Raw genomic sequence first — 144,179 nt, forward strand, 5'->3', positions numbered from 1 at the left:
ACAGTTCTGTCTCAAAAGATGGACTAGTACTCTGTGCATGGGAGGCAACTTCTACATGTTCCCGAGGGTCTTGGGAGAGGGAACTGAGTCTTGAGGACAACCTTTCACACAGCCATAAGGGGCACCACAAAAAAGGGGCTATCTGCTCCCCCTCCAGTAAGTGAGACAGTGAGGGGACAGTCAAAAGGCAGAGGGAGTAGGACGTGTGTTGGCTTCAAACCCGCCCCTCTTTGGCTAGAAAATGCTCTTTCGTCCTTCATCGTGACATTCCCAAAATCCAAATGGCCTTGTTCAAGGGGGCACAGGGTTAACCCACTGATCATATTTTTGTAATGTTAATTTTTCAAATGTATGCTGGACCCTGTCATGATTCAGATGTTTTACAATCCCTGTCAATTTAGCTCACGTGATCCTGTGTTTGTGTACAGAACGTGTACTGCTATTTGCCCACTACAAAGGCAAGTACCCGAAAGCAAAGTGGCTGGAGCCTAAACGCCCAGGATGGAAGAGCGCTTCGCTTGACAGGACCAACTTGAGAATTGCTCTCTGATAAAGGCACCTGCTCTTAGTCATTTCAAGATGCACCCATGCAGGGCCGTATCATGAAAATACAATGCCCAGTCTTTGAAGAATAGAAACAGAAGTTATGCGAACCGACAGGGGGCGTTATGAGTCTAAAGAAAGGGTAAGGCTATTTCATTCTCTGTACAGTTATTCCTTTCAGGGCAGATTTCCTGGCTGGTTGAGATTGGAGCAGGAGCTCCCTCTCCCCCGAGCTGCCCGGAGCAGCCCCATGCGGCTACGGTAAGCCTGGAGGCTACACTTTCACTATTAGGCACTGCCTATTACCACCATCCCAAAATCCTATATTTTTCGTTTTATTTGGGGCATTGTCCAAACGTTGCCTTTGAAAGCATTCTGGCCCTCTGCGCTCCCTGAAAGAAAAACATGAATTTAATCCAAATTCGAAACTGCAAAAACACGAGGTTTTTGCCACTTTAAGATGGCCGCCGCCGCTTTAGCTGATTGAAATCTACATTGTTTAAAGCCCAGAAGGCCGCCTTGCCTTGTGATTGGCTGGCCGCATCCCCTTAGCCTATTGGCGAGCACCGGCAGGCGAAGCCGGCCCCGACGAAGGCAACCGACAAAGGCTGCATCCTGACTGAGCCTGACCGAGCTTGGTCATGCTCGAGTGTGCCTTTCATCCAACTTCAACATAAAACGGTGAGATCGCAGAACTATTTCCCTCTGATTCGCCATCCGCCCCATTGATCTCACTACTGTGACTCTAGCGTTCAACCTACGTATACACTGCCTCCCGCCTACCTCTGTTACTAATCTACCATCCCTGCTTACTACAGTGCGTCTCGGCACCTGATATGCACCAACACCTCAGTCAACAAATATACTCTGCACAGTCCTTCATGTATGCATGCACAACAATAAGTCGGCAAATACTGCTGCGTTCGCCATTGTTATAATTACAAATTGCTGGTAATTGCAAATGTCTGCCACCCGTTGATGTGCACCTATCTAATCGATCTGCCACCACTGCATGCCTCCCCAGTTCTCCTCCCACCGGTCTAAGACTGTCATCCTCCCATCGCTGACCATGCCTGTCTAGCGACTGCATGACCTGCCGCATATTTCTTATTTGTCTGCGCTACTTGCAAGTTACCTATGTTGACTTGCTCACTGCCTCGCCATCCTCTATGCCTGCCTGATTTGAGTTATTGTTATCCCAACTCAACCTAGCCCATTTTCTAGATACTGCTCATGTCATGTTGGCCTATTGCCTCATTTAGATTTTTGGTTGGTCGTGATGTATGTCTATCCTGCCCAGAGGTTCACTATTGCTTGTAAGCCACCAGCTCCTAGACTATCTCCAAGTGCCACCCACGTGCACCCCAACAATCCTCCTTCTTCTAAAAAATGTCAGCCTCTCATGCCAGCATAGCACTGCCAATGCATGGTTAGCTCCTTTATAGTGCCCACTGATGCTTTGCCATTGTTTGTGCAAGAGATATACGCCACAAGAGCACTGATACTGAACCCACACCCCCGCTCAATTAACTGAGGTCAGCGTCTCTCCCTGCCCTGCAATACGTCCGCTGCCACTGTGCAGTCCAAGAGCCTAATCTTCTATCGGCCCAAGTATCTCTCCTAAGCACCAGACTTATTACCCTCCATGAACACACTTGCTATAACCACTTAGCATATCTCCCCTGTTCATCTGCCTGTCTGCCTGCTTCTTGCTCCTTATAAATAATATAGCACTGTTCAGTATGCCAGCCCAACATCCGCTCATTATGTACTCGACCATACCTAACATTAAATCAACTAGTAGCTCACCTCTAGCTATAAATGACTCACTTCCAGTGCTACCTACTAGCTTCCCTTGCCTCACCATAGACAGGGATTCAAGACTCAGAGCTAGACTAACTAAAATCTACGAGCCTCTCGCCCGTTCAATGCCTACCGCACAGAGACTAAGATCCACGACTACTAGCCTAAACACCCCTAAACCTAACTCATCTCAGAATTACTACCCTAAATCCCCACACAGCCCCACTACTCAGAGCAGTACTAAAATAACACAGGAGTCTACTCCCACTACAACCGCCACAACTACAGTGAGCCCCCAAATTAAGGGAACCCTGATTAACGCCAGATCGCTAGTAGCTCATGTAACAGAAATTGCAGATCTGATCCTCAATGAAGACCTCGACCTCCTAGATCGCTAGTAGCTCATGCAACAGAAATTGCAGCTCTGATCCTCAATGAAGACCTCAACCTCCTAGATCGCTAGTAGCTCATGCAACAGAAATTGCAGATCTGATCCTCAATGAAGACCTCGACCTCCTAGATCGCTAGTAGCTCATGCAACAGAAATTGCAGACCTGATTCTCAAAGAAGACCTTGACCTCCTTGCTATCACAGAGACATGGCTCCATTCGGCAGCTGGCCCCATGCTCTTGCTTGCAGTCCCAGATAATTATTCCATCCTGAGACAAGACCGACCCAACTCTAGAGGAGGGGGCATTGCTATTATACACAAATGCAACCTTATTATGAGAAATGTAACCACTATACATCTCACCTCCTGTGAACTACTCTCAGTCAAAGTTCCCATTAATAATGCCCAAACTCTCAACGTCCATGTGATCTATCACCCTCCAGGCCCAATAGGCACATTTGATGAGGACATTAATACCATCTTATCCACCAACCTTAAATATTCCCCTTAGGTACTCACCTTCGGAGACTTTAACATGGGCTTCAATGATATGATATGATATGATATGGCATTTGTAACACGCTTATACACAAGTGTTTCAAGGCGTGACGAGGCAGTGGGGGGGAACAAGGGGAGACAGACAACGATCCTACTAGGCCAGGTGTCATTCAGATCGCGCAAGTGCAAGGGTAGAGGGGACTGGGAAAAGTGCAAGGGGAAGGGGAGAGGGGGAAAAGTGCCGTTCATGGTTAGTAGAATACAAGATAAATAATAGGGCCAGCTGGTGGCAAGTGCAAGGAAAGTGCAGTACATGATTAGTAGAATACAAGACCCAGAATACCAACCTGCCATCACCACGCTCAATACCCTTACCGAATTAGGATTCACCCAAAGAAGTATGAAACCTACCCATACCAAAGGTAGAATACTCGACTGGGTGGCGGACTACAATTGTCTAGCCAACATTACCGACAACACAGTAAAAAGAGTAAAAGCGGGTGGATCCAGCTTCCCCTATCTCGCGCCCACCCACTGGAATGCCCTACCTCCCACCATCCGTGGCGAGGACTCCCTCACCACCTTCCGCAAAACACTCAAAACTACCCTCTTCACATAAGGACCGACACATCAGCACGAATACCTATCATTTATGTTGTAATATACGACCAAATGCAATATTTGTAACAACAGTATGATTTCTTGTAGTATTCATAATGTGTCAACAATCGCTTTCATGCCTGTACCATGTAACTAAGTTATTGCAAGTAACAGCGCCTCAATGCCCCTGGGCTGCTTGCGCGCTATATAAATATAAATAAATAAATAAATAAATAAATCTCACCACTTGCCTGGACTGACCACCACCTGGTATCATTCTCGCTCTCCACCTATGCCGACCAGTAGGGCTCCACCCACACTCACGAGAAATAAAAAGAGTATCACTGTGGAGCGACGTATCCTGAAATTACTCCCTACACTCAACTCACTCCCTGACAACTTGGATCCTGAGACTTTGGTCGAGGAATACAATAAAATGATGTCCACCTCTCTGGACTTAATCGCGCCTCTTAAACTCAGACCAAGCAAGTCTAGAAAGCATCTGAATAAATGGTATACACCATTCCTCCAAAAACTTAAGACAGCAAAAAAGAAACTGTGAGGCTGCTTGGAAAAATGTCCCTTCAGTAGCCAATAAAATCAAACTCACTAACCTAGCGGCCCTGTAAAAAAAAAAAAAGAAAATCTTCCTAGCAAAATGATGTACTTCCTTCGACTCCCGTATTTCCCAAGCCAAATCAAACATGAAGGAATTATTCTCTATCCTCAAAGAAGTAGAAACCCCCATAACACCACCAGATACCTGCATTAAAGATAAGAATTGGTGTTCAGAAATCCAAAATGCCCTAGCCAACAAAATTGCTACTCTACAAAACAAAATCTCCTGTAAAAAAGCATCCTTGAATAAGCCCTACCTGGCCAAACCACCTGAAAAGCCGACTTCAAGAGAAACCAACCACTTCAATTTCACCAAAATGACTGTACTTGATGTTGAAAAAACCATCCTGTCGTTGAAACCCTCCAACTGCCAGGGAGACTTGTGCCCGGCACAGCTTATTAAAGACGCTGCCCTTGACCTCTCCCCATTCATCACAAAGTTAATCAACGCCTCCTTTTCTACCGGATCTATCCCAACCAATCTAACACAATCCTGGGTACTGCCTCTTCTAAAAAAAAACACACTCGACCCAGCCACTCCCACAAATTACAGACCTATAACGACTGTACCATTCCTGCTAAAAATCCTGGACAAGGTCGCCTATGTGCAAATACAGAAGCACCTGGAAGAATAGCACCTACTAGGAACCAGGCAATCAGGCTTCCGTCCCCAACCTGGGACTGAGATGGCTCTTATTGAACTTAAAACACAGATCGATATGCTCAGAGATAATGGCCAATCTGCCTTACTCCTCCTCCTCGACCTCTCTGCAGCATTTGACCTGGTTGACCACTCTGTCCTATGCACACTCCTACACACATCAGCTCACTTCTCCGCTGAGGCCATTACATGGATTAGATCATTCCTTAACGGCAGAACCATGAGGGTTTTTTCATCTACAGATGCAGCAGACCCCATATCCATCACCTGTGGCGTACCTCAGGGATCCAGTGTCTCCCCCACACTGTATAACATATTCACTAAGCCCCTTTTCGATGATCTGGATCATCTCGGTATCACCTACACTAACTATGCAGATGATACCCAGATCCTCCTTCCGCTTTCTGGAGATTATGTGAAGGATTTGGCCTTGGTGAATAGAGTGTACATCATCATACAGGCATGGATGGCTACACATGCACTATGCCTGAATGATGATAAAACTGAACTCATCACCCTGGGTACAACGGCCAACCTAAAGGAACTAAGCCCTGCCTATTCATCTTTCATGATCGATGGCAACACTATCAGGGTGGGACATGAAGTTAAAACATTGGGCTTCTACTAGGATTCCAACTTCTCCTTCAATAGACAGGTGAATTCATTAGCCTCCTCTATGGCCTACACATGTAAATTGATCGGCGCAGCCAAACCTTTTCTATCCGACTCTAGCTGCTTGACCCTTGCCAGAGCCCTTATATTGTCCCGTCTGGACTACTGCAATGCTCTTTATCTTGGGTCCTCGAAAGCTACCACTAGCAAATTACAAATAGTCCAGAATAACACTCTTAGAGCGGCTCTGGGCATCTCTAGAAGAGACCATATCACAGTACACAGCCAACAGAACAATTGGATCCCCATCAAAGATAAAATTCTCCTAAAAACTGCTTCACTCACCTACAAGTTCCTCAATAACGCTGCTCCTATTTACCTCATCGACAGATTTCACAGACAGACTTCTCTGAGACCCACAAGTACAGCATATAGAGACTGCCTCTCTGTCCCCAACTACAAACGCTCCACTATAGGAGGCAACAGCTTCCCAGTGACAGGGGCCAAACTGTGGAACTCCCTACCACCAACTCTCAGAATGGATTTACCTTACCAAAACTTCCGATCCAAGATTATTTCTTGGCTGAAGACACAAGCTCTCTAACACACCGAGTCCCTATGTCTTGCATATCCCTGGCCATCTGTACATATTGTATTCACCTGTGTTAATTTGTATAAATGTATATATTCCTGGCTATTATTATTGTGTATATGTGTATGTATATATCATTATTGATGTAACTAAGCTTCGCAAATTCATGTAACTGCTGCGCCCTGTTACCTTAGGGTATTCTGGCACATTACAAATAATAAACAAACAAACAAACAAACAAACAGATGGATCAAGCAGTGGGTTATGCCGTGCGATATGGAATTAGACTCTGAGATGGGGAGTCGGATCATGTCACCTGTAACCACCCACACATCCCGGGCTGTCTCTGCCAGCAGTCCTCAACAGACCACTGCACAAAGCACAGAGAAGGTGACACACACATAATGTCCACTTGCTCTGGTTAGGTGATTCTGAGGACCCCATCACTGGAGACGGCCAAACGCACCTCCGAAAATGTCCAAAGAGTACCCGAATGTTTTCACCCATGCAGTCAGCACACATGCATTAGAGATTCAATGACATATATGTATGTACAATGCTCAGATCACGTGATGCACATATCAATCCAATCAAGACATGACTTCACGTTTTCAAAGGATTTTGTTCTTCTATAATATCCAGACAGCAATGTGGACGTGGCTGAATCGAGTCACTTATTACCCCAGTCCATCAAGGAGTGCTACAGTTCCCAAATGCGACAATGCATGTTGCATGTTTCATGCTAAAAAGCACTTCTTCAGGACTCCTAGTAAACACTTTGTCAGTTTCAACATCACGTTTTCATAAGATGTATTATTTTTGTTTAGAGTAAAAGGCACCAGGACGTGTACGTACAGACCCCACCTGAGTAAGAGAGGCCTCCAAAAGCAACATGGCTGCCTCAACAGGTCTCTCCCATGAATGCGGGCTCCAAATGTTTAGCCCCAGTAGTGCTCATGGGTCTATTGGATGATGCAGGGGCTGCAGGAATAGTCTGGAGCCAGGGCCTTCATATCCCTCTCTAGGGCTCACATCCATTACATGTTTTCAGAACATCCACAGAAATACATTTCAAAACAGTGCATCTAAAAGCCAATTCTTTACATAGTGGGGGATTCCAGAGTATGACAAATCAACTTCCGGGGCACTAGTGTTCCAGGCATTAATATCTGTTTCTAAACCATCAATTAACCCCACATTGGAAACATAAGTACATTATAAACCTCCTTGTCCAATTTTTGGTAATGTGGATGGAACAGCAGGTTTATCACCACAAGGTCGTGGATCGTTGGTTAGTTGCAACACAGTGAAAATACTATTATTAACCAATGATAAAAGGGACTATCCAGTCAAGGTTGTATACACATATCTACTTTACTATTATCATAACAGACAGTTCTAGCACACTACAAAATACAACCCATCCTGTAAAGGAATGTAGAGAACAGTCAGTTTCAATAAGGAAAAGGGATGCACTCTGGATACTGACAGGAGGGTACTCGGTATAGTACATAATCCTAATAGTTCCAGGATACTTGGTTTCAGCACAAAGGGAGCAATGGGTCATAAGATGTCACGAGGGGGCTTCGAAGAAGGGCCAAAGGGACAGAATCACAATGTACCATGTGCTTGTAGAAGTTCTTGGTGCTCGACAGGGTTAAGTTGGTTTCAGGGCGCTTTGCAGCTTCTGCAACAGGGTTCAAGATGGGAGACAGCTGCGGGTATCAGGCGTCAGGCAATTCGGCGAGTGAGACTGGGTGGACGGCTGCAGGCGGCAGCTCAGGGTCAGGAATTGGCGTCTCAGTGCTGGTTGGCGGGTCTGAATCACTGGTTGTGGCATCTCAGACGACATTAGTGACTGCAGCACGACAACAATCAGTGGTGCAGTAGGCTGCAGCTCGAGGGGCTCGAAAATGTCCTTTAAGGCAGACGTCTGTAGATGCTTGTCGATGCACTCCTCCTAACTTCTTCACAGGGCTTGTATCATCCTTTAAAGCAGAGATCCCAAAGCTGAGAAGAGTGTTGCAGCCAACGGCCTGGTTCTTGGTTTAGTTCAGAGACTCTCTGGCACTTTCCAGCGAGGAGCTTGCTTGCAGAGCCAAGCAGGGCACGCTGTGTGCTTGCTAGGTGCCGGTTCTGGAGCTGCTGGAGGGTCCTCTGGATTCAGTATCTCCCTCTGTTCCTTGGGAGATGTTTAGGGGAGGGATCTTGCTTCTCTTTTGGGAAATCCTGGCCTTCCTTCACTGGTGGAAGCTGTAAGGCAGACTGTACCTTCAACCAGGGTCCAAATTAGTTATTCTTGTTACTTTGTGTGAAGTCTTCAGATGATCTGCCTAAAGGAGGGGCTTGACCCTCTTTTAAAGGCAAATGGGCCCCAGAGATTGGTGTAGGCTAAGCCGGCCATAATGAACCAATCCTGGGTCCACACCAACAATTTCCTGTATGCATGAGGTCATAACCAGAGTGCTTTGCAAAAGAAAACGTAAAGGGGTGAAAACATGTAGTCCCACCAATCTATCTGTCTGCTGTGGATCAAATGTCTCTCCGGTTAATTGAGCTATCTGTGGTTTCTGATTAAAGCGGCAGGTCCCCTTGAAGCTGCGTCCATACCACACTTTCGGTTGCCACTAAACCACATACCTTCAGAATGGGGTCCCTCTGCAGGATGACTACTGTAAACAGCTGTCCCAGACATGACATTTCACTGTACTTGATACTAGGAGGCAGGAGCTGGCTTCAGGTTGACACAGATGCATATCAAAGGTGTTGTGGTTTCCTGTCCTTTGTTATCACTGCGACCATTCCTCTCATGGGCCTGCTTGAATTAACTCCCATGAGGGTGTGCTGCCACCAGCAGAGCCAACAAAGGATAGGGTGGATCCATGGAGCCTTTGATAGTTAATTAGGCTGGCCATGGTAGAAGGAAGGTTTTGCCCTCCCCGTTTTTAGATGACTTGATGTACTCCTGGCTGTCACATTCCAACTAAATGTGATGGCTGGGGGAGGTAGAGGCGGTGCCTGTAGGCTGTGTTCACCCATAGTACATGGGCCTATGTGTATGTCATGCGGGAGGCACAAGGAAATGTGTGCCGATTAGCCCCATACACATTCCGGAGGTTGATCTACCATCATTCAATTTCATATAAAATGTTTTAAAAGCCCAGACAAGCGCACAGAGGGTTAAAGCAGGGTTCTTCATATGCCATTAATATTCAAATGAGCACCCTTAAACCCCTCAGTTAATGTGGTATTGAGGCTAAGTGTGCTGCCGCAGCGGGCCCATTATTGCCGCTCACGCAGGCCCCTTTTCTTGATGCAACTGAGACTCCTATGACACTGTGTCTCCGGGGTGGGGTTCTTTGCTTCATGCCCCCCAAGATATACTTGCAGTCTACGACTTTGAGAGGGGCTGTTTACTGGCGAGACATGAGATTCCAGGAGTTTTTTTTAATACCTCTGAGAGTTCCTTGAATGGTTAAACTCCAAGACGAGGCGCTTTCCTTGACTCTCTGTTTGATGAGAGTCCAGGAAAGAGCAGTGGCCCTGGTACCCCAAAGAGTCTGATGGAAATGGAATCTCCAGAAGGAAGCGGTTTCCTTGTTACCACTGAGATCATCTTAGTGCGGACCCCAAGGAGCAGGCAGTCCATGGCAAGTGTGAGTAGCGCGCCTTCAAGAGGGTCCTTATAGAGCAAAGCTTTTAAGAATCCTCTTAAACACTGAGGCCTCCCTAAAGACCCTAATGAGAGACCACCGCCCAACCCTTTGAAAAAATCCTCCTGTAGGCGCTGCATGACTAGGGGGAAGTGGCAGTTAAGAGGCTGAAGGGCTCCCCCTGTACTCCGGAGCCTTAGGGTTTTCATGCTCTGCAGAACCTCAGGGATTGGCTTGCAATGAAAGACGTTCCACTGGCTGTCTTGTCTCCCCTGAGCAGTGATCAGAGAAGCGGGGTTCACCACACTGCTCTGGCAGCAGAGTCCACAGGGCCCCCCACCCGTGCATTAAACTCTAATGCTTGGTGATAAGAACCGAGGGGTCATGTGCTGTTCTGCTTCAGAAAATCCAAATCCATCTCCAGTGAAATATAGGCTCTCATTTGCAACGAAGAAAGGTTCGCGTTTATGCAGACTTTATGTAAATGAGCAGGATGCCGCGTGAACCGGAAGCAGGATGCCCGCGTGAACCGGAAGCAGGGAATCGCTCACACATCTTTCCTTGTGTGGCTCTAAGTCTTGTAAGTACATTTGCAAAACCTAAAGGTCATTTTAGGATTGCATGTCGTTGCATTCTAGAAGTGGGAGGAGCTCAAACTAAACTATTACTGCTTAAACTTTTTCTGCTAGCTTGTATATATGTGTGCAGCTGTTTCACGAGGATTGATGCACCAAGCCCTCTGTATAAAACAAGTCCGGCATTATCACATGTTTCTATCAACTAGGTCCGATAAAATATCTGCTCAAGTGCTTAAGTTGCACACTGGTGTGAAATCCTAACTTCACCTCTTAACTAAAATGTGTGATCCTCAGCAAATAAGTTTATCTCACTCTGCCTTATCTATGGAGTCATACTGTACATTCTGTAAATGCTGCTTTTCCCCTGATTAGATGGTGATTGTGCAGTTGTTGTTTTTTTCCCCTCGGTTGCTCCATTCTTAAAAATGTTCGTTTGACATTGGTGCATGCGTATGTATGTATGTATGTATATTTAAGAAAAGCGTTTCTAGCACTTCTGGGTTGTGTGAAGCGTGTGCGCACTGAAGGCTTCAGACATTTCAGGGATATGGATTTTGAAATGTAGACAAGCCTTTTTGCATGCTATGCATGCATGGCCGTGCAGCTGCATGGCCGTACAGATGCATGGCCGTGCAGCTGCATGGCCGTACAGATGCATGGCCGTGCAGCTGCATGGCCGTGCAGCTGCATGGTTGTACAGATGCATGGCCGTGCAGCTGCATGGCCGTACAGATGCAAGGCCATGCAGCTGCATGGCCATGCAGCTGCATGGCCGTACAGATGCATGGCCGTGCAGCTGCATGACCGTACAGATGCATGGCCGTGCAGCTGCATGACCGTACAGATGCATGGCCGTACACATGCATGGTTGTACAGATGCATGGCCCTACGGATGCATGGCCTAAAAAGTGCAGCTGAAGCAGAGTTCCACATTTCTTTTGTCTACTGTATCAAAAAAATAGACCCCCTCCAATGTGAGAAGTTAAATTAAAGATTGGAGCTGTGATGGAATTTAGTGTAGCAAAGCGTGCGTCAAATGCGCTCACAGAATCCATTTTACAAAGTGTCAGCCAGTGAACGGCTGAAGAGCTGCAGCAGCTCCCAGGTGCCTGAACCTAATCTAAAATCTAATGACTGCGGCTGCGAGCGCGCACAGAGCAGCCCCGCTGTTCCTATCTCTGCGTCTAGTGCTACGGTGGGTGCTACAGACAGCACGCGCCAGGCAGCACAGAGCCCCCCCCCCGCCCCTGCAAGCTTTGCGTCTACAGTGGTGCTCCCAGACATTATTCACAGGGGCGGTCTGTTGAGGTCACTGGAAATCTTGGGGTGGCACACGAAGTTGCATTCATAAGAGGCAGGCGGGCCGGTGGGGGGTGGAGCCGTGGCTGTGGCCCCCCGTGGCCACCCCTTGGTGGCACCTCTGCTGCGTCATTCCTCGTTTGCCCTAGACCTTGCTTCCCTAAGTCAGTCACTTCTCGTCATTTCCCGGTGGGCACTGCGTGCCTGCACGCTGCCCTGTCTTCCATTATCCTTCCTTTCGTCTCTATCCCCCAGGCACGCATTCATCTTCCCGCTGTCCGGTTCCTTAAGTACAGCGGCTCTCTTCTATGTTCTGCTCCATCCTTTTATCACTTGAGCTGCTCGGCTGATTCCTGCAAATGAGTTCCTGGGACATCCGTTCCGAGTCCCTGACTACATGTGACCTTGTGCGAGTGGGTGGGTTTGGAGCGTGGCAAGCGACCTGGGGTAAAATGTGAGGCTGGCAACAGACAAGGGCTAATCCTAACTATCGTGAGTGGGGGTTTAGATTCTATTAAAGACACGAGGTGAGCATTATGCATTCATCTACTCATCCAAGAGCAAAGAAAAACATTTCACTTTAAGAATATTTTTTAAAACAAGTACACATTTTTTGTGAGAACATGAAAAGGAGCTCCATCACTAGCTGGGGCCATGACCTCTGTCTCAGCCAATCACAGAAAGAACCACCTCCTAAAAGACTGTGTAATGACTCTCTCATCCTTCTTTATTTTATTTATTTGTATTTATTTATTTATATAGCGCTAAAGCCCGGAGGCATCAGAGCACATTCCAAAAAGACAGGACAGTGATTACAAAAACGGGACAAGAATAGACACACAGAAGATCGTATCATGGGGGGCTGAGAGAGGTCGCCCTGTCCCCTTTTTCGTAGTACTTCTGTTTGACCAGTTGAAGACTCCTCTCTGTCTTGTGGAGGAGGAGATCCTTCAATTGGAGTCTATAGTTGTCCAGTGCGGTCACCTGATCGCGGTCTAGGGGAACCGTGGTAAGACCCCCAGGTTGGAGTGGGGCGATTTTCTCCCTGAGATACCTTTCCTGGGCCTCCCTTTCCCTTTTTTTCTGGGCTCCCATTTTGATCAAGATTCCCCGTAAGGTCGCCTTAAAGGCGTCCCAGAGGGTATGTGAACCCACCTCCCTGTTGTCATTGAGTTCAAAGAATACTGTGATGGCCTCGAGGACCTCCTGGGCTAGGGCTTCGTCCTTTAACAGGGAGTCGTTGCACTTCCATCTCCCTCTGCGTTCGCATAGACCTCCCCTTGCTATAGTGCCTCAGACCAAATCGTGGTCAGACCAGGGAACGGGGTCGACCCTGTGGCCTGAGGTAAATGGGTGTAGGGTCTTGTCCACCAGGATGTAGTCTATCCTGGAGAACGAAGTGTGGATGGCTGAGTAATATGTAAAAGAGGGGGAGTCTGTTCTGGGGACGGGGATCGTGTCCAGCAGACCCAGTTCTAGGTTGACTTTTTGGAAAGTGCGCGCCATGATCTCGTCCGCTGCCCTAGAGGACTGCGGACCTGCACGTTTCCTGTCCAGGGCGGGGTCCAGAACCATGTTGAAGTCCCCTCCCCACAACCACCGTGCCATGGATGAAGTACTTAAGTTTGTCCCCCACCTCCTCCCAGAATTGGGCTTGGCCTTCGTTTGGGCCATAAATGGCGGCTAGGGTTAGTGGGGCCCCCTGCAGGGACCCCCGCACCAGCAGGTAGCGGCCCCCTGGGTCTTTCAGCGTGGCTTCATTCTCGAAGCCCACATTCTTCGCTACTAGGATGGCAACCCCTCTCTTTTTGCACTTGTGGGATGCACTATAAACCTCGCCAATTCCCCCTCCCCGCAGTTTGGGCTCCTTCCCCCCTGGCCAGTGAGTCTCTTGCACAAAGAGAAAATCCAGGTGTGCCCTTCTAAATTCTCTACAGACCAGGGACCTCTTAGTGGGGGTATTTAAGCCACGAACATTAAGTGAGCCCACACCCAGGGCGGGCAGCCTGTCAGCCATGGTCTCTATGTTCCTCTCTCTCGGTCAACGTCTTCCCAGGGCTCTTTCCCGCATGCTCCGTTATTTCAGCTCTGTGTTCCCCTTCTCCCCCCGCCCCCCGGGTGGGCCTAAAACAAAACCCTAACTGCCCCCCCTCCCCGAACCGTAACTGAACTTCCCCAACTCCCGTGTTCCCCCCCACCCCCCGCCCCGGCATTCAGCCAAGTAGTTCTGCCATCGCTGGCTTTTGGCCGAACCACCAGCCTGCCCACCTCGGCCAGGCAATCTGCATAAGAAGCTCATCTCCTTGAGCCCCCTAAGATCCCCCGTGGCTATGACCCCTCTGCGGACCCAACCTACTTGCAGGTCGTAGGGACGTTGATAGTAGTGAATCCTCTGAGTCTGCGTCCCTCCGACCAGGGCACACCAGGGTGCCCCCGTGCTCAGTCCTCGGAGTCGTTACATTCTCCGTCCTTTGATGGGGAGGGGGTGTTCATTTTCCTGAATTTCCTCGCGCTGGTGCTCTTTCTCCTCTCGGCGGACGGTCCAGGGCCACCGGGTCTCCCATGCTCCGGCCCCGACCGGCCCCTCCGGGGGTTCGTGTCCACTGTATACTCTTGTATGGCTCCCCTTATGTCCTCTTCCGTGATCAGGGTCGATCTTTGGCCCATGTATTCAAAAGTCAGGGAGAAAGGGTAGCCCCATCTGTAGCGCACTTCCTTTTCCTTAAGTACCTGTGTAAGAGGGCGGCACATCCTACGCCCAGCCAGCGTGTAGGCGGAGAGGTCTTGGTATATGGAGACCTGGGCGTTGTTATAGGTGATTTCCCTAGCCTTTCTGGCCTCCTCCAACACCTTCGTCTTCTCCGAGTAATAGTGGAACCAGACCAGAATCGACCGGGGGGCCGCGGCCATGCCCCCCGCCCTGTGCACCCTGTCGAATGTTAGCTCAGTTGTCATTTCTGCCGCGAACCAGAGGGTGATGATGTCTCGTACTGCTCGGGTGACGTCCCTCTCCGTTTCCCCTTCCATTTCGGGCACCCCAAAGATTCTGAGGTTGTTCCTCCTTTCCCTGTTTTCGAAATCATCCATCTGCCGGGCCCTTTCCTCGTCCCTCTTCTCCAGGGCCTCCAGCCTCATGCTATATTGTACGACTTGGACTGCTGTAGAGGATTGGTTGGATTCGACCTGTATCAGTCTGTCCTCGATCTTATCCACCCTTTGGTCCATTTTTTCAAATTTCTGGGCAATGTCGGAGCGCATGCCCCTAATTTCCTGTAAGATCGAGGCGAAGCCCCTTTCCATTGCCACCGAGGAGGGGGTAGCATCCCCAGATTGGGCCATGGTCCCTTTGCGGTTTAAGCCTTTGTCACCTCTTACAACCTCCTGGAAGCGGTATCTCTGTAAGGCTTCCCTCCAGCTCATGTGGTTCTTTCCTGTGTCCTGTCGTCCGGATCCCCGCGGCCCCGGCGGGGGGTCCCCTGCTGGCCAGTCCTTCCTTGCTGGGGTTGTGCACTCCTCAGATGTCCCGAATGGGGTGTCACAGTCCGGGGGGGCGGGTACACGCCCCACCTGTTCCCAGGCGGGGGCCTCTCACCCTTTTCAAGTGCCTCGTGGCAATCTGGGGCCTCCTCTGGTCTCCTTGAGGAGGGGAGGTGGTGATTCAAGGGGGCCCGACCTTCCAGGCCAAAGGGGCCCTTCCCGCAGAGCCAGGGGGGGAAGGGACGCCGTGGCTCACGCCACAGGTCTTGGGGGGGGGGCACCTCTGGGCGGGCACACGCCCCACCAGCGGCTGGCGGGGGCCTCGCACCCGGGTCACCCCCGCTTCAGGCCGTGCTGTCTCTGTGTCCCAAAAAAAAAAAAGGGGGGGTCCGGAGCCCCCGGCCCGTAGTCCACACTATTGGCCCTCTTGCTCCTGGGGCTCCTCCCCGCCCGAGCCGCTCACCCGTGGGGGGGCGAGTCCCAGGCCCACCGGGGCTCCGCCAACTCTGCTGCACTGGGCTCCGGTGGGCCGCGAACGCCCGCGATGATGTCTCCCGGGGGGACCGCCCCGCTCCTTCCTCTCACTCCAGGGGGGGGAGGACGCCGAGTCCCCGGGGGCGCCGCTCCAGGCCCCCGGATGCCGCCTCCTCTGCTGCACTGGGCTCCGGCGGGCCGCGAATGCCCGCGATGATGTCTCCCGGGGGGGAGGGGGGACACCGCCCGCTCCTTCCTCTCACTCCCGGGGGGGGGAGGACGCCGAGTCCCCGGGGGCACCGCTCCAGGCCCCCGGATGCCGCCTCCTCGCCACGCAGGTGATCCCGGCGCGGTATGCTCTGGTTCGGGCTGCGGGGGGAGGGGCGCAGAGAGCCTTCCCACGTCCCGCGGCCGCGTCCCCGAAGTCCCGGGGGGGGCAGTCGTAGGGGGAGTGAGGGCTAGTCGGGCGGTGATGCCGTGTGCGCCCGGGGAGAGACCGCCTCACTCGCGGCACCGAGGCCGTTCTGGTCCTGCTGCGTCACCCGCCCAGGCGCCGCGGGTTGCAAACTCCGGCTCCCCGGGGAGCTCAAGCTCCGCTCTTTTGCTTGTTGGGGGCCCGGGGGGGCGCCGAGTCGATCTCTCGGGTTCAACTAGCAGGGGGGTCTCGGGGGGGGCTCAATCCCCTCGGATTCCCGGGCTTCTGCGGGAGCTGTGCACTCAGGCAGCCATTGCCTGTGTGCCCCCTGGTGGCCTCCTCTTCTCATCCTTCTTTTTGTTTTTTTATTGTAATAACTGACAATGATGCACAATCGTTAACTGTATTTCAGCCCACACCTTCGTTTCCATCCCCACTTTTTTTTCATCTGTCTCTGTACTGGTTCTGGCAATCCCTGACACAGAAGATGGTAAAATAATGCCACTGTTCTTTCCCCATGGTTCATGTGTTTCAAGCTGCCATTCCGCCTGAATATCCTGAATATAAGCAATAGGGTCTTCATCTTCCTTCATTTTTCGTGTCATAATTGCGCCCATATCTGGCGCATCAGGATACTGTACCCTGAGAGCCCTCCAAACATCTGCCCTTCAATTATTAAATGGTGCTCCATCATGCGCTGTGTTTTGTGCTGTCACACCCAGATATCCTGCTCACCTCCATATGTCATCAGCACTCTCCCCAAGAATATCTGCCAGTAGACCTTTTATGTCTCCTATGGCCAGCGTATTTCATCCTGCCATTTTCTCTAATTCGTATATATAATTTCCCAGCCCCTGAAGTTAAACTAGGCAGTTTGCATTTTAAGTTATCCTTATCCATCTGCAGCCATGTGTCATGATGCCTACCCCCGGGGACCCAGACCAAGGCCAACAACCCCGGAAGCAGGCATCAAGTCATTCCAAGCAAGCCCAACAACCCCTGCTAGGGGCTATTTGGGTCCAGTCCTGGTGCCTATGGCGCCAGGCTCATATGGAGAGTCAGTCCTGGCGCCTTAGGCACCAGGCTCATAGATTAAAACTTACCTGATGCAGACCATGCTGCAAACTTACCTGGTGCAGACCATGCTGCAAGAGCTCCAGGCCAAATGAGGCTTGGAAGAGACTACTTTACTTAGGGACTATTTTTTACTCGGGTGGGGCTGGGGAGGAATACTTACCAGGAACTACTTTGGAGGCTATTTAAACCACGCCCGTAGAGCAGCACACGCTTCGCGTTATTCTGCATCCAGCAGCGTAACACTCACCGTGCCTGCAAGTCTGCATCCAGTCTTCTGCCACGCCCGCCTCGAGACCGGAGCTCCTAGAAAAAGGGAGAAAGAAGGAGAAAAGTTTAGAACAAGAGCAATACCTTTGATCCTTACCTGAATTCCCGATCCATCGCGCCTTCGAGCTGGAAGAAAGAAGTTATTTTATGCGCGTCGCCTCGCCTGCTGCAGCGCTGCGCTGAACTCACCGGCCTTCGCAGCATCTTCACATTCCATCGCATACTTCTGCATGTTCCCGCCGCACTCCGGCACCTAAGGGGAAGACAAGAACAGCAAGGTGAACCAAGGGAATACACAGAGGCAATATTAGTTACCCCCCATAGACTTACCTCATTTTACCACCAGGGGTACTATTCCTCTTCACGGGTCGGCACAGCTTCCACTGCATTCTCGCCGAACCCCGGCCCCCAAGGGGAAACAAAAGGACAGCAAGCTGAAACAAAGGGACAAACAAGGGAAACCTCATCACCAAAATAGACTTACCTGATTTTACCGCCGGAGGCATTATTCCCCGAGACTTCATACTTTCTCTCAGCGCCTGAATAAGGGAGAAAGCAACAGGTCACATATTGACATTATTTTATCGAACTGTGTTGGATAATACAAATCCTTACCTGAATATTACCGGCTGCCACGAGGAACTCTTCGCTAGGGTCAAGCTGCAACCTGCAAGGAATCGGACAGAGTGAAAGTCAGACATTTGAACTCTTACGAACTACATACTTACGGCGTCTTGCCGGGAATCTCGGAGTCAATATTGTTCTGGAACTCACCAATTCCCTCGAGCCAGTGAAGCAACTGGTTATCTACGCGCCCCTGCTCTCAATGCAGGATGGAGAGCTCATCTTTTCATACCATCAGGTGAGACTATAAGAGGGGACATCAAAGGTGATCAGTGAGGAGATCAGCGGGAGTGGGGGGGTTACCGCTCAACTCCACGGGTGGTTAATTCCCTTTCTCCATTTGCAGAAGAATATTTCTACGGGCCAAGCCAACGAAGCTAGGTGGGCCAGTCCAGTCCTTCATCTCGGCACTATGCGTCACATTGGTGAAGACCACAGCTGTCCAGTTCAGATCGACGCCCCTGTGGGAGCCAGGTGAACGTAACACCATGGAATGTATTGCGGTCTTGCTTCCCCCTTTTCTTACAAGGGGAACTGCGAGAACCCCATCCCATAGCCGGATCCCACTAACAGTCTAACTATGGGAGGGGTAATATATATATATGTTTTTATTCATTCACATTTGTTAAGCGCGCAGCAGCCTGGAGGCATCGTGGTGCTGGTTACAGACATTGTACTTAGTTACAGAAGTGATGAACAATTGCAATCATATATACAAGCAAGTAGCAGAGCATACAGGGGGTCAGATGAAAAGGAAGATCTTGAGTTTTTTGTGGTAGGTGAAGAGAGAGTTTTCTGTTCTGATGTCTGTGGGTAGGGTGTTCCAGAGCTTGGTGGCTATGTATGGGAAACCTAATCCTCCCACTTTGGATCTCTTGGTGTGGGGAGTGTGTAGAAGGTTGGTATAGTGTATTCTGGTAGGTCTGGAGTGAGTGGGTTTGGATAAGGTTTGTGCAAGACATGACGGAGCTGAGAAGGAGAAGCATTTGTGGGTGAGTGTGAGGATTTTGAAGCTGATGCGTTCTTTAACAGGGAGCCAGTTGGCTGTCATGCAACATGCCTGTCAGAGAACGTTATATATGCCATCAAGTGCCCTTGTGCCCAGTATTATGTAGGAGAAACCGCACGCAAAGTACGCGTTCACATTAATGAACATAAATCATGTATCAGACTCAACAACAGAGCATCATCAGTAGCAAGACATTTTCATGACAGTGGACACACTGTCGCTCAACTCAAGTTTGCAGTTCTGGAAGTTATACCAACCAAAGGCCAAAACAGAAACATGAAGAAATTGAGAGCCCAGAAAGAGGCGCGATGGATAGAAAGGATGGGGTCGATCGCTCCAGATGGAATGAACGAGGAGCTAGATCTGAGCTGTTTTTTTATGAACAATTCTATTGTTTTTTTATGGTTGAGTAACACTGAAATGTGAATATTTGGGCACATTAGTATGAATACAGGAAGGGAAATGCTTTTTGCATTTTGATGAATCTTTGAGCTTTATTTTCATTTATTCTGTTTGGTTTTGATATTTATGTTCATTATTCATTTTTATTATTTATTTTTTATTATTATTATTTGTATTATTGTGGTTTTATTTTTATTAATTTTTGTTAATTTTTGACAATTTTTATTTTACCACAATTTGCAGCAAGTGGCAAATTTTGTCCAAAAGCATTATGTTACGTCTTTTAAATGAATTGGAATGAATTCCGTTTTATTACAACATTAGGTTTCATCTATTACCATATCGTTCCAATATGGTTGCCTAACAAGCGTGAGGAAAGCTAGTCATTTGTTCGATTCTAAAATGGCCGCTCTATACAAAGCAATGGTTGCCTTAGCAACAGGTTGCTGCCACAACACTTTTCTACAGACATTGCCGAGGAAGCGTGTCAACGCGCTCAGCTCCGGCAGATTGCTGCTATTCTAGTTACAAGTAAGTGAAATGGAATAGGAACACGAATAGGATAGCACGCAGAATAACTTAAGTGTACTTATACGCGCCCAATCTCATTACAGAGACCGAGTTGCATGCGTTAGTCTCCTGCGGACATGACCGCATGGGAAAGTGGCAGGCATACAGTCGGACCAACCAGGTCCTGAAGAATATAGTTGGTTAACGAAATATGTAAGTAACTGGTGCACTTGAAGACATTGTATTGTTTTGAATTTGTAGCCGGAATGTATTAACTAACACGCGGCCGTTCTTGTTACAGAGACGACTGCTGATCAGATATTCTTTCCGCACGGGTGGACGTGCTGGTTTTTCTTTGAGCTCTGACGTTTTGAAGGTTATTGATACCGTTTTGGCAGACCTATTGAGAGTTAAATATTGTTATGGATACATTGAGGTATACTGTGGACACCGCACTGATGATTACTTTCTTTTTTTCTTTATTATGATTCTACATTATTTTCGTTTTCTGTTATTATTTTTTTTTTTTTTATTTTCAACATTTTCCGACCTTGACATGGTTCATGGGATTTGCATCATCCGAATGAAAATGGGGTAATGTACTATTGCTACTGTGTTTTTTCTTCTTTGACATATGCACCTGATATGTTGATATGCAAATGTTTTATTGATGTTGGTGAATTATGATATCTGTGTTTGATTGTTCAATGCAATGTTGATTTGTTCGCAATATGGAATTATGTGAAGACAGTTGAGACCGAGTATTATAAGAAAAGGTGGAATCACAGGCCCTGAAGAAGGGTTTTTCGACCCGAAATGCATAGGCCGCAGATGTGATGAATTCTGCCATTATAATTTATCTTTGATTTAAAGCAAGCGAATGAAGTTTGATTTATTAAAAATTTCTCTTTGAAAAAAGGAATCAATTCAAGAATTTTTTCTACGATTATTATTTTTGAACTAATCCGCTGAGTAGTGGAATAAGGGTGTGCAGCCCGCACTGCTGGCCACACGGCCAAGGTCTTTTTTCTTTCTAGCCAGTTGGCTGTCTGTCTGGCCTGGGTGATGTGTTCCCTTTAAGAAAGGTTTTATGCTGCTCTGAGCACATATTTTGCGTGATTTGAAGTCTGTTTAGATTATGTTTGGAGGTACCTGCTAGGAGGGCATTGCAGTAGTCCATCTTGGCACCAATAGTGGCTCTGGCAATTGAGAGACAGTTGGGCTTGGATAAGTATGGTTTTACTGCATTTCTGAGTTTGGTAGTGTGTGCTGAGGCGGAGGTGATAGTGCTAACCTGCCTGGACATGGATAGCGTGGAATCTAAGTAGACGCCTAGGGTCTTTACCGAGGTGGAAACAGGGATGATGGTGTTATCAATGGTGAAGTTGGAGTACAAATTGTCTAGCTTGGCTTATGTCGTTCTTAGGCTGTCGGAATAAAAAGTATATCGTGCCCCCTACTGTAATATATATATTAATATTGGCCTACGCCAAGCTGCTCGAAAGTCAATTGCGAGATCTGTGTTACAAGGTCCTGACCTTTAATCCATGTAGGCCACCATTTTAGGTCAAACCGCCATTTTAGGATTTATGTGGAAAAGTCACCCTGTGAGCTAAAATGGAGGACGGTGTCATTGCAAAATACAATATGGCCGTCCTGACCTCTGTACATCGCTAATGTGTAATCTGCCTACAGGCTACTTGTTGAGGTCATGAACTGAGACCTCCTCCTACGTTGACCCATGTGTAAAAGGATTACTTGCGCAATGAAACCAATCCACGAGTATATATTATGATAATGTATTTTGTATTGAACAAAGAACATCTGTTTTACTATATTGTATTAATGTTTAAGAAGACCTGCAATACGAAACTTAGAATACACAGTTAATGCATACACTTATTGTTACATTTAATAAAGAACAAACCAGTTAGATGCGGTTATTTGAGACTCAGCAACGAACCCTAGAATTGGTGATGTATAAAGTTTAATATTAACCCGAAGAGGGGTTGGCCATAGCGTTCACAAAAGGTATAAAAAACGAATGCATTCTAATGTACAGTCTCTCACTGTACACAGTGAACCATGCTGGAGTTCGTTGTGTTGTACTGAGGGCCGATAGCTATCTGACTTTGCAGTGTTCTGTAACTGAATTCGATAGAGAATAAAGTACTTTGTATGTTCCTTTGTAACCTGTGTGTGGTGTATTTCCTTTTGGGGTACTCAGCCTCGATATTCTGTTTCTGTTTTCACAAGGCCTAGAATAATGATTTCAGTCTTCTCCCCATTGAGGCACAGGCCATTGGCTGCCATCCAAGCCTGGATGGTGGTGTATATTGAGTGAAGTGCTTGGGCATCTCTAGTGTAGGAGCCAGTGAGTGGTAGGAGTACTTGAGTATCATCAGTGTAGTTGGTATACGCGATACCTAGGGTGTCAAGCTTGTCGAAGAGAGGCTTTGTGAACAAGTTGTATAGAGTGGGTGCGGTGCACGAGCCCTGCGGGACTCCACAGTGGATGGTGGTGGGGGCAGCATGGGCAATGTCTGAGAATACTTTCATTGCCCTGCCCTCTAGGAAGGAGGTAATCCAGTGTGCAGCTTCTTTAGAGAAGTTGGCTGAGTAGGTAAGGTGTAATGTGAGTGTCTTGTGATCTACAAGATTGAAAGCAGCTGAGAGGTCTAAGAGTAGCGGGAGGGCTGGCTTGCCTTTATCCATGATTTGTCTGATCTGATTTTTTAGATCTACCAGTGCTGTTTCCATGCCATGTCCTTTGCAAAACCCTGATTGTCTAGATCCAAGAATTGAGTGGGTTTCAAGGAAATGTTGGATTTGGCAGTGAGCAGCTTTATCCAAGATCTTAAGGAGGAATGGCACAGTGGTTATGGGTCAGTAGTTGTTGGGGTGGGTGGGGTCAAGGGTGCTTTTTTTTTAGAAGGGGGCGTACCCACGCTTCTTTGAGCCTGGCAGGGATTATTCCAGTTCTGAAGGAGGCATTGTTGAACGCTGTGATAAGTGGGACCTGGAGGTCGGCGCAGTCCTTGATAGGTTTGGGGGGACAGATGTCTCCTTTACATGTAGAGGGTTTAAGGTTTTTGAGGATGTTAGTGACTTCCGGCTCTTAAATATCTTTAAAGGTGAATAGTGGTTTGGAATTGGTTGATGGGGGAGAGAGGTCAGGTTTTTTTGGCTCAAGAGTGTGGGCTAGGGCTTTGTGATGACCCTTAATTTTTCCTTGAAGGAGATCTATTTTGTTAAGCATGGCGGCTTGAATACTAGAGCACCAGGTTTCGGCCTTAGTAATCTCATCTGGTTTATTGGGTGGAGATATGAAATCATTGAAAATGGCAAAGATTTCTTTGGATTGTGATTTGGCATTGTTGATACGGACATTGAAGGAATTAGCTTTAGCGTTGTTGATGACATCTTTGTATAGTCGGGAGATCTGGTTAAAACAGTTTTTAGTATCCTCGCTCGGGTGTGCTAGCCAGTTTTTTTTAGCCTCCCTTTTACGGGAGCATAGGGACTGAAGTTCATCAGTGAACCACAAGTTAGTGTGTAGAGTTTTTTTGCCTTTTTTGGGTTCAAGTGGAGCTATGGCATTAATGGCTCTGTATAGAGCATCTTTGTAGATGTCACCTAAGGTGTTTGGGGTCATTAGAGAAAGGGGGGCTAGTGCAGGGATGTTAATGTGTGAGCGAAGACTGTCCTGTTTCAGTTTTTTGGAGCTTCTTACTAGTGTTGGGGGGCAGGGTGAGGATCTTGGTCGTAGAGGGGGTGGGTAGGGTGAACTCAATGCGATGGTGATCGGCCCAAGGTAGCGCTGAGTTGGCGATGATGGAAGTGTGGCAGTTATGGTCAGGGACCCAATCGAGGGTGCGGCCTTTGGTATGTGTGAGGCCAGAGACTTTGGCCCTCATTACGACCCTGGCGGAAAGTGACTGACCGGACCGCCACAGCGTAAATAGCGTTTCCGCCATTGCACGAAGAAGCAAATTGCGGCCCATTCCGACCCATCGGGCACGAGCACCACGGCATGGCGGAAGTGCAAAGTCCGCGATGGCGGAAATGACCCCAAAACGGCCCACACCGCCGCTGTACGGCGCCCTAGGTGCAATACCGCCACCCATCACAGCGGGCACCGCAGAGTGCGCCTACCGGAAAGTACGGTGACCGGAAATATACGGAAACGGAAGTTAAAACATGGGCCCGGAACGGGAAACATCCCGCCGTGCACCCATAAAACCACTAAAACCACACAACCACTAAAATCACTACCCTGAGACACACCCCAACCCGTCATCCACCCTAGCGAAACCAAGAAAAATGGGAAAAGTAGCGAAGAAAGCGTGCGACCGCAAGCGGCAGGTCCACTTCTCCCGTGAGGAACTCACCGTGCTAACAGAGACCCTCCAGGAGAATGCCGCCGCCGTCTTCTCCACGCAAATGACCAGGACGGCACTTGCCAACAAGAAGGCCATATGGGCTCTGGTGGCACAGCGGGTAAGCGCGGTGGGGACCGCACCCCGCAACCCACAGCAATGCAGAAAGCGGTGGGACGACCTGCGGATACGCGTCCGCAGCATACTCTCTGCCAACCGCAACATTGCCACAGCCACCGGGGGAGGTCCTGAATCACCCATCAAGTTGACCCCCTGGGAAGAAATCTGTGCCTCCACCATCGGAATGGAGAGCATAGAGGGAGTCGGAGGGATGGAGAAAGGAGTGCAGACATCAGAAGAATCAGGTAGGTGGCCCAGATAAAACAATGCTAAATCCACAATGTCCAATCATGTGAAGTACCATGTGTCCACATAGTGCAACAGAAACACATGTCCAGGAGAAGGTACCACACACATCGCCCTGATAGTACACCTTAAAACCACAATAAATACATAAATAATTAAAAACCCCTAAAACACCCACCACACGTCCAGCAGGCACACCCTAACTGCAGGCTGCCAAACAACTGCACCCTCACCCCACACACAAATAAAAGCACCTCCAAGGCACCGACCCAAATCACCCTCATGTACCACCCCAATGCATGTGATACAATGCCATTCCAATACCCACAGACCCATTAATAACCCTCGCCCTCCTTTACTCCACCACAGGCTCCGATCCAAACCACGAGCATCAGGACACCCCTACCAGCACACCTGCAAAGAGGGCCAAGACCAACGGCCAAAGACCCTCCACCTCAGCTGCACGCATCAAGACACGGCAGCAGCACAAATCAGGTGGCAGCACAGAGGGGGGAACATCAACAGGCACCCCAGCAGCCAGCATGCCCACAACACCACCACCACAGGTCCCCCCAACGGATGCCACAGAAGGCACTGCCTCTGGTGGCAGCAGCACCATAGGTGACACCCCATTGATGGCAGCATGCTCCGACACAGAAGACGGGGATGTCGAAGTCAGATCCATCCATGACCTGTCCCATTCCCCCTGTCTGTCCCATCCCGTACAACATGAGGATACCACGCAGGGGCACCCACAAGACGACGACTGGCCATCCCCCCCAAGCCCTGTGGCAAGGCAACATGAGGTCAACAGCCCCTCTGTGACACCCCCGCAAATGGCCATGGCCCAGCAGAGGCAACAGTCCCTCGACCAGTTAATCGTGCAACAGCAGCAACTGGCCACGCTCCTCAAGGACCATGCCGATGAAGGTGGGGGCACTAAGGCAGACATAGAAACATCAACTGAGACACTCAGGACACAAATGGAGAGTAGCACCGAGAGCCTGAGAGTCCAAATGGAGAGTAGCACCGAGAGCCTGAGAGTCCAAATGGAGAGAAGCACCGAGAGCCTGAGGGGGGAACTGCATGCGACGTCCAAAGACGTATGTGCCGAACTTGCCGCAGTGCGCCGTGTGCTCACTGAGCTCTCACAAACCCTTAGGGACATGCATGGACGTGAGCAGGCAGAGACGTCATCCGTTGCAAGTTCCGTCCAGGGCAGCCCCCAACGTAGATCTGGGAGGAACCTGCGCTCTACAGGCAGGGGTGCCCCTGATACCCGCAGAGGGGGCTTGCAATAGCGACAGCCCACTGACAATGAGCTTCTTTGGACACTGGTGTTCGGGGGGGAGGTAGGAGGGTGGAGGGGGTGTGTTGGGCTCACTTGGGTGGCGGGTCGATAGGGTGTTCTACATGATATCACATATGCCATAAACAGTGCACGATCAACCAATGAGATGTGTGGACAATGATCTTTGTGTACTAGGCCATCATAGGCGTACAGTCCATATTGTGCATGTACCAGACACACACAGTGCCACGAGTCCCGTGTCCATGTATCAGCCACCAGGCGTGAGTGCTAGAAGCATGCATCAATGAGATGCTGACGAATGTCACGGCCCTCCGGTGCCTCGCAGACTCCTTGAGGTGCTGCCACATCCCCACCCTCATCATGACCATCATCAGGTGCTTGCAGTTCAGCGTCAGGGGGCATGGGCACATTTCTACGTACGCACATGTTGTGGAGCATGACACATGCCATCACCATCTTTGCAACCTTCTCATGGCGGTACAGGAGTGCCCCGCCAGACCTGCTGAGGCAGCGGAAACGAGTCTTCAGTAGGCCGAATGCCTGTTCAATGACTACACGGGTACGTGAGTGGGCATGGTTGTAGTCCTCCTCATGCTGGTCCTGTGGGTTCCGGACTGGTGTGAGGAGCCATCTCTTCAGTGGATACCCAGCATCACCTGTATGTGGACGAGAAACGTATGATGTGGAATGCCATTGCTACGTACGCACCCCCCCCCCCCTTCCTGGCAGTTCATTGCCGCATCACATACCCCACATCATCATGCATGAAATGAGACTCACCGAGTAGCCAGGATCTGTTCCCTGCGTGTCGCTCCATGTAGCGTGGTATAGTAGAGTTCCTCAAGACCATAGAATCATGGGTTGATCCAGGGAATCTGGCACAACAATGTGTAATGATCCTGTTGGAGTCACACACCATTTGTACATTCAGGGAATGAAATTGTTTTCGGTTGCGGTACTGGGCCTCCATGGCATGTGGAACGACCAATTCCACATGGGTGCAGTCGATGGCACCAATGCAACCCGGTATGCCGGCAAGTGCATGGAATCCCACTTTTGTGTTGGTAATTTCCTGCTCCGAGCGTGGTAGAGAGATGTAGTCGTCTGCGTGCTGCAGGAGGGCATCGAGCACTTGCAATAGTGTCCGTGAGAACAGTGGCTGTGAAATGCCATGCAACTGTCCGACTGTGTGCTGGTAGGTGCCTGTGGCCAGGAAGTGTAGTACAGACACCACCTTCAGTAGGGGTGGGATGGCGGTTGGGCTATCTATCATGCTGACAAGGTCAGCCTGTGTCATGTCCACGATGGCGGCTATGGTGTCCCGGTCCAAACGGTAGAGGGTGTGGATCTGCTCATCAGTGAGGTTGAACGGATGTGCTCGGAGGCGTGGGATTGCGGGCTGCCTGCGTGGTGGTAGTGGCTGTGCTGGCGGCCCTTGCTGGCCCTGCCTTGCCCTCCTCCTCCTCCTGCGTCTCCTCCGTGCGGCCGGTTGTAGTTGGTGTTCGTCTTCTTCTTGGAGTTGGAGCACTTGCAGTGCTATCAGGTCCCCCAGGGCCAACATCGCGAGTCCTGCCGGTAGCATTTCGGAGTGGGTGTGGTTGTGGGAGGAGACTGGGTGTGCAATTTATGTGTTTTCAGGCTGTATGGCCTCCACCTGTGGTGATTCATTCCACCTGTGCAAGCTGCTCTCCCCTTTGGCCGAGCACGTCCCGCACACAACGCTGCAATGTGACGCATGGCATCTTGCTCTTGCATTCATGTATTTGTACCCGATGGCCGTGTAACATTTGTTGATATGTACATTCGGCTATGGTCCCATTGTTTCACATACAATCTTTGCAGTCGCGAACAGACTTGTGATGGGTCAGTGGGACGTAGTACTCGAGTAACGGTGGGCCCTCATGCATCACTGTACCGAGTTGCAACGACGGGCGGGGCGTCCCATTCGTGGGTGAAGGCAGTTGCCATTTTCACACACAGCCGCACTCGATGGATTAATTAGTGATTTCAAACGGCCACAGATGCCTCTTCGACGTGATGTTGCAAATGAGGAATTCGAAGGCCGGCGCTTTCGGTTTTCAGCTAGCGCCGGGGAGATGCCCACAGGTCTGACTGCAAATATAACGTTCTTTTGTTCGATGTCCTTGAGACAGGGGCCATGGCGAGGAAGCAATGATTGATATGAATAGTTTTGGATGCGCAATAGTGACGTGGGCGATGAGGCCGGACGTTCCCAAATACATGTAACTTCACAACACTGGAATTACGGGCTGGGGCACTGTGGATTTTGCAGGCTGCATAACGCACAGACTCAATGGAAAGTTCGAATGTTTTGTGAGTAAATATTCAGGCGTTTTTATAACAGGATGAGGGAATGATGAATGGATGCATGGGCAGGTGATTTGATACAGGGTTTGCCATGTACAGGGCTTCTTGGAATCTATCCGCCTCCCCTGCGCTATGTGATGCAGGGCTGCCATAGTGGGACCATCGTCTATCTGGCCTTGTTGAGCCCTCCCTGTCTCGACGCGCCTTCAGACACTTGTGTCCATGCACGTTAACATTCCCATCTGATGGAATCTGTTCTGACAGACGCATGCACAGGTACACTCGTTTGTGATGGTGTTTACACCTCGATATAGATAGTTATGAGTCGCTAGTGGTTTCGGGGTGGTGATGATCCTTTGGAGTGGGCTAGCATGCATATGACTGTGGATTTAGTGTGATCATTGAAGTGAGTTGTTCGAATGTAGTTCTGATGGCCATTCTGTTCTTTTTCTTTTCTTTTGGTTGACAGGTATCTCCTCCCCTTTTGCCACTGCCATCTGTATGCCACTCCTGCAGATGGCGTTTACTCCCGACACCTGCTGCTTCGTGTTAATCAGTGGAGTAGCATTACGATCTTATGGGACGATCGCCAATGGGCCACATGCCCTTACGCAGTACTAGTGGCTCGGAGCAACATTTCGGCCTTTCAGCTGGACTAGTGCCTCCCCATTGGGACGGCCCTGCGGGTCTGTGCGCTTCCATGTTGCCTTTTCGTACGTGAATGTGGCTCTGTGTACCATGATGGAACAGGGCGTCACACAAGTAGTAGCTGGTCATTCCTTGCGGATGCAGCCCACAATGGTGATATGTGTTTTGGAGTTCATGGACTAATGGCTGTATGGGCTTGGTGATTTAGTTGTGCATTAAATTTCTATTCTGATATGGGCCGTGTAGCGTTCTTCTTTGCGAGTGATGTGGCATATTCCTATTTGGGGAGCGATGTATTGTGAGGAGATCTGCATTGGGTTCCAGCTTCGGAGTTTAGTCGCGTGGTACTGTGCTGGGCGCGTTTGCCTACGGAGCCCAGTGAGGTCAGGGATGGGGGCTGCCAATGTGACTGTTTGCATGTTGTCATGCTCAGGGGCGGGGGAATGGGTTTTGTGTAACAGATGCCGGTCAGCCAGGTGGACTGGTGGCATGTTGTGATTTTCGGAATATTGCTGGTCACAGGTGCCTGTGTTTGCGTGCGTTTCGGGGGGGGGGGACTGTGGTCATGTCCATTGGAATGGCTTCTGTATTCGTGCCATCTGTGCCCTGCAGCTCCCATTGGCCCCTCTTGTGTTTCTTTTGTTCGTTGGCATGCATGGGTGACTTGTACATTTCACTGGTTGCATTGTGACTTCATTGCACCTACGGGGAGTTGTACTTTGTGGGCAGGGAGCGGTGTACAGGCACTCAGTGGGGCCGTTTACGGTTGATTCGCGATGCCGTACTTCTCACCATGGCGGATTGGTGCTTTCCGCCATGCTTGATGGCGTTAGGTACATGTCTGCTAGGGTCGGAATTCGCGTACCCTTGCGCCATGGTGGTATTTACGGTTTGGCATGGCGCGCGCGAGCGTACTTGGTGCAGTTAGCGTTGGCGTTCACTACGGTGTCGCTAATGGCTTCGTACTTTGCGGTGACGGGTCATAGTCGCACCGAGCGGTATTCGATGGCGGTATTGCATTTCCGCCATCGTTTTTCGGATTCCGCCAGGGTCGTAATGAGGGCCTTTGTGTGTAAAACCTAGTTCATTAAGTTCCTTAGTGAGCGAAGTGGCAGCTTTGTCTTTAGGGTCATTAGAACCGAGGTTTAGGTCTCTGAGAAGTAGGGTGTTAGTAAAGCCTTGGATGTTGTTGCTTAGTAGATGCAGGAGGTGGCCCTGGAAATCCGATGGAAGGACAGGGGGACGATAGAGTACTTGAATGTTGATGGTGCTGTTGGGGGACAGAGCAAGCTTGGCAGATAACATGTCTGAGTTGATGTCCCAGGGGTGAGTGATGGGTCTGAGGGAGAGTGTAGAGGTAATAGTCCCTCCTTTCTCACTACATGATCGTCTTCCGGGAAGCTCAGGATATGAAACAGGATCTATTTTTCTTTTTTTAGAGTGTTCCAGATCTGACCATCTCACTTCCTTATGGATTGGAAGGTTTTCTAGGGGTATACGCACACCCTCTCCCTCTGCTTCATGGCCCGATTCTCTTTCCTTGTCTGTCATTGCTAAACCCCAACCGGTGTGACTATCCTCCTCTTCTTGGTCTAAATCTGACCTACTGAAGGACAATGCTCTATGTTCCCTAGCGAGCATATTTTCCTCTTCAACCCGTGTTTTCGATATGGGGGAATGTCCATTGCTTCCTCGTCCTATATTCACTGTCCTGTCTCAGTTGTTGGTATACCTTATTGACCCTTTCCCCAATATTGTCTGCATCATCTCTTTCTTCTTCTCATGTTATCCTAGAAATTTCTGGCATTATTTCCTCTATCAGGGGGATCTCCATTATGATATCCCATCGTATTTCCTCGCTTGACCTCATTAATTCCTTAAGGATGAGATTGGCATCCAGACCTCGCTGCCTCCTATTCTGTTTTATTTCTTCATCCCTTCTTACCCTCTCTTCCTCTTCCCTTCTCTCTTCCGGTCTTCGTTCTTCTTCTTCTTTCCTTCTCTGTAATCTTTTGTCCTTTTTGTGCTTCTTCCTCCTCTCTCTTTCTTTCCTTCCTGTCCCTTACTTCTATCACTCTTTGTCTATTGTCATACTTCCTTTGTTTCTCTGTCCGTGTTTTGTCTTTTTCTTGTTCCTCCCTATATATCTGTTCCCGCCGATCCCTGCTTGTTCTTCCTTGCTCATCCTCCCTCAGTCTCCTTTCTCGTTCCCTGTCCTTTTCTTGCTCGTTCTTATCTGCTCTCTGCCTAACCTCCTTGAAGCTTTTCCCATCTAACTTGAGTGATATCTGTCCTCCCATCCATTCATTCTGTATGAGCATTACCTCGTCAGCCCTATCCTTTTCTCCTTCCCACCACTTGATTTCTCGGTCTATATCTGTCGATATATTCGACCTCTCGCCTCTTTCTTCCTCATCTCATATAAACTTAAAGGCATCTTCCTTTCTTTCACTCTCTTCTGGACTGTCGTCACTCCTGGAAGCGGGGGGCTCATAAGCCAGGTTACTATACACCGCTACTGCTTTCAGTTCCTTTAAAGGATAAACTCCTATCTCTTCTGTAGTTGCACTCTTAATCACGGACAAGGTAAGAGGAGCTGAGGGCTCAACGCCTTCCCCTTATGCTGACTAAGCATTGACTCCTCCAGTGGCGGGTCTTCCTTCTCCTCTTGGTACATCTTCCAAAGATCTAAAATTGCCAACCTTTTCTCTAATTTCTTTCCTGTGTACGCAGCATGCACATATGTGGTCATGTGTTGTAATATCACTTTTGACAATGATCCCTCTTGCGGCCACAGCATGAACATTTTATCCGCTGTGCCCTTTACATATTCTGCACTCTACTGTTTGAGCTTGGGCGCATGTTTTTGCAGTGTCTTACAAAGGTGCATGAGAGGAATGTCTTTCATAAAGACAAGTGTCAATTGACTGTTGATACTTACCAGATTTGTTAAAAAAAACTTTTATTTTATCTCAGATCACCACCTTTAATTTTTAAAACAACAAATATGAGCAAGCACCACAAATCGCAGCTCAATCCTCTTTTATTTCATTATCCTGTCTGCCTTTTGATTGGCGCCAATTTTTTACTAAACCTTAACTTCAAACACTGTATATCTACACAAGATTTCCTGTTACTCAAAATATCACAATCCCACCCCTTTATATTGCCATTTCCCTTACTCTACTTTCATTCATTAATCAACTTGAGACCTTCAATATCGACTCCTCCTTCAATCCAACCACTTCGCCTTCCGTCCGCAAAGTGCCCGTGGAAACCAGGTAGGGATTTCTTCAAAGAGTGCCCTACCCACCATCTCGATTCTTCTTGCAAGTTTATTTCTATCGGCCGCTCTCCACAGGAAACTCTGGGATCTTCCAGCTAATGGCGGAGGATGCCCGATCGTCCACAATTCTGGAGCTAAACTGGTTTGGATCTTGAAACCATCAGCACTGCTGCCACCTGAGCACATGGCCCTTAGGAACATGCATATGGAATTCATGGGATTAAACCAGAGTGATTCTGTGTCCAAATAACGGAACTAACTCTGGAAGACGGCAAGGTACTGTTTTATGAACCATTATGTAAAACAGGGAGTCTACAACGAACATCAACGGACGTACGCTCAGTCTCTAAATGATCTCAACACAAAATATAGACTTTATACTAAATAATGCATTAGAGTGACGTCATACTACGTGGTAATAGTGAAAAACCTATCAAGGCTCAGGATTGGTTAAGGGAGATATCTAAGTATACCAATCCCATGGGCAGAGACATGCATGGGCTGAGCTATCTCGGGAGCGGAGCTGTCCAAGGGGCATAACTATTCCAGTGTCCAAACTCTACCAGTCTTATCCCCTTATTCCAGAGGAATTTTTGCTGCTACGGTTTTCCAGTGGTGGAGGCCTCCTAGTGCCTCCTAGTGCTAGAATGTATTTATTTATTTATGTATTTATTTATGTAGCACCGCAGACAAACAAGTCCAGGGGCATCAGAGCGCTCACAGGACAAAACAACACATAACAAAACAAAAGAAAATCCTAAAGGTCCCATAATAAACCAGGAATCATGACGGAATGCTATAGGGGTACATCTTTACGTAAATAGGTATGTCTTCAGGTGCCCTTTGATTGAACCTCTGTTGGGAGGGGAAGGGAGGTCCGCCATTTCAGTATGGCGCTAGAAAAAGCATGCTGTTTGTCATTTGTATGTTTGGTGCAATGAGCCACCAACATATGAATATTGTTGGAGCGAAGCATCCTGCGAGCAGGTTGCCCGAAGATGCTATTGAGCAGATAGTCGAGCAGGCACTTACGTGCTATTGTAAGAGCTCTAAAGGGAATATGAGTTTCCATAGCTAGCCAATGTAGTCCTCTTCTAGTTTCCAAAAAATTACCCTTTCTTCCAAGCCCTTCATTTATATGCACCGCACTGTTTTGGATCACTTGAAGTTTGCCAATTTCTTCCTTGCTGATTCCCAGAAGAAGACTACTGCAGTAATCTAACTTAGCCCCAATTATGGCTCTGGCCACCATCGAACAGGACTTTTTCATCAAAAACAGACGCAATTGTCTCACAAATCTCAGATGGTAGGACGTTGTGGAGACAGTATGGTTTATCTGCGCCTTCATAGTGAGTTCCGAATCCAGGGCCATACCAAGGGTTTTAACTTTGTTTTGACTTGCTATGGTGCACCAGGCACAGTAAAATGATTCTACTCAGGGCCCAATGTTGCCAATCTATGAGATGTTCCTGCAAGCATCAGCTCGGTTTTGGCATTATTTGATCCCCTCCCGTTCATCAGCATCCACTGTTGGACGAGGGCATATACGTCATGAACAAGCACAGCGCGACTCTCAAAGTCTCCTGTAATGGGCATGAGGCACTGCGTATCGTCCACGTATTGTATAGTACACCTTTCTCATCCAGCAGCTCGAACAATGGCATGGTGAATATGTTGCAGAATGTTGGGGAAAGACATGCACCCTGGGGTACACCATACGACAGCTGAAACACATCTGCAGCTGCGGTACCACTAAATACCCTGAGGATCTATCAGAGAGAAAGGATTTGATGCACTTAGCAGCTAAAGATGAAAGCTGGGCAGAATGCATTAACCTTTCGACTAGGATATCATGATCAAGTAAGTTGAATTCTGCCGACAGATCCAAGAGCATAAGGAACACAATGCTGCCTTGGTCCATTGCTTGTAAAATGTTGGTTTTCAGGTCTAACAATGCTGTTTCGCACCATGATAACATCTGGATCCATACTGATGCAAACCAAGAGTGCTATTCTGTACTGGATGCCCCTGTATCCGCAGATACGCTGCACGATCAAGTGTCTTTAACAGGAATGCAACGTTCATAATTGGCCTGAAGTTGGTTGCGACGTTAGGATCCAAAGAACCCATTTTTAGCAGAGTGGAAACCCACGCCTGTTTTGAGTACCCGTGACGTCAGACTCTCTCACTGGCTTAAAGTAAACGCATTAGGGAAGGGCCGTGCCGTAGCGCCCTCTGAAGACACTTTAGACACCAGCTCTTTACTCAGAGACGGAGCAGCATTGGACTCAATGCTCTCCCTGATTGGCTGGACCTTGCCCACCAGCGCGTCCTTAATGGCGGCACAACTTGGTTTGCCTTTTATTTGATTTTTATTAGTGAGAATGGGATTTTCCAGCTCGCTCAGGATTTTAAAGATTTCTCCTGTGTCTGATTTCGCATTTTGAATGCATGTGCCATACACTTTTACACTTTTCTCTTTGCCTCCACAAAGGCCTGTTTGTGATGGCTGCTGCTGCTGCAACTGCATTTTCTCAGTTGTCTGTGCCTTGGCTCAACTAGTAGAGGCCTTGCGTGTCGCTTCCTTAAATCTGTGGTATTCCAAACATTCCTTTTACTAGTATGTATGTTCTGGGTTTTCAGAGGTGCAATTTGGTGCACAGCGGAGGGTAAGGATGCATGATATAATGATGGCAATTCCCCAGATGTGCCATGTCTATCCGAATCCTGAGACGCTGGATAAATGAGAGGACCCATCGCCTCTGCTGTGAGCAAGCGGCCGCTGTAACCTTCCCGGGCTTCTTACTACGCAACACTCAGGATCCCTGAACTGAGAAGTGGCTCAGAAAGGGGTCCAACCAAGGGCAAGGAAACACACTCAAAGCAGGAGTGCTAACATTGCAGCTGGTCACCCAGTCCACGGGGTCATGTAGGTGCTGCTTACAGCCAAGGCTAGTTAGGGTAGAGGTGTCTGTCTCACCTCCGGACCTTAAGTCCTCACACACTATACATGTGCCTTCTCTTTGCAGTGATAGTAACAGTGCAAGGAACTGATCATGAAACTCCATCACAGGCACTGGTGCTCTATAAAGGATTATCACCTGAATAATTTATTTGCGACCCCTCCACCACTACATGATCAATTACCAGTGAAATCTCATAAATTAAGCCCCCTCCTCTGTTTTCAGGCTTATCAGCTCGAAAGAACCCATACTCGGCTGGTAGGGCCAGTGGCAGCGCTGGCCCCAAAGCACTGTGTAGCCATGTTTCGGTGATGGCAGAAATATCTAAATTGTGTGTCAAAATGCAATCTGCATTCTCAGTAGCGTGTCTGACCAGCGACCGGGTGTTTCCACATGCAAGAGATGCATGACCATTGTTTTACTATCCAACATACCAACTATATCTCCTGCCTGCGCTTGCAAGTCCAAGGCAGACAGGCAACCTGCAGAAGAGTGCACATGATTGCCGCCTACAGAAGCATGACCAGTCTGTGACCTTTCCAGAAGAGAGTGGCCATCTTGCAAGGGGGGAAGGGTGTCCTGTGATTGGCAAATATGTGAAGGAGGGACTCGTTCTGACCAGTCTGCAGGGAGGTCGAAGCAGTTGGGCTCTAAGTAAGATCTGATGTTTCACTACAATCTCAGAGTGTGTCTAAAAAAGATTCCAGACCCCTTCTCATGAGGCATCTGCCCTCGCCATGACCACGTTTTAATCTGGAAGCGGGGGAGCCCCTCTGTGCATCACACGACAGTGTAGTCCTTCCGGAATCACCCGAGTGGTTGACTTGCTCTATACCCTCCAGGCTGATATTTTGTTGCTCGTCTAAACCGTCATGACTATTAGCCCCAATAACTGCTGTTTCAGACGCCACCTTTCCACGTCTTAGATAAGCTGTGGGTAAGAAGCAGTGGCTTGTCTCCGGGCATGTCTTGGAGGGTCGGACACGTTACAAATGGCACCATTGAAAGGAACAAACACCATAGCCAGGTTACGTGGCAGGATCAAAGCAGCACGATCCAACTGTCTCCCAGCTAGCTCCACTGAAATACCCATCGTCTCACTCACCCAACAGGAACTTTAAGTCTGAGACTTTAAAAGCAGAGTCTCCTCACCTGACCTGACCAAAACAGCCTCATCTGGAAAGCTGTGCAGATAGATCCTAGTAAGACCGGGAGCCTACCAACACAGCACCACATTCACCACTAATGCGACGGCGTTTCGCGCAACCATTGAAGCTAAGTAGGCCCAAGGCCTCCTACGAAATGTAGTGTAGAGTTCTAGCATTCAGCTCTAAAAGCCAAAATGCACTCAAAAGTATTAGGGTGCTAAATAACTACCTGACACAAATCAAGCTAACAGCCCTGGCACTGGTACTGTGCACAATGAACACAAACCAGCTCAGATCACTCAGTAATCACGTAGAAGCATGTGATGGGGAGGTCTCACAATGGCAGGGTCTCTGAGTGGTAAGTCCTCACTGTGGTAGGGCCCCTTGGTCATAAAACCCTGTAACGGTGTTGCCCTGTATTGGCAAACGGCTCAATGTGGCTTAGGCACCCACTTCTAGGGCCTTGTAGTGGTATCGGGTTCTGTGATGATTCACATGGTGTTGTCACTTCTGCCCAAGAGGTAGCCCTTTCCCTCAAGGCTAGGGAGGTGTGGCCACTACCCAAAAGTCCCCCTTTGGGTGTCTTAGTGCAGCGTAACCTCATGGGGAGAAACTCCCCCACTGGGGCAAAGATGATCACCTGCGGTAAAGAACATTTATTATTGTCACTGCCCAACACTCCCTAGTCCTCTCCACTGTTCAGAACCATTTTGTTGAAAGTAAACCTATGTATTATTGTAACGTAGGGGATGTTAGGGAGAATTCTCATTTTATGGCTAATGTCCCTTACCTATAGAGTCCCCCAGCAGCTTTGCTGAATTTGAAGGGTTTGTTTCTTTTTACCTGCTAATAGTGAGACTCTTTTTCCCACTCTTAGGCATTTTTGCTATGTGTGTTCTAGGCTATTTTTGTGTTTAATGCCTATGGGTTCTTTCTCAACCCCATAGGAACCATCTTTACTCACATGTGTTACACAGCACCCTCCGTGCAGTACCACAGGGGTGCCGTAGCGACCCCCAAACATAGACTCCATACCCCGGGATTGACTACTGTCTCCCAGGGCATATAAATTCCCCATTGACTTTACTAGTCAATCTCTATGAACTAAACCAGTACAACCCATCTTACTATGGAGGTACTGGAAGGGGTTCATAGTTTTTCCTCTAGGTTCATTTTCGAGAGTGTACCCTACAGTACCCCTCTGAAAAGTTTCTGTCTGGTGGCAGTGGTTACTACCAAAAATATTCGACCGCAAATATTTCTCTATGGAATTTTCCCATTGAAAAAGGCTACCACTTTTTCTGACAGCCTCTAACATACCGCCGGTGCATTTTCATATTAACTTTGCCCCGGTAAGTTTTATTTGCCAGAACTTTGATATAACTTCTTTTTCGTGTCTTTCTCTACAATCCTAACCCAGGTTGGGGATTCTTTGTTCGTCCTTTTGGCGGGCTTCTGCCAAGAAGACCTCCTTTCGGTGCCACTGAGTCTGGGGTGGGTTCATTGTGTGGGAGGGGGAGTAGGACCCCTGGACAGGGTTGCCTCAGCAACCCATGTCGCACTCTATCCTGATAGGCTGGAGGGTCTCCGCCAAGATGACCGTGACTCTGTGACTCTGTGAGTGACAGCTAGGCTTTATGAATGGGTCTCTTTCTGCATAAAAGCAGGTTCCTGAGGACTGGAAGAGCAAGACGTTGCCACTGGAACTACGGAACCGAAGGGGAGAGAAGCCACAGACATCTTCAGCGTCTTCACCACCGGTGAAGCCCTGCCGGATCGTCTCACCACTTTTCTTCCACACGACGAGAGGAGATCTTCATCGAAAGAGCCTCCTTCCCTTGAGCTGGTGGGAACAACCAGTTCGCCCATTGCTTCTCCGGACCTGCCTTGGTCGAATCAACAGTGCCCAGCACTTGGAGACCAGATAGCCAGGCAGCTATCGACCCGGACCGCGATTAAAAGGAGCGTACCTTTTAAACTTCGTTTGGCAGCACCGCGGTTGTTTTCATCCCTGGGTAGTGTAGTGTCTTGAATCTTCCTCCACGACGAGAGCCTCTCTTCCTCTGCTGGACACCTCGACCTGTAAGGACTACCAGGAACAACCGCCACCGCAGGAGCCACTTCTCCACTTTTAAGGTACATTATTCCGCCAGTCCGCCCTTTCTTGCGGTAGTGCAAAAGGTGTTTTAAATCCTTTTCCTACCTGTTGGTTTGGCCACCCCTCTCTCTTAACATTGTCTTTCGCTTCCAGCATCCACCTTTTCAACATTGTTAACCAAAGACTTGACTGCAGCTACAAGAACATTTTTGCTCCTGAGCCCTTGCCCTGTACCACTAACTCTGGCACAGGCCTACTGACTCTGGTCACATTTGTTAGACCTGCTTTCTCGAGATTGTTTCCCAATTCGAACTGTGTGGTGCACCCCATTCTTATAACTACCCTTTCTTTCCCACTGCATAATCTTTGTGAAATGCCATTTTGCTCAGTTTTCATTTGAAGTATTGCCTATACTGATGCACTGTCTTGCTGAACTGGTTCACAACTGATGGGAAGTGTTGCTAGGGTGTATAAGAACCTATTTCTAGATAACCTGTGTTTTCCCTCCCTTGTGAGAAATTGCTAGAGGATCCCTTGTGTGTAGTTGTCACTGTGCCGTTTTGCTCAGTTTTCACTTTGGCTCACTTGGTCTACAATTTATATAGGGAGTTTGTATATTTTTCTATTGACTTAATTTAACTTGCTTGATACTTGTGATACATGTGTTTACTTAGAAGTGTATAAAATAAATATATATCTACTTTTTAACTACAAAGCTTTGGTCAGTGTTTCCTTGTGCCATAGTACAGTAGGCCTCTTGTGTAAACCCTGAATACTGCTCATCTCCCTCTTGAGATGCGTCTGACTGCTCAGCCACAGCTACCAACTAAATCTTTGTGGCACAGAATGATACCAAAGGGGATTTATTGCTCTCACCTGTAGTCCTAATCTTCTGTAGTGCTCCCTAAGGGAACTGCACAGGATTCTGCCTAACACGGGACAAAGCTAAAGCCCAAAGTACTAGGATGAGGAAGAGCAAAAGAGACATGAAGGTCATTGATTTGCTAGTACTGGTAAGAGGTGGCCAAGAGGAGGCATGAGGATTAAGTTATCAACAGAAACAATGGACTTTTACAATCCACCATGGTGGGACTGGCAATATTGCATAAGTATAGACGATGCACTAACAAACTTGTCAAACTCAGCCGGGAGAGGCAACAGGTGCGGAAACCAGTGGGAGCTTCAAACGCTGTGGGCAGACCAGAGTCAGAGAAGAGTGAGGATGCTGGTGAAGCACGGAAGAAGCTCTCAGTGGGTCCAGCTGATGGAGACCCGAATGCAAAGCACATCCTGACAATCATCTTTGTGGATCTTTTACAGGGCCTTCGTCAGGACATATAATAACCTAATCGCGGGACATAAATTGTTCAACCAACCCTTTGCTAGATCTGACTCTTGTTCAGACACTTTGAGGAGAACGAGTGATTCTTTATGATGGATCTTTCTTTCCATTCACTGGGGATTCCTATTTACCGATGCGGTTTCCGAACTTTTGCGGGATGTGACCTTCCAGGGCTGGTATATGCCCCCCGATAACACGAAATTAGGGGCCGACCCTTGTTTTTTCAGGTTTCTCGTTGTTAACTGTGCCAAGTAATACCAGTAGAAGGGAGGCATCCTCTTGGTCCTGAACTGTGGAGGTGTGCTAGAGACACCAGGGGAAGGGAGTCATTCCCGCTGGTTTTATTGGAAACTGTACAGATCTATACCAGGAGAGGGAGCCAGTCTCCTGGACGTGGAATTGTATAAAGGCTGTGTGAAATCCGCAACACAGGGCTCAGAGTCATTCCCCCTGGCATTCTAGTTTCAAGAGAACATTCTTTTAAACATTATGCGAGCATCAGGAGAAGGGAGACATTCTCCTGGAGAAGGAACGTCTGTTAGATGACCCTTTAGTTGTAGTGTACAAAATGCTAGAAATCAGGGTGCGAGATCCATGGACAGCTGTCTGGTTTGGATGTTTTTTTTGCCTCCAAAACGGTTTTGCACAGATACTAAAATTAGATATTTACATGACTTTCGATAAGCACGAGAGTGTACGGACAGAAGTTATTTGACACAGGAAATACAGGTGAGTATCGACCCCTCTCTTGTCGAGGTACAATCTCCAAAGTGATGCACAAGTATACAATACATGTAAGTGAGAACATAGGATTTTAACAAGGTGCGACCCAAGAACGTAGTAAGTCCGGGGATCAAAACAAGACAGTGTACACAACACTATCTATAAACACATTAACACAGGGGTTGTGTAACAAAACATCGACACTGGAGTGTTTCGGCCATGCAGGGCTGGGTAAGAGCCTGAGGTGGTGGTGGCCTTCATCAGGATGATCGCTGATCGTGGTGCTGTCCGTGTGGGTAATCATCTGCTACAGTTGCAGCGGGGGCGCTGTGCTTGAACGTCCTTACAAGAGTACCAGACTATGAACACCCATGTCATAAGGTTGCATGGGATGACTTGGAAAAATCAGGTCATGGAGGCCAGAGAATTGGGCCTGGAGCATCTAAGAGCAGTGTGTAATGATTGCGGCTGCACTCCTCGAGGCAATCAGCGATCATCCTGATGAAGGCCACCACCACCTCGGGCTCTTACCCAGCCCTGCATGGCCGAAACACTCCAGTGTCGATGTTTTGTTACACAACCCCTGTGTTAATGTGTTTATAGATAGTGTTGTGTACACCGTCTTGTTTAGATCCCTGGACCTACTACAGTCTTGGGTCGCACCTTGTTAAAATCCTATATTCTCACCTGTATTGTATACTTGTGCATCACTTTGGAAATTGTACCTTGACAAGAGAGAGGTCGATACTCACCTGTATTTCCTGTGTCAAATAACGTCTGTCCGTACACTCTCGTGCTTATCGAAAGTCATGTAAATATCTAATTTTAGTATCTGTGCAAATCCGTTTTGGAGGCAAAATAAAAAAGCATCCAAACCAGACAGCTGTCCGCGGATCTCGCACCCTGATTTCTAGCATTTTGTATACAAGTACCCTCCTGGGCATATCAGGACTCCGCCAGGCACCTTTTATATACTTCTTCCTTTAGTTGTAGTGTAAGGGATACAAGTAGGTTGTGACACAGGACAGTGGAGTTTTGATTTGACGGACATTCTGACAGACACCCTAGTATTCGTTTTGAGGCAGGGAACCCCTCTTAGACGTTAGGGATAGTGAGAACTTGTTTATGCACAAATAAAAGTCTATAACCACCACCACCATGCCACCTTTGTGTCAGCTTCCTTTTTCAACACCCTTACAGTTCACAGTGGTGAAAGCTTCTCTGGGGTGGTTGTTTATCAATCATAAAGTCGTGTGGTGTGTGCGAACCCCAGCTTCAGAGTGGTAGGGTTTGAGGCGGGAGGTTGAAAGTTGCAGGAATTAGCAGTGGGAGGTTCAGAGTGTTAGCATCCAAAAGGCTGGGTGGCGGAGAGGCGAGGTTCAGAGGTGGCCAACTCTAGGTGGTGTGCTGTAAATAGTTGTAAAGTCTCACTAGCAAAACTCTGTGTGGCCGTGCCCCGCAGTGTCACAATTAAGAATGAGTCTAACCTCACAGCAGCAGAATTCAAAGTGAGGAGAAGAGGATCACAGTGTCACAAATTTAAGCGAGGCAAGGTGCAAGGTTGCCAAAAGCTTAAATTCAAGCTGAGGAGACTCAAAACAGCTAAGTTCAGAGTGACAAGATTGTTCAGTAGCAAGATTCAGTGTCAAAACTCACAGCAATAAAGTGAAAAGTGACATAGTCTCACATTGGTCAAATTCAAAGTGACAGAGTCACACAGCGGCAGAATTCAGAGTGACACAGTCAGCCTACGGCACAATAAGAGTGAGGAAGTTCACAGCGACTAAGTCCAGACTGACAGAATCTGGCAGTGACTAGTTCAAAGTGGCAGAGGCATGCAGTGGGGAACATCAGAGCCTGCAAGGTTCCACAGTGGCAGAGTTCAGGCTCAGAGATTCCCCCAGTGACAGGATTCAGAGTTAGAGTCCTGAGAGCCGCCAGGTCCAAGTGACAGAATCTCACAGTGCAAAGAAATCAGACTTTGGAAACCCTCAGAAACAGAGTTCAGAGAGATAGTCTCCCACACTGGTAAAGTTCAATGGTCAAAGATCATTCCAACAAAATCCCAAGTGATAGAGTCACACAGTGGCAAGTGGCAAGTTTATCCCACCCCCGCTGTATATCTGTTCTGTTGTTACCTCTGTAAAGTGCTCTGTTCTGTATCTGTACTGTTATATACCTCTGTAAAGCGCTCCGTTAAGTATCTGTACTGTTATATACCTCTGAAAAGCGCTCCGTTATGTATCTGTACTGTTATATACCTCTGGAAAGTGCTCCGTTATGTATCTGTACTGTTATATACCTCTGGAAAGTGCTCCGTTATGTATCTGTACTGTTATATACCTCTGGAAAGTGCTCCGTTCTGTATCTGTACTGTTATATACCTCTGTAAAGCCCTCCGTTAAGTATCTGTACTGTTATATACCTCTGAAGAGCGCTCCGTTATGTATCTGTACTGTTATATACCTCTGGAAAGTGCTCCGTTATGTATCTGTACTGTTATATACCTCTGGAAAGTGCTCCGTTCTGTATCTGTACTGTTATATACCTCTGTAAAGCGCTCCGTTATGTATCTGTACTGTTATATACCTTTGTAAAGCGCTCCGTTATGCATTTGTACTGTTATATACCTCAGATAAGCGCTCCGTTATGTATCTGTACTGTTATATACCTCAGATAAGCGCTCTGTTAAGTATCTGTACTGTTATATACCTCTGAAAAGCGCTCCGTTATGTATCTGTACTGTTACATACCTCTGAAAAGCGCTCCGTTAAGTATCTGTACTGTTACATACCTCTGAAAAGCGCTCTGTTATTTATCTGTACTGTTATATACCTCTGGAAAGCGCTCCGTTATGCATCTGTAATAACCTCTGATAAGCGCTCTGTTAAGTATCTGTACTGTTATATACCTCTGAAAAGTGCTCCGTTATGTATCTGTACTGTTACATACCTCTGAAAAGCGCTCCGTTATTTATCTGTACTGTTATTGTACTGTTATATACCTCTGGAAAGCGCTCCGTTATGCATCTGTACTGTTATATACCTCTGATAAGCGCTCTGTTATGTATCTGTACTGTTATATACCTCTGTAAAGCGCTCCATTATGCATCTGTACTGTTGTATACATCTGTAAAGCACTCAGTTGCTTCTCGAAGCCCGGTCCGCTCTCAATAAATACAATAATACTAATAATTGGAGGTTCATGCAGTCAGTATACAGGAAGCACATTTCACTAGCACTATTTATTCAATTGCAGTATCAACACAATGGAAGAGGAGTGCAGATCGTTTAGAGTGTCGATACAAGGAGGGCACGAGTAAATACATACAGTGTTCTATAATGTATTCTCCATAAATAAGTAAAGTGGTATTGACTTTTTGAGAGGCTTCGCTGGTCATGGACTTGCAAGGAAAGATGGAGCGGTTGTTAGTGGGACAAAGGGCGAGCCAGATGCAAACACCTGTGGTGGTGACGTGTGCAGGTCGAAAGTAATGGGTTTCGGCGTGCCGATCTGGTTCTGTGTTCAGCCCTAACACTTGGGACTATGTTCACCCAGGTGGCAAAGCCCAAGATCTGGCAAGATCGCAAGCGAACACTGAATCTGGGTTACCTGCAGAAGTGGGGTGCAGAGTAGAGCCAAGGAGGCCAGATCCCTGATGTCTCCATCAATGCTGCTGTGGTAAAGGATAGGCCTGTGGTGACTGTGTAGAGAATGTGTGTGTGCAGGGTAACGGTGGTCGTGCAATTTAGTGTTGAATCACTTAGTGAAGGAGAAGGGGGGGTCACAAACATACATGAGGAAGGGGGGAAGCAGGAAAGCTAGGGCGGCATTCTTGAAAAGGGTAGTAGACCCCATATGGGGACTAGTGGAGGGCAGCGAAGCTGGCGAGTATATCATCTCTGTGTCCCAGTCTTAGTTGGTCTCGTTGCCACATTTTGCACACCCTGCACTCGAGCTGATAAATTTGCCGGGGAGCACACGTGGACGCCGTTCGCATAATCCAATCTGGATGTGTTTGTAGATGTTGTGGTGGTGTATTTGGGACGTTTGTAAAGGCTTGTGTTGCCCCGGATGTGACCTGTCACCATAGCGATAGATTTGAATCTACAATGATTGCTAGACTCTTGCAGAGGGAGGTGGAGAAATAAAGGTGAATTGTTAGGGTCATGAAGGAAGGTGGTGCAGGGATTGGTGACCCTTAACCCCTTAAGTGCCAAGGATGAGTATGCTCGTCCTTTTTGCATAGACTTGCATAATAGCCTGGCAGATAATCACCTTTTCCAGGTTTGGAAGAAGAGTGTTAGTTGCTGTCAAGCGGTCTATTTTTAGACTACATGCTGTAACCTCAGCATGTGGCAGTCGCAAGATGAATTCAGCATCACTTGCCTAGCTTGAGGGGTCTTATTGAAGCGTGAAGGGGCAGTTGCATGAAGTTAATCAAGAAGGGGGATACAGAGAAGTCTTGAGGAACCCAAACGGGCATTCCTTTGCCTGAGAATTGTGAGGTGGAAGGAAGATATGTGCGTGTTTTTTAAGGAGGAAGATGGTCCATCCCAGGGCTTGCTCAGAATCGCAGTAGGTGGAGGACAAGTCGGTCCAAATCGAGCCAGAGGTCAAACACAAGGAGGGCGACTGTGCTGCATGGATCTCAGAATCGTGTAAGGGCTCCCCAGATAGAGAGCAGCCCCCCTCAGCGTAAAGCCTGCTCACGCCTTGACTAGTGAGTCCTTCTCTTCAGTGCATTGCAAGGATTGGTGGTACCCGTCCTGACAACCAATTGTGAAATAAATCTACAGTAGTTGGGCCGTGCCCTGAAATTATACAGGTCTGGCTAGTGGGGTACAGACAGTACACTTCTTTGAACTCTTGGTAAAGTGCACAACCCAAGAGCTTGAGGACTGGAGACAAAAGAGCAACTTGGCAGAAGTCTGAATATGTGCTGTTCTTGTTTCTATTCCATAGCTTCACTTCTAATTGCGTTTAAAAATGGCAGTAGATAAAACACGTGACTGTTTCGCTTCTAAAGTCTTCAGGGAGACCATCTACCCAATGCCGAGAATAACAGTTGCTATAACTCACTCTTGCACTGCAGTCAAAGCCCTCTGATGGCAGAATCCTGTTGTTCCCCAGTTCCAGAAACACTGTTGACCACAGCACTGTAGCCCTAACCCCTCCACTGTCAGATGTTCTAGATAACCTTTGGGAGACTCAACTGGGTTCATTGTTTGTGCAGAAATTCATAAATAATAAAACAATGAAAATGACTATGGATAGGTTTAACTGTCGGGCAAAGGGCCGGTATTTCAAATTACGAAAAACGGGACCATGGGCCAATCTCCAAATAGATATCGTAGGGGATGAAATGACCTTTCACCCCACCAAAGCCGCATCCCTGCGTGCAGGGTTTTAATTGGACTTTCTCTGGAGAGTAGACGAATCGCGAGTATATGGCCAAGATTTGGGAGAAATTAGTCTTAAAAAGATATCGAAGGCACGAGGTGGGAGTGGTGTTTGCAGAAAAAAAATATTTGGACATCCTCACAAAAAGTGCAGATCGTAAAATCCCCGTGGTGATGATGTCTGCAAGCTGGGGTTTAAAAAACAGATGATGCTGACATTAGTCATGTATGAATTAAAACAGATGTGATCCCCACATGCTGGTTCCAGACCCCCAGAACTGTGAGTCCCGCCTGGGGCAAGAAGCCTGCTGTGATTGGCTGAAGCTGTGATATGTTTACACCTATCATCGTGAAACATTGTGCACTAAAGTCACTGCCAATGAACGCGACTATATTACACTCTGGCCGGCCAATATGGACCGAGAGCTTTTAGGGGCCTGTTGAATGTCCTGAAATTAAAAGGCAAAGCTGGCCTAGTTTTGGCCTGGATTCCAACCTGGAATTAGTTAGAATTGGATAAGCCGACGCACTGGGGTCTCCCCAGAGAAGAAGGTTACGCACAGGAGAGGAATGGGATCCAAAAGTTTCAAAGTGGGCCCATATTACACATTTTCAGCGAGCCCAACCCTCCTCCTAGGAGAAAATGTGCAAATAAAATAGGGCTGGGGTGCAGAGGCCCAGGGTGCAGAGGTCCACCGGGAAATCTCCAGCGTTCCCTATAGGCCAGTCCAGCCCTGGTTACACATCTGGTGTGTACACATCATAAATTGTGTAGAAAAACAGGATCAATGCCATCATTAGTGTGGGCCTCCCAGAGGAGGACCTCCCACTAGGCCCGGGAGTGGCTGAATGTGGATTAGTTACACTGAGTGGGAAGGGTACCGGATCTCCAGAAGAGATCCCAGTTCCCAATAATACTCAACTCTATATAGAGCACGTGTACATCAATGGACACAAAACTCCTGTGGTCCAAGACACCGCGGCTAGCATCACCTCTGTCACCCAGCAGTGGGTACAGCCAGGCCAGTATATTGATGGGCCTGAGTTGTGTGTAAGTGGATTTGATGTTATGATTAAGTGTCCCTTGACGATAGTAGAGTTCAGCTGGCGAGATGTAACGACCCAGCGCCGTGTAGCAGTGAAAGACTCCATCCCTGTCCCATGTCTGTTGGGTAATGATCTTGCTTATCCCGAAATTGTCTCAGTGGCTAGACGATCGAGGGCCAAGGAGATCGCCAGATTGAGTGATCTTTGAGCCTTAGGGCCTGGAATGGTTCTAGAGGGTGTGTTGGAAGGACCGGCGTGGCCGGTAGCTCAGAGTCCAGTTCCACAGACTACTGAGTCACCTACTCCTGCTGGAGAGGGGCTAGTAGCCACGGAAGACCCTACTTTAGCAGCAGGGGACCCCATGACTTCAGAGTTGCCTGGCACAGTGCAGGACCTTGAGGTGGAGGACCAGGTGGGTGCGGATCTGAAGGGTCTGCCCAAGCTGAATGAGTTCGCATCAGCTGGGGGCTCAGATCAGACTGACTTCTACACAGTCCAGAGTCTGTGGAAGCACGCGCAGGAGCAGGCAGAGGGTGTGGCCTCTGGACTGTTCAAAGTGTACAGGCAGGATGGACTCCTGTACAGTGAACCAAAGGACTCTGAGGGCAAGGGCACCAGGAAATTGGTGATTCCCCGATGCCACAGAAAGTTCCTGTTGGATTTGGCCCAGCAAATTCCTTTAGCGGGTCACTTGGGAGTGACTAAGACATCGGACCGGTTGTCTGCACACTTTTACTGCCCGCAGTTCAGCGTAAAAGTTAAGGAATTTGTCCGGTCTTGCCTGACTTTTCAAACTTCTGGTAAGTCAAGTAGTGCCACAAAGGCCTTCTTAATTTCACTACCCGTGTTTGGGGGGCTTTTTTCGAAAGAATAGGCATGGATATTTTTGATTCCTTTGTAGCCTCAAACCAGCTCAGGGAGCTGATAAATCTTGGTGGTGGTAGACCATGCCACAAGATACCCTGAAGCTGTCCCTCTGAGGAGCATCAAAGCCGCTGTGGTTCCGAAGGCTCTGGTTGGGATATTCTTCTGTGTTGGATTCCCTATGGAGGTTGTTTCTGACAGGGGATCAAACTTCATATCAGCATATATGAAGGCTATGTGGGAAGAGTGTGGAGTCACCTACTGGTTCTCTGCATCCATTCATCCACAAACCAATGGTCTGTTGAGTGGTTCAACAAGACCCTGTAAGGCATGATAGGTGGCTTGGAAGAGCACCTGAGGAGGAAATGGGATATTCTACTGCCATGCCTTCTGTTCGCCTACAGGGAGGTGCCACAGAACAGAGTATGATTTAACCCCTTTGAGCTTCTGTTTGGACACCCTGAACAAGGTCCCCTCAGTCTAGTGAAGGAGGGATGGGAAAGCAAACCCTCATACCCAAAATGGGATGTGGTGGACTATGTACTCGGCCTTCGATCTAGAATAGCAAAGTACATGGAACAGTCAACAAAGAACCTAAAGGCCAGTCAGGAGCTGATGAAGCACTGGCACGACCAGAAGGCGACAGTGACTTTCTATTCTCCAGGCCAGTGGGTGTGGATTATGGAGCCTGCCTAACCCAGTGCCCTTCAGGACAAGACAAGTGGACAGGGCCTTACTGTGTCCTGGAAAAGGTCAGTGGGGTGAATTAACTCATTGATGTGAAAGGACCTAAACAGATGTCCAGGGTCTTTCACGTCAACCGACTAAAACCCCATTATATCCGGGATGACTTGGTCATTATGTTAGTGACTGATGGAGAGACTGAGGAGGAGACCGATCCCCTTCCAGACCTCCTGCACACTGAAGTCACAGATGGGTCAGTTGAAGGTGTCAAACTAGCAACTTAGCTTATGGCCCTTTAGTATCGTGCATGCAATGGATGGGTTCACAGAAGAACTCAGAGTCTAAACAACTGAACCAACTCAGGAAGATGGCAAAGATACTGTTTGATTAACAAGTATCTGAAACAGGGAGTTACAACAGAGGTTCGCTCAATTTCTCTCAGTGATCTTTTCACAGAAAATAGACTTTATACTAAAATTACGTCATAACTGACATCACACTATGTGGCAAATAATGAAAAACCTACTAGGGATTGTGATTGGCTTAAGGGGGACATCTAAGTACACATTCCATAGGAACTGGGATTATGATTGGCTGCCCACTGTCGGGTGGACAATACATAATTACCTCTAAAACATGTCTTCTTCAAAACCATTAAGTACACGGTTTTCAATTGATCTTCAAACTATAAGGACCTTCGTTATACAGACTTCTGAAATTGGTTGGCGTGCTTGTGCCATGTCTGGAATATTCGGTACACTTAGCAGCATGTAAGCCCAGACCCAGGTGCAAGGAGGTGGGCCTGACTCTACCTTCCCACCCAATTAGCCCAACATCTCTCATCGCCCAAGCATTCTGCCATGAAGATTGTCTTTGAACTTGGCCTTGCAAAGTATCCTTGTCTCTGGTAATACATGGGAGTGTGGGGACTCACTATCGCTGTTCTGGGACTCCAAGTTCGACACTATTTTCATCCTTAGCTCACATGACAGGAGACAACGATTTGGTCCATTTTACAGGCTGTAAATGTCTTAAATGAATAAAACTTGACACTCTTGGTGTTCTTTCTCTGCACCTTAATAGGAGATGATTAATCCTTCGCACGTTCACTCCTTTCAAGAATAGATAGCCGACCTTGACTGCTTCAGTTTTGTTAACAGGCCAGACAGCCTCGCCATGCAACTCCACGATTTCAGTTTATTCTCGCTATGACACAATTCTCCCTCTCTTCTTCATGGTTCCTGGCTTACTAAAATGTATGATACCGATGTCCAGCTTCTAAACTGTGTTGAATTTGCCTGCATTCTATTCACTACATCTAGCCAGCTTCTATGATGACTTAGTCTACTTGCATTTCAGAGTCTGTACAATTATTGAATGGTTGATTCTCTGCAGCACTTCGTGCACATGTAATCTTCTTTATTGCATTTAAAAGTTCGTTTGACTCTTTACTTGATCATTAGTTTCTGTAGGATCCATAGACCCTCTAAAAAGTAATCTTCCGAGACGTCGTTCATATTCTCTTAGGACATTACAGACTCTGTTCTTTTCTTCTTTTTTGATATTCCTTCAGAGACTTTCTCCCTCAGATGGTTGTCTCTTTGGGGATACATTCGATAGGGTTGTCTCAATGGGTATCTTTCTTCGAATATACGCTGCGGTATTGGCACAACTTCTGGTGTCAAACACGATACAACGTCAGACTTCCAACATATAGAAGGTAGGGGGGCGGGGTTTCCTGCAGAGGCATGCAGCTGCTCCTCTACACAATGGACCTGTCAGAACAGCAACTGACAGACTGTCGCAGTTTACTGGAACAGTTTGCCGGTCTGTTTTCACTGACTCATGGTCGCGCAGATTGGTGCACCCATGATGTGGACACTGGAGACAGTAAACCGATGTAGAGCAAGATTCACCGGATGTCAGATAAGGTCAGGGACACCATCAAGGAGGAAGTTTCCAAGATGTTGTCCCTAGGAGTGACAGAGCCATCCCAAAGCCCCTGGGCTATCCCAGTGTTACTGGTTCCTAAAAAGACCAGTAGTGGGAAGACTGAAGTTCACTTTTGTGTGGACTACGGAGAGCTCAATTCTGTCATGAAGACCCATTCCTCGGGCAGATGATCTAATTGACAAGCTCAGCACTGCCATTACATAAGTACTTGCGACCTCACAGCAGGGTATTATCAGGTCGGCTTGACAGATGGAGCGAAAGAGAGGTTGGCTTTCTCAACTCCGGAAGACCATTATCAGTTCACAGCAATGCCCTTTGGATTGAAGAATGCCCCTGCCATCAGAGGATGGTTAACCAGATGATCTGATCAGTGAGGGGCTATGCCCTCTTTTAAAGCCAAACAGGCCCCAGTGATTGGTTCAGGCTAAGCACACCTTAATGAACCAATCCTGGGTCCCCACCAAACAATCTTCAGTGCTGCTTCAGGTCCGAATCAGAGCACTTGGCAACAGACCGGATAAGGATTATACACGAGGGCGGAGCGTCCTCTGACGGGCCCATAGGTCAGAGCTCACCCTCTAGTACCTGTAAGACAAGATAGCTGCACCAAGAGGAGGTTGGGGTGCAAGATTCACTTACTCCGACACAACTCAATAATGAGGACTCAGTAGTTTGGCAAAGGGAAATCCGTTTAATGACAAGTACAAAAAACGGGGAAACAAATGGTAATCAACAGAGTCGTGATCGCCCGTCTCGCTTCAACTCCCAACTTCTTCATTCAGACAGCAACTTTTATGGGCAAAATTCATCATCATTTGACGTGTAAAACTCATACGTTTGTCATGCAATTCGATTGGTCAGAAAGGTAACTTAAGTATATGTTCTATATCTGTATATGGTAAGAGAGCATGCAGATTGGATAACTGTTATTGGGTGGGCGTCTACACCCATCCCACTACATCACTCGTGATAGATGTCACTACAACTACGACATCTTATTGGTTCTACAAGCTATAGGACCCTAGATTATTTGGTACATTGTGATTGGGTGGGTTACACCCCTAGGCATAAATCTCCACTTTAATTAGCAGCATGCAGAATGGACACCCAGCTGCGCAGTGCCCCAAGATTCACCCTGCCTCCCTTCCATCAATCAGTACCTTTAGGGCTATGTGTCAATTAGTTGGCTAAGGATGGCCTCAAAACTGTAGCTTCTTATCAGGAAAAGTTATGGCATCCTGGGTTCTGGGTGACATCAGACATTGGTACCTCTTTGCCCTTGGCTGGTCACGTGTCTGTTCACCGTGAATCTGCTTAATTTTCCTGTTATTCGCGTATTTGATTCTTCCTTAGCATCGCCACCTGCCTGAGGCCTCTTTATCTCGACCTTCACTGGCTGGCTGGTATGCTCTGAAGTTTCGATTCTCTGAGGCTGCAGCTCTCCTCCCTTCCTTAGGTTGAGCTCGAATTCCCAGGCGTTCAGCTGCTTCTTACTGAGTTTCGTTTCCGCTCTTCCCTTTGGCTTTGGCTGGAATATGAATCTTGGCCTTGCTAGCCCTCTGCAGCCTGGGCTTAATTCTGCTTTTACAAAATGGAGTCGCACCTGTATAGTGTGCTTTTATTGAGGTAGATATATGGTTGGCGCATGCCGCTCTGTTCTTCTACTAAGCATTGTAAGCAGTTCCGTTTACTTAGCTTCTTGCGTTTCAAGCCTATTTACAAGCGTAAGCTGGTTGAAGACTTCCATCTCGTTTCGCAGCTACGTTTCCTTACGTCTCTTTATGTATCAACATCGTTTCTTCTTACACGTCTATTACATCTTTATTCTTGGTATTTCGCCCTTGTGTATCATCTTTCGTTCGTCGTTTATGTTCCTCTGTACGTCACGTCTGGGCTCTTATGTCGTCACCATTCACCTTCCATTAAGGCTCTGTGGGTCTCTTCGGAGACAGTCTGTAGGTAGTCTTCATTTCGTGTCAGCTGCTGGTACGGTTGTCTGAGAGGGTACCGTGCAGCCCATGGCTGTCTGGTTATGGGCATTTCAGCCGGTATTGCTCTTCTGATGGGCATCGGGCATAGGCCCAGTATAGCTCTCTGTTGGTTCAATTGCTCCTCGTACGTCACGTATTTTGGTGAGTATATTCCTAGTACCTCGAAATGGGGGGCAGGGGTGCAGGACATGTCTGGGACCTCCTCTACAGGATGACAACATATACTTCTAAGTCCCACCCATTTTCCTGTCTGTTGTACATCAAAGTGTCTCCCTAATTAACTGAGCCCTATTCAGCGCTCGGTCGCAACATGGGCCTCCTTTGAAGTAAGGGGTTGCAGGCAGACTTTCTTCTCCTACAATTCACATACTTTCCTGCTATGTAAGGAGGGGGTCCAGACAGGACATTCAATGCCCTTTCATAACAAGGAGGGGTGTTAGCACCAAGTTCACACATTGCATTACAAAGAGGTGTTGGTCTCTGGTCTCCATTGTTACTTCCTGCACCCATGCCTCCCTGAGGCCTGCTAATTAACATTCTTCAGTATTCGCCACCACCAGCAAGGTGTAACAATGGAGATGCAAATCCATGGAGCCTTGAAATACTATTCAGGCTGCCCACGGCCGGAGGCTTTTGATGTACCCACTGCTGTCAGGTGTCAGCTACAGATGGCAGGGGAGGGCAGCGCTGGTAAGCTGTGTCCTCCCAGAGTACATGACTATGTTTCTGCTGTGCGGTGCGCATGGAAAATATGAGCAGGAATGGCCCCACATATTTCCGTAGGTTGATCTCCCATCATTCATTCTTTTTAAATAAACAAAAAATCAAAAAGCCCAGGCGAGCGCTCTCTCCCTGTGCGGATTGTCAGATTCCTCAGAATGCGATAAGGATGTCCCTTTTACAGTATAGCTCATTGGTTTAAGGGGGACTTAATTAGGGTGCCCCTTTTACAGTATACCTCATTGGTTCAAGGGGGGCATAATTAAGGTGCTCTTTTCATGGTCAACTGTTTGTCGTGGCTTTTAAACATCTGAAGACCAGGTTTACAGACTCTCATGATATCAAAGAGAATCGCTTTAATTATAATCACTTTGCAAAGGATGTTCTTTTGTAGCTCTCACATGATAAGGAAACACAATGATGCTTCAAGAACCGGATTCCAAATCGATGATGTAATTTAGGTCATGAAAGAAGGACAGAGGAAGCCGGGAATTTGGGAAAAGTCTGAGGGTGATATTAAACTTGATGTAAGTGACTTTATTCGACAGAGCACAAGCAATGAAAAGAACACATAGTGGGGCATGAGGACAGACTCTATACCCTCACTCAGACTCGTGTGACGTCATCAACATTGGAAACAGACTCCGGAAGCGCAGGGCTGTGCAGAAAAGGAACGTTTCTTCTTTCTTCTGAAAAACACGCTTTTAGCAGCCGCGTAGGTAACTACCAGGGCTGTCACGAGGGGAGGAGGCAGGATGGGCAAACTGCCCCGGGCCTTGCACTTGCGGGGGGTCTCGCGGCACCCCTCTCCTCAGTAAAAGGCAGCACAGTCCACCCGTGTCCTTTATTCACATGGGGGACTGTGCTGTCGGCTCTCTGCAATGATTTTGCTGTTTGTTGCAAAGCCGTTTGACTCGCAACAAGCAGCAAAATAATGGGAGACAGCAGGGCTAGAAGTGAGCCCTGCTGGCTCCCGTTATTCAGCTAACAGCGTAGACATGCTGCATGACAAGAGAGGACTCCTCTCCTGTCAGTCAGTGTGTTCACGTTGCTCAGCATGACCACGCTGACTGATGGGAGAGGAGGTGTCTCCTGTCAGGCAGCATGTCTATGTGTCGGCCGCGTGGATGCTTTGGAAGGGTGCATGGAGGTAAGACAAGTGTTTTTTATTTGAAATTTAATGTGTGTATATATGTGTAATTAAATTAATTTGTATATGTGTATGATTGCATGCGTGCATGTTGGTGTGCTCCTGACATCAGAGGTGCACCTAGGCTAAGATGTCAGGCGGGGGAGGGGACTAACACTTCAAATGTTGGGAGAGGCGATAACTTCAGAGGCTGTGGGGGAGGGGCAAACTTACTTGTTTGGGGGCATCTACATCTTGCCCCATTCGAGTGGGACTATTCTGGTGACGCTTCAATGTTACAAGCAGCTAACTCTCGCCCCCTTTTCTGAAACGTCACACTTAAGGACTGCTGTGAGAACGAGATGTCTCATGTCACCACTTCCCTTCTAATCACTCCCCAGGCATGCAAGGGCTAACCCCACATCACAATTTCAATTACCTAAAAACGTATGGATATGAATGCAGGTGCTAACAGTGAAATGTTTTATGTTAGTAATTGCAGCGCCTTTGTTAACAGCGAAGCCCAGGCACTGTTTAACGTTTGTGTCCTGTTCCATATGGCCAAGGCTCTGTTGGTCAGCCTGACAGAGGCTGGGTGACAGTTTTGAAAGCGGATAGTGAGTGGGGCCAATAAACCCATTGCGCTGTCAGTCTCCCCACTGAGGGATGGCATCTGGCCCTTTCAGCTTTTACAGTTGAAATGGCCCCCCAAGTAGTTGCTCCTATATTGGCAGACTTATGACACAGAAACCTACTGATAATCTGCAGATTTTAACCACCTTGCTGCATTATTTTGACTTCATTATTTATTTAAGCACTACACAGGTGCCTTGGCCTATTTTCTCAATCAGTAAGGTAATGGGTGCCCCAAATATCAAAAGGAAACGGGCCCCCACTGCCCTGACAAATCCTCAGCCAGCTCTTTTCCTATTTCCCTCGCAATTCCCTGAGCCCAGCTAGGAAGCCGACTATTGCACCTTCCCTTTGGCCACTAGTCGTACCTTTCACCCCAATTCTGAGGTTGGTTACTTTCATACTGCTAGGCTAATCTCTGGAGAGGTGGGCCATCTTAAAGCTGATACCAGAAGTTAAGACTTTGGCTTTATCAAAGTGAGTCTGTTGATATCGCATGGATAGGTTTTGGTACTCGGCATGTTTGATGCTGATGCCGCTCCTTAACAAGTGCTAAGGGCTGGCGACACATCGAAAGAGGCCTTCTGTCTCAAAGTGGCCAGGGGCTGGTGCCACCCATGCAGCCAGGTAGAGTCAACAAAGCCCAAAATTTCAGGAAGGGGCTATAGCCCGATCTGCTCAGTGGTGTTGCGCCACTGCATGGCATTATTTTTGTTTGGGTTATTAGGTGTGCCACCAATAAACCAAAACTATTGCTTTAGTGAACAGTGGTGGAAATAGACTTTTTTCTGCGGCATCCCTCTTACCGCAGTGAAAGAGGGTTCAGTGACGGGCGGATTAGGCGGGTGTTGGGCAGGTATTTTAGTCACCCCCATGAACATTTGCCTCTTTCCCTCAGAGGATTTATCGTCAGCAAAGTTCAAAATCTGCACCCCTTTTAAACATACAAAATGCACATCAATATTTCCAGTGCAGTGCAACACTGCCGAGGGATTTCACAGGCCTCCCGCTCAGACCCTCAACTGTTCTTGTGGGGAAGTGTCTCACTTTGGAAGCTAGTGACCATGATTCAAATCCCTGTCCAACATAGTTTAAAGCACAAACACACCACAGCATTCTAAAAGAAACATATAGTGCACATGGATTTCCCAGATTGTGGAGCTGTGTCTGAAATCTGGTGAGTAATTATTCGCCAGATCCTGGATCCCAGTGACAGCATTGAGTACATATAGGTAGAAATGGCAGATGAGGATGGACAGAAAGCTTGGAGATGTTGTTTAGTTATTTGCCCAAACATTGACTTCTCATTGCCAAGCTAATCCCTATGGCAATTCTCACCCAGTTCCTGCCCTCCCCACCCAAAACACCTCCTCATTGGAACTCTTTGAGCTAGCTTTAAACAAGCCTTGCCATCAAACTTTGCCCTCAATGGGCCTCATTAGGACCCAGGCGGTAAGGGGTTTACGGCGGCGTAAACAGCGCCGACCCTTACTGCCTGATTCCGAGGTCCCTTAGCGCCATGGAGGTTTTAACACCTGCGGTGTTAAAATCCATGGCGCTAAGGGACCTTGTTGTTAATTACGCCACCGTAATTTACGGTGGCGTAATTAACGCCTTCCCCACTCCCATTATGCCCTATGGGGCAAAAATGGGAATGGGGAAGGGTAAATGGGTAAATGGGGACTTACCGCCCCACTCACCTCGGAATGGGGCGGTAAGTCCGCCAACCACCATGGCGTAAACGTAGTTTACGCCATGGTGGTAAAGGTACGACCCAGGCGGTAACTTACCGCCTGGGTCGTAATGAGGCCCAATGTGCCTTCCAAGTGTTTTCAAAAAGGAGTCTTCTGAGAGTTAATGACTTCATTGGAGTTGTAAACACAGAACTGGTGTAATAAAAATGTCTTGATCAGGTCTGCCTTCGGCCACACGCTCGATTTAAAAGCACCCTGCGTATCTTTCGCTGAAGTCCTGTTAAAAACGAGCATTGGCAAAGCCGACCGTTTTGGCTTGTGAAAAAGTATTAGGCATTTGACAGGCACTGCTATTAGCTGCTCAGGTACACTAAACCATTTTGCACCTGACACCATCAACGGCCAGCTAATACCAATACAGAAGTGCCTTTCCCATGCCTACACGAATGCCCAAACTGTTAGCATTGCCAGTGCTCTTTTTGCTTTACCCTTGATGCACAGGACTATGCATCAAGGTTAAAGCAAACATACTACTTGGCTAAATTGGCCCACATTGAATTAAGGCCAATCTAGCCAGTAATAACACTTCTGGTACAAGTCAGCCTGGACATACTTTCTGTGTCATGGCATTCTTACTGTCTGGGAGTCCATACATGGTAATAATGGGATATATTGTTGCAGCTTGCATGGACATACATGGGAGCAACTAGCATGAATATATTTTTATACTAGCATATGTTGCGTGGAAAGGCGGCATGAAATGTATTGGAAAATGTTCCTATGCATGGTTTGTGATTTGCAACTATTGGAATTTTCGATGTGCTTCCATACATAAACAATTGCAAACTGAACGGATTTCTACCCAATTTTTCAAAGAAAGTGCTGTAAAATGCATATTTTTAACTCAGTGTTTCAAACATTTTCTTGGGAGTGAGAACCCCCCTCAAGCAACCCTTGTTCGGGTTGTGCTCACTCACTGTGCTCTGTCGATCCTGCATAATTGATGCAAACATTTAAGCCTCTTAAGGTCAGAAATGTACCAGCCTCCACTGTACCTCATCTATCTGTCACTGTGCATGATGTCTGTTTTAATCCGAACACAGGGGCAGGGTGCTCCATAATGATATGGCATTTATAACATGCCCGTACACAAGTGTTTCTAGGCGCGCCAAGGCAAGGAGGGGGAAACAAAAAAGGAGGACAAAACAGCGATCTTACTAGGCCTTGTGTCATTCAGATTGCACAAGAGCAGGGAAGGGGGGAGGGGAGAAGAGCTGAGGGTGGGCTATTATGGAAAAGTGCAGGAACAAAGGATAAGCAACAGTGCAGCCAATGGGTTGAAAGTGCGGGCACTCATAAGTGCAGCCAATGGGTGGAGAATAAGTGCAAGGGAGGGGACTGTAGGGTTACAGATACAGACCACAAGTGCAGGGGAGCCAAGAGCCAGTGCGGGTTTGCAACTGGACAGGTAGGGACCTGGGCCTGAATTCAGAGGGTGACCAGTGCATGGATCAGGCAGGTGATCAGCAAGGGAGAGGAAGAGAGAAGGCAGAAGCAAAGAGACAGGTCTTGAGGTGCTTCCGGAATGGCAGATTGCTCAAGTTTCAGAGAGGCATGGAGGCTGTTCCAGAGGTGAGGCCCCAGCCGAAGAAAGATCTGCCCCCAACTCTTTGCTTGGAAATCGACTGACCCTCAGAGAGTTGTAGGTGGCGCAGCGGAGAGCTCATGCCATCCCATATATATTTATGCACATGATACAAAAGTAGTCTGGCATAAACCATCCTTCCGTAGAAACATATAACTTTGCTGGAGTTGATTTGCAGTTGTAGGAATAAACCATATTTGGGATCCTGCACACAAACTCAAGGGGAGATTTCTCGAGTCTCCTGTTTGTAGAGGTGCCGCCTCTGGGCGAGTGCAAAAAATGGTAAGGGGGCCTCACCAAATGTTTTGGCCCGGGCCTCACCACAGCTGGTGACAGCCCTGGTAACTACACGGGTGCTAAAGGGTGAGGGGGAGGGTGGAGAGTGGAAGGAGGAGCGGCGAAGGGTAGGGACAGTGGCCAGGAGCACCCAGGCTGCTCCATACAATACAGCCTACGTTCCGAGCCTCCCGATTGGCCAGTGCTCCCTTCCAAGCGGTTAATAGAAAATAGAAGTCATTCTATCTTTTTATGAGGTCCAGAAACAATAGTGTTACTCAAGGGGGGCTCAGTATATAACAGTTTGAAACCGCTGCTTTATGAGCGCCTAGGAAAGTGGTGGGGGGAGGAGGTTGGGGGCGGGGGGCATAGTTGCTTAGGGAAATGGCATGAGGGATGTACAGCAATGTCTTCAGCCATACCTTGGGCCCAGCCCAGTGTGTCTGCACTCGATGGGCTAAGTACGACTTGCACGGGTTAAATTGCGACATGTACCCGTTCAATTGTAATTCGAAGTAGCATATAGAATTCTCTGCCGCTTTATAGAGACGCAGTGATTCGGCCTTAAGCCGAATGACGTAGCTGCGCCGTGATTGGTCACTCTTCTGGCCCTGGCTTGTGGATCCAAGATGCCGGGGCAGGCTGTGATCTGATCCTTCGGCCGCGGAATCGCACCTGCATTTTACCTGCGATGATTTGAACATGAGCACAAGCTTCCTTTGTAGGAAAGCCCCTTCCCCAGACCCTGTAAACAGAGCAGGGTCCCCCTGAACCCTGAGTACACCGCAGGACTGAGACTCCCTAAGGCACACGGGTGTGATGTAGCACGATCACACCCCATCAGTCAGACACACTTTTTGGAACCCGTCAATGAGGAGCATTTTTGAGGAGAGGTTTCTGGGGTGCCTGTTTTCGGGGTTCTAATTGTCTCTATGTCTTTAGATCCATCATTGGTGTTGCTCCCCAAAAACCTCCCCAGCCCCAAACGGGCGCCAGTATTGTATTTCTTACATGTCTCGCCACTCAATTCCGCAGCGAACCCCACATCTACAACACCCCGCGGCCTTGCCTTGCCTGCAGCTCAGAGCAGCAACTGGTCCCATGGCCTCCCCGATCACACGCACTCATTCTCTCTTTCCCTGTCAAACACGTGTGTCAAATCCTCAACTCTCCACAGTCAGACCACGCGAGAGCCCTCGTGCACCCTGGTTCACTCTGCAACTTCCCCCATGTGCCACTGACTCTCTCTGCAACTGTCCTGTGTGCCCCTGATTTACGCTGGAGCGGCCCTCATGTGCCCTTGACCCTCTCTGCAGCTGCCCATGTGCAGAGGCGTTGCTAGGGGGGCGAGGGGTAAGGGGGCTATAGCCCCTGATCTTTTGGTTGTAGCCCTGGATAGAATCTCTGGAGCTACAACCAAAAGGCTAGCTAGCCCCCAGCCCCGACAGTTATGACATCAGCCTAGCCCCGGGTCTTTTTCAGACCTAGCAACACCCCTGCCCATGTGTACCCTGGACTCCCTCTGCAACTGCCATATGTGCCCTTGACTCACTCTGCAGCTGCCCTGTGTGCCCTGGACTCACTCTGCAGCTGCCCTGTGTGCCCTGGACTCATTCTGCAGCTGTCCTGTGTGCCCCGGATTTACGCTGGAGCGGCCTTCATGTGCCCTTGACTCACTCTGCAGCTGCCCTTTGTGCCCGGCACTCTCTCTGCAGCTGCCCATGTGTACCCTGGACTCACTCTGCAACTGCCCTCATGTGCCCTTGACTCACTCTGCAGCTGCCCTGTGTGCCCTGGACTCACTCTGCAGCTGTCCTGTGTGCCCGGGACTCACTCTGCAGCTGTCCATGTGTACCCTGGACTCACTCTGCAACTGCCCTCATGTGCCCTTGACTCACTCTGCAACTGCCCTGTGTGCCCCGGACTAACTCTGCAGCTTCCCCCATGTGCCCTTGACTCTCTCTGCAGCTGTCCTGTGTACCCTGGACTCACTCTGCAGCTACCCTGTGTGCCCTGGACTAACTCTGCAACTTCCCCCATGTGCCCTTGACTCTCTCTGCAGCTGTCCTGTGTGCCCTGGGTTCACTCTGCAACTGCCCCATTTGCCCTAGACTCACTCTCTCCTCATATGCCCTTGGCTCACTCTGCAGCTACCCTTGCGTGCTCTGAGTTCACTCTGCAACTGCCCCCATTTGCCCTGGACTCACTCTCCCCTCATGTGCCCTTGGCTCACTCTGCAGCTACCCTTGTGTGCTCTGAGTTCACTCTGCAACTGCCCCCATTTGCTCCAGTCTCACTCTGCAGCTGGCCTTGTGTGCACTGAGTTCACTCTGCAACTTCCCCCATTTGCCCTGGACTCACTCTGCAGCTGCCCTCATGTGCCCTTGGCTCAATCTGCAGCTGTCCTTGTGTGCTCTGAGTTTACTCTGCAACTGCCCCCATTTGCCCTGGACTCACCCCTCATGTGCCCTTGACTAACTCTGCAGCTGCCCTTGTGTGCTCTGAGTTCGCTCTGCAGCCTCCCTCATGTGCCCTTGGCTCTCTGCAGCTGCCCTTGTGTGCTCTGAGTTCACAGTGCAGCTTCCTTGTGCCCTGGACTCACTCTGCAACTCTTGACTCACTCTGCAACTGCTCTCGGGTTCACTCTGAAGCGGTTCTCCTTTTCTAGGAGGAGGTCACTGCAGGTCCAGGAGGCATGCGAAGAAGGCTGGGCTAAGCAGAGGATGCTAGAGGTGGTCGCCGGCAGGCCAAAAGGGCTCCAGCCTCCAGCAACCCTTAGGCCATTCCTAGAGCCATCTCTCATGGCAAGGGAGCTGGCAGGCAGCCGGGCCATGCCATTGCCTTATAGCGTCCAGATTACCCGTGGGTAGGACCCCCGGGCCTGGCTAGAGCCAGCAGAGTTCCCTTTCAGCTAAGCTAGCAGCTTTTGGCAACAGGAAAAACGATGCATTGCCAGCGGCCCTTGGCTGACCAGGGGGGCATTCTCCCTGTCCCCCACCCCTGCCTAGTCATGGTCAGGCCTGCCACCTGGAGGGTGTTTCTCTGGTCTCCGTTTTGAGCTCCAGCCAATCGGATCGCGGCCACGGTGAAGAACTAGCGCCATTTTGAAGATCCTGACACTGGCTCTTTTCTGGTTTTAGCACGTGCTATGCGTCATGGCAAGTTTCACACTGCCTCCCCTCCCCCCACCCACCTATCGCAGTCCATCCTTGGAGGAAATGATTTGATGGCTGCGTCTGTGCAGGTCAGGAGCCATGACTCATGGAAGTCGGGTAGGAATCGAGGAGGTGGTTTCCATGAAGGCCGAGAGTTCAGCCAAGGTTAATAATAAGAGTCTGGGCTCATCCTTAGGGCTCAGTTTGGGATGAGTGAGAAAGGCTTAAAGAGGTCAGCAGGTTACACAGCTGTTTTTTTGTCCAGCAAGCAGAAATCAAATGCATCTTTTCTGGATTCTCAAAATAGACGAGGGGGGAATTGGGACACAACTGCACCCCCATTGGTCTAATCCCGTTCCCCGGAGAAGGGAGGAGCAGAGAGTCTGGATGTTACCTGTATGTGCGGGCAGGATCCAGCACTTAGATATCTCTATCCTAATCCCACACGTCTTGATCCAGAGAGAGACATGCGTGGACTCTGACATGCCGGGGGAATTTGGAGGTAACCCAGCACCCTTGCACTTTGACGTTTGAGGCAACCTGACGGCGCTACATCGCATGGTCTATTCTGCCTCCCTGCCCCGGTTTAACTGCATTAAGATGCTTCAGGCGGTGCATGGAGATTCTGAATACGCCATCTACCTCAGCCTCATATAACAACCTCGACAGCTCCGCTGCGACTCTGTGGCACAAATCTCCAGCGTGAAATATGCCCGCCAAATCCGTTGCCGTCATCGGCATTATGCTGTTCAGAAGACCACTTTTTCTTGCTTCCGGATCATTTCAATGGATGATATTTTTATTTTCGAAGCCGTGCTGTCCTGTGAACAGAATGCCCCTAAGGATGTCACAAAGGACTGGCCTAATGGCCAGTGCTCAATTGCTTACCATGGAATAGAGAGGACATTTGATTGGATGAGCTCAGTCCATTTCTGTCTCATTATCTTTAGGATCTTTGTCGATGATGGCAAAGGGGCTAATAGAAACCTCACATTTCTCCCTAATCAATTCAGTGCGCTCTTGCGCGGCATGCTGCGCTCATCTGAGACCCGGTGCTCTTTGGATGGATACAGGCATAACTCGGCTATACAGGTGCATTTCCACATTCAAAGATTAAGTGATGATCCATATTCTGAAGATGTACATGCATAATTGCCGTTGACGCGGGCTGTCGTCATAAAGTCGAACGCTTTAGGAAACATGCCACGCTCTTACTCTCGATCGGTCCATGCCAGGAGATGATAAAATAGCATATATCAAGTATTTGCCAGACAGTCACTGTCTGTGCTACCCACAGAATTCCACGTTTCACAACAATTATTGGGCGAATACTATGTCCATCGGCTGATCAAATAAAGCAACTCAAAAGACTAGTAAACAAGAATTATGTCAGAACCATTGATTTAGATTTTCAATTTTTGTTATTGAAACAATTTGCGCTTACATGGTGAGATTAAACAAAAGCAACCATAATACATCAGCGGGCCTTCCCACCATTTCTGGATAGTCTGTGACCAGTCTGAATAGGACGTTGTGCGCCAGCCGGGTGTCCTCGGTGATAGGGACATTTGACTTGTTTGGCTGGGTTCTGATCACAAGTTTTTCTTTTGATTCGAACAGTCGCTGCACTTTCCTGTTGCGTGGATTACCACCAGGTGATTTAACTTAGGCCACAGCTGGTTCAATTGAGCCAGGTTTCTCATGTCTCTGATGAAAGTGTGAGTGTCAGTTGTTCTCCTAACGAGTCCTGGCCATTTCTCGATTATTTGGAAGAAGAGTGTAGGTGAGCTCTTCAATGTCTGCTGGTGGTGGAAGCATTTGTGTCCTTTTCACTGTGCTCAGGCAGCTCGGCGAAGGCTTCCGTGATGACAGTCAGCAATTGTCAGATTATTTTCTTGTTCTCAGGATCTTGAATAAAGTCTGTGACACTGGTTTCTCTCCCTATGAGTGTCGGATACGATATTACCACCAGTTGAAAGTAGGTTAACACATCCCACTTGAGGTCTCTGCTGGGAGATACCATAAATTCTGTAAACAAAGTCTTTTCAATGGTTGCCTTAGGACGCTGTGATACAATCTCTGTGAATGTCTTTTTTTTTCCTTTTTCAGTCTTATCAGAGTCTTGATTCTTTATCCTACTTGAGTGTGGTGCTATTTCGAAAGTTTGTTTCATCAACATTGTTGGGGCTTTGTATGTGTAGTTCTCTTTTTTAACCTGCAACTGTGGTGCACAGAGTGTTCGTATTATCATTCCTTATCACCTTTCACTTGTTTGAAGGGAATGTTTTGTTTTGGAAGCCACAACTTGCTGTATTCTTTGCTGTTGTTTTGCTGCTCATGCGTCCTTCTTCTTCATCATGGATCTTGTCTGCATGTGCTGATGTTCTTCCCCATTGTCTGTGCTCTCTTTGCAGTCGGATGCAGCAGGAGGGCTCTCCCCTATGTAGGGCTCAATGTCATTTAGGAAGATCCATGCCTTTCTGCCCTGGAGCTTGATGGCGGAGGGGGTGCAGTCCTCTACAATGAAAGGACCATTAAATCTTGGCTCGTCCCACCTTTTCTTGGTAAAGTTCTTCACCAAAACGCTGTCACCAGGGAAGACGAAGGGTGCATGTACACCTTGCTCGGTGTCTGCTTCAGCACTTCCTGCTGTGTTTTGTGCTGCGCCACCCCCTTTCCGCCATCGCTGCAGCTGGTCTGAAATGACAGAGGCACTGGATGTCAAACAGTTTAGGTACTTTTGCATCTCTGTTCCCAGAACCTCCCTAGTCGGCTGGGCATCACAACTAGCTCTATCTCTGGGGGTAAGAGGGGTCCTCGTCCTTCTGCCTGTAACTATCTCATGCGGCGTGAGGTGATGGTCGGAGCCTGGTTAGTTCCGAAGTGCATACAATACCAATGGTAGACAGTGCAGCCATCCCTTCTATAATGTGAGCTTCAACTTGGCTATCCTTTCCTTAAGCAAGTCGTTGATCCGTTCACATATCCCATTCCCCTCTGGATGGTACGCCGATGAGAACGTGTGCTTTATACCAAGCAATGAACTAATCTGTTCGAACACTGAATTTACAAAGTGGGCCCCATTATCTGATCTCATTACTTCGCACACCCCCCATCTAAGGAACACTTCCCTCACCAGGAACTTAGCAGCACAGGCAGCGTCGGGGTGTGTACAAGGACCTGCTTCTATCCATCTAGAGAATGGACACACCACCACAATTAAATACCTGTACCCGTTGCACACTTGAATCATGTCGACGTAGTCGATATGCAAGTGCTGGAATGATCCATTTGGTCTGGGAATGATTCCTCTCACTACTTTTAATGTGTGCCCAGCAGTGAATTGCTGGCAGATTATGCAGTTCACTATGAAAAATGCAACATGCTCTGCTAAATTCGGTGTAAACCAGTCTTCTGCAAGCGTTGCAGCAAGATTTTCTTTTGTCATGTGGATGGGGTAGTGTAGTTGTTCTAATTTAAGAGGGCGACAGGCATTACTGGTTTACCAGTGCTGTCTTGCCTCCACAGCCCGTCAGAGGTGTTTAAAGAACACCCCCGACGCTTCCATAAATTCTTCTCCTCCTGTGGTGCCTCCCCCTGGAGCTCCATTAGCTGAGTCTGCCCCATATTGTATAGGCTTCCGGTGTGGCTCGCGCTACCATCATTCGCTCATGGGTACGTGCCGCCTCCACGTCCATGATTCTTTCAGTTTTGGATGCCATGCGCTCGGCTTCCGTGTCCGCTTCATGATTTCCATGAGACACAAAATCTGTCCCTTGGTATGAGCGGCGCATTTCACGACCGCTATGCCCACTGGGAGCTATAATGCTTTTATCAGCCTGTCCAATAAGGATGCGTGTTGCACTGGTGTGCCATCTGCTCGGAGGTAGCCCCTCCTTTTCCAGCGCGCTAGACCTGCATGCACTGTGGACGTCACATAGGCGGAGTCGCTGTACACCGTTACTTCCTGGTCTGCATGATTCTCAATGGGGAGTATCAATGCCAATAGTTCTCCAGCCTGTGCCGAATAATGAGATGGTATTCGTGCACTGACGAGTACTTTGAACTCTCCATTCGCTAGGTGCTTTACCACTGCAACGCCTGTATACCTTTGTCCGTCTTCTTGGTCAATTCTTGAAGACCCGTCAATAAAGACGATCTCTCCACCTGCCAGGGCATTTTCTTTTACCCTGGGGATTTCATCATAGAATTCCTCATAGTTTGCACAGTCGTGTATAGGTTCTCCCTCTGTGACTGGCTCAGCTATGAACGTAGCCGGGTTTACAGTTTTACATTGCACTATTTTGATCGATGCATTAGAGATAATCACCTCATAGGTGGATGCTCTTTGAGATGTCAGTGTGCCCTTTGGCTTCTCTAATATGGCGAGCAGCGAGTGCTCAATATACAATGTCATGGAGCACCCCATCACAATGGATGACGCCTTCTCGATGGCGAATGCGGCAGCAGCTAGGATTTGTTCGCATGGGAAGTGGCCCTTCATGACCGGGTCCAGACTCCCGCTGTAATATGCTAGGGGCTTGTACCCCAGCGAGGTTCGCTGCGCGAGCACTGCCGTCATAAAATTGCCATCGGTATGTGAGAACAAGTAGAATTCCTCTGCCTAATTAGGATTCCCAAGAACTGGGGCCTTACAAATTGCCCCCTTGAGTTCTGTAAACCCTTTCTACAATGCTTCATTCCATTCAATTTCTTCCTTTGTTGCCTGGGCCTTTTTAAGGGCCTGAAGCAAGGGCTTGGTACATGCTCTGACATAATTGCACAGGCCTAAGAAGCTTTGCATTTGTTTTATCGTGCGCGGCTTGGCCGTGTTCATGATAGCTTCAGCCCTTTCTGGGGTTACCTTCTTCTCCTCATGTGAGATCAGTTGCCCTATGTACAACACCTCCTGTTGGCAGTACTGCAACTTATCCTTGTCCACTTTGTATCCCTTCTCAGCCAGTATAGTCAATAGCTGGACAGAATCGTGCCTGCATTGCTCCTCTGCAAAACAACACTGTCCACCACAATATTACTTAGGTCCATTTGCAGGACTCTATTGAAAATAGACGGGGACTCGCAATACCCCTGTGGCAACCTCGTGCTTTTCAGGCGCCTTTGTCTGAAAGTGAATGACGTCAGGTCTTGTGAGTCATGGTGTAGCGGAATCGAGAAAAACGCATTTTTCAAATCGATCACCGCGAGGTATTTTGCCTCAGTGGGTATGTTACACAATATTGTAGAGGGGTTCGGGACTAGAGGGAACTCGGCTTCGACAATATCATTTAATGCCCTTAAATCTTGAATTAAATGCCATGTCGCTCCCTTTGATTTTTGGACAGGGTAAATCACTGTGTTGCAAGGTGATTCTGATATCACTAGGATGCCCTGCTCCATCATGGCGGAGATTGTCTTCGCGATTCCTTCCTCTGCCTCTCTGGACATGGGATATTGTCGTGCATGTGGTAAAATTGCTCCTGGTTTCAGTTTGATTTTCACTTCACCCGCCCCTTTCAGGAGACCTACATCATAGGGCCCTGTAGTCCATACTGCAGCAGGGACTTGGGCCATGTCGTCATAAAAGTATTCTGGGCGTACCAGTGCCAACATCATTCTCTGTGGCACCTCTCGTTTGATCATTTTGACCCAAAATATGAGACTCACCTCCACCCTTGTCTCTTCTAGGTCAGGGTGTTCTTCGAACAGATCGTCATCAGTGACGTCAGTCACTCAATACCCTTCTTCAATGGCAATAAGCGCACACCATTGTCTGCCTTCATCGTCATATCCTTCAACCAATACCACTTTTCCTTGCCCTGCGGCAGATTGTACTATTAAGGGAAATACTTGTCCCTCCTCTTCGTGCATGGGTATTCTTGGTCTGAATAGAAACTCATCAGGGGTTCTCATAGTTTTGTCTGCAAGGCCTGGCAATCCCGCCATGAGCACCCGCACGCCATATGCAAAGACTTCTGGTTCTAACGGTATAGCTCTCATAGCTATACGTCCTGAGTATGCTCTGATCATTTCACACACGGTTGAATAATGCATTCCTGGGGTGGAACACACTATACCATTCTTGGTAAATGAGATGGTCATGTTTAATTTAGTCATCAGGTCCCGACCCAGAATATTTACTGTGTGAAAACAAGGAAATAATATGAGGCAGGGTAACCAAAAAGGAAACACACCAAACACAGGTTACAAAGGAACATACAAAGTACTTTATTTTATACTGAATCCAGTTACAAAAGAACAGAACAACATTCAGATAGCTATCGACCCTCAGTACAACACAGCGAACTCCGGCGTGGTTCGGTGTGCTCAGTGAGTGCCAATATTCATTGAAACAGTCAGGTTTTTATACATTTCAAGCCTGCTGTTCAGCCCTCCTTTGGGTTAACCATTCCATAAATAAGTTACTGCTCTAGGGTCCCTTGCCAGGTCAAATCTAGTTCATCTGCTCATCTATATGTATATTAGTGTATGATCTAGGCCTAACATTACAATGCAGGACTTAATTTATACAATATAGTTAAGCAGGTGTTCTCATTCAATTATAGATCAGTTTCGGTGATACAGGTAATCCATTGCACACAGGTCAGCAGAAGGACAAGGTCTCAGCTCATGACCCTAACAAGTGGCCTGCAGGCAAGTTATACATTAGCTGTACAGAGGTCATGACAATCGAGTTCTGTTCTGAATAACATAGGCTACCATTTTAGCTCACATGTTGACTTTATAGAGCAAGAAAACCTAAAATGGCGGCTTGACCCAAAATGACAGTTTACATGGTTTCTAAGGTCAGGACCTTGCAATGCGAGTTTATTCACATGTAGTTTATAAGCAGCTTGTTAGCAGCTTGGCGTAGGCCAATATATATATATTCATAGCAATAGGAGGCACGATATAATTTCTAGTTTGACAAACCCTCCTTTTGGCCTATGCCAAGTGCTAAACTACTTGTGATCTCCCTACAAATAACTCCATGTGTCATCGTCCATACACCCTGAATAGCTGTCAGAAATATCTATCGCCATTAGATCTTTTACTAAAATCTCTTTCAGTACATACTCCTTAGAGGTTTTATCCGGGGCATACACTTTATGTCCTATTGTACCTATCGCCTGAGCACAACATCCCCCTAGCATTGAACATATACTTGGTAGACATTGGATACAACAACAAAGAAATAGCAGAATTCCCAAAATAATCAGCAAGACTGAAAGCACTTTCCAATCCCAAGACCGCAAAAAGTCCCAGAACCAAGCGCTAAGATCCCAATTTCCCTCGAGAACATGCACTTCTGAACTAAGAATGTGCAGATTCTGTATTGCCTTAAAAATAGTTGGGGAGGAATCCGGTGCGAAAACACAGCAAGCGGACCCCACTAGTTTACATACTCCACCACGTTCAGCCAGAATGACATCTAATGCCATCCGGTTCTGAAGTGCTACCAATCTGATCGCTTTCTCCTCTAAAGTCATATTATAGAGTATATCTGTGGTCCGGTTGATGGTTCTCTCCAGTACTCTCGCTAGTTTCCTGATAACCTCGGAATTCGCTATCTGCCCAAAGAATGGAAGGAATGATTTCACTACATCTCCTAAAACCTGTGCTGGAGTGTCGCCATTCTCGTCCCGCCGTGGACGAGCCTTCGAAACCTCTACAGTACTTGCTATAAACACCCCAGGTAACAGGATTCCTAGATAACAAGTTCCCTGCCAATCCCTGGGCAACCATGGAAATGCTACATTACCGCAAACAAAATAGATAGGTTTGCCTACATACAAAGTTCTGTCTTCCCCAGTCAAATTTGCAACGTTGGCACAACCTTTAAAATCTCCCATTGACCGGGTGCCATTCCTCTGCATGCAGAAAGAAACTGAATCGGGGCTATGGTTAACAGTATAAGAAGGAGGCACGGCATACTTATTGCCTATCGGAGCCATTTTAAAGGAAATCAAAGATTGGAAAGGGCGAGACAGTCTATCAGAAGGCCTAATAGAAGCAATATTGAGCTTACTCCTATTTGCGAAAAGCGAGCATTCCAGGGGAGTCAGAACACGTTTCTCAAAACTATTCAAATTAGTGCCATCAAAGTTCCCCGAGATGCTATCGTTCCATCGGCCAAAGAACAGTGCTCTAAGTGAAGCATGACAAGCAGTTGTCAAAGGTAAAGGGTGAATATACCAACCTAGCCCCTTATCCCCATGTTGCGGTAAATGCGAGCAGATCCAACAATTGGTTCTGTTAAAGATTGCATGGGTAGCATTCATAATTAGAAGTAGAGTGTTATTTTGATAATTCCGTCTATGCAAAAGATCTCTAGGTGACAAGGTATGTAGTTGCACAGAAGGAGTGGGAACAACAGTTATATTTTCAACAGGTAGGAAATCATTCAAAGGGTACATTCTCTCCAAATAACAAATCCCACAACCAACAGTTACTAAAAGTCCCCTGATTATCACCACTAGACAACAAAACGTTTTCGGGGCCCCCATACATATCTGCTCATTGTCTCTCCTAGTCACATTTTTGTCCAAAAGTTCAGTACGAACGGTAGCGGATGCGAGCATTGTCGTCTTCAATCGAGAAACACCAATTGTTCGTTTGCTGGCGACTCCGGTCGCGCGTCTTCTTAATGTCTTTTCCCACAACCCTTAGCCAGCAGAACCCTTTATGCAATTGGGCCAAATAAAGGCAAGCCCTCAAATTCTTTCAATTGTACAGCAAGAGCCGTATTGCAAACCTATCTCCTTGGGCGGAGATTATACTTCACAGTTTCCGGTGCAAAAGAATCAGCAGACAGGATGTCGTCACTTCCCACAGGAGGTGGCGAGTGAACGGAAGTTGGATCAGAAGATGGATGATCCACAAACGATGCAGTGGGAGTGCAAGGAGGCAAGATGGCCGTTTTGTCTGGCCTTACAACTTCTGGAACGGCCTCTGATACTCTCTCTACACCGTCTGCCATTTCGGGTACGTTGGTTTCAATGTCGTAAAGGGGTTCTGCGTCTTCTGTATCGTATGGCACTGGGTGTGGGATCTGTTTGGTGTGGCTGCCGTGGATCCAGTGGCGACGTCCTCCTACCCGCACCGCAGTCTGAGTGACCAGGAGCACCTGGTAGGGGCCCCTCCAACGTGGTGCGAGGCAAGACGCTCTATCGAAGGATTTAACGAGGATCCAATCCCCTGGTCGTAGACTGTGACCGGGGCCCTCGTACCTCACCGGCAATGCCTCTCACACCTGGTGATAAATTGAATACAGGTTTTTAGTCAATTGGTTACAATAGTCGGAGAGAAGTACATTTTCTACATCGCGCAATGCGCAGATTTTAGGCAAACCCCAAATATTAGCAGGTCTCCCCATTACCACCTCAAAGGGAGAGAGCCCAGTCTTAGTTTGAGGGGTTGTCCGCATTGAAAGTAACACGATCGGTAAGGCGTCCGGCCATTTTAGTTCGGTGCCTGCACACGTCTTAGCGAGCTTGTTTTTTATGATACCATTGTGTCTTTCCACTAATCCGGCACTCTGAGCATGTCTGGCCGAATGGAATTGTTTGTCAATTTGCAATGCCGTACATATCTGTAGAATTACAGCAGCGATAAAATGCAGACCATTATCCGACCAGATAACTCTCGGCAAACCGAACCGTGGGAAGAATTCCTTTAACATGGTCTTTGCAGTGATCATGGCTGTAGCGTCTTTAACAGGGAAAGCCTCGACCCACTTACTAAGGGCGCAAATGACCACAAGGACATATTTTAGATTGTTACATCGCTCCATTTCAATAAAGTCAAAGTGAATCACTTCAAACGGGACAGAAGGAGGCCCAAAGCTACCTCTTGGAGTTGCTGTCCCCTTTCCCACATTGTGTTGTAGGCAAATCATGCAATTTTGGACATAATGCTGGGCAATTTTTGAAATCTTATCATTTACCCAGACTTTCTCTAACATTCTCGTGATCTGTTGAGCGCACACATGTGTGGGACCGTGTGCCATGGTAACCATCATTACTATATAGGCATTAGGAAGCAACCATTTCCCTTCAACCATGTCCACCCAACACCCATCATCATCGAGTTTCCCCAAGCCCTCAGCCCACCTCTTGGATTCTTCTAATGTGGCATCGGCTTGGATATCCCGTACAGACCCAACACCCTCATCCATTGCATAGGCATCTACAGTCTCCTTTGAAACATACATCTCCGTGAAGAGATCAGAGGCAGTTTGTCTAGCTATTTGATCAGCGAAAGCATTCCCTTTCCCTACATCATCTATAATCTTGCGATGTGCTGCGCACTTAATGATTGCTAACTGACTAGGGAGCGCAAGCGCTGAAAGCAATTGTACTATCAGGGAGCCATGTTGGATCTTGGTGCCATGCGAAGTTAAAACCCTCTCTCTGACCAAAGTCTCCCAAAGTTGTGAGCCACCCCAAAGGCATACTGGCTATCAGTATATATGTTTACTGTTAGCCCTTTGGAAAGCTCACAAGCTCGAGTCAATGCTATAATCTCTGCGGCCTGCGCAGAGTTATGCGTAATTCTCTTGGTCTCCACAACCGTACTCAATGTAGTGACTGCATAAGCAGCTGTGGATGTACCATCCAGTAGTTTGAAGCAGGAGCCATCACAAAACAGCTCCCCTTGTGGGTTATCCAAAGGAGTGTCCCTCAAATCAACTCTGCCTTTTGTATCTTGTTCAGTAGTATACAGGCAGTCATGTGACTCTTCGTCACCGCAAACAGTATTTTGCGGGAAAGGTAGGAGTTCAGCCGGATTAAGAACGCAGCACCTCCTAATTTGAATGTGGGGAGCAAACAAGATTAATTCATATCTTGTCAATCGTGCGGAAGTGAGGTGTTGCGTTTGGGTTTTGTTCAATAGAATATCTACAGAGAGAGGCACCATCAGGGTTAAATCATGGCCTAGGACCATTCCCTCACTCTGTTTTACAGACGCAGCAGCCGCAGCGACAGCGCGCAAACATCTTGGCAAAGCGCATGCAACAGGATCAAGGGCGGAAGAGTAGTAACCGCATGGCCTATTCTTCCCTCCATGTTCCTGCGTTAATACAGCCAAAGCACATCCATCACATTCATGCACAAACAACACAAAGGCCTTCTCATAGTTCGGTGTGCCCAAAACTGGCGCCGAACATAATGCAGTCTTGAGCAACTCAAATGAATGTTGATGCTCCGTATTCCATGGCAATGGCGAAGAAATACCCTTCTTCGTCAAGGCCAACATCGGTTTTATCACTAGTGAGAAGTTTGGGATCCATAACCTACAGTAAGAAGCCATACCTATCAAGGCTCTAACTTCCTTTTGTGTATTTGGGACAGACATGCCAGAAATGTGTTTTATTCTTTCAGGTGTCAATCTTCTTCCCTCCTTTGACAGGAGATAGCCTACATAGGCGACCTCCTGGCAACAATATTGAAACTTTTTGAGCGAAGCTTTGTGACCATGCTTAGCTAGATGGATGAGCAACAACACAGTGCCCTCTTTACAAGAGCCCTCAGAGTCAGCGGCTAAAAGCAAATCATCAACATATTGAAGCAACGTACAAGTAGGGGGCAATCCAAGGGTATCAAGCTGCTCTTTCAAAGCCCTACTATAAATACTAGGACTCTCAGTATAACCTTGCGGTGCACAAGTAAATGTGAATGAGCGTCCCCCTAAGGTGAACGCGAACAAGTATCTACTATCCTCATGTATAGGAATACTGAAGAAAGCATTCTTTAGGTCCACAACACTGAAGTGAGTAGCCGTAGCTGGAATCATGGTAAATATTGTCGTCACATCAGGCACAATTGGAAATTGCGGAGAGACGACTTTATTAATGGCACGTAAATCAATTATAAAACGAAATGGAATTGCATTATCACCTTTTTTGTACACGGGTAAAATCGGACTATTGCACAAACTTCCTGCAATCTCCTCAATCACCCCACGATGCACACAATCGGAAACAATGCTCTTCAAAGCTCGCTCGCCTTCAACTGAGATCTTATACTGTGGAATACGGGGCAGCTTAATTCCATGTTTCAAAACTATTTTAACAGGCTCAATCTGCAAAACACCGACATCATTGTCATCAACTGCCCACAAACACTATGGTACATTACTGAATTCTGGCGGCAAAGGTCTAGTCAAGAATTGCGAAACAGAACATTGCTGTGGTGAAATCGTCAAACGCACTCCATCAGAAGAACAATGAATTACTGCATTTAATTCCTTCAACAGATTCAACCCCAGCAAATTCTCTCCACAATTCAAAGTCAAGAGAAATGGACAGTGGTCCGTAAAGGGACCCAAAGAAATAGGTACCGGTGAAGAAACCGGACAAACAACTGGTGTGCCAGAAAACCCTACAGAAACATTGGTTTGCCCTGACAGTGGAATGTTTGGAACCCGAGAATGATCAATGGAGCACTTCTGTGCTCCAGTGTCTATCAAAAATTGATGTTTCCTATTTCCCACTACCATTTCAACGTAGGGACCTTTCTGATTAACGGGAATAGGTGTAGGTTCCAAACCCTGCTTCGGGCAATCCTAACGAAACAAAATATCATCAAAAGGAAGCTCTTCAGATAGATATGCAGCAGAAGGATGATCAAATATATTTCTAGTATCCACACTCAAAGTCTGATTATCCTGTGAAAAAGGTTGTTGGGGATCCTGCGAACACTGGCCTCTACCAGGGCCCCCTACACACGGGCGACCTCTGGATCGTCTACCCATATTTCCAAATGTGTTATTCGACCTCTGTCGAAGGACGGGGCATTGTGCACGCCAATGACCCTCCTGGCGACAATAGGCACACTGGTTAATATTCACAGGACCCAAGGGCACATTCCCTTGTGGAACATACTGACCTCTAATCTGCGAACTACCCCCTCTGGGGCCTCTAACAATTTGCTGTAACAATACTTTAGTCTTCAAATCACCTTTTCTCTTCTCTTCTCTATCTTTTTCATTATTGACACGGTTCTCGTAGTACTGAGCCATGTGCAGTACTTCTGATTGGGATTTCGCCTGCCAAGCGCTCTCAGAAGACATAATTTGTGACTGGATGTCAGGCAGTAATCCACGTACAAATTTGTCCACAAATAATCTTTTCCAAGACTCTGTGCCTAAGTCTTGTCCACTGAAATCCGAGAATACCTTTTCGAACCGATTAAAGAACTCGGTAGCACCCTCAGATTTTCCTTGGACACACGCCGTAAACTTGTCCCAAATAATTCTCTTTTCGGGGATTATAGTTTTCAGTTTTGCAATGATTCTGTCAGGCAAAGTTAGTATCACCTGAGGTGGTCTCTCACCAGCTGGCCTTTCCCCATCAAGCCTAACTATGTTAGCCCATGTATCTCCCAACCCTGGTACATCGTCTATAGTTCTAACTTGTTTCCACAAATCTACAGGCAGGAGTACAGGGATAGCAAATCAATGTCGCCTAGGGTAAACACTGAGGACTGCAAAACAGACTCTATCTCTTTATAGAACCCTGTCGGATTTTTCCTAATGTCAGGAATAGTTTGTCTAATAGTATTCACTTCCTGTCGTGAAAATGGGACGTGAACAAACTGCGATACACAATGTGCAGGAATGTCCACAGCAGGTGTACCTGCTGCAGCATCAGCAGGAATCTCAACCTTTGGGACAAATGTCGGAGGAACCTCTCTCATAGGCAACTGAGATGTAGGCAACTCCAAACGCTTACTAAGCAACAGAGCTAAGTCGAGCGCTAAAGCAGTTGAAGAAGTGTCAAGTGAAAAAGCTCTCTTATAAATGCTCAATAACTCTGTGGGACAACTAACCTTTCTCTTTAAACATTCATCCTGCAGGTACTCTACCATTACCTGTATCACTTTCCTCTGCATTTCTAGCGTATATTGACTGTATGTGTCATATAGCTCAACTGGAGTTATCGATATGTCTGAGATCCATCTAATCGCATCTTTTGTACAAATTCGCGCCTCCTCAGATGTCGATTTACGACACAGAAGAAATCGTTTCTGTACATACATACTTTCTTCTTCGTCATCCTCATTCCGTAACCTTTCCAACTCCTTTCTATACTCAAATATCCTCTCAACATGCTCATGTACCTTCTCCACAGTGTCTCTTGAAAACGCTAAAGCATTCAGGTCCCTCAACCCTTGTGGGAGGTCTGCATTATTTAATTTACCCCACATTACACATAAATTAATCCCTAAACCTTCAATGAAAACATTTTTCTCAGGAAAATTATCCATATTAGAAAGTGTGGCAAGAACATTAGCTCGATCATCTCTCTCCATACAATGCTTAGCCCATGCAAACAAATCCTGTTTCTTTTCTGTAGGAACAGTATTACGAGTAACAATCCTCGACCCCGCACCCTGATCAACTACAAGCAGTACAGAACTACTTGGGAGTGAGGGTACAGGCAAATTCAATGGAGGTACTATTACTGGTGCAATGGGAAGAGGCAGAGGAGCAGGTGGAGGAACAACAACTGGAGGAATAGGAGCAACAGGTTGAGCTGGAAGAGCAGGACTAACAGCAGGAAGAGGTACAGCAGGAGGAAGAGGAACATACGGAGGTGGTGCAGAGGCACCAGGCCTTCGTTCATTTAACAATTTGTCGATAAACTCATCAGAAACATGAAGATCTTTAGAAGGATAGATTTTCTGAATACCGAGTGAGAAAGCCCTGTCCATATTCCTAACCGACTCAGACTGTTTGTCCTGATCATATAACAACGCCTTTTCAGCATTTGTTTTATGACGGCGCACATGTTTTTCCCTACTTTTAAGCTGCTGCAACGCTTCTCTTTTCCAATTTTGCAAAACATCAAATGCTGGAGGTCTGGCCTTCTTTTTTAACAAGACTGACTCTAAATATTCAATACGAGGGATCTCAAAACTACCATTGACTGGCCACTGAAGTTCGGAGGCATGTCTGGTTTGTCTGTGCCAAATTTTATTAAATACTACACTTCCAATGCCATGCTTACAGTACATAGTACATGCCGGCGACCCCTCCTGTGATGCCGGACGGCTAAATTCCAAAGATTGTCTATCGCTGCGGAATAATGCCCTAAAGCAGCTAGACAATTTCCCAGGCATTTCTCAAATACTCGGTGTTACCTGGTCAATAATTGTGTCTGCAGATACAATGCACCAAATTCAAATTGTCGGGTAACGACTCACCTGACCAAACCTAAGGAGGACCGATCGGTTTACAAAGGACTTACCTAACGAATTTTACCTTGTGTATGGTGATTTCGGCAAATCTGCCCGCCTCAAAAAATTGACCCTCGTCAAGATGCCGTCTCAGACCACACAGCTATCGTCCAGGGAACGGATCGTGCAGCGCTGTTGAGGTGTTGCGTCTCATTCAGTCGGGCCCGTTATGTCACACCGTCCGATCCCGGTCCGATAGCGTGCGTCAACCTTCAATAATCCGGCATCAATCTTGAGGGTCCCTATTCCGGGCGCCAACTGTGAAAACAAGGAAATAATATGAGGCAGGGTAACCAAAAAGGAAACACACCAAACACAGGTTACAAAGGAACATACAAAGTACTTTATTTTATACTGAATCCAGTTACAAAAGAACAGAACAAAATTCAGATAGCTATCGCCCCTCAGTACAACACAGCGAACTCCGGCGTGGTTCGGTGTGCTCAGTGAGTGCCAATATTCATTGAAACAGTCAGGTTTTTATACATTTCAAGCCTGCTGTTCAGCCCTCCTTTGGGTTAACCATTCCATAAATAAGTTACTGCTCTAGGGTCCCTTGCCAGGTCAAATCTAGTTCATCTGCTCATCTATATGTATATTAGTGTATGATCTAGGCCTAACATTACAATGCGGGACTTAATTTATACAATATAGTTAAGCAGGTGTTCTCATTCAATTATAGATCAGTTTCGGTGATACAGGTAATCCATTGCACACAGGTCAGCAGAAGGACAAGGTCTCAGCTCATGACCCTAACAAGTGGCCTGCAGGCAAGTTATACATTAGCTGTACAGAGGTCATGACAATCGAGTTCTGTTCTGAATAACATAGGCTACCATTTTAGCTCACATGGTGACTTTATAGAGCAAGAAAACCTAAAATGGCGGATTGACCCAAAATGACAGTTTACATGGTTTCTAAGGTCAGGACCTTGCAATGCGAGTTTATTCACATGTAGTTTATAAGCAGCTTGTTAGCAGCTTGGCGTAGGCCAATATACATATATTCATAGCAATAGGAGGCACGATATAATTTCTAGTTTGACAACTGGGGTCTGGCCTGAATATAATAGAGGTACATTCATTTTGCGCTCTCCCACTGAGACTGGGAGTGCATCTGTAAAGGGAACTCTACTATGAGCTCCAGTGAAACTCTGGGTATCTATGGCCTCGCGGGACAAGGGAAATTTCCCCTCTCGTATGCACGAACGCGTTGCACCCGTGTCAACTAAGATGGAATATTCTTTCCCCCCTATGGTGACATTCAACCTAGGTTCCCTATTAGGGTCTGGTGTCACTGATAGGATAGAACACATCAGAGTGTCCCGTGAGCTGTCCTTATTTATATATAAGTTCGGTCCACTGTACACCTGTGGGTTTCCCCCATTTCCAGGGTTAATTCCCCCTCCAGGATTATTGCCCTGAGCCATCTGCTGCGGTGCCTGCTAGGGTTGTCCCTGTGGCAAATTCCCCATGTTTGGTGGTTGAACCACTTGCTGTGCACCTTGCTGCAAGCCTGCTGCTTGCTGCTGCACTGTATAATTTTGGGCACCGCCCTGTTGTGGGATGGCAGGTTGATTCACCGTGCATGCCCCCATTCCTTGGCTATTTTGCCACATGCCTTGGCTTCTGCACATGCGCGCCATGCGGTGGTCGGGCCATCTGTCCATCTGATGTAGCTGGATTGCCCATCTGTGCGCTCTGAAAGCCACCTTGAACGTTCTGAAAACCTCCTTGGTTACCTCGAAACCCTCCATGATTACTTTGCCATCCTCTACCTCCAAAACCTCTTCCCCTTGGGTAAAATCCTGAGTTACCCTGATTAGTCTGCGATGGGTTGGTCGCTTGCTGTGTGCTTGGCTCAGCTGGACTTGTGAGCATGGCTCCCTCGAGAGCATACTTCAAGAGCTTCTTTTGCACCAGCTTCGCCTCATCACCCTTACGAGTTGCCTCCTTTTTCCGATTCTTTTCTTGCAACAATCTACAGTAATGTGCAATTGTCAACTGTATTTCGGCCCATGGTTTTGCTTCTATTTCTACCAATTTCTTAAGCTGTTTTTGCACCGGTTCTGGTAACCCTTGGTACAATATATGATAAAATACAGGGATAGATTTCGTCCAAGACTCATGCGTTTCGAGTACCCACGCGTCTTGAAAACTCTGGATATAAATCAATGGATCCTCAGATTCTTTCATTTTTCGTGTCATTGTAGCTCCCATATCAGAAGTGTCTGGATATAGCATACGCAGCACTTTCCACACTGCTGCTCTACAATTATTAAATGGCGCTCCGTCATGGGAGGTGTCAGTTATGGTTACCCTAGGTTAGCCCGCCCTTTTCCACACGTCGTCTGCTCTTTCACCAAGAATAGCAATTAGAATTCCCTTAATGTCCCCTATGGGTAGGGTGACAACCCCCGTCATTTTCTCTAAGTCATGTATCCACTTTCCGGCTCCCTATGTCAGCATTGGAAGCTTATTTTTAAGGTTCTCTCGGTCCATGTGTGGCCATGGAATTTATTGTGGTCTTGCTCCCCCCTTTTCTAGCAATGGGAATTGGAATGCGCAGTCCTCCTTCTCCTTCCCCATAGCTCTCCGGTCTTTCGCCGAGGTGGAGTTCCCACCTTGCCGTCTACCTGGCAATGCCCTTAACCTGTCCGCATAGGCAGGTGCTGACGCCCCCCTCTGACCGTGGGGTGTTTCTTCATGTCGGCTGGACTGTCCAGCGGACTTCGGTGTCCTACTTGTGGACCCGCTAGCATCTGACCATCATACCGCTCGGTCCCTTGGGAGCTGTTTTTCGCACCGTCTCCCTTCGTCATGTGCCACTTCCTCCGTTTCTCCACCACAGTCAGACTCTGAATACTCCCAGTTTACGCAACTTCTTGCATCTTCTTCGTTCTGCCCAATCTCTAGCCTGTTTAGGGACAGTCCCCTGCTCCCACTACTTTGGGTGACATCCTCAGTGTCATATAGCTGAGTGCTCTCTAAGCGCTCATCCTCCCTTCCCCCTTGGGAAATTAGTTCCAGCCCCATCTCGTCATAGATTTTATCAATCGTTTCCTCGATACCTGGTACCGCATCGCTTGCAGGAAATAATTCTTCTATGTCTTCCCATTCTACAACAGGATTGGGTTTTTTAACTTCCCGTTGCAAATATTCTAGATCTCGTGCCCTCTGTCTGCTCTTACGTTCTGCTTCCTCATCTATTTCCTTTTGCTTCTTCGCTTCTTCTCTAGCCTTATCTACTTCCCTCATGCGTTCATTTCTTCATTCTTTTGCCCTTCTACTTTCCTCATCTTCCCCCTTCTTTACTCTCCTTTCTTGCACTCTCCTTTCTTCCTCTAACTTTAGCATGTTCTGCCTGTACTTTTCGTACGCTGCGTATTGTGTGCGACTGAGTGGTATTCCTTGCTCTTTGCGATATAGTTGTTCTCGCCTCATCCTATCCTTCTTTCTTGCCCTCTCGTCTCTCATGACCTTTTCTTTCTCTTTTTCCTTTCTCTGCGCCTCATTGGACCGCTCCCTCAGCCTTACGTCATCACTTCCTTTTCCATCTAATTTCAATAGTATCTGTCCTCCCAACCATTCGTCCTTTGCGAATGTTAACTCATTGCCCCCTTTCTGCTTTTTTCCCTCTCTCTCTTTCTCGAGAGATGTTCTATTCTGTGCCTGATCCTTTCCTTCATCGCTGCATCTCTCCTTGTCCTTCGGGACTACGGAGGCAAGATTAGTTTCCTGCTCCTTTTCTTTGATGTCATCACTACTGTATGTAGGCGACTCATATGCCGGGTTGCTGTACTGCGTGGCTGCCTTAAGTTCTCTTAGCGGGTACCCTCTGACTTACTTCCTTCAATTACTGGCTCAGGCGAGGCAGGTGCCGCGGTAGGTGTCTCACCCTCCTCTGTACATACATTTAATATCCAATCTGCGGGTGGTTCTTCCTCCTTCGTTTCTTCAAACATTTTCCACAGCAAGACGTTTCTCTAGCTTTTTGCTGGTATATGTGGCATGTAGGAAGGTGGTCATGTGCGGTAAAACAGCCTTAGAGAGTGCCCCATTCTAGGGCCACGGCATAAACATCTTATTGGCAGTTCCCCTAACCCATTCCTGGCTACATTTCTTCAACTTTATTGCATGCTTGGGCAGTTGCTTGCATAAATGCGCAAGCAGGGTAACTTCCTCTATTCTTTCATTCGTCACCATAGTGATTATACAATTCTATGACCTTTCAATAGTATGAGCGGGCACCAAATACGCAAGCTCCAATCCAATCTTTTCCCGCCAAATTTTATACCAACAATTTACTCAAAACTCATCAATTCAGTGGTGATTCCCTCTTAGTTACAGAATCGCGTAAATCCAAAATGCATTTTAAACAATTATCAATACAATTATTTTACATTCGACATACAACAGAGCACATATGACAGACGTTTGACAGACTAGACAGACACCAGCTGGTCATACGTATACCTGCCTTCTAATCAATACCCCGTCATGGGATGTGAACGAACCCCCTTAATGACGTCTTTAATCGTCATCGTAGCCTAATTGTCCCCCCACTGTGGGCTATGGGTTCACGTTCCTTCTGACCCCTCTTTAAAGCGCAGGAACAAGGCAAATCCTTACGTTTTCTCTCTGGTGCCCCCCCCGGTATCCTTTACGTTTTCTCTCAGGTACCCCCACGGGATCCTTTACGTTGTCTCTCGGGTGCCCCCCCGGTATCCTTTCCGTGTTATTTCGGGTGCTCGAGTCATTAACCCCTTATATATATACAGTCTTCTCTATCTCTAACTACTTTATTTTTCTCCGCCGCCCACCGTTACCTTTCCCTTACTTGCTCTAATACCTATGCAACATTTGCCAAAGTAACACGTTTTTTTGCTTCACTCACCGATCGCATCATTTCCTCTCTGGAACTTTGGCATCACCGCCCCTTCCTCTTCCTGCTTTTAAGGTTTTTGTTTGATCCGCTGCCCGTGGGGATGAGAGCTTATGCTTGGAAAGGCTGGTTCCCTCAGACCCACTGCAGATTTTAAAAATTTTACTCTATCATTGTCCACGGGGAGCTTCTCAGTCTACTCAGCCGGAATGGTGAAAGGACTCGTGATCTTACCGAAGGCCTATAGTTACTTCGTGCCTTCGGTCTAAAGGTGTCTTGTAACTATATCAATCGATAATCTATAATCGATGGACATACCCATCCTCACGCTACCAAGTGTTCTCGAGGAGAGGAATTCGCTGACGGGCCCATTGGTCAGCACTCACCCTCTAGAACTTGTAAGACAAGATAGCTGCACCATGTGAGGACAGGGGGTGCAGGATTCACTTACTCCAACACGACTCAATAACGAGGACTCAATAGGTTGGCAAAGGGAAGTCTGTTTAATGACAAGTACATCAAACAGGGAAACAAACGGGAATCAGCTGTAGTGCGATCACCTGTCTCGCTCCGACTTCCTCGAACTTCAGTCGGACAGCACTTCTTATAGGCAAAAATCATCATTACTGACGTCTAATTTCTATAAAAAATCATCATGCAATATAATTGGTTAGGAAAGGTAACTTAAATATAGTTGTTATATCTGAATAGGATAATAGGGCATGCGGATTAGATAACTCTTATCGGGTGGGCGTCTACGCCCATCCCACTACACCACACATGATTGACGTCACTCAACTACGACGTCCTATTGGTTACAGTATCTATAGGACTCCAGATAACTTGGTCCATTGTGATTGGGCAGGTTACACCCCTAGACATAAATTTCCACTTTTAATTAGCAGCATGCAGAATGGACACCCATGTGCCTGGTGTCCCAAGTTTCACCCTGCCTCCCTTCCATCAATCAGTGTTTTAGGGCGACGTGTCAATTAGTTGGCTAAGGATGGCCTCGAAACTGTAGTCTCTTATCGGGAAAAGTTATGGCATCCTCGGGTCCTGGATGACATCAGGCGATGGTACTTCTTCGCGCCTGGCTGGTCACGTGTTAGTTCACCATGAATCTGCTTCAGTTTCCAGCTTTTAGTGCATTTAATTCTGTGTCAGCCTAGCCACCTGCATGGGCCCCCCTTATCTTGACCTTAATGGGGCGAGCTGGTATGCTCTGAAGTTGGAGTCTTGTGAGCTGACGCTCTCCTCCCCTTCTCTGGTTGACCTCGATTTCCTAGGCATGAGCCGCTCCTTGTTGAGTTTCGGTTCCGCTCCTTATCTTGCCTTTGGCTGGGTTTCGAAAACTTGGCCTGTCAGGCCTCTGGCTGCCTGGGTACATTTCTGCTTTTACAAAATGGAGTCGCACTTGTATAATGTGCCTTATTGAGGTAGATACATGGTTGGCGCTTGCCGCTCTATCTTCTACTAAGCATTGCAAGCCGTATCGATTTCTTAGCATCTTACATTTCAAGCCTATTTACACGCGTTTAACTGGACAGTTGCTTCCATCTTGTCTCGTAGCACCGTTTCCTTAAGTTTTAACATTGTCTCTTCTGTGTGTCCGTTACATTTATTTTCGTAGCTACTCGCACTGGCGTGCTTCTCTTCGATAGCCACTTTTGTTCATTCACGAGTCTGTTTAGGCCCTTGTGTCATTTCCACTGGCCTTCCAATAAGGCTTTTGGGGTCTCTTCATGGACCGTGTGTAGGTACTCCTCATTTCGTACCAGCAGCTTTTATGGCTGTCTAATAGGGTACCGTGCTGCCCAGGGTTGTCTGGTTATGGGTGCTTCAACCGGTATGGATCTTCTGATGTATACTGGGCAGAGTCCCAGTGCAGCTCTTTGTAGGTTCATTTGCTCTTCATACGTCACATACCTTGGTGAGTACACTCCTGATACCTCGAAATGAGGGGAAGGGGGCAGGCCATGTCTGGGATCTCCTCTACAGGTTGACTCATCAGTGTGGGAGCCTTAGGTTCACCAAGAACAGAGTTCAAGTGGGAACACGAGGAATGGGGTGCCACAACAGAGATGGCAGTGCCTGGAAAAGCTGCCAAGGGACTCTCCCCTCCCCTCCCATTCAGTACCCACCCCACCACTCCCATTCACTCCCCTACCATTCACTCCCCTCTCCTGGGTCTCAATCAAGTCCTGTAACAGTTTTTTTAATAACTGCCAGTTCGGAGCGCACCCGTTGGCAACACCAACCCCGGGCAGTATGGACCTCAATGTTCGATGAATCTGGAGGAACAGGTGACCTTGGATGGTGGGCTTGGAAAGGAGTTAAACAGACTGGATGTCTGGCATAGTCCCATTCCTGGTGCTGCAGGTGGAACTGGGAGAGGGCTTTTCCTCAGGTATTCCTTCAGTCTCCATGTCCATTAAGTCCGGAGCAGGGAGTGCAGGAATAGACAGAACATGGGTTGGAGTGGACCCCAAGGCATGCCGTGGGATTGGGGCTGGGCGAGTATTCACAGGGGAATTCCCGAGTGGCAAGGAAGTAGACACAATAGGAGCCGAAGTGGAAGCCAGTGGGTCACATTCCCGGGGAGTTTTGACCAAGCCTAAGGTCAGTTTCTCAGTTCCATTGCTATATATATCAAGAGAACCGCCAGCCGCGCATAGAGGGATCCCTGCAGCGGTGGGCATTGGACACCGCCTCGCCTTCCTTAATGTCCTTTCCCCAAAGGTCAGGGAGGACGAGACAGCCAGGGTGCTACATGTTTCCCTCTCTGGCAAATAATTGGGGCAATTGTATCCCCCATTGGGGGAAAAGGTTAATACCTAGGGGCTGGGGAGTCTCATTTGTTTCTGGGTGAGCCTCCCTGATGTAGCTAAGAGTACTGCTAGACTTTGCACAGATAGACTCCCTGGTAATTTTCCCAAACACGAAGATAGTGTCAGCAACAACTGGAGCGACAGGAGCAGGGACCCTTCCAGAGTCAGTGGCAACACAGTCCATGCCGAGGGTCACCGGACAGCCCCCCACTTTTCTTCGTACCGCCAGGATCTTGCGTCTAGTTTTGGCCTCAGGCTTGTGGTGGGTTTGTAGATTGGAAAGAAGAGCAGACTTGAGGAGGGAAAGGGGGGGGGGGAGGAGGTTGGCACCTCCTCCATTATCAATATTCCAACAATCCTCCAGCAAGAGCCAGGGCCTCAGGGAACTTCCGGCTCACACCTTTATTCCCCCCACCACCAACTTCTCTCCCTTCTGCTCACTCTTCCCTCGGCTTCAGGCTTTTGGGCCGGTCCTTCCAGTTCTTGCAGACCAATCCAACCCTCTACGGTGCACCCTTCAGACCACTAGTAGGGCGGGCCGTTAATGGCAAGCAAAGCACCATCACTTCTGGACCACCTGGCGCTCGTGGAACTCCCTTCAGAGTGGAACTCCTGCACCCGGGAGCAGGAGGCGGCTTTTGGCGGCAGGGGGGCGTGGCCTCACTCGCCCACAGCAACGGTGGCCCTCCTGGGACAGATGCTCTCCGAGAGTGGAACTCCTGCACCCTTAATCCTCCTGGGTTAAGGTGATGAATTAGCGGGCGGGGGTTGAAGGTTAAGGGCACATGCCTCGTTAAGGGTGATAGACTATAGGAGAAGACTAGGGGACTAGAGGTGGAGAGCTCGCAGTAAATGATTGAGGGGTGAATAGATAGGGGCCAAGGTACATCTTCATGAAGGCGAGGTAAGTGGCTAGTGGTGAATGGTCTGGCATCACTTTAAAGGGTTATAGTAATTCATTATGGTGTAAGAGTTGCTGTGAAGGGTTAGGGGCGAAGTATACGGGGAGTTGTGATAGTGGCAGCATCTTGAGTAATGAGTGAGAGGAGGTGAGTGCAGGGCTTTAAGTTGACCGGGGCTAGCAGGGGCTGAGCTATGGCAATATATCCGGAAAGGGCTTCTGAGTCGGGCCCTGCCGGGGCTCACCCAGACTAGCCCCAGCCACGCTGACACTTCAGGCAGCCTGTGTAGCCGAATAGCTGTACGGTTACACTAGCTGCCTGCAGACATTTCAGCATTTCGGATTTGAAAAAAAGTAAAGGCATCTTTTTTCTAAACTGACGTACTGACACCTGCAGGCAGCCCGTGTAAAGGTGGCTTCGGCTACATGGGCTGCGTGATGAGTCTACTTAGAAACAGGAAGAGGGTTGGAAGGCCTGACTCTACTATTGTTTCTGAGTAAAGAGTCATCAGGCAGCATGAAATCCCATTAACTGGTGTGTACCTTCTGTGTACCTCTGTGCACCTTCACTATGTCTGCTTTGAAACAAGGTGCTGGAAGCCTTGCCCCTCTCCCTCGTCCATCGGGAGACCGCCGCAACTTCCCCACAACTTCCGGGAAAGAAGGTAAGCCCTGTGGGCTTATTTACATCATGGCGCTAACGAGCGCAACATGTTTCGTTTAATACCAACAGCGAATTTGACTTTATGCAGCAAGCTTTTTGATCCCTGACCCTGCTAATATTGATTCTGCCACCGTGTTGCACTGCCTGGACGCAGTGTACACCTACAGATTTGTCTTTCTTGATGCGGAGCCATTCCATGATGGCCGCCCGCACTGCAGGCCTTCGAGTGGCCGGAGCTTGTGCATCTGCTGTGGCCCTGATTGGCTGGACCTCCATTGATAGTGCCCTATCAGGAAGCCGGCAGGCTTGGCCGGCCCTCCAACCAAGGCCCAATCCTAAGGCCTCTGTCTACTACAGGTACGCGATGGCTGCATGGTCGCCTGTTATGATAAGATATGATATGGCATTTGTAACACACCTATACACAAGTGTTCCAAGGCGCGACGAGGCAAGGGAGGGGAACAAAGGGAGGACGGACAGCAATCCTACTAGACCAGGTGTCATTCAGATCGCGCAAGTGCATGGGAAGGGGGCAGGGACAGTGCAGTAAATGGGAAAGATGATAACAACAAGTAAGTAAGAGCCAACAAGTGGCAAGTGCAAGGGTAAGTGCATTCATCAGGGCTGCTAAGGGGGCTGATACAGAAACAGTCCCCAGGGGTTAGTGCATTCATCGGGGCTGCTACGGGGACTGTAGGGATACAGAAACAGTCCCCAAGTGCAAGGGTAAGTGCATTCATCAGGGCTGCTAAGGGGGCTGATACAGAAACAGTCCCCAGGGGTTAGTGCATTCATCGGGGCTGCTACGGGGACTGTAGGGATACAGAAACAGTCCCCAAGGGCAGGGGTTAGTGCATTCATCAGGGCTGCTACGGGGACTGATACAGAAACAGTCCCCAAGGGTTAGTGCATTCATCAGGGCTGCTACGGGGACTGATACAGAAACAGTCCCCAGGGGTTAGTGCATTCATCAGGGCTGCTAAGGGGACTGATACAGAAACAGTCCCCAGGTGCAAGGGTTAGTGCATTCATCAGGGCTGCTACGGGGACTGTAGGGATACAGAAACAGTCCCCAAGTGCAAGGGTTAGTGCATTCATCAGGGCTGCTACGGGGACTGTAGGGATACAGAAACAGTCCCCAAGTGCAAGGGTTAGTGCATTCATCAGGGCTGCTACGGGGACTGTAGGGATACAGAAACAGTCCCCAAGTGCAAGGGTTAGTGCATTCATCAGGGCTGCTACGGGGACTGTAGGGATACAGAAACAGTCCCCAAGTGCAAGGGTTAGTGCATTCATTAGGGCTGCTAAGGGGGCTGATACAGAAACAGTCCCCAGGGGTTAGTGCATTCATCGGGGCTGCTACGGGGACTCTAGGGATACAGAAACAGTCCCCAAGGGCAGGGGTTAGTGCATTCATCAGGGCTGCTACGGGGACTGATACAGAAACAGTCCCCAGGGGTTAGTGCATTCATCAGGGCTGCTAAGGGGACTGATACAGAAACAGTCCCCAGGGGTTAGTGCATTCATCAGGGCTGCTAAGGGGACTGATACAGAAACAGTCCCCAGGTGCAAGGGTTAGTGCATTCATCAGGGCTGCTACGGGGACTGTAGGGATACAGAAACAGTCCCCAAGTGCAAGGGTTAGTGCATTCATCAGGGCTGCTACGGGGACTGTAGGGATACAGAAACAGTCCCCAAGTGCAAGGGTTAGTGCATTCATCAGGGCTGCTACGGGGACTGTAGGGATACAGAAACAGTCCCCAAGTGCAAGGGTTAGTGCATTCATCAGGGCTGCTACGGGGACTGTAGGGATACAGAAACAGTCCCCAAGTGCAAGGGTTAGTGCATTCATCAGGGCTGCTAAGGGGGCTGATACAGAAACAGTCCCCAGGGGTTAGTGCATTCATCGGGGCTGCTACGGGGACTGTAGGGATACAGAAACAGTCCCCAAGGGCAGGGGTTAGTGCATTCATCAGGGCTGCTACGGGGGCTGATACAGAAACAGTCCCCAGGGGTTAGTGCATTCATCAGGGCTGCTACGGGGACTGATACAGAAACAGTCCCCAGGGGTTAGTGCATTCATCAGGGCTGCTAAGGGGACTGATACAGAAACAGTCCCCAGGGGTTAGTGCATTCATCAGGGCTGCTAAGGGGACTGATACAGAAACAGTCCCCAGGTGCAAGGGTTAGTGCATTCATCAGGGCTGCTACAGGGACTGTAGGGATACAGAAACAGTCCCCAAGTGCAAGGGTTAGTGCTTTCATCAGGGCTGCTACGGGGACTGTAGGGATACAGAAACAGTCCCCAAGTGCAAGGGTTAGTGCATTCATCAGGGCTGCTACGGGGACTGTAGGGATACAGAAACAGTCCCCAAGTGCAAGGGTTAGTGCATTCATCAGGGCTGCTACGGGGATTGTAGGGATACAGAAACAGTCCCCAAGTGCAAGGGTTAGTGCATTCATCAGGGCTGCTAAGGGGACTGATACAGAAACAGTCCCCAGGTGCAAGGGTTAGTGCATTCATCAGGGCTGCTAAGGGGACTGATACAGAAACAGTCCCCAGGGGTTAGTGCATTCATCAGGGCTGCTAGGGGGACGGATACAGAAACAGTCCCCAGGGGTAAGTGCATTCATCAGGGCTGCTAGGGGGACTGATACAGAAACAGTCCCCAGGGGTTAGTGCATTCATCAGGGCTGCTACGGGGACTGTAGGGATACAGAAACAGTCCCCAAGGGCAGGGGTTAGTGCATTCATCAGGGCTGCTAAGGGGACTGATACAGAAACAGTCCCCAGGTGCAAGGGTTAGTGCATTCATCAGGGCTGCTAAGGGGACTGATACAGAAACAGTCCCCAGGGGTTAGTGCATTCATCAGGGCTGCTACGGGGACTGATACAGAAACAGTCCCCAGGGGTTAGTGCATTCATCAGGGCTGCTACGGGGACTGATACAGAAACAGTCCCCAGGGGTTAGTGCATTCATCAGGGCTGCTACGGGGACTGTAGGGATACAGAAACAGTCCCCAAGTGCAGGGGTTAGTGCATTCATCAGGGCTGCTAGGGGGACTGTAGGGATACAGAAACAGTCCCCAAGTGCAGGGGTTAGTGCATTCATCAGGGCTGCTAGGGGGACTGTAGGGATACAGAAACAGTCCCCAAGGGCAGGGGTTAGTGCATTCATCAGGGCTGCTAGGGGGACTGTATGGATACAGAAACAGTCCCCAGGTGCAGGAGTTAGTGCATTCATCAGGGCTGCTAGGGGGACTGTATGGATACAGAAACAGTCCCCAAGTGCAGGGGTTGCCAGGTGGGCAGTGCAGGTGTGTGACGCTAGCGGGGAGGGACCTAGGGCCGAGATCAGAGGGAGTCCAGGTAGCCAGTGCAATTCCGGTTACAGCCAGGATGTCAGCAGAGGAGAAGAGGAGAAAAGGCAGAAGAAAAGAGAAAGGTTTTGAGGTGCTCGCGGAACCGGAGATGGTTCTCCTCAAGTTTAAGGGAGGCAGGGAGGCTGTTCCAGAGGGAGGCACCAACTGAAGAAAGAGACCTACCACCAACTCGTTGCTTGGAGAAGTGACTGATCCTGAGGGAGTTGGAGGCAGGTGAGTGAAGAGCTCGAGAAGGAAGATATTTAGGAAGAGAGAGTTGAAGGTATTGGGGCTCCAGGCCCCAGACGGCCTTGTGGACGATGCAGAGGGTTTTGAACTTAATCCTCACCGCCACTGGGAGCCAGTGCAGAGATTTCAGAGCTGGAGAGATACGATCCCTTGGCTGGAGGCCAAGGACAAGTCTCGTTGTCCTGTTCTGGATGAGTTGCAGAGGGCGGAGAGTGGAAGCAGGCAGATTTAGAAAGAGGCTGTTAAAATAGTCCAGCTTAGAGAGGACCAGAGCTCGTGAGACAGTGAGCTTTTGGCGGTTGCAGAAGTCGGCCGGGGCAGGAGCCATGGAGTCGATGTGGTCCCTGATAGTTTTGGAGGAACAGGGGTGAACCTGTGTGTTGAATGCTCCCCTTATCTCCCCCCATGGTCGCCTGTGTGTGGAATGTTTCCCCCCACCTAGCTGAATGTTTCATGTCTGTGCCACCTTTATTGACTCTCTGCATTGTTTGCTGCTGCCGCCCTTCAAATTGTGGCTCTGCATCACATCGGTGCACACATATACTGACTCTCTGCATTGTATGCTGCTGCCCTTCAAGTTGGAGCGTGCATCATGTCTGTGCACACGTATATTGCCTCTCTGCATTGTATGCTGATGCCACCCTGCAAAGGGAGGCGGGCTAACCGGATTTCTTTGCTAGGCAATTATGTAGCCAAGATTTTTCACAAGCACTTATGTAACTAAGTAAGCCTTCTTAACAGCGCTGCGATGCCTGCCAGTTGTGCTCTTTACAAATCCAAATAAATAAATGAACTGCGTGGTTGAAGGGCTTTCATGCTGCCTGTTGGCTCTTTACTCAGAAGCAATAGGAGAGCAGGTCCCTCCAGCCCTCCTCCTGTTTCTGAGTATAGAGGCAACTTGCAGCAGAGCAGACCTTTCACTCAAGGAGCCCGTTGTTCTTAACCACGCTGCATCTGAGAGCTGGGGCACACTGGTGTCACACCATTGGTGCGCAAAGGCCCTCCTTTTGTTTGAAATGAAGGCTGGGCGCACCAAAGGTAATAATGTCAGCGCGCCACAGCTCCCGTGCTTTCACGTGCCCCCCCTTAGGTGAGGGGCTCTCGTTGCGGGTGTCACTTAGGCCACACCTCCTAACAAGAACCACCTCTCGATTTAGCATCCCACATAAAGCACTAGGTGTGTGTCTCTGAGTGTGCGTATAGTCCGGGCCGAATGGTTAGGAGAGACGGTTTAGGAATAAAGGGTGGTGTGTTAAGAGTAATTGGTGTTTCCAGATCTGGTGGCGAAGAGTTGACAGTTTAGACTTCTGAAATAGTGCATTTCAAGCTTCTGGTGTACACCATATACCAGTCTAAATCCTTCAGCAACTAAGTAAACCTGAAGTGGGCCCACTCACATAATCGGCACTGATTGAATCAGCTCCACTTCCCTTGAACACCTCTTTGACACACTTTCAAGCTGATCCCTGCCAAAGCAGAACATCATGGCAAGCACCACATGCATCGCTGCCGTGCAGCCACGACCCACTAAAGCAAGCATTGGCAATGCCAACAGTGTGGGCTTTTGTGTACGCATCGGAAAGAGACACGCCAGGCACAACAGTAGTGGCATTATCTACCCAGCGTGGTGGCAGCTATAGAATGCTGTCAGTACCTGGGCATCTAATAGCAGTGCCTGGCAAATGCCTAATTTTTCTACACAAGCTAAAACTGCTGGCTTTGTCAATGTGTTTTTAACAGGACTTCAGTGCAGGACACGCAAATTGCTTATAAATCGAGTGGCTGAAGTCAAACCTGGTGGCCATTTTTATACCACCAGTTGCGCGTTTACAGCTCCAATTAAGTTGTACACTTTCAGAAGGCTGCTTTGTGAAAACACCGGCGGCAGGCACTTTGAGTGCAACGTTTGATGGTAAGGATTAAATAAAGTGAGCTCAAAGAGTTCCCATGAGGCAGGGGGGTGGGCATGGAGGCACAGGAACTGGGTGGGAATGGCTATAGGTAGTCAAAGGGTGGGCGAATAACCAAACATCTCAAATGCCATTTTTCCCCATCTGAACTCTAATACAATAGTTTAGGCGGATAGGTGTGGCTAGCGACACCTAATAACCCAAACCAAAGAATTATAAGGTAGCAGAAAAGCCAAGCTTTTCATATTTACATGAATTCCTTCTATGTTTCAAGTTTTGATTTTCAAGTGTCTGAACTGGCGGCCCCCCATATCTCTGGAAAAGGTACGAGTAATGGCATTGAGGCACATTGATTGCTTATCTGCACCCCCCCCCCAAAGCCCCCCCGCCACCGAGGTCACCTATTGGATCAGAGCAGAAACGCTGCCGCAGGTTCTCCTCCATTAGGGACCCTTATTCGAGACCTGGAGCGGGGCCAGGTAGCTCCGCCCCGGCACGCCTTCGCCTTTAATAGGCGTGGCTTGATGGTTGACACACTTTTGTATTTGCAACCACTTCAGAGTTCTAAGCAAACCTATTTAAAGGCCATTATTCATTAGAATGGTTAGGTTTATAATGACAGGGCACAATTACTCATATAGTTTGTCTTTGAAAGTTTCATTAATGGGACGGAGTCACCGGAAATAAGCCAATTACATTATAATTATCCCACAACTGAACGTGACAAGCTGAGTAAACTGGGAGTGAAAGTGACAGGGAGGGGAGGGCGTGGAACGTTCCGGAATACACTGCGCAGGTCAGCGGGTTGCTAGGGCAATCAGAGGATACACCCAGTGACCTTTGCCCTGTCTTCTCAGACTGCCGCAAAATGCCGTCTAATGAATCCGTGGCATAGCACACAATTAATGAGGCCAACTCTGGAGCCCTCCTGATTTTGGCCGGAGACTCGCAAGTTTTATGTCAAAAATGTTGCTATTTTTTATTTTCTCCCTCCTAAATTATCTCCATAGCGCTGACATCCCGCATCAGAGGCCCGCCCCTACAAACACCACAGTCATCCACCCATTGTGACAACATTCCATTCTCCCCCACCCCCGATCCCTAAATAAGAGGCAGGACCAGCAGGCTGAGTGGAAGTTGAAATTGCCACAGCAATCTTTATTGAAACGTACATAAAGTCAGGAGTTATTTTACAGGTGTTCCGTTTCACAGCCACGCCTCAGGATTCTGCGCTGAGCATGGCATCCTGAACCCCCCCTCCCCTTAAGGTCCAGGGGACCCTGTTTGGGGCCTGTCCCTCCCTAGTCGTCCCTCTCTACCGCTGGGAATTTCTTGACTTTTTTTAACCCTTTACTTTGTCACTTGACTTTCCCATGGCTTTGCCACTTTCCCACTTTACTTATCACTTGACGTACTCACTACAGGAACTTACTTTTCCCATTTCCCTTCCCATACTGATCTTAGATTCCCCACACTGGTTCTCCTGTCCCCCTCGGGTCCTTCCCTTTTATCTTTGTGACCTTTCCTTCCCTTTCCTCAACCCAATGCTGTGCAAACCTCTCTGCCCTTCAACGCTGTCCCCCAAATGCGCGTATTGCTCAGCTCCATCCCTTTTTCCCCATTCCTTCCCCTACCATGGCCAACCCATATTGCTACCTTCCCCGGCTCCCGTTAGCCATTATCTTCCCCATCTACATGCCCTTCCCAGTTCCTAACGTTCCTGCCCTCTCCTTCCCAAACCCTGCTCCTCTTTGGCCGGTTCCCCATCCTTTGCATTCCCACTTCTCCATGATTACTTGCTGATCCCTTCCATTCCCCAATTCCTTCCTACCCCACCCTTTCCGTCCCTCTTCCCAGATCCCAATCCCCATGTCCCCCATACCCCCAATCTCAGATTCCTCATTGTTTCCCAGAACCCCGCTTTCCCCTAACTCCCTCTGTTCATCTCCCTCCCCTTGTTGCAGATTTGCAGTTTTCTATCATTCTCCGTTGATACACTCCACAACCCCCCCCCACCCGCGGTTGGGGTTGGAAGGTCTTCCAAGCCCCCTTGCCTTCCCCTTTCCATGGGCTCTCCCCTGAGTCTGAATCTCCTGCGTGCCGTTCTTTCTAAGCTGATGGCTGCGCGGTCCGCTTGTGGTATCCGCCAGTGCTTCCTGATGGGAACACCGTGTAACATCTGCTGGGCAAATCTGAAAGAAAAACCTATCATACTGCCCCCACCAAACAAAGAGGGCGGGCGCGCGGGTGTCACAAACCAAGATTGGACCCACTAGGACTCCTACGCGCAAGCCGCCCTTATAAGGCCCCACCGAGAGCCGTCTGCCACGGCGCGTGAGCCTTTCAATCCCAACGCAATTCAAGCGAGAAATTGAGTTTTCCTTTTCCTCTCTGGCGCAGGCGCTGCAAAATGTTGGCTTATATGTGAGGGCCCCTGGGTTTCCCAGCACCTCTTTGCATCTATATGCCTGGGAGGGGGGGCAGTTAGTAGCAGGGGTCCCCCTTGAAGCAAGCACTGCCGGGGTGTCAGCTACGCCCCTGTCAAGCCTCCTGCTTCCGCACCGCAGGAGCCCCGCACACTGCTCTCAGGGGACACAGTGGCACGGCTTTCTCCAGCCCGGAGAACTAGCGGATGGCCCTGGCAGGGGCAGCTGGCACAGCTCACCTCTAACGCTAGGCGTGGGCTGCAGATGCAGGACCGGAAGTAGCAGAGCCGTCTCGCGCGGCGCATTGTGGGAAGCCTGAGCAGTCGGGTTGGCCTTCATAGGTCGATTCTCCTGCTGCTGGCTCCATCGTGCCCCCTCGCTCAGGGTGCCGGGCCCTCTGGCTGAAGGTGCAGCTCAGTGACACAGGGGATAGGTCTCTCAGTAAAACACACACAGGCGCTGCAGAAACAACCGTGCATCAGAATCTGTAGAGTAGGAAAGGACCTCTGACCAGGCATGCGACTCGATTCATTGAATTTTCTGCACGGTTCAAAGTGGCTTTGCACTGCCGTCACAAACCCTGATTCATGGAGCTGTCCAAAGTGTATTTTTGCAGTGCAAAATCTGTGCAAACTTTATTATGTACTGCAGAAATGACTTTGCACTGAAAAAATACACTTTGCATAGTTGCATTAATCAGGGTTTGTGTTCAGTGCAAAGTCACTTTTCAGTAGTGCAAAGTCTCTTTGAACCGTGCATAAAATCCCATGAAGAGGGCCCTGTGTCTGCCTTAAGGAATCCTTGTCTGGTTCCTTTGCAAGACAGAAACAGCACCTCGCCCATCCTTCCTCCAACCCCAGTCGTTTCCCCAATTCCAGGCAAATCATTACATGGCTGCTCGGCCAATCATGAGTCCTGAATCCTCGTGGCCACGTGACCCCAGCGCTGACTGCTGTACACTGGCTCCCTGGCCTTCCAAGCCTGCTCATGGGGGTGTCCTTCTCTGTTGAGGGCACAGAAGTGGCAGGGGGAAGCGAAGCAGGACCACCTGGCAATGCTCGTAGTTGGGTCGATGGTGCGGCCTGTCAGTGGCTCCTGGTTGCCTATCCTTGTCCTTCCTATTGAGAGCATCGTTGGCTTGTCTTCTGTTTATTACATGCTGGTGCCGTGTGGCAAAGGTGACCCCCTTGAAGCTGGCTGGACTCTTCTCTTGCCTATGCCATGAAACAAATCAGGGGTACGGGCCTGGTCCACTTGTTTTGGCTGTCCCGCTGCTCTCCTTACAGTGCCTGATCTCCCCCCTGCAATCGGCCTATTCAGGGGGCCTGGTTTTCTATCTTCGTGCCAATGGTCAGACTGCGCACGGTCATCGAGCGTAACCGCGAGATTTCAAATGCGCGGCCTGAAGGGGTGGGGCCGCCCGCTGCCTCTTCTGCTAGGCGGGTTCCTCCTTGAAATGAGATGGTTCTCCTGTGACATTGGTTTCAACTTCCAGTGCCTGTTTACCCATAAACCAGATGATGAACTTAAGACACAGAAAAACCTGCCAGGGCAGTGGTGAGTATCTGTGAGCATCCGGGTTCCAATGTGTTCTGCGTGTGTTGACCTATTGTTCCCACCAGCGGGACACCTCTGCCAGGATTGGGAAATGGATCCATAACATTAACATTGTGCATTTGCTCTGCAGCCTGGCTGGTAGACTTGGCAGAGAAGGGCGCAGGCCACTGAGAAGGGCTGGGTGGAATCAGGGTTATCCGTCACTGTGCACCTCCGGGCATATTGGTAGCACTAGTGCGCTGTCAGATTAGGAACCCAGGATGACTGGCCCTTCTTCACGGCTTTTGCTAGGCCAGTCCTCTTGCCTTTGGGTGGTACTGTGAGAAACCTGACCCATGATGGTGACTTGGGTGGCAAGGCCTGGGTGCCCATTGAATGACAGAACATGGCCGCAGGTGATAGGTGGACTAGGTCCTGAAAAGCCTGTCACTAGTCTGTGCGTAGCCTGAACACAATGCACGTGGGCTGTTCCCTCAACGCTGTGCCTAGAAGCTCGGGCCTGTGTATTGAGCGTGGATCGGCGCTTTCTAGTTCTCTGCGCGATCCACGGGGAGGAATTCAAGCAGGTGACGTCCCAAACAGCAAGTCTCCCTGCTCATGACCCATTCAGAGATTGCCCTGAACAGTGCAGAGCAGGAGTGTCTACTGACACCCCCAAAGCGGCCACATGGATTAGTGCACCCGTCGCTCTTGCGCTGCCCATCAAACCAAACAGGTGTGAGCTTCTGGGACACTGGCTTGGGGTGCAGTGATGGAAACCCCAGCCCATGTCTGGCTGCAACGTCACTATCACTGCCAAGGTGGCTACTCTTCTGGGGGGTCTGGCGGGTTAGGGAGGATTAGCCTTAGCCTTAAATGTTACCCGAGTGACGTCATCGTTGGAGGGCACGTATTTTCTGGTCCCCTGCCCTCAACGTTTCAGTGCATGTGGCTGAAAAGGCATCTTTTGCACTGCCCAGCTCTCGAGGCAGAGGTGAGGTGCACGTGCCAAAGAGAGCCCTTTGCTACACACACCCCCCATTCCAAGACTACTCACGGAAACAGAGAGGGAGCCAGGAAGGACGGTGGTGACGTAGCATGTTGCCAGCCCCACCTCCAGTGGTCAGTGCTGATCTCCCTCGAGCCTTCCCTCTGAGCCCACATCTCTGTTCTCAGCCCCCCTTCTTCACACGCACCCGGCCCTGCCCTGCTGCCACTTCTCCTGGTGCCTGGGTAAACATGTGAAGGCCCGGCCCGTTCCAAGTTTGAGTTCTGTGGGCAGCGGCTCAAGCTCCAACAAGAGAAACCATGTACCCAGTGCTTTAAGTGGGATGAGAAATCGGGGCGGGCACTAAAGCCACGTGATGCAATATTGGGGGGCGGGGCCTAAATAGAGTCTCCTCTTCCTCAAATCCTAAGTAGCCAATAAAACGTTTAAAGAGAAGTAGCCTGGGTAATTAAAGGAGTGGCCTAACAGAGCCAATCCAGTTTACATATGGGCAAAGAAAAGGCAAATATTCTGGTTTTAAAGATGTACTTAAATATGCTTAATATGTTTACAAAAAAAATGTGACCAAAATAAACACATTCAAATACGAAACAGAACACCAACTCAAAAGGGGTCAGTACACCATGAAATCCCACAATTCTTCTGAAAAAAAACATTATGTGTACATAATAATTAAAAATACTTTAAACAATGTGTGGTAAAAATCAAACAATGCATTATTTTTTAAGTTCATGTTTGAAAAGTACCTGATTTCATTTTTTTGTTAACTGATGTTGCATTCTAAACATTATTGGAGGGGACAGCTACTGGCAAACAGCAGTATTGCCACTCATAACGTTAAGGAAATGTGGCGAGGGAGGTCAGTTCGGAGAGCCCTGGCTCAAGCACAATATTTGGATACTGCCAGGGCTGAGCCCTGGCTAGCCCTGGCCCACTTAAAGCCCTGACTGTAGCAATTTCCTCTTGCTGTACTTATTTATCATCACACAAAGTACAGGTTTTGAGAGCTTTTAATGGACTAACTGCGGATAGTATGCAGAGATGAAAAGAAATATTAGCTTTCAAAGTCTCGCAGACTTTATTAGTTTGTTCACTCTGCGCCATCTCTGGGACTTCGAACGCTGTTTTGTTCCATCTTTGGTCAAATAAAAGGTATCAAAACCTGCATCTTGTGTGATTTTAAAAATGGACTAGCACAGCATCGAACTTTTCTTTACACATACTTATCAAAAGAATAGAAGCCCCCCTTTCCCAGTAAAAAATCACAAAAAAAATGACCCCAATTTAATTGGAGATGTAATCAAAAAAGTAAGATAGAAAACGGACTTGCTCTATTGAGTGTAGCAGCAAGGCTGGCAGTGCACGGTCTCTCGCAAGCTACCTACCGGGGGCGCTCTCGGCATCAGACGCTATCACAGAATAGTTTTCCAGGCGAAAGTTTTCCAAGATATGAAAAACTATCCCTAGTCCATTCCGAATCCTTTCCTAGCCCCCTCAGACGAGGCAACCCCATGGGTCCTAAATGCCACTCTGCCTTTGACTGAGCATGAAAGTAACTGCATGCAAACAATTTCCTTATGCACAAGACTGAAATGTACTGACTGTACCATATTCTTAAGCACACGCGCCCAAATGCCCAAGGGTTAGATGAGCTCTATAAATACAATAAATAAATAAATAAGGTGTAAACTCCAGTAAGTTTGATCTTTTTTGCCACATAAACCCATTTTAAAATAGAATCATGATTCCTGGAATGCAGTGGAATGTTGCAGTGGTAGCTTATGACAGAGTGGGCTTGCCGATTGCCCCACACTGTCTAGTGCTGCCCAGCACCCAGGAAGTGGGGCAATATCCTGCGTGTGGGTGCCGCCTACACTCGTCAAGTCATGTATTCAGGGTGACGCTACTCTTCGTTGTGCGGTCACACTGCTCTTCCGGGTGCTATGGACATGGGGTAGGCTCCGCACCCCCCCCCCCCCCCGCATGTTCTTATTTCTCGCACAAATGCTGCCCCCATTTCAGTCTACTAGGATTTTTAAATAGAAATAACCTGTGTGGTACATTTTGAACATATATGACAGAATTAATAGAACACCAAAATCTCCTGCATGATACAGTCAGTGCCCCCCTCCCCCCACCTCACTCAGAGCTGACAGTAGTTTGCAAAGCGGTTGTGTGGCCTCACTCTTCTCCAGTCTGACAGGCAGATTTGTGGTGTCTTCTATGAGTCTCTGCTGAGAAAATAGAAAAGTCGACCGTGAAAAATAAGTTTTTGGGTGCCCATTCCCCCCTCAGGTCCAGGCGGTGTGCCGCGTGCATGGTCCAGTTTACCAGTGGTCTTTCAGGACATGAATGGTGTGACTGAACAGGAAGGGATTGTGCCCCTTTCTGAGGCGCTGCTCAATGGGCCGGTTCTTGCCGGGGCCGAGATCCGGCATCAGATGCCCCCCCGGACCTCAGACCCGGTCTGCCTCAGCCCTGAAAAGGCTTTAGCGAGGCCCCAGCTCGCAGAAGGAAGATGGGGGCTCCGCGCTCTGTCCTCCTTTCCCCAGCCGTCATTGGCGTGTGTGCAGGTCATATTTGCCCAACCTGTTTTCTTTCTGCATTGACATTGTCACCTCCAGAACTATGGGTTAGTTCCCTCCTTCTGGACTCACTCCTACGACCTTTGACTAGCACTGTTCTTTCTGCTCGTTTCTCCCATGTTGTCATCCTGATGCGCAGTGCTTCTTAAAACCCTTTGCTAACATCTGAATCCCTGATTGGAAAGTCAAATTTTGCTGTTTTTGCTTTTTGCTAGAAAGTCAAATACTGCTGCCCATTGCTAAATTCTCTGTATTTTTCTTGTATACTGTTCCTTCTCTGTAACTTGCCAGCCCAGTGACCTCACCACTCTCTTTCATCCCACACTTACCTGCCTTACCCCCCCCAGTATCTCCATCCTCTCCTCGCTTCCAACCCCATGGCGCTCTCTGTTTCTCCGATCTTTTCCAACTGCTTCTCCATTGACTATCCTTCCCTTCTCACTAAGTCTGCTGGGAAGAAGTTCAAAAAGGATATCTTGGCCTCTAACCCTGGTCTTCCTATCGCCGACACCTACTCCAATGCTTCCACCAGAAAGACCCTTACCGACATCCTCCTTGTCGTTCCTTCGCCAGATCTATGGACTTCTCATATGGTCTCTGTGCTCTGCCCTATCTCCTCCTCTCCCATTAATGGTGGCACTCGCTGGGAAGTTCCCATGGCTTCCTTCGACTCCTCTACAGTCATCATTAATGTCTACCATAATGGCACTGTCATGGTCCAAGGCCCTCAGGCCAATCTCCTCTTTGATAGGTGCTTCGTTCGCCTCATCAATTTTCTCTCATCTCCTGCTGTCCCCTCCTCTCCCCCCTTGGCTACTTTGCCCTCTCTCTCCGCCCCCTCGTCTGCCGCTCCTAGGGCTCTTTCTCCTCTGCAGGGCGTACCTCTGATCTGTACCCCTCCTTGGAAGGTCTTTAAGGCTGGCAACCTTCTTCACCTTGCCACTCTCAACTCTCGCTCTGCCGTCAAACACTCCTCTGACATCTGCCACCTCCTTGAAGAACTGGACCTTGATGTCCTTGGTCTTACTGAGACATGGTTCACGGCCAGCTCTGTCACAAGCTTTGACACTTTCCTCCCTGATGGCTACAAGATCCTCTCAGCACCCAGATCCTACCGGTCCGGTGGGGTGGGGGGGGGGTCGCCCTGATCTTTCCTGAGTGGATTCCTGCCTCTCTCATTCCCACTCAGACCTACTCCTCTTTGCAATCCCTTGCCTGTAAGCTCTTTCTCTCTCCTACCCATTCTCTTACTGTGGCTACCATCTGCCGGCCTCCTGGTCAGATCACCTCATTTCTCTCTGAGTGGGCAGACCTCTCCTCCTCCCTCCTGGCCTCTACCACTCAACTCCTTCTCCTCTGTGACCTTAATATACATTTAGACTCTCCTTGCTCCTCCTCTGTACTCTTCTGTGACCTCTGCGACTCCCTCTCCCTGTCCATCCTCCCTTCTGGCCCTACTCACTCTGCAAGGCACACCTCTGACCACTCCACTCTCCTGGAGCGATCACTCCCTCCTCTCCTCTCACCTCTCCCTCACTTCCTCCCAACCCAGGCCTACAAGCTTACCCCAATACTGCCACCTACCTTCTGGGACATCCAGCTCATGAAGCGTGTGTCATTGGAGGTTTTCGCCACCACCTTCTCTCCTCCTCCCCCCCTGCACCTCCTCCACCTCTGGCTGTCTCACATCCTGACACAGCCCTGTCTCTGCTCTACTCTTCAATTTCTGATAATCCTGATACTCTTGCCGCCGTCCTGAGGATCCCTTTGAAGTCCAAAGCCAAGTGCAATTCCTGGTATGACTTCGACCTAGCTACACTTAAACCTAAGTGTAGGGTAGCTGAGAGGAAATGGAGGGCTTCTTGTTCGTCCTCTGACAAACTGGCCTGCCGCCTGCTCCAAAGGCAATACCGACTCTCTGTCCTCACCAAGAAGAGAGTCCACAATGAAGCTCGTGTCTCTGCGGCATCTAACAACCCGGCCAAACTCTTTAAAATCTGCAAGGAGCTGGCCAACCCTGCTGCAGTCTCTACCCCTCCTGTTGCCTCCCAGGCTCTTAGCAATGCCATTGCCTCTCACTTTATCTAAAAAATCCAGGACATCCTGTCCACCCTCTCGACCCTACCCTCCTCTCCTCTCTCCGTCTGTGCTTACTGACCCTCCTTCAGCCACCCCCCCACCAGGGGTGTCGCTAGATCTGGAAAAGATCCGGGGCTATGCTCATTTTGGGACTGTCGGACTGGGGGCTAGCTTGCCTTTTTGATTGTAACCCCTGAGCTTCTATCCGGGGCTACAACCAAAAGACCTGGGGCTATAGCCCCACCAGCCCCCCCATAGCAACACCTCTGCCCCTCACCCTCCTTCTCGTCCTTTCCTCTTTTCTCCCCTGATGGGGTCGCCAGACAAGTCCACTCTATGAAAGCCTCATCGAAACAGGTTCATCCCTGTTCCTCTAAAACCATCAAGGACCACATTGACACCCTTGCTCCGGCACTTGCTGATTTTTGCAACCACTCCTTTGCCTCAGGATCTTTCCCCTCTGAAGTCTCAAGAAACCCACAGCTGATCCTTCCTGTCTGGCTAACTATCACCCAATTTCCAATACTACCTTTCTGGGCAAACTCCTGGAAAAGTTGGCCATCTCTCAGCTTAACCTTCATTCCAATTCTGTTGGCTGTCTCCATGACCACCAGTCTGGCTTCAGAGCCGCCAGCAGCACGGAAACTGCTCTCCTAAACATCCGTGAAGATCTGCTCACCAACCTTGACTCTAACATTCTCTCTGTCCTCATCCTTCTCGATCTCTCTTCTGCCTTCGACACGGTCAACCATACCATCCTGCTCAACCATCTCCGTTATAACCTGGGTATCACTGATCAGGCTCTGGCCTGGCTGACCTCTTTCCTCTCTGATCGACCCTCTCAGGTCCAACTTGGGTCCTTCCTATCATCTATCTTCCTCGCTACCTGTGGTGTTCCCCAGAGGTCTAACTTCTTGCCCTGGATTTTCAACCAATACCTGGCAACTCTCGCCCAATGCATTGCCATTTTCTGCTCAAATTTCCAGTGCTACAGTGATGACACTCAACTCATTTTCAGGCTGACCTCGGCCACCTCCTCTCCCTCTCTCATCTCTGATTGGCTAACTGCCATTCAAGATTGGTGTGCCGCCAAGATCTTTGTCTGAATGCCAGCAAGACAGAGATCCTCCTTATTGGCACACCTTCACCATCCTTTCCCCTCACCCTCTGGCGGGCCTCCCTTGGCCCTTCTCCTATCCCCACCTGTGAGGCAAAGAACCTTGGGGTCATCTTTGACTCCACACTTTCCTTCTCCGCCCCTATCTCTGAGGTCTCTAAATAGTCAAACTTCCTACTGCACCTCCTCAGAGGTACTCTGCCTTTCCTCTCCTTCCCCCAGAAGCTCATGGTCTCCCAAGCTCTGGTTCTCTCTAGGGTGGACTATTGTAACAGCCTCTTTCTAAATCTACCTGCCTCTACTCTCCACCCTCTGTGACTAATCCAGAAAAGGACTGCAAGACTTGTCCTTGGCCTCAAGCCCTGGGATCGTATCTCTCTAGCTCTGAAATTTCTCCATTGGCTCCCAGTGGATACAAGAATTAACTTCAAAACCCTCTGCATTTTCCATATGGGTTTCTGGGGCCTGGTTCCAAAATACCTTCAGCTAGCCCTCTGCAAATACCTCCTCTTTCGAGCTCTTCGCTCCTCTACCTCTAACTCCCTCAAGGTCAGTCGTTTTTCAAAGAAACGGCTGGGGTAGATCTCTGTCTTTGGCTGGGGCCTCCTTCTGGAACAGCCTCTCTGCCACTCTAAAACTTGAGAAGAACCATTTCTGGTACTGGAAGCACCTCAAGACCTTCCTCTTTGCTTCTGCCTTCGCTCCCCCTCTCCCCTGCTGATCTGTTCTCTCTTGGCACCATGCACCTGGCCACCCTCTGTCCTCCGGACCCAGGTACCTGCTCACCCTGCCACCCTCCCACACTGCCTCCCGGCCACCCCTTGCACTGGGGTCTGTATCTGTACACATACGGCCCCCCCTTTTCTTCCTGCACTTATCAGACCTACCCTGTCTGCTGCATTAAACCCAGCACTTGCCAATTGCTGGCTGCATTACCACTGTTTGTTGCCTCTATTATTTATTTATTTATTATTATTTAGCTATTTCTCCTTTGCTCTGCACTTTCCACTTTTCCCCCTCTCACATGCACTTGCGTGTTCTCAATGTCACTAGGCCTAGTAAGATCGCTGTTTTGTCCCCTCCCTTGCCTTGTCGCGCTCTGAGACACTTGTGTACGAGCGCGATAGAAATAACATATCAATATCTTCTGACCCGAAAGTAACACCATGGGAATTAATGGGCCATGACTGTCACTGGGGTGGGGCCATCACTGTTAAAAGCAGACTTTCTCAGAGACGTCATTTTACCAAAATGTCAGGTAACGGAAATGACATCACACAAACCTTGACCTCTTATGACATCACAGGAAGTGATGTCATTTGACCCCACCCTGAAGTGACATCACAGGAAGTGATGGAACACGACCTTTCACCACTTTACAAAACAGATAGTGGCATCACATAGCATTGTTCCTCAGTACAGTATGAAAAATATGATCACAATATCACTGTAATGTAATATACCTTTCATACAAGAATGGATCCCCATATGTATGGTTAATATCAGCATGTATAAGCCCATATTGCCAAATTACTGTGAATGCAAGCAGACGCCTAAGGCCACATGATAATGATGTGTTATTATATAGCACTTACACTTAATGCTTCATGTAGAACTAACATACATACAATATCACCCAACCTGTGTTGGTACTCATTTATCGATCTCAGAAGGATGAAAGGCTGAGTTACCTTTGCAGGGATTCAAACCTGCAGCTCAACCCACTGAGCTATCTTAGCGGCTATAGTAAAACAAGCAAATACATGTCTGAATGTTCTCAAATTCAGAAAGTAAATTACACTCTGTAGTGGATACCATGAAACTGGTAACTGAGATTGAACAGCAGGCCAGTTCATCTGCAGGTCTAGTGCAAAGTTGGCCACATGTCAAGCCTGCATGGATCTACTTTTCAGGCTTCAGATGTTGGCAAAATACATATCATTGGGAGGGTTCATAACAGCATTAAATAATTTAGAGTAGCGGGGGGAAAGCAGCGCACTCCCACGGCATCCCGTACTCTGGGCACTCATTACCTCATACATACAAACATCCTGAACAGCATGCCAGGGAGACAGGAAAGATAAGACACATTACACAACAAAGCATGGATTGTGGCACAATGAAATCAAGGGCCACTTGTGTGCTATGGTCAAACATTTCTACACTCTACACAAGCTTTTAGGCACGAGGAGTGTGTCAAGTGACCAAGGATACTGAGATGGAATGTCTTGTGATGATTGTAACAGAGACAACTACAGTAAAAAACATGATATAACTGCAACTTGCGAAAAACAAAATCCATAGTCTAAAATGGATGCTTATTCTATGATAAATGCTTTTATCTGCATTGTGAATTTGAGGTGTTTTAGAACAGAGTAAATCAGTGACCCCCCCCCCCCCCCGAAGTGTGCTTGAAACAAACCTTTAATGAGTCTAGTAATTATTGTGCAAAATTCCATAAAGACAAATGATGTGTTATTCCTAGTCTTTCTTATTTAGGGTCACTGCTCAAAGTGTTACACATGTGGAACTCCCTATTTTCCTTAAGACGCCTGAACAAGAAAGCCACTCACTCCAGAAACAAAGAGGCACGTGGCACTGGCCAAAGAGTAGGCGTTTCCCCTTGAAAAAAGCTGTAGCAAGGGAGAGCACAGCGGTAGCCAGGGAGAGCACAGGTGTAGCCACGGAGACCACAGGGGTAGCCACGGAGACCACAGGGGTAGCAAGGGAGATCACAGGGGTAGCCATGGAGACCACAGGGGTAGCCAGGGAGAGTACAGGGGTAGCCAGGGAGAGTACAGGGGTAGCCAGGGAGAGTACAGGGGTAGCCAGGGAGAGCACAGCTGTAGCCAGGGAGAGCACAGGTGTAGCCACGGAGACCACAGGGGTAGCCACGGAGACCACAGGGGTAGCAAGGGAGATCACAGGGGTAGCCATGGAGACCACAGGGGTAGCCAGGGAGAGTACAGGGGTAGCCAGGGAGAGTACAGGGGTAGCCAGGGAGAGCACAGCGGTAGCCAGGGAGAGCACAGGTGTAGCCACGGAGACCACAGGGGTAGCCACGGAGACCACAGGGGTAGCAAGGGAGATCACAGGGGTAGCCAAGGAGACCACAGGGGTAGCCAGGGAGAGTACAGGGGTAGCCAGGGAGAGCACAGGTGTAGCCAGGGAGACCACAGGGGTAGCCAGACCACAGTGGCACTGGCCAAAGAGTAGGCGTTTCCCCTTGAAAAAAGCTGTAGCAAGGGAGAGCACAGGTGTAGCCAGGGAGAGTACAGGGGTAGCCAGGGAGAGTACAGGGGTAGCCAGGGAGAGCACAGGTGTAGCCAGGGAGAGAACAGGTGTAGCCAGGGAGAGCACAGGTGTAGCCAGGGAGACCACAGGGGTAGCCAGACCACAGTGGCACTGGCCAAAGAGTAGGCGTTTCCCCTTGAAAAAAGCTGTAGCAAGGGAGAGCACAGGTGTAGCCGGGGAGAGCACAGATGTAGCCAGGGAGAGCACATGTGTAGCCACGGAGACCACAGGGGTAGCAAGGGAGATCACAGGGGTAGCCATGGAGACCACAGGGGTAGCCAATGAAAGTACAGGTATAGCCACGGAGACCACAGGGGCAGCAAGGGAGATCACAGGGGTAGCCATGGAGACCACAGGGGTAGCCAATGAAAGTACAGGTATAGCCAGGGAGAGTACAGGGGTAGCCAGGGAGAGTACAGGGGTAGCCAGGGAGAGTACAGGGGTAGCCAGGGAGAGCACAGGTGTAGCCAGGGAGAGAACAGGTGTAGCCAGGGAGAGCACAGGTGTAGCCAGGGAGACCACAGGGGTAGCCAGACCACAGTGGTCGCAGCTGCAACCCCTAGGTCCCCCAAATGACATCCCTGGGCTTTCCACATGCTGGGCACACTAGTGTTTTCCAAATGTGCATCTAATAATCTTATACTTTCATAGAAAAAAAAGGTATTTCCAAACTCAAAAATGCTGCTGAAACTTGCACTCACTAGTTCTAATGTATTATTTGTTTCATTTTATTGGATATTTACAAGGTGCGTTTCAAAGTACCACTAGGCAAAGGGTAAGGGAACAAGGGAACAAAGAAACAATGAAATGTGGTAATGAATAAATTGAAAGTAAAGCGGCCCTACTAAGCCTTGCGGCATCAGAACGTGAAGGTGCTTTGAAACGTGTTTCTGTTTCTCGGACTACCACACAAATACCCTGTAATTTCTGTACCCCTTCCTTTGTGTTTTATCACAGGCTATATTTATAAAGATGTTATGTTTGTCAAACTGCTTAATCACAAATAAATGCTTCTGTTGTGCTGTCAGCAGTTATTAGGATATTAAACTGTGGATTCATGGGTGCTTTTGATTTTCACTACAGGGGCAGAAATACCCCCACAACTGCCCTGAAAATTAGCAAGCGACGAGCCCAACCCATCCCCGGCCAAACACATTTTATAGCACTTGTTTTTTTTTATAAGGAATTGCAAAAAGTCATACGATTCACAAGCAGTTTTTAATATATAATATCTCAGAAATGGTCTCTCAACCAGCTGAGCTACCCTGGTAACCTTCTACTGTAGAGCGGGTCTATGGATCCCTTAATGTACTCAAAATCACTGCATTGCCAACAGTATTTTGGGTGCACCACTGACATGGAAGTGATTTAAAGTGGAAGTGATGGACAGTGAGGAGTTTGCAAAAAAGGCACCATGAAAGAAAGTGCCCCATTTTTGAAACGATTATTTGGAACGTTTCCTTTGAGTGGAGTTCAAATGCCAACTCTGCCGCCTCGGAACTTCACCCCCTCCTCCCTGCAAGCTCTGCCCCACTCTGGCCCTTGTGGGATCCCCCTTTCCATTTTTTCCATTTTCACCACTGCCTATCTTGGACACCAGGGAAGAGCAGGCGAACGTGGTTGCGATGTGGTCTGAGGAGGATGTAGAGCTGATGCTTTGTCCGTGGCTCTTTGGTGGCAGCTCAGGGCCACATCAATATCCTTGGCGGGAACACTCAGACCTCCCAGAATGCACCATTAAAGTTGCCATTTCGGGGAGTAAAGCTGTTTGGGGAAACGCGGGTTGAAAATGGACATACGATTTTCAAAGTCGAGAAGCAGACTGGCAGTCTCAGGGGTAGATAAAAGGGGTCCCCCAAGTCCAGAGTGTTGGCATTCCATCCCCAAGCGTGTCCCTGCTTTGCGTCATCAACGTTCTGTGCCAGGTCTAGGGGTAGTCCCCTACCGCCATGGTCTCTGCCATATTTAGAGCATGGTCGCGGGCCAATCAAAAGTCTGGGTTGTCATGGAGAAAAAGGAGACGCACCAATCAGAATGGGCCTGTCTTCCTGAGCGAGGCCTGGGTCTTCTCTGTGTACAGAGCCCGAGTGGGATCTGTAACAATCCTATTCCCGACAGTGCGGCCTATGGCAATGTCCGCAGCACGATGCATGAAAAATAACAGCACACTGTCTACACACTCACAAAAGGGCCCGCTGAACAGTAGTGCAAGAGTTCTTCCACCAGGGAACGCAGCATAATGTGTGCTGTTGAGCCCAGCAGGCGTGCTGGGCGGCCTATTCTTATAGTATCTGCCGTCCCCATAGTCTCATCCCTGTAGGGAATGTGGGGAGAGGCTGATAACATGATCCTGACTGCAGCCTGGTGCAGAGTGACGGGTGCCCCTGCTCAGCCCACTGCTAAGGACTAGTGTCTCTCCCTCTCCTCCTCGTGGCCAGTGGCCTCGTGGCATGTCCCACTGGGCCTTCCGCCTGCGCACCTTCTCGGACCTCACTCGTTTGGCTGCCACCAGAAGCCGGGTGCAATTTCCTGGCTTTTCTCATGCGATCCTAACCTCAAAACCCTTCCTTGGGCATTAGTTTTAAAGAGCGGTCCCGACCTTTCATCGTGAGGCGTTTCCTGATTTCCACGGGTTTCGGGACATCGCATTTCCTATGTTTTCCCCCCTCCGCCCCTGTGGGAAGAAGAGAGTCTGTCTGTCTGTCTGAATGGCAAGTCAGCAGTCGTTATGGATCGTCCCCAATCTGCTACTTTCCTGAAATCGGTTTGTTTGCACCCTCTGGGGCTTCAGGGAGGGGTAGAACAGCCTTCTCTGTGCCCATGGGCAGAGGGTCCAGGGGGTAATCACTCGATGGACTGGCACTCGCCTTCACTCAAGGCAGATCCAGCCAACGCATTGAGGCTTCCTGGGAAAGGCTAAGGGAATATGCCCACTTCCCAGGCGGGTGGCAGTACTGGCAGGTGCCCATTCCCTCTGCCCAGTCTGAGTGACATGCAAAGTGGGGTTGTCTAGAAACACAAGTCCGATGACGTCAGTGTATTTCCCAGGTATTTACTGAACCGGTTCCTGGTTTCTCTGGAAAAGCACGCGTGTGTGTTTCGCAAGGGCTTGAGTCATCTCCCCGCTAGCCTGGCCCCCGCAGCCCCGGCTCTCCCTCTCCACAACGGAAGTGGCAGCGCACCTTTTTAATTGTCATCGCCGCCAGTCGCGGGACGCCCAAATTACAGGGCGCGAAGCTCTAATGAGCGTTCAGCGCAAGCAGGCTCGGGGCGCTGCCACAGAGGCAGCCAACCTAGGGCATTAGGAGGCAAGGCTGCACATATCATCACACGCCCCCCCCCCCTGCTACCCTGTGGAGCTGCACTGAAAGCTGTTTACCGCCTGAATATTCATGACTCGCAGCAGGCACCCAGACTTCCATTTGTCTGGGGTTGCTGCTATAATAGGAGGTGTGTTTGCTTCAGGAGGGTGTAACCATTAAAGAGCTCCGTGATTATAAGTAAAGTGCCGTTCTGGACCCCCGAGTGCCAACAGAAATCTGTGACACGCCGCTTGGCGCTAGAACTTGTTAGCAGCTAGGGCGCCAGATTCTGGGCGCGCGTGCACGTCGCAGCGGGGTCCGCCTGTCAGTGCAGTCAAAATAGAGGGAACTTGCACATGTATAATTCATGTCATGGACTGCGTTCCAGCAGCACGCACTCCGCAAAGTATGTTGGCTGCGACAGTGTGTTAGGAGGCAAACAGAACGCTGTGTGGTTTGCAGAGTGTGACTGCAACCCATCAGCTGCAAACAGCACCCACGCTGTGCTGACGCCACACAAAGCGTCAACACTCCAGTAGCAATGGCAAACAGTAAGGGCTTGCCATGGCTGCCAAGGAAGGGGGTGATCCGGCCTCTGCGGGGTGCATTTCAGGGAAATGGCAGGGTGGGGGACATGTTCTGCCACCCACAGGGCCAGAGTGCCCTGAATGCCCGCTTTGCCAGTGTAGCAGGGCAAACAAGTGGCCACCCTCATCTGGCAAGGGTGGAATCAGGAACTCTCTGTGGGTGTTTACTGGATCCAATCTGGGGACTTGCTGCTTCGTGTGCCGGCTGCGCCCTGCGGGGCATGCGGGGGACTGTGATCTGCACGCTTGGGGTTTCTGCAAGTCCGCATCATGGCTACAGTAGAATCTCGTGTGCCAATGAGATGATCTCCCCAAGATTTTCTGACACTATGTCCAACACCTGACATCTTATCTTTAGAGATCGACATGATAAGGCCTGGAGTTGCCACACAGAAAAGGATACAGACTTATACCAAGCAGATGGAAGACCTAAATATAGCATATGTATCCCTTCTAAAGACTGACACAGCTCTTTCACCTTCCAGCCACAGAAACTCAGGTTGTTGTACTGACAGAAAAGAATTAACTCCTCCGGTGGGTCAAATCACGCACACAGCCATTACACCGCAAAACAAGGGTGGTCTTCTGATTGGAAATCCCTCTGAGTCAAAGGATGGTTCCGCCCTCACCCTTGCCTATTGTCCAGTACTCACACTTACAACCTCTTCTGAAATGACAACGGCAGCTGAAGAGACTGGCGCAATTCACACCGAGCATGCTGAGTTGGCAAGCGGGGCTTGCCAAAGTGTGGCTGTGCTATCAGATAACACTCTTGAGCAATCAACATCTTCAGTTTCTTCGATACCCCCTGAATCGCCAGTGGTTGTGGTACCTGATCTACCAGTAGTTGCAACCCCTGAACTGTCTGTAGCTGTTACAGCACCCGAATTTCCAACTGCAATTCATGATCTTCCTGCTGCTGTGGTTCCTAAACTCCCTGCCACATTTAAGACTCCTGAAGTCCCTGCTGCAAACCTTGAGGTTGCTATAGCTACTGTGATTCCTGAAGCTACCGCTAATTCTGATGCTCCCGATGCCCAGATTTCTACTTCCTTCGCAGCTGTGCTCGCTGCAGCAGAATCCTCTGCTACACAACCTGATCCCTCAGCACCTTCTCTTCCTGATCCTACATCCGCCATGCTAACTGTTGCAAAGTCAGCGAAGGGTTTCCCTGTTAAGACTACTGCTCCAGTTGTTCCTGCTGGTGTATCTGTAGCACTAAGACTGCCAGACTCTACTCTACCAGTCTCAGGTGCGTTCCAAGCCGCTGGTTCTCTCATGACACCCACACACCCAGTTGCTACAGCCTTGATACTCTCTACAGCCATTCAAGATCTCACTGCTGCTGTAACCTCTGAACTGTCTACTAATCATGGGAAAACCGCCGCTGTGACTCCTGAACTCTCTGCGGCTAACCCTAACGTTGTCATTGCTGCTCCGGATGTCTTGGAAAACCTTCCTAAAGCTACCAACTCTGCTGTACCTATGGCTCCACTTTCCAGCACCATACGGTTGCCCGTCAAAGCAAAATCTATCGCGGAGCCTGCAGCAGTTTTTCGCAGTTCCTCTCTTCATGCACACACAGTTGGGGTCTGTGTTCCAAAGACTTCGTCTTTTCTGATTTCTACACCAAAAGTTCAGAACATTGGTACTATCTCCGTCGTTCAAGACTCTCACCTTGCAACCCGTTTCTGGTGCTTCATGATGTGCCTTTTTGGATTAAGACTCTTGTACGGTGTGACAGACATTCTGCCTATAGGTCGGTCTTCAGGGAGCCCGGAGAGGGGCCTGGAGAGGGGCATACTGTCATGCCTGCGCCATGGGCGCATCCATTTACGCTCAATATGGACTATTTGTTTATCATTTATTTGCAACAGACTCTTGGATCCATCTATATTTACTTTGGGAACTTTATTATTTTTCCCACAAACTACGTATACCACAATGCACCTGGCTACAAGCATCGATTCCTGGCTGTTCCTATGGGTTATCAAAGGAACTACACCCCCCAGAAGCCCAAGGGACTTGCCCTGCTTCCACCAGCCCAGGAACAGAAAGAGAGGTGGCCGATTGCCTGCAGGTGTGCTTAGCCAGGTGCAACCAATTAGCCTGCCTCTGTGCTGGGCTAGGCAGTATAAAGGCTGCTGCCTGCAGTGGCTCAGCCTCTTGCATCTGAGAGTCCTTCCTCCACCTTTTGCATCTTCCTACGGATCTTGTATGCTGCTTACCTTCACTCCTGCTTGGACCCTGCCTTGTTGCTTGCTCCACCCTGCTGCCTCCAGCCATAGCCTTCCAGGCTCCCTGCCTCACAGCCCTGCTCCTCTGGGCTCTCCACACTGCAGCTGATCACGCTCTGCTGCCTTCCAGTCTCCGCCCTTGCCCTGCCGGGCTCTCCACATTGCAGCCGATCACGCTCTGCTGCCTTCCAGCCTCCGCCCTTGCCCTGCCGGGCTCTCCACATTGCAGCCGATCACGCTCTGCTGCCTTCCAGCCTCCGCCCTTGCCCTGCCGGGCTCTCCACATTGCAGCCGATCACGCTCTGCTGCCTTCCAGCCTCCGCCCTTGCCCTGCGGACCCTCTACATTGCAGCTGATCACGCTCTGCTGCTTTCCAGCCTCAGCCCTTGTCCTCTGGGCTCCCTGCCCTGCAGCCTGCCTCACTCCGGCTGCCTTCAGCCCTTGTCTTCTGGGCTCCCTGCTCTGCAGCCTGCCTCACTCCGGCAGCCTTCAGCCCTTGTCTTCTGGGGTCCCTGCTCTGCAGCCTACCTCACTCTGGCTACCTACAGCCCTTGTCCTATGGGCCTTCCTACTTTGCAGCTTATCACGCTCCGCTGCCTACTACCTACCTTTTCCGCTGGGTTCTCGGCCTAGCAGCCCTCTACAGTCCTCTGCTACCTTCTACGTTCAGCGGCCCTGTCCCTCAGGGTTCACTCCTTACTGCCCGGCCCTTACGGGATCCTTGCCGTGCAGTCTGCTTTACTCTGCTGCCCTAAGCCCTCTTCCTCTGGGCGTTCTACCTTACAGTCCTACCCTTGTGGGCTTACTCATTGCTTTCCTGCTCCTCTGAGCTCTCAACCTTGTTCCTTACTGTCCTCTGCTATCCTATCCTGTTACACGACTTTCCTTTCATTTCCTTCTGCTAGTTTGCTATCACCTCCTTTCCTGGATTTGTCTGTAGTATCTTCTCTTGTACTGTTTGTAGACCCTTTTGTACAGAGCTTGTCTGTTGGTTCCCATCAGTCAACCTCTGCCCCTTCCCTTGTCCTGTTTCTACATTACAGACACCCAGAGCTGCTGTTCCAAGTCATGAGCAAACAGCGTGGGCCTCTGTTATAGCAAACTGTGCAGAAGGCTAGAGTATTTCCAACGTTCGTGGAATACTCTTTTCCTATATCTGCATACACCCCAAGAGGGTATTCATTCTGTATCTTTTCCCTTGCTACTCTTGCCTACTCTTCGTTCTCTTTCCTTTCCGCTGTGTGTGTTCTTGTCTGTCCACTTTATTTGGCACAACCACCGAAACCCTTTCTGGGTGTCCTGTGCCACTCTTAATAGAGTGCCATCCCTGACAGATTTAGATGTATAACCGTTCTACCCTTTCTTTATGAAATTGGAATCTGTGAAAGATACATAAAACAATCACTACCTGAAGATAAGATACACCGAATAAACGTGAGATTCGATTTTTCTTCTCTTTATACTAAATGTTTGCCTATTTGTATCCGTTTGTTTCCATGTGTTATTGTTAAGACGGATTTCTGAACTCTGTCCTGGTGGCGCAGAAGTTCAGAAGGCCAACCTAATTACTTGGAACAGGGTAACCTCTGGACAAGCCAGACCAATCAAGGTAGCGATCGCGGCGGTCAAGACTAGGTCTCAAGAGGGGTGAGGGTGACTGAAAGCCCGCAGTGAGCACACAAAGCAAGAGCGCTTACAAACTACTCCAAACAGTTGTTATATCAAAAATAGATACACATTTATTTTAAGGCCTTTAAAATAATGACCGTAGCGAGAAAATCACAATATCACACTATTAAGCCAACACATACCATATCAACACAATATATATACAAATACACAGTCGCAAGCGTTTAAAGCACGAAATATGTAGTCCACCTGAAAGGAAAGGAAAACAGGCAGTGCGATAACGCTTTAGACTCAGTTCGCCTTCAGAGGCACCTAACTAGATGGAAGTCCGAGCCCTGCGAAGAGTGGAGCCTTGTGCTCAAAGTACCTGCCACGCCGGTGCCAACGGGCAAAAGGGGAAGCTCTTCGGAGGAAGTCAGGCAGTTCGGGTTAGTGCACAGCAGAAGGAGAACAGGTTCCGCAACTCAAGCGCAGCCTCCACAGCGGGCAGAAGCAGAGCGCGAGTACGGCCAAAAGGGTGCTGTTTTTACACAGCAGGGAAAAGCAATGGGATACTGCAGGAGGGCGACCAGATCCTAGCTAAACTACTCACCGGTCCCCGAAGCAAGCAGACCCAGGCTTCTCCACGTTAGTTTCAGCAGCTGGCAGGTTCAGAAGAGCAGGGAACGCCTCGTAGTCGTGTAGAGCAAAAAGAGGTCCCAATCGACGAAACCAGCACAGTTTGTTGCCGCAGCAGGACAACGGAGCGGCAGTGTGTATTCAAGCCAAATGTACACTCCTCCCTTCAGACCTGGGGACGCCAAGTGTACGAAGCGTGGGAGAGTGACAAGGACTCGAAATACAACACAACCTGGCGGCAGTTACAGAGCAGGACTCCCTTGTAAGCTGGTCAGTCAACTGGATGGCCCAGAGACACTTCCGAAGGCTTACTTGGCAGGAGATGATGAAGTCGCCGGGAATAGCTGTTCCTGCTATTCCAAAGGTCGAAGCACCAGTACAGGCCTTCTGGTTCGATCAACGGAGGAAAGGGTTTCACAGGACGACAGCAGTGCAAAGGAGGATTCCTTCAGCGGGTCACCAGCGATTCCTCGGTCCAGCCTCTTGGTTGCAGGATACTTGGTTCCTGTATTCCTTCGTTCGTGAGAACTCAGGAGATCGACATGGTAGTGGTGTTTCCAGCCCCCTCTTATCCACGGTTCCCTTCGCGCCAAAACGGAGGGGAGCCAATGGGAGATCCGCTCATCAACACACATACCATACGTGGACCAATCACGGACCACGGTGGTCCCAGGCATTCACACTACCCTAGACTCTCTGGCACCCAGGATGTGTATTGGGACCAGACATCCCAGCCCACACCCTGGAGGCACACAAACGACATGTAGAAGCCCGCGAAAGCAACCACGTTTCGCGGGAAAGTACATGCCCAAATAAGGAAGGCCCCGGGTCTCTCGACCTGGGGAAGGTGAAGGGAGCAAGACGGTCAGTGGACAAGACAAAGGAGCCTCGTGGTCTGGCCATTTTGGGAGCCAGGCCACCATTTTGGGTTCAGTGCGAAAAACGTGCTCAGAACGCCAAAAGGAGCTCAAAATAAACAAAACGATCGCTGCCACCATTCGAGTCCCTGAATGACTTGTACCGATCAAATACCATCCTAAAAGAGTATCTAGGGCCTGTAGAAGGCTAGAGACCCAAGAGAGCTGTAACTTAGCTTACAGTGCCCTCTTGTGTCATGTTGCACTAAAGCCGCAACACGATAAAAGAAACTACGGGAAACAGCGTTCCCCGGTACTGACTGTCTTAAGGGCATGTCAGTATCCCCGTAAAAAAGGAGCGAAAGCCCAGAGGAGTGCGGTAGAAGGCTGCACTTCTCTGGCAAAGTCCAGAACAAGGTGAAAAACAACAGCAAAAAGTTTAGGGGTTGCCACATGGAAGGAAAATTACCTACAATTATGAAATCTTTCCTAACATTTATGTCCTGAAGAAGGCACAGCATTAAAATAACAAGACCTCTCACCGAAACTAGCTGTAGTCGACGCTGTTTTGTTACAGTGCTAAATATTGATTGTTTCAAATGAATGGACACGGATTACGCGCGTGTCAGTTGTGAATGAATGTAAATGTCGGCAATTGTCTTTTTTATAGGTGCTATGCATGAGACAGTATCGATTAAGTGTATTCAAAGTACCTCTGGGAACATTGTGTTGTGAGAAATGGCAATCAAGTGGCGCAAACTCTTTTAAATCGTTGGTGGAACATGGACAGGGCACCTACTGATCCAATTCCTCTCCCTGTGCTAAAGGAAGTTATGCCTTTAAAATTGCACCTTTCATCACGCTGGCTGCAAACTCTTCATTTAGTTCTGGTCATATTCCCTCAGTGTTGAAGCACGTCCTAGTGATTCCTCTCCATAAGAAACCGTCTTTGGATTCGACTGTTCCTCTCCTGCCTCTCCCATTAATACCGCCCCATTTCAGGGCACTGGTTTTAGCCTCTCTTGCTTCTCCCATTAATACCGCCCCATTTCAGGGCACCGGCGGTAGCCTCTCTTGCTTCTCCCATTAATACCGGCCCATTTCAGGGCACCGGCGGTAGCCTCTCTTGCTTCTCCCATTAATACCGGCCCATTTCAGGGCACCGGTGGTAGCCTCTCTTGCTTCTCCCATTAATACCGGCCCATTTCAGGGCACCGGTGGTAGCCTCTCTTGCTCTCTCCTCAATGGATTATTACAATGCTCTTTTTTGGGCCCAGCCCGACTACCTCATCCGACGTCTTCAGGTTTTACAGAATTCTACTGCCATATCAGGTTTGTCTTTACCTAGATATACTCACACTACCCCCGTTCTGCGCCACCTTTACAGGCTTTCGGTGGCCAAGTGCATACATTTTAAATCTCTTTGCCCGGTTCACTGTGTATTCTATGGTACTTGTGCGGAAAACTTGCAGGCAAAATGTTGCCCATACATTCCTGCTCGGGCTGTACGCTTGGTCCACGCTTGATTGGTCCTGGTTCTGCGTGTTAATTATTCTCGTATTGAAGGCCGTGCTTTCTCCATAGCAGCAGCAACACTATGGAATTCTCTCCCATTGTCACTTCGCAGTATGAAGGCCGTTTGTCTTTTAGGCAGTGTCTGAAGACCCATTTGTTCTAATCTGCTGGTTTCTTCTGGGTGTCCTTTTCCGATCGATGTTGGCGGCAAGATGCCTTAGCGCGCATGTTGCGCTTTATGCGTTTTTATGACATAACATAACAAAACATAACATAACATAACAAAAAAACTGTAATACAACAAAACCCCAGAATTACAATGAAAGACTTTAGTTAAGGGACAGTTAAGGTGATCGGATTTAACCAACAAAACTCTTGAAATTCAGCAGATGTGGGAGGTGATGATCGGCGTAACTCAGTGTCCTCCCGTTCCAAAGCCCATGAGCACACGCATTATATCACAGAAGGAATATACAAGGACACGCAAAAGAACAACTAAGGGACTAGGTTTAGCTGCGATGACATATTGGGAGTGACACAAATAGTAACAACTCAGACTCTCTGCAGCACAGGGGTCCTCACAGGGGTCCTCGGTCCTTCCCTCTCTGCCTTAAGTTCCTGGTACTCAGACTCTCTGCAGCACAGGGGGCCTCAGTCCTTCCCTCTCTGCCTTAAGTTCCTGGTACTCAGACTCTCTGCAGCACAGGGGTCCTCGGGCCTTCCCTCTCTGCCTTAAGTTCCTGGTACTCAGACTCTCTGCAGCACAGGGGTCCTCGGTCCTTCCCTCTCTGCCTTAAGTTCCTGGTACTCAGACTCTCTGCAGCACAGGGATCCTCGGTCCTTCCCTCTCTGCCTTAAGTTCCTGGTACTCAGACTCTCTGCAGCACAGGGGTCCTCGGTCCAACCCTCTCTGCCTTAAGTTCCTGGTACTCAGACTCTCTGCAGCACAGAGGTCCTCGGTCCTTCCCTCTCTGCCTTAAGTTCCTGGTACTCAGACTCTCTGCAGCACAGGGGTCCTCGGTCCTTCCCTCTCTGCCTTAAATTCCTGGTACTCAGACTCTCTGCAGCACAGTGGGCCTCGGTCCTTCCCTCTCTGCCTTAAGTTCCTGGTACTCAGACTCTCTGCAGCACAGGGGTCCTCGGTCCTTCCCTCTCTGCCTTAAGTTCCTGGTACTCAGACTCTCTGCAGCACAGGGATCCTCGGTCCTTCCCTCTCTGCCTTAAGTTCCTGGTACTCAGACTCTCTGCAGCACAGGTGTCCTCGGTCCTTCCCTCTCTGCCTTAAATTCCTGGTACTCAGACTCTCTGCAGATCAGGGGTCCTCGGTCCTTCCCTCTCTGCCTTAAGTTGCTGGTACTCAGACTCTCTGCAGCACAGGGATCCTCGGCCCTTCCCTCTCTGCCTTAAGTTCCTTGGGGTTTAAGTGCTCTACACGTCTTCCTTGGCTGGTGAAGTTGGCTGCTTGGATTTATTTGAAGGCATCGGGATGGTGGTCTTGTCTTTGGGCAAAACCGGCGCCACCAGCCCGGAGGACTTGGGTCATCTAAACATGGTTGAGTCCTTAGTTCTTTTAAGATCTTTTGCAATATTGAATAGGGCACTGGAATTGTCAGGCTTAACCCTTCCTAAGTATTTGAGGCCAACCCTCAGGACGGCTCCTCCACTAAGCTGGCAGTCTTCCCAGGTCCCCGCTGGTTTGGTCTCTTTCCGTCCATTTGCTTCGGCACCTCATGCTTTTTATCCCCTCTCCTTCCTCATCCCAAGTTTTCTCTGCTCCTTGACATTCCATCATGCTGTAATCAACTCCAGCTCCCACCTCCTCCCCCCTCTTCCCCCCTTAGTCTTATTCACTCCCCCCACACATGACTATTTACAAACGTCTTCGGTTCTGCTTCTGCCAAAAAATATACTTTCAGGGCTAATACCTATTAACTTTGTACATTGATTTTCACGTTATTTGCTAAACACAAGCGCTTAAGGGGACCTGGTGCACTTCAGACAATGGGCCTCATCACAAGCCTGGCTGTCTGAAAATGAGGGTGCAACGCACCGGCACACTTTCCGGACCGCCAGACTGTGAGAATGTCTTCAGGCGCCGGTGCTCCCGGCCGGTCCGACCTGCCGGGATCACCGACTGCTGCAGCTATGGTTTTCACAGAAGCACTGGCACCGTTAGTAATGGTGCCAGTGCTTCTGTGTCCCCATTCCCGTCCTATTGGACTCCACAGGAACGAGGACTTGCAGTTTCAGCCGTCTGACATCCCTGGCTGCTGGGACGTGTTATATTCTGGTGGAACCGCAATATGAGATGGCAGAAACTGTGTTACAAGGTCAGCGGCAACCCGTCGGTAGCAAATCAGATCAGGCAAATTTGGGATATATACTTTTCAAAATGTAGATAATGTATCTGTAAGTCTGGTGCTCTTAGGAGAGAAAATGCAAAATTGCACACACTTCAATAACCCGCTTAAAAGCACACTGTAAATGTGGATTCCATCCAGATCCCAAATCAGGACACACACTCCCACGCCTTCATAATCACACCCCGTCATTCATAAAACTTCTCTCTGCTGCCAAAGTCTAGGATTATCACAATGCCCCCTCTGCCCCCCCACACATAAACCTGATCCTGTCCTCTCCCCCCACACACATAACCGTGATCCTGTCCTCTCCCCCCACACATAACCCTAACCCTGTCCTCTCCCCGACACACATAAACCTGATCCTGTCCTCTCCCCAACACACATAAACCCGATCCTGTCCTCTCCCCCCCACACATAACCCTAATCCTGTCCTCTCCCCGACACACATAAACCTGATCCTGTCCTCTCCCCGACACACATAAACCCGATCCTGTCCTCTCCCCCGACACACATAACCCTGATCCTGTCCTCTCCCGACACACATAAACCTGATCCTGTCCTCTCCCCCGACACACATAAACCTGATCCTGTCCTCTCCCCAACACACATGAACCCGATCCTGTCCTCTCCCCGACACACATAACCCTAACCCTGTCCTCTCCCCGACACACATAAACTTGATCCTGTCCTCTCACCCCACACACATAAACCTGATCCTGTCCTTTCCTCTGCCCCCCCACACATAAACCTGATCCTGTCCTCTCCCCGATACACATAAACCTGATCCTGTCCTCTCCCCCACACACATAAACCCGATCCGTCCTCTCCCCCGACACACATAACCCTAACCCTGTCCTCTCCCCAACACACATAAACCCGATCCTGTCCTCTCCCCCGACACACATAACCCTGACCCTGTCCTCTCCCCGATACACATAAACCCGATCCTGTCCTCTCCCCCGACACACATAAACCTGATCCTGTCCTCTCCCCAACACACATAAACCCGATCCTGTCCTCTCCCCCGACACACATAACCCTAACCCTGTCCTCTCCCCGACACACATAAACTTGATCCTGTCCTCTCACCCCACACACATAAACCCTAACCCTGTCCTCTCCCCGACACACATAAACTTGATCCTGTCCTCTCACCCCACACACATAAACCTGATCCTGTCCTTTCCTCTGCCCCCCCACACATAAACCCGATCCTGTCCTCTCCCCCACACACATAACCCTGACCCTGTCCTCTCCCCGATACACATAAACCTGATCCTGTCCTCTCCCCCACACACATAAACCCGATTCTGTCCTCTCCCCCACACACATAACCCTGACAGTGTCCTCTCCCCGATACACATAAACCTGATCCTGTCCTCTCCCCCACACACATAAACCCGATTCTGTCCTCTCCCCCACACACATAACCCTGACCCTGTCCTCTCCCCGATACACATAAACCTGATCCTGTCCTCTCCCCCACACACATATAACCCTGACCCCTGATGTCTTGTGTGAATATCGACGCTGTACCAGGACACACCCCTCACATAAACATTGCCCCCTACGGATGACACAAAACACACACACAGACGCTCCAACAACAACCGGACTAGCTTCAGCATAACAGATACTGATAACTCATGCACAAAACATGCACACATCCCAACCATCAATTAATTAGCTGCAACATGCAGACATACTTGGACAACATGTGCATGCAACACATACATACACAAGCAACAACCAGGTTTGTTTGGACAAAAGTGCTGTATTAACCTTAATGTTTGTATTTATTTATTTATTTAATAGAATTATTGTTCAGTGCTGACCCTACCCAGAGGCTCTTAAAGCATCTCACAAGATTCAAAGGTTGTGAAGGTGGGAGGTGAACAGAAGCAACAAAATGTTTTCAGGATAGGATAGAAAGATTAAAAGTAGTAGCAGGAGAGATGGAGGGGCAGGGTTATGTGTGGGCAAACAGGCATGTATTGATGCTCTCTCTGAAAATGGTGTTGGAGGGCAAAGTGCGGTTGTGAAGGGGTAAGCTGTTCCATGCCCTGGACGCCCAGTGGGTGAAGGCTTGCTTTTGTGTGCATATTAGTTTGCAGAGTGGAACGTGTAGGAGATGCAGACATGCTTGTCTGGTGTTTGTATGGGTGATGGGTTTGAGTTTGTCGTGAAGGTTAGATGGGGTTTTGTGGTGTATAGCTGCGAAAACAATGCACCATCCTTTGAAGGCAAATCTTTGGGATACTGGGAGGCAGTGTAGTTGGGCGAGAGCTGGGGTGATGCGTGAATGTTTGGGTAAGAGGAGGATGAGTCAGGATGCTGCGTTTTGCCACCACAATGTAGTGACTGTGAGCATGGGTGGCTCTGCGTGTGCCGGTCAGCAGGCAGCATGCACGATGGTGGCTTGATCTAATGGGGACAACGCTAGGCTTTCACATCCATGCAGCAGAGATCTGCGTTAAAGATGCCCTCAGGTATATTGCAGCCCTGGTGTGGGCATAGTTGGTGCCTTGAGAGCTATGGTAGAAACCCAGCCACTGGTGTACTTTGCCACCGATTAGGGTGAGGTTGTAGACACTGGGCTATGTTTATTAGGGAAGCTCCTTTTCAGGATTGTGTTCCCCTATCCCTGTCCCTGGGGAGTATTGGATGGGGGCAATCATGTAGCAGGATTGGACGCACTGTACCTGCCTCCTCGGTGGCTCATTGAAAGTTGGATCAGCGCGGAGGCCAAGTTTAGCTGGGTCACAGTGTCGCGTGGCCAATCCAGGGTATAACAGGGCACTTGAAAAACCAACTAGGCTAGATTCCCTGGGTTCTTAGTAACTTGAAATCTGGGCCACATTCAAAATTGAATTTTCAAATGAGATTTATTAAATCCCGTACCGATACATAGATCAAAATACCAAAATCAAAAATGCCTATACATAAATGCCAACACAAGCCTAATGGTGTGCGTGCATTGTGCTTCACCCACCTGGGGTTTTGTCAAGGCTGCTGTATCCTAGCTCAAACATGTGTCTCTAATGCAAAGATTAAAACAACACTTCTCTCTACATCTCCATTGGCTATGCTAGTTCTGGATCTCAGGATCTTAAGAGTAGACCCAATCATTTGCTATCCGTAAGTGGAACTCGCTTTCATGATTTAAGTAGTCCGGAGCCTTAAATGTTGATAACTTCTGATCATGGCTTGTGGTATAAGTCATTGGTGCTCCGACATTCTCTCCTGATAATTATTTACTTTAAATTGGAAAAGTTACTTCTTGCAAATGAGTGGCGTTCCGCCTGTGCGTGCTGATAGTCAGATCCCAGGAGGATAGCTCAGAGGCAACATGCTCACCTTGGAAGCAAGACGACACAGAGCAACAAAGGTTCGATCCCAGCGTCCACGCTTAGAAGCCTCTGGGTATTAACCACGTTAAAAATAACATATATCATATCATATCATGCTAACCTGGGCCACAGTCTCGCGTGGCCAATCTAGGGTGTGCCAGTGGTTTATTCAGGGCCTCGAGAACGACCAATGGGTTGAAACACGTGTCGGCTGTCCACAGTTGAAGAATAAATACATACCTTTCAACAAAATTGATGTATTTATTGCTATACTGCGAATATTAGAGAACTGTTCAAAATCAATTATTTGGGGTGCATATAGCGCGAGCATTCTTCCCATATATTATTCCTACTTTGGAACAGTCCTGGCATGGCAGAGACCACCATATATTCTAAGGACCAGCATTCACAGGGCACTGGGCAGAAAGGGGTACATGGTCCATGGTGGTCAGAGGTCATGCTCCAGGTTTCTTGGGAAATGGTAGTAGGGAACATGTTAGTGTGGCAATTACATGTTGCAGCATTCAAGCGTGATTTTTCTAATTTACACCAATGAGCAGTAGTGTGGTCCTCACCACAACCTCTGAATTCTGTTTGAGCACAGTATGTCGACAGACTACCCTTTCCTCAAACATGCACTTTTATCTATGGCCAAAAGACTGCAAATGCGGTATTTACAAATTACTGCATTATACCTTCACCTTTCAATTAAAGCCACTTTATTCAACAAATATTACAAATTGTTTGTGCAAAACTTCAAAGTGAAATGGGGTTAATAAAAAGTGCCAAAAGTGCATTCATAGATCCATTATATGGTCTTACTGTGCCAATGTACGTAATTTGGGTGACCAATACAACATTTTGTTGCAGCTTTTGATCGACTGCTTTGAATATAGGCAACCTTACTGCGCCTCTATTATCATTACAAATATTTTAAAGAAATACATTGGATGTATATAACAATGAAGCAATTATCTGCAGAATAAGTCCACAAAATTTGTCCTACGGAGATATTTCCCTACGCAAGTGCATCTATTAGGATGTCATGGTAGAACATAGGTCGACACTCTGTGTTTCGGCCCGCTTCTTAAAATTCACCCATCTTACAATGTTTTTCTTTAATTTCCATATGAGCCTTCATCTGGACATAAACACTCATTGTACATGGCGGGATGATTCGCAGTACTACCCCTGTTCTCGTGCTGTATAAGGCTAAAAACAAAACACGTATTCCTGCCAGGTGCAAGGTATAAAGACCAGGTACAATTCACCAGTGACAAACAATTTTGACCACCACAAACCAAAATAATCTGTTTGTTGTGCTGGGGACATAACTACATCACAACGTCCTTACTTTCCCACTCTCTGATGTTAAAGACATATGTCTGCAAAACAAGAAAAGAAGATTAACATAACTCTCTTTATACATTTGCTCCACATCTTGTTTCAAAAGCTACTTAATGTTTACACAACACAGTATCCTATAGTGTTTACAGTACGCAGGAAAAATTAATTCCACATGGGCTGCCATTCATGCTTAATTGTAAACCCAAAGTTGTGCAAAATGACACCATGCAATGCTCTATTTGATGAACACACTCTTAGTAACTTTGACTATCCACGTATTCCTAATGGATTAGGGTATATTACCTCCTCCTTAAATGACTTTCGGCAAGAATGGTGTGCAGTACTGTCTAACCCTGCATGCTCACGCTAAGCATAATTCCTTAATGAGCCAAAGTCCAATTAGAGGCATCATTATATCACCACTGGCTGATCTCAGCAACAAAAATTAATTCAAATAAACATGTCCATTAAGTTCTCAATGACAAGGGCAGGTGCATTCAGAATGACATATATTATGGCCTTACAGGAACAGAGCCCATTCAAAACTAGCATTGAGGCCACATCTTACAGTGTGCAGCTTGCGGATCCATATTTGCTCCACCCTTCGTAGTTTCATATCTCTTGATCATATAATGGTTTACTAATTGTTTATCAGCTACTTGGTCTTTGAGACAGGAGCGGTGCTCATAAATTCCATGACGTGCCTCCATTTTAGTTTTACCAATATATAGTAACTCACATGGGTACTTAAACCTGTAAATGGCACGTGTTGATCTACTATTTGTAAACTCGCTGAGCTCCCAATCTAGACCGTACAGATCAATCCTTTTACTATTGGTTTTGAGGGAACAGACAGAGCAATGTCTGCTCCTAAAATGGTCTGTCACTGCCAGGCATCCCCACATTGTTGTTATTGTGATAGGTCTTCATATCTTGTGTTCATGCGGGTGTACTAAAGTCTGTTTCAGGTTTTTTGGTTTCTTGAAAGGCAAACTGTGGTTTACCCGTATTAAAATCTGGAATTTTTTTAATATTCCAGTTTTCCAGGATATTTCTTATTAGGGCATTACTCCTAGGGCTAAATGTAGTGACACAAGTCGATTCCTCAACTTCTGTCCTCTTCTGTTTAGTGAGACTCAGCTCCCTCCCGATGTTACTAGCCCTTTTATTTGGATTCCATATTCAATTTTTTGGGAACCCTTGTTTCAATCTTATTTCTAGACCTTTTGAACTGGGGGTCCTGCTTCCCCTCTTCCATCCAGCACCAGATATCTATGAACACTTCTTAGAGAGAGACAAGAGAAATCATCAGACACCTGGGAGGATTTCATCATAGCCTTTATTGCTGGAATACCACGACACACTCAAAGACATGTTTTCCTTTAACCTGCTTTATAGTCTTTTAAGATGATGCAACATGTTAATGCAAATGACCACCTGGTGTATGGTATGCCCCTTAGTCAGAGAAAAAAACATTCCTTCAGTATCATTGGCTAGCTTAACTTTATGTGTACACAAGCCCACATTAGCATAGCTGTCATACACAATTTTCTCTGATGCATGAAAGTGATAAGCTTATTTTAGACTTGGCTGGACACAACTATGACAGTGCTCAACGCTTGCCAAAAACATTTCCACGCGCCGATATCTAATCCTTATCTGATTGCTGAGGTCCTGCCAAGATAGTTAGTGCTCTATACTGTTGGCGAAATATATATACTCTATTATATGGTGCCAAAATAATACAGTTAGTCTGCATGGCACACTTTGTGCCCTCTTCAATAAGAACATAGATACATATACCTAAGCTTCCCTTTCTTATCTGGCCTCATCACAATCTTGCCTGCTTTTCCTGCCAATTTTCATTTTTAACCTAACAAACCTCAGTGCGAGATGCTGCCAAAGACTGTCTCCAATGTATCAGCCTCTGTTGCGTGTTTGGAAACTCTTGGCATGATTCATAGGGCCTCATTACACGGATGGCGGTGAACCATGGCGCTATTAGCGCCATGGTACATGCCGGTAAAATACCGGCACCGCCTTGGTGGAAAGGGGAATTACCGCCCCATTCCAAGGTTGGCGGGGCGGTAATTCCCCCTTCCACCATTGCCCTTCCCCATTCCCATTTTTGCCCCATAGGGCTCTATGGGAATGGTGAAGGCGCTAATTACGGTACCGCAAATTGCGGTACCGTAATTAGCTCCACTGGTCCCTTTGCGGGTTGGTTTTTAACGCCTGCAAAAAGCAGGCGTTAAATTCCCCAACCTGCAAAGGGACCTCGTAGTAAGGCGGTAAGGATTTACCGGTACCGGTAAAATACCGGTACCGGTAAACCCTTACCGCCATCCGTGTAATGAGGCCCATAGTCTTACACACCTGGCTTAGCCCTGGAAACCATTTTGCCCTTCAGTATTCATTTTAAAATATATTTTTGTCTGGCATTTAAATTTTCTTCAGGGAGCTATTATTTACTTAATGAAGCATCTCCTACTTTGTATCTTTTATTCATAATATTTCCTTCTACAGTTATGGTATGTGTGTGATATTTAAAGCACCCTTCATTTCCTGTTCCACCCTAATCCAAATATGCAGAGTGCCCTGTGCACTTATTACTTTTAATAATGGCACTCTAATCCTGATTTCTACAATGATGAAACTATTTGATCTGCCTATCATGTTATCTATATTGAGCTGAGGGGGAGGGGTTGGCACACCCTATCCATTTGTCTGTGTCTTTCATAGTCTTTATTGGTGAGTAATTCCCCCATATCCTAAGAAATTGCCCATATGGGAGATTATCCCTTAGAATTAAAGGATGAAAGCTCCCATAGTGAAATAACATGTTTACATTTTTCTTGATAGTGACATCTAGGAATGGTAAGGAATGTAAAACATACAACATGGAAATGTGCACTTAAGCATTTAACCATGAAAGAAACTCATGAAATAGATGTTCAGTGCCTTTCCAGATCATGAAGACATCATCTATGTAACAGTGCCAAACAATGATATTACCCTTGAATGGATTGCCTTCTGCCTATATTGCATACATTGAACTCACTTCAAAATGATCCACAGAGAGATCCATAGAGAGATCCATAGAGAGATTAGTGATATCCGGTGCAAAAGTGGCACCCATACTCGTTCTGTGTTTCTGTTGGTAAAACTGATCCTCGAACAGGAAAACATTCTCTGTCAGGGCAATTCTTGTACATTCAAAGACAAATTCAGTTGGCACTTTGTTTAGTGTATTGGATTTTCTTTCTAACTAGATATTTAGGGCCTATAGACTTCTATCTTGGGGTATTGTGAGGAGTCAGAATTGTGTGGCGGACAACTTTGTGAAGGTTTTTTCAAAGATACCATTTTATTAACTCAAAAGGTTGGATAAACACCTCAATATCACTACTCTGATGTGGGTTCCCTGCCAAAAATAAACCAAAGGAAACACTGTAACAAAAGGATATCTGACCCTCACACTTAAACATACAATAACTCAACAAGGTATTATATGGCAGTTTCAAAAGCAACAAATATACCCATGAAATTCACAGTATGATGAATGTCTCTCCTTATAATCTGGGTGAATTTCCCTTCCACAGATTCAAGCAGGATTTTGGACAACAGTTCCTAAAAACCGAATAAGGAAATCTGTATTGTCACAACATTCCAATACAGTTCTTGTTGATTCCAACTTGCCAACAAAAGTTCCAATACTTCAGAACTGTTCAACAAGCTTTTCTTTCTCTTGTTTCTCTTCCACTTGTGCTATTAGGTACTCAAACAACATTCTTTGCATAAACCAAGAACAATTCCTTAATTCTTCAGGATTAACAAAAATCGTCTTTGTCAGGATTATTCTGCCACAAGGTATTTTCGCTTGAAAAGTGTTACACACCTCTGCAGCAGTTTATACCACATTCGATTCAGCAATGAAAGTTTGTCAGGATTATTCTGCAATTCTTCACCAAAACAGATCAGTGGTTCTTCCGTACGAATTGTAAGCACCACTTCATAATACTTCATCAACTTCCACCTGTTTTTTGTAAGCACCACTTCACAATGATTCATTAACTTCCACCTGGTTTACTCCCATTCCAGGCTTCACTTCACAATGCTTCACCAACTTCCACCTGGTTTACTCCCATGCTAGGCCTACTACTTCAATGATTTCTGTTCTGGTATACTCTCCTGCCAGAACAGAATGAAATGTTAACATAATCTCTGCACCGGTGTACTCTCCTGCCTGGCCCAAACAAACAGCGAACTACAAGTACTTTTGTGGTAAGGATCAGTCATGTGACTGGAAAAGTTCATCAACCAGCATTGTCTGTTCAAAAACATTAAGAACGCCACAACAGCATAGAGCATATAGAGGAATGCAGTGCTGCATGGCATTTTTTGACAAAAGTCGCATGAGGAGAGGCAATGTAGCCTAATCCATTACTAAGAGTGTGTTTGTCAAATAGAGCATAGAATGGTGTCAATTTGCACAACTTTGGGTTTACAATGAAGCATGAACGGCAGCCCATGTGGAATGAACTTTTCCTGCATACCATGGACACTAACATGGTACTGTGTTGCGTTAACATTATGGGGGCCGATTCATGGAACAAACGTGCGCCGAAAATCTTGGCGCAAGCAGGCGCAAGCAGGCGCAAGCAGGCGCAAGCGCAAAAAAACAGGTGCACGCGTGCGATTCATGGAAGTCCCTGCGCGTGTTTACCTCGGGATGTGCGCCAAACCCGTGCATGGCGCACAAGTCACTGCAACATCCCGAAAGGCGTGCGCGATGCGCACAGTGAAAGCGCACAACCTCGGCTCATACACCAGAAAGTGGGCGGAACACGGGGCATAACGCGCGGAATGAGGAACAACGCGCGAAAATAAGGGCGTAACTGGGGATGTACTGCAGGGAAGCAGACGGAACGCCCACACGCACTCGAACCACACGTATTCATGGAATCGAATAGGGCAAAGCCACGCACAGCCAAAGACACGCACAAGCCGAAACATGTCCGCCACACGAAGGCAGGCGGTAGCGTCCCTGCGCATTACAAAAGTGGCAACATACAGCAATTGGGCCTGTGCGAGCGAGGCACGTGTATTTCGGGGGTGCGCGGGAAGTTACACACGCGATTGAGCGGGGTACGTGTATTTCGGGGGTGCGCGGGAAGTTACACACGCGATTGAGTGGGGTACGTGAATTTTGGGGGTGCGCGGGAAGTTACACACGCGATTGAGCGGGGTACGTGTATTTTGGGGTTGCGCGGGAAGTTACACACGCGATTGAGCGGGGTACGTGTATTTCGGGGGTGCGCGGGACGTTACACATGCGATTGAGCGGGGTACGTGTATTTCGGGGGTGCGCGGGAAGTTACACACGCGATTGAGCGGGGTATGTGTATTTCGGGGGTGCGCGGGAAGTTACACACGTGATTGAGCGGGGTACGTGTATTTCGGGGGTGCGCGGGAGGTTCCACACACGATTCCATCAGGGTACGTGTATTACAGGGGTGCGCGGGAAGTTCCACATGCGATCTCATCAGGGTACGTGTATTTTGGGGTGCGGGGGAAGTATCACACGCAATATCAGCAGGGTACGTGTATTCCAGGGGTGCGCGGGAAGTTCCACACGCGATCTCATCAGGGTACGTGTATTTCGGGGTGCGGGGGAAGTATCACACGCAACATCAGCAGGGTACGTGTATTCCAGGGGTGCGCGGGAAGTTCCACACGCGATTCCATCAGGGTATATGTATTACAGGGGTGCGCGGGAAGTTCCACACGCGATCTCATCAGGGTACGTGTATTACAGGGGTGCGCGGGGAGCACCACACGTGAATTGCATGTGTGGGTCCACCCAGGTGTTCCCTCTACACCCTCCACGGCCCCTGCAGGTGGCTCACACCACAGGGGCCTACCCTGCACATGTCCTGCAGGCACCCCATCCACCATGGCCATGCCCCCCAGCCAACCCACATGTCAACTTGCACTACTGCCCACCAATGCATGTCCCCCTGCACCCCCAGCCACCAGGGGCACCCTCCACCAGGCCCCCACCCATGTCTCCCACCCCCCACCCCCCAGCACTATGGGACACCTGCCAGCAGGCCCCCACCCATGTCCAACTCATGTTCCACACTCCCCCCACCCCCCAGCACTGTGCGGAACCTGCCAGCAGGCCCCCACTCATGTCCAACTCATGTACCCCTGCACCCCCACCCCCCAGCACTGTGGGGCACCTGCCAGCAGGCCCCCACCCATGTCCAACTCATGTTCCCCACCCCCCCCACCCCTCAGCACTGTGGGGCACCTGCCAGCAGGCCCCCACCCATGTCTCCCACCCCCCCACCCCCCAGCACTGTGGGGCACCTGCCAGCAGGCCCCCACCCATGTCTCCCACCCCCCCACCCCCCAGCAGTGCAGGGGCACCTGCCAGCAGGCCCCCACCCATGTCTCCCACCCCCCCACCCACCAGCACTGTGGGGCAGCTGCCAGCAGGCCCCCACCCATGTCCAACTCATGTTCCCCACCCCCCAACCCCCAGCAGTGCGGGGCACCCTCCACCAGGCCCCCACCCATGTCTCCCACCCCCCCACCCCCCAGCACTGTGGGGCACCTGCCAGCAGGCCCCCACTCATGTCCAACTCATGTACCCCTGCACCCCCACCCCCAGCACTGTGGGGCACCTGCCAGCAGGCCCCCACCCATGTCCAACTCATGTTCCCCACCCCCCCACCCCCCAGCACTGTGCGGAACCCGCCAGCAGGCCCCCACTCATGTCCAACTCATGTACCCCTGCACCCCCACCCCCCAGCACTGTGGGGCACCTGCCAGCAGGCCCCCACCCATGTCCAACTCATGTTCCCCACCCCCCCCACCCCCCAGCACTGTGGGGCACCTGCCAGCAGGCCCCCACCCATGTCTCCCACCCCCCCACCCCCCAGCACTGTGGGGCACCTGCCAGCAGGCCCCCACCCATGTCTCCCACCCCCCCACCCCCCAGCAGTGCAGGGGCACCTGCCAGCAGGCCCCCACCCATGTCTCCCACCCCCCCACCCACCAGCACTGTGGGGCAGCTGCCAGCAGGCCCCCACCCATGTCCAACTCATGTTCCCCACCCCCCAACCCCCAGCAGTGCGGGGCACCCTCCACCAGGCCCCCACCCATGTCTCCCACCCCCCCACCCCCCAGCACTGTGGGGCACCTGCCAGCAGGCCCCCACTCATGTCCAACTCATGTACCCCTGCACCCCCACCCCCAGCACTGTGGGGCACCTGCCAGCAGGCCCTCACCCATGTCCAACTCATGTTCCCCACCCCCCCACCCCCCAGCAGTGCAGGGTCACCCTCCACCAGGCCCCCACCCATGTCTCCCACCACCCCACCCCCCAGCAGTGCAGGGTCACCCTCCACCAGGCCCCCACCCTTGTCTCCCACCACCCCACCCCCCAGCAGTGCAGGGTCACCCTCCACCAGGCCCCCACCCATGTCCAACTCATGTTCCCCACCCCCACTACCCCCAGCACTGTGGGGCACCTGCCAGCAGGCCCCCACCCAGGTCTACCAACCCCCCACCCCCCAGCAGTGCAGGGGCACCCACCACCAGGCCCCCACCCATGTCTCCCAGCACCCCCACCCCCCAGCCACCAGGGGCAGCCTCCACCAGGCCCCCACTCATGTCTCCTACCACCCCCACCCCCCAGCAGTGCAGGGTCACCCTCCACCAGGCCCCCACCCATGTCTCCCACCCCCCCCACCCCTCAGCACTGTGGGGCACCTGCCAGCAGGCCCCCACCCATGTCTCCCACCACCCCCACCCCCCAGCAGTGCAGGGTCACCCTCCACCAGGCCCCCACCCATGTCTCCCACCACCCCCACCCCCCAGCAGTGCAAGAGCAGCCTCCACCAGGCCCCCACTCATGTCTCCCACTACCCCCACCCCCAGCAGTGCAAGGGCAGCCTCCACCAGGCCCCCACCCATGTCTCCCACCACCCCCACCCCCCAGCAGTGCAAGGGCAGCCTCCACCAGGCCCCCACCCATTTCTCCCACCACCCCCAATCCCCAGCAGTGCAAGGGCAGCCTCCACCAGGCCCCCACCCATGTCTCCCACCACCCCCACCCCCCAGCAGTGCAAGGGCAGCCTCCACCAGGCCCCCACTCATGTCTCCCACCACCCCCACCCCCCAGCAGTGCAAGGGCAGCCTCCACCAGGCCCCCACCCATGTCTCCCACCACCCCCACCCCCCAGCAGTGCAGGGTCACCCTCCACCAGGCCCCCACCCATGTCTCCCACCACCCCCAACCCCCAGCAGTGCAAGGGCAGCCTCCACCAGGCCCCCACTCATGTCTCCCACCACCCCCACCCCCAGCAGTGCAAGGGCAGCCTCCACCAGGCCCCCACTCATGTCTCCCACCACCCCCACCCCCCAGCAGTGCAAGGGCAGCCTCCACCAGGCCCCCACCCATGTCTCCCACCACCCCCACCCCCAGCAGTGCAGGGTCACCCTCCACCAGGCCCCCACCCATGTCTCCCACCACCCCCACCCCCCAGCAGTGCAAGGGCAGCCTCCACCAGGCCCCCACTCATGTCTCCCACCACCCCACCCCCCAGCAGTGCAAGGGCAGCCTCCACCAGGCCCCCACCCATGTCTCCCACCAACCCCCACCCCCCAGCAGTGCAAGGGCAGCCCCACCCATGTCTCCCACCACCCCCACCCCCCAGCAGTGCAAGGTCAGCCTCCACCAGGCCCCCACTTATGTCCAACTCATGTTCCCCACCCCCCCACCCCCCAGCACTGTGGGGCACCTGCCAGCAGGCCCCCACCCCCCAGCAGTGCAGGGGTACCCACCACCAGGCCCCCACCCATGTCTCCCAGCACCCCCACCCCCCAGCCACCAGGGGCAGCCTCCACCAGGCCCCCACTCATGTCTCCCACCACCCCCACCCCCCAGCAGTGCAGGGTCACCCTCCACCAGGCCCCCACCCATGTCTCCCACCCCCCCACCCCCCAGCAGTGCAAGGGCAGCCTCCACCAGGCCCCCATCCATGTCTCCCACCACCCCCCACCCCCAGCAGTGCAGGGGCAGCCTCCACCAGACCCCCACCCATGTCCCCTATTACCCCCAGCAGTGCAGGGGCAGCCTCCACCAGGCCCCACTCATGTCTCCCACCACCCCCACCCCCCAGCAGTGCAGGGTCACCCTCCACCAGGCCCCCACCCATGTCTCCCACCCCCCCACCCTCCAGCACTGTGGGGCACCTGCCAGCAGGCCCCCACCCATGTCTCCCACCACCCCCACCCCCCAGCAGTGCAGGGTCACCCTCCACCAGGCCCCCACCCATTTCTCCCACCACCCCCAACCCCCAGCAGTGCAAGGGCAGCCTCCACCAGGCCCCCACTCATGTCTTCCAGCACCCCCACCCCCCAGCCATCAGGGTCACCCGCCAGCAGGCCCCCACCCAAGTCCAACTCATGATCCCCACCCCCCCCCACCCCCCAGCAGTGCAGGGGCACCCTCCACCAGGCCCCCACCCATGTCTCCCACCACCCCCACCCCCCAGCAGTGCAGGGGCAGCCTCCACCAGGCCCCCACCCATGTCCCCTATTACCCCCAACCCCAGCACTGTGGGACACCTGCCAGCAGTCCCCCACCCATGTCTCCCACCACCCCCACCCCCCAGCAGTGCAGGGTCACCCTCCACCAGGCCCCCACCCATGTCTCCCACAACCCCCACCCCCCAGCAGTGCAAGGGCAGCCTCCACCAGGCCCCCACTCATGTCTCCCACCACCCCCACCCCCCAGCAGTGCGGGGGCAGCCTCCACCAGGCCCCCACCCATGTCCCCTATTACCCCCACCCCCCAGCAGTGCAGGGGCAGCCTCCACCAGGCCCCCACTCTTGTCTCCCAGCACCCCCACCCCCCAGCCACCAGGGGCACTCGCCAGCAGGCCCCCACCCATGTCCAACTCATGTTCCCCACCCCCCCACCCCCCAGCAGTGCAGGGGCACCCTCCACCAGGCCCCCACCCATGTCTCCCATCACCCCCACCCCCCAGCAGTGCAAGGGCAGCCTCCACCAGGCCCCCACCCATGTCCCCTATTACCCCCACTCTCCAGCACTGTGGGGCACCTGCCAGCAGGCCCCCACCCATGTCTCCCACAACCCCCACCCCCCAGCCACCAGGGGCAGCCTCCACCAGGCCCCCACTCATGTCTCCCACCACCCCCACCCCCCAGCAGTGCAGGGTCACCCTCCACCAGGCCCCCACCCATGTCTCCCACCCCCCACCCCCCAGCACTGTGGGGCACCTGTCAGCAGGCCCCCACCCATGTCCAACTCATGTCCCCCACCCCCCATCACTGTGGGGCACCTGCCAGCAGGCCCCCACCCATGTCTCCCACCACCCCCACCCCCCAGCAGTGCAGGGTCACCCTCCACCAGGCCCCCACCCATGTCTGCCACCCCCCCACCCCCCAGGACTGTGGGGCACCTGCCAGCAGGCCCCCACCCATGTCTCCCACCACCCCCACCCCCCAGCAGTGCAGGGTCACCCTCCATCAGGCCCCCACCCATGTCTCCCACCCCCCCACCCCCCAGCACTGTGGGGCACCTGCCAGCAGGCCCCCACTCATGTCCAACTCATGTACCCCTGCACCCCCACCCCCCAGCACTGTGGGGCACCTGCCAGCAGACCCCCACCCATGTCTCCCACCACCCCCACCCCCCAGCAGTGCAGGGTCACCCTCCACCAGGCCCCCACCCATGTCTCCCACCACCCCCACCCCCCAGCACTGTGGGACACCTGCCAGCAGGCCCCCACTCATGTCCAACTCATGTACCCCTGCACCCCCACCCCCCAGCACTGTGGGGCACCTGCCAGCAGGCCCCCACCCATGTCTCCCACCACCCCCAACCCCCAGCAGTGCAAGGGCAGCCTCCACCAGGCCCCCACTCATGTCTCCCACCACCCCCACCCCCAGCAGTGCAAGGGCAGCCTCCACCAGGCCCCCACCCATGTCTCCCACCACCCCCAACCCCCAGCAGTGCAAGGGCAGCCTCCACCAGGCCCCCACTCATGTCTCCCACCACCCCCACCCCCAGCAGTGCAAGGGCAGCCTCCACCAGGCCCCCACCCATGTCTCCCACCACCCCCACCCCCCAGCAGTGCAAGGGCAGCCTCCACCAGGCCCCCACTCATGTCTCCCACCACCCCACCCCCCAGCAGTGCAAGGGCAGCCTCCACCAGGCCCCCACCCATGTCTCCCACCAACCCCCACCCCCCAGCAGTGCAAGGGCAGCCTCCACCAGGCCCCCACACATATCTCCCACCACCCCCACCCCCCAGCAGTGCAAGGGCAGCCTCCACCAGGCCCCCACCCATGTCTCCCACCACCCCCACCCCCCAGCAGTGCAAGGTCAGCCTCCACCAGGCCCCCACTCATGTCCAACTCATGTTCCCCACCCCCCCACCCCCCAGCACTGTGGGGCACCTGCCAGCAGGCCCCCACCCATGTCTCCCACCCCCCACCCCCCAGCAGTGCAGGGGTACCCACCACCAGGCCCCCACCCATGTCTCCCAGCACCCCCACCCCCGAGCCACCAGGGGCAGCCTCCACCAGGCCCCCACTCATGTCTCCCACCACCCCCACCCCCCAGCAGTGCAGGGTCACCCTCCACCAGGCCCCCACCCATGTCTCCCACCCCCCCACCCCCCAGCAGTGCAAGGGCAGCCTCCACCAGGCCCCCACCCATGTCTCCCACCACCCCCCACCCCCTGCAGTGCAGGGGCAGCCTCCACCAGGCCCCCACTCATGTCTCCCACCACCCCCACCCCCCAGCAGTGCAGGGTCACCCTCCACCAGGCCCCCACCCATGTCTCCCACCCCCCCACCCTCCAGCACTGTGGGGCACCTGCCAGCAGGCCCCCACCCATGTCTCCCACCACCCCCACCCCCCAGCAGTGCAGGGTCACCCTCCACCAGGCCCCCACCCATGTCTCCCACCACCCCCAACCCCCAGCAGTGCAAGGGCAGCCTCCACCAGGCCCCCACTCATGTCTCCCAGCACCCCCACCCCCCAGCCATCAGGGTCACCCGCCAGCAGGCCCCCACCCAAGTCCAACTCATGATCCCCACCCCCCCACCCCCCAGCAGTGCAGGGGCACCCTCCACCAGGCCCCCACCCATGTCTCCCACCACCCCCACCCCCCAGCAGTGCAGGGGCACCCTCCACCAGGCCCCCACCCATGTCTCCCACCACCCCCACCCCCCAGCAGTGCAGGGGCAGCCTCCACCAGGCCCCCACCCATGTCCCCTATTACCCCCAACCCCAGCACTGTGGGACACCTGCCAGCAGTCCCCCACCCATGTCTCCCACCACCCCCACCCCCAGCAGTGCAGGGTCTCCCTCCACCAGGCCCCCACCCATGTCTCCCACAACCCCCACCCCCCAGCAGTGCAAGGGCAGCCTCCACCAGGCCCCCACTCATGTCTCCCACCACCCCCACCCCCCAGCAGTGCAGGGGCAGCCTCCACCAGGCCCCCACCCATGTCCCCTATTACCCCCACCCCCCAGCAGTGCAGGGGCTGCCTCCACCAGGCCCCCACTCTTGTCTCCCAGCACCCCCACCCCCCAGCCACCAGGGGCACTCGCCAGCAGGCCCCCACCCATGTCCAACTCATGTTCCCCACCCCCCCACCCCCCAGCAGTGCAGGGGCACCCTCCACCAGGCCCCCACCCATGTCTCCCATCACCCCCACCCCCCAGCAGTGCAAGGGCAGCCTCCACCAGGCCCCCACCCGTGTCCCCTATTACCCCCACTCTCCAGCACTGTGGGGCACCTGCCAGCAGGCCCCCACCCATGTCTCCCACAACCCCCACCCCCCAGCCACCAGGGGCAGCCTCCACCAGGCCCCCACTCATGTCTCCCACCACCCCCACCCCCCAGCAGTGCAGGGTCACCCTCCACCAGGCCCCCACCCATGTCTCCCACCCCCCACCCCCCAGCACTGTGGGGCACCTGCCAGCAGGCCCCCACCCATGTCCAACTCATGTCCCCCACCCCCCATCACTGTGGGGCACCTGCCAGCAGGCCCCCACCCATGTCTCCCACCACCCACACCCCCCAGCAGTGCAGGGTCACCCTCCACCAGGCTCCCACCCATGTCTGCCACCCCCCCACCCCCCAGGACTGTGGGGCACCTGCCAGCAGGCCCCCACCCATGTCTCCCACCACCCCCACCCCCCAGCAGTGCAGGGTCACCCTCCATCTTGCCCCCACCGATGTCTCCCACCCTCCCACCCCCCAGCACTGTGGGGCACCTGCCAGCAGGCCCCCACTCATGTCCAACTCATGTACCCCTGCACCCCCACCCCCCAGCACTGTGGGGCACCTGCCAGCAGACCCCCACCCATGTCTCCCACCACCCCCACCCCCCAGCAGTGCAGGGTCACCCTCCACCAGGCCCCCACCCATGTCTCCCACCACCCCCACCCCCCAGCACTGTGGGGCACCTGCCAGCAGGCCCCCACTCATGTCCAACTCATGTACCCCTGCACCCCCACCCCCCAGCACTGTGGGGCACCTGCCAGCAGGCCCCCACCCATGTCTCCCACCAGCCCCAACCCCCAGCAGTGCAAGGGCAGCCTCCACCAGGCCCCCACTCATGTCTCCCACCACCCCCACCCCCAGCAGTGCAAGGGCAGCCTCCACCAGGCCCCCACCCATGTCTCCCACCACCCCCACCCCCCAGCAGTGCAAGGGCAGCCTCCACCAGGCCCCCACTCATGTCTCCCACCACCCCAACCCCCAGCAGTGCAAGGGCAGCCTCCACCAGGCCCCCACCCATGTCTCCCACCAACCCCCACCCCCCAGCCACCAGGGGCAGCCTCCACCAGGCCCCCACTCATGTCTCCCACCACCCCCACCCCCCAGCAGTGCAGGGTCACCCTCCACCAGGCCCCCACCCATGTCTCCCACCCCCCACCCCCCAGCACTGTGGGGCACCTGCCAGCAGGCCCCCACCCATGTCCAACTCATGTCCCCCACCCCCCATCACTATGGGGCACCTGCCAGCAGGCCCCCACCCATGTCTCCCACCACCCACACCCCCCAGCAGTGCAGGGTCACCCTCCACCAGGCTCCCACCCATGTCTGCCACCCCCCACCCCCCAGGACTGTGGGGCACCTGCCAGCAGGCCCCCACCCATGTCTCCCACCACCCCCACCCCCCAGCAGTGCAGGGTCACCCTCCATCAGGCCCCCACCCATGTCTCCCACCCCCCCACCCCCCAGCACCGTGGGGCACCTGCCAGCAGGCCCCCACTCATGTCCAACTCATGTACCCCTGCACCCCCACCCCCCAGCACTGTGGGGCACCTGCCAGCAGACCCCCACCCATGTCTCCCACCACCCCCACCCCCCAGCAGTGCAGGGTCACCCTCCACCAGGCCCCCACCCATGTCTCCCACCACCCCCACCCCCCAGCACTGTGGGGCACCTGCCAGCAGGCCCCCACTCATGTCCAACTCATGTACCCCTGCACCCCCACCCCCCAGCACTGTGGGGCACCTGCCAGCAGGCCCCCACCCATGTCTCCCACCAGCCCCAACCCCCAGCAGTGCAAGGGCAGCCTCCACCAGGCCCCCACTCATGTCTCCCACCACCCCCACCCCCAGCAGTGCAAGGGCAGCCTCCACCAGGCCCCCACCCATGTCTCCCACCACCCCCACCCCCCAGCAGTGCAAGGGCAGCCTCCACCAGGCCCCCACTCATGTCTCCCACCACCCCAACCCCCAGCAGTGCAAGGGCAGCCTCCACCAGGCCCCCACCCATGTCTCCCACCAACCCCCACCCCCCAGCAGTGCAAGGGCAGCCTCCACCAGGCCCCCACTCATATCTCCCACCACCCCCACCCCCCAGCAGTGCAAGGGCAGCCTCCACCAGGCCCCCACCCATGTCTCCCACCACCCCCACCCCCCACCAGTGCAAGGTCAGCCTCCACCAGGCCCCCACTCATGTCCAACTCATGTTCCCCACCCCCCCACCCCCCAGCACTGTGGGGCACCTGCCAGCAGGCCCCCACCCATGTCTCCCACCCCCCACCCCCCAGCAGTGCAGGGGTACCCACCACCAGGCCCCCATCCATGTCTCCCAGCACCCCCACCCCCCAGCCACAAGGGGTAGCCTCCACCAGGCCCCCACTCATGTCTCCCACCACCCCCACCCCCCAGCAGTGCAGGGTCACCCTCCACCAGGCCCCCACCCATGTCTCCCACCCCCCCAACCCCCAGCAGTGCAAGGGCAGCCTCCACCAGGCCCCCACTCATGTCTCCCACCACCCCCACCCCCAGCAGTGCAGGGGCAGCCTCCACCAGACCCCCACCCATGTCCCCTATTACCCCCAGCAGTGCAGGGGCAGCCTCCACCAGGCCCCCACTCATGTCTCCCACCACCCCCACCCCCCAGCAGTGCAGGGTCACCCTCCACCAGGCCCCCACCCATGTCTCCCACCCCCCCACCCTCCAGCACTGTGGGGCACCTGCCACCAGGCCCCCACCCATGTCTCCCACAACCCCCACCCCCCAGCAGTGCAAGGGCAGCCTCCACCAGGCCCCCACTCATGTCTCCCACCACCCCCACCCCCCAGCAGTGCAGGGGCAGCCTCCACCAGGCCCCCACCCATGTCCCCTATTACCCCCACCCCCCAGCAGTGCAGGGGCAGCCTCCACCAGGCCCCCACTCTTGTCTCCCAGCACCCCCACCCCCCAGCCACCAGGGGCACTCGCCAGCAGGCCCCCACCCATGTCCAACTCATGTTCCCCACCCCCCCACCCCCCGCAGTGCAGGGGCACCCTCCACCAGGCCCCCACCCATGTCTCCCATCACCCCCACCCCCCAGCAGTGCAAGGGCAGCCTCCACCAGGCCCCCACCCATGTCCCCTATTACCCCCACTCTCCAGCACTGTGGGGCACCTGCCAGCAGGCCCCCACCCATGTCTCCCACAACCCCCACCCACCAGCAGTGCAGGGTCACCCTCCACCAGGCCCCCACCCATGTCTCCCAGCACCCCCACCCCCCAGCCACCAGGAGCAGCCTCCACCAGGCCCCCACTCATGTCTCCCACCACCCCCACCCCCCAGCAGTGCAGGGTCACCCTCCACCAGGCCCCCACCCATGTCTCCCACCCCCCCACCCCCCAGCACTGTGGGGCACCTGCCAGCAGGCCCCCACCCATGTCCAACTCATGTCCCCCACCCCCCATCACTGTGGGGCACCTGCCAGCAGGCCCCCACCCATGTCTCCCACCACCCCCACCCCCCAGCAGTGCAGGGTCACCCTCCACCAGGTCCCCACCCATGTCTGCCACCCCCCCACCCCCCAGCACTGTGGGGCACCTGCCAGCAGGCCCCCACCCATGTCTCCCACCACCCCCACCCCCCAGCAGTGCAGGGTCACCCTCCATCAGGCCCCCACCCATGTCTCCCACCCCCCCCACCCCCCAGCACTGTGGGGCACCTGCCAGCAGGCCCCCACTCATGTCCAACTCATGTACCCCTGCACCCCCACCCCCCAGCACTGTGGGGCACCTGCCAGCAGACCCCCACCCATGTCTCCCACCACCCCCACCCCCCCCACCCCCCAGCAGTGCAGGGTCACCCTCCACCAGGCCCCCACCCATGTCTCCCACCACCCCCACCCCCCAGCAGTGCAAGGGCAGCCTCCACCAGGCCCCCACTCATGTCTCCCACCACCCCACCCCCCAGCAGTGCAAGGGCAGCCTCCACCAGGCCCCCACCCATGTCTCCCACCAACCCCCACCCCCAGCAGTGCAAGGGCAGCCTCCACCAGGCCCCCACTCATATCTCCCACCACCCCCACCCCCCAGCAGTGCAAGGGCAGCCTCCACCAGGCCCCCACCCATGTCTCCCACCACCCCCACCCCCCAGCAGTGCAAGGTCAGCCTCCACCAGGCCCCCACTCATGTCCAACTCATGTTCCCCACCCCCCCACCCCCCAGCACTGTGGGGCACCTGCCAGCAGGCCCCCACCCATGTCTCCCATCCCCCACCCCCCAGCAGTGCAGGGGTACCCACCACCAGGCCCCCACCCATGTCTCCCAGCACCCCCACCCCCCAGCCACCAGGGGCAGCCTCCACCAGGCCCCCACTCATGTCTCCCACCACCCCCACCCCCCAGCAGTGCAGGGTCACCCTCCACCAGGCCCCCACCCATGTCTCCCACCCCCCCACCCCCCAGCAGTGCAAGGGCAGCCTCCACCAGGCCCCCACTCATGTCTCCCACCACCCCCACCCCCAGCAGTGCAGGGGCAGCCTCCACCAGACCCCCACCCATGTCCCCTATTACCCCCAGCGGTGCAGGGGCAGCCTCCACTAGGCCCCCACTCATGTCTCCCACCACCCCCACCCCCCAGCAGTGCAGGGTCACCCTCCACCAGGCCCCCACCCATGTCTCCCACCCCCCCACCCTCCAGCACTGTGGGGCACCTGCCAGCAGGCCCCCACCCATGTCTCCCACCACCCCCACCCCCCAGCAGTGCAGGGTCACCCTCCACCAGGCCCCCACCCATGTCTCCCACCACCCCCACCCCCCAGCAGTGCAAGGGCAGCCTCCACCAGGCCCCCACTCATGTCTCCCAGCACCCCCACCCCCCAGCCATCAGGGGCACCCGCCAGCAGGCCCCCACCCAAGTCCAACTCATGATCCTCACCCCCCCACCCCCCAGCAGTGCAGGGGCACCCTCCACCAGGCCCCCACCCATGTCTAACACCACCCCCACCCCCCAGCAGTGCAGGGACAGCCTCCACCAGGCCCCCACCCATGTCCCCTATTACCCCTAACCCCAGCACTGTGGGACACCTGCCAGCAGTCCCCCACCCATGTCTCCCACCACCCCCACCCCCCAGCAGTGCAGGGTCACCCTCCACCAGGCCCCCACCCATGTCTCCCACAACCCCCACCCCCCAGCAGTGCAAGGGCAGCCTCCACCAGGCCCCCACTCATGTCTCCCACCACCCCCACCCCCCAGCAGTGCAGGGGCAGCCTCCACCAGGCCCCCACCCATGTCCCCTATTACCCCCACCCCCCAGCAGTGCAGGGGCAGCCTCCACCAGGCCCCCACTCTTGTCTCCCAGCACCCCACCCCCCAGCCACCAGGGGCACTCGCCAGCAGGCCCCCACCCATGTCCAACTCATGTTCCCCACCCCCCCCACCCCCCGCAGTGCAGGGGCACCCTCCACCAGGCCCCCACCCATGTCTCCCATCACCCCCACCCCCCAGCAGTGCAAGGGCAGCCTCCACCAGGCCCCCACCCATGTCCCCTATTACCCCCACTCTCCAGCACTGTGGGGCACCTGCCAGCAGGCCCCCACCCATGTCTCCCACAACCCCCACCCCCCAGCAGTGCAGGGTTACCCTCCACCAGGCCCCCACCCATGTCTCCCAGCACCCCCACCCCCCAGCCACCAGGGGCAGCCTCCACCAGGCCCCCACTCATGTCTCCCACCACCCCCACCCCCCAGCAGTGCAGGGTCACCCTCCACCAGGCCCCCACCCATGTCTCCCACCCCCCACCCCCCAGCACTGTGGGGCACCTGCCAGCAGGCCCCCACCCATGTCCAACTCATGTCCCCCACCCCCATCACTGTGGGGCACCTGCCAGCAGGCCCCCACCCATGTCTCCCACCACCCCCACCCCCCAGCCGTGCAGGGTCACCCTCCACCAGGCCCCCACCCATGTCTGCCACCCCCCAGCACTGTGGGGTACCTGCCAGCAGGCCCCCACCCATGTCTCCCACCACCCCACCCCCCAGCAGTGCAGGGCACCCTCCATCAGGCCCCCACCCATGTCTCCCACCCCCCCCCACCCCCCAGCACTGTGGGGCACCTGCCAGCAGGCCCCCACTCATGTCCAACTCATGTACCCCTGCACCCCCACCCCCCAGCACTGTGGGGCACCTGCCAGCAGACCCCCACCCATGTCTCCCACCACCCCCACCCCCCAGCAGTGCAGGGTCACCCTCCACCTGGCCCCCACCCATGTCTCCCACCACCCCCACCCCCCAGCACTGTGGGGCACCTGCCAGCAGGCCCCCACTCATGTCCAACTCATGTACCCCTGCACCCCCATCCCCCAGCACTGTGGGGCACCTTCCAGCAGGCCCCCACCCATGTCTCCCACCACCCCACCCCCCAGCAGTGCAAGGGCAGCCTCCACCAGGCCCCCACTTATGTCTCCCACCCCCCAGCAGTGCAGGGGCAGCCTCCACCAGGCCCCCACCCATGTCCCCTATTACCCCCACCCCCCAGCAGTGCAGGGGCAGCCTCCACCAGGCCCCCACCCATGTCCCCTATTACCCCCACCCCCCAGCAGTGCAGGGTCACCCTCCACCAGGCCCCCACCCATGTCTCCCACCCCCCCACCCCCCAGCACTGTGGGGCACCTGCTAGCAGGCCCCCACCCATGTCTCCCACCACCCTCACCCCCAGCAGTGCAGGGTCACCCTCCACCAGGCCCCCACCCATGTCTCCCACCCCCCCACCCCCCAGCACTGTGGGGCACCTGCCAGCAGGCCCCCACTCATGTCCAACTCATGTACCCCTGCACCCCCACCCCCCAGCACTGTGGGGCACCTGCCAGCAGGCCCCCACCCATGTCTCCCACCACCCCCACCCCCAGCAGTGCAGGGTCACCCTCCACCAGGCCCCCACCCATGTCTCCCACCACCCCCACCCCCCAGCACTGTGGGGCACCTGCCAGCAGGCCCCCACTCATGTCCAACTCATGTACCCCTGCACCCCCACCCCCCAGCACTGTGGGGCACCTGCCAGCACGCCCCCACCCATGTCTCCCACCACCCCACCCCCCAGCAGAGCAGGGCCACCCTCCACCAAGCCCCCACCCATGTCTCCCACCCCCCCACCCCACAGCACTGTGGGGCACCTGCCAGCAGGCCCCCACCCATTTCTCCCACCACCCCCACCCCCACCCCCCAGCAGTGCAGGGTCACCCTCCACCAGGCCCCCACCATGTCTCCCACCCCCCCACCCCCCAGCACTGTGGGGCACCTGCCAGCAGGCCCCCACTCATGTCCAACTCATGTACCCCTGCACCCCCACCCCCCAGCACTGTGGGGAACCTGCCAGCAGGCCCCCACCCATGTCCCCCACCACCCCACCCCCCAGCAGTGCAGAGGCAGCCTCCACCAGGCCCCCACCCATGTCTCCCACCACCCCCACCCCCCAGCAGTGCAGGGGCAGCCTCCACCAGGCCCCCACCCATGTCTCCCAACCCCCCAGCAGTGCAGGGGCACCCTCCACCAGGCCCCCACCCATGTCTCCCACCACTCCCACCCCCCAGCACTGTGG

The sequence above is a fragment of the Ambystoma mexicanum genome, chromosome 11, assembly GCF_040938575.1.
Source record: "Ambystoma mexicanum isolate Mex_15411 chromosome 11, UKY_AmexF1_1, whole genome shotgun sequence".
Classification (NCBI taxonomy): domain Eukaryota; kingdom Metazoa; phylum Chordata; class Amphibia; order Caudata; family Ambystomatidae; genus Ambystoma; species Ambystoma mexicanum.